Source organism: Prionailurus bengalensis, chromosome B3 (assembly GCF_016509475.1).
Source record: "Prionailurus bengalensis isolate Pbe53 chromosome B3, Fcat_Pben_1.1_paternal_pri, whole genome shotgun sequence".
Taxonomy (NCBI): Eukaryota; Metazoa; Chordata; class Mammalia; order Carnivora; family Felidae; genus Prionailurus; species Prionailurus bengalensis.
Genome location: NC_057355.1, coordinates 128599947 through 128744125, shown reverse-complemented (window position 1 = coordinate 128744125; position 144179 = coordinate 128599947).

The window sequence follows — 144179 nt, the reverse complement described above, 5'->3', positions numbered from 1 at the left end:
TCTAGTTAATATACACTGCAATATTGATTTCAGGAGTAAAATTCCGTGGTTCATCACTTAAAACATCCAGTGCTCATCATAATATCATAAGAAGTGCCCTCTTAAGTACCCATCTCCCATATAGCCCATCCCCCACCTACCTGCCTCCATCAGCCCTCAGTTTGTTCTCTATCATCAAGAATCTCTATGGTTTGTTTCCTTCTCTCTTTTGCCCCTCCCCTATGGTGGTCTGTTTTGTTTCTTAAATTTCACATATGAGTGAAATCGTGTGGTGTTTGTGTTTCTCTGACTTACTTCGCTTAGGATAAGGTACTCTAGCTTCATCAACATCTTTGCCAATGGCAAGATTTCATTCTTTTTGATGGCTGAGTAATAGTCATTGTATACATAGTACTATGGCTTCTTTATCCATTCATCACTCAATGGCCATTTGATCTCTCCATAGTTTGGCTATTGTTAATAATTCTGCTATAAATATTGGATGCATGTACTCCTTCAAATCTGTATTTCTGTATCCTTTGGGTAAATACCTAGTAGTGCAATTACTGGACCACAGGGTAATTCTATTTTTTAACTCTTTGAGGAACCTCCATACTGTTTTCCAAAATGGCTGCCCCAGTTTGCATTCCCACCAACAGTGTAAGAGGCTTCCCCTTTCTCCACATCCTTACCAACACCTGTTGTTTTTTGTGTTGTTAATTTTAGCCATTCTGACAGGTGTGAGGTGGTATCTCATAGTGTTTTTTTTTAATTTTTTAAAAATGTTTATTTATTTTTGACAGGAAGAGAAAGCATGAGCGGGAGAGGGGCAGAGAGAGAGGGAGGCACAGAATTGGAAGCAGGCTCCAGGCTCCCAGCTGTCAGCACAGAGACCAACGTGGTGCTCAAACTCACAGACTTTGAGATCATGACCTGAGCCAAAGTCAGACGCTTAACCAACTGAGCCACCCAGGCGCCCCCCCCCTTTTTTTTAATTCTTAAAAAATGTTTATTTATTTTTGACAGAGATAGTGGTTTTGATTTTTATTTCCCTGATGATGAGTGATGTTGAGTATTTTTTCATGTGTCTGTTAGCCATCTGGACACCTTCTTCAGAAAGTGTCTATTCATGTCTTTTGCCCATTTCTTCACTGGATTATTTGTTTTTTGGGTGTTGAGTCTGATAAGTTCTTTATAGATTTTGGATACTAATCCTTTACCAGCTATGTCATTTGAAAATAACTACTCCCATTCTATAGTCTGCCTTTTAGTTTTGTTGATTGTTTCCTTCACTGTGCTTTTTATCTTGATGAAGTCCCAATAGCTGATTTTGCTTTTGTTTCCCTTGCCTCTGGCGACATGGCTAGTAACAAGTTGCTAGGCTGAGGTAATTCGTACTTTTAGAAGTCAGTTTAATGGTTTGTTTTCGAGGTAGTTACTTGGAAAGGGAATGAGGATCTTCTGGATGCTGATAATCTCCTATTTCTTGATTTGAAGGCTGATTACATGGATAATGTAACCTTGGAAAATTAATAGAAGTGGCATACTTTGATTTGCATACTCTTTATACATATATGATATACTTAACAAACAATTTGTTTCAAAAGAAAGCTCTTGGATGATCTACATTCTCTTTCTTTCTGCTGAGAAAGAAGATATGATGGCTAAAGTTGCAGAAACCATCTGATAACCATGAGCTGATCTTGAACATGGGAGGCACACATAAAAGGTGATGAAATAAAAAGAGAGAAGGAAGCTGTGACACTGAAGACATTGTAGATTCTCTGAACCAGACTTGGCCAGCCCAAAATTTTGCAAGAGGATTTTCCTTTGGGTGACCTCATACCAAATAAATCAGGAAATGAAAATAAATTGAAAATTAAATAAACAGAAGGAACTATCAGCATTTAGTACTCCCCAAATCACCTACTTGGTGGAAAGGGAGAGGTGTTAGACATGTAGACAGTTGTTCTGTTAGTTTATACAGAAACAAGGTTTTTGTTATTAGGGGATTCTTTAATATTGCCACATTCATATCTTAAATAGTTCTAAAGCTTTTATTCACCTGGACTGGCCTGTTGAGGGGATCTGAATTCAGGGTAAAGCTTTTATTACTGTATAAACTCTAATACATTGTAATTTATTTGGGCACATTGTAGTCTTCCCTACTACATCAGGAGCTTGTTCAGGGAAAGGACTCTCTCACATTTACCATTACCAGCATACTTAGTTTCATTGTGCTTCACTTTCCTGGTCTGCATAGATACTGTGTTTCTTACAAATTGCAGATGTGTGGCCACCCTGCCTCAACCGAGCCTGTTGGTGCCATTTTTCCAACATTTGCTCACTTCGTGTCCGTATGTGACATTTAGTAATTCTTGCAACGTTTCAAACTTTTTCATTATTATTACATTGGTTATGGTGATTTGTGATCAGTGATTACACCTTGCTGAAAGCACAGATAATGGTTAGCATGTTATAGCGACAAAGTATTTTAAATGACCATAGATTTTTTTTTAGACACGATGTTATTGCACACTTAATAGGCTACAGTATAGTGTAAACATAACTCTTACATGTACTAGAAAGCCAAGAAATTAATTTGGCTGGTTATATTGAGATATCCATCTGCTTTATTGCAGTGGTCTGGGAAAAGCCTCTTGAGATGTCCCTTCATTTAAGGCGACTAGGAACTTAGGTAAGCAAAGTGCTAAGGGTTAATGTGTTTTGTCTTGACAAAGATGCTCCTCCCAATGGCTTGTATGTGCTTCAAATATTTTATTTATTTTTTAAAAAATAAATACAGATATTTGCTCTAAAAACAGTACGTAGAAATACACCTTGAGCCCAGTACCTTCTATAGTATTTCTCCCACCTTGCTCAGAGAAATTTATAACCTGAGGTTGGGTAGATCATTCCAAGGAAAATTGTATAATTTAAAATTTTTTTTTCAACGTTTTTATTTACTTTTGGGACAGAGAGAGACAGAGCATGTACGGGGGAGGGGCAGAGAGAGAGGGAGACACAGAATCGGAAACAGGCTCCAGGCTCTGAGCCATCAGCCCAGAGCCTGACGCGGGGCTCGAACTCACGGACCGCGAGATCGTGACCTGGCTGAAGTCGGACGCTTAACCGACTGCGCCACCCAGGCGCCCCTAAAATTGTATCATTTTAGTAAATATGTCCTTATTAATAAAGAATATACATCTTTCTTTTGGGCATATTAACATTTAGAGGGCACTTTAGATGGCATCCAATGTTATAAGAATAATTTTCAACTTTTTCTTAATAACAGCATTATAGTTTTGAAATTTATCCGTGTTCACATCAATAGATAAGGTATTATGAATATTTTCCCATGACAACTCTCAAACTTTTATTCCATATAAGCATATGTATGTATTTTGAAATTTCTGAATCATGGAGCATTTTGTTGCTTCAGAGAATTTTTTTTTTCTAACATCAGGAGTATATCTTTCAATGAGGCTTCCACATTTATATTGAACTGTAGACTGGACTTCTGTATTACCTTCTTGAAATGATCTTGGCCCTAGATAACTTTAGCTCAAGCCTTGATTTCTGATTCCATTTTACCACAAGCTTTACAGAGAATCAGATGAATACTTAAGTAAAGTAATAATATTTTGGAGCTCATGAATAACACTTTTGATCCTACTTTGTTACTGGTTATGTATTTATGTTTTATAAGGCTCACACTTCCCAGGAGATTTCAATGTGCATAAATTGATTGAAGTTATCAGCAAAGACATTTAGCAGATAAATTTTACTGTCCACTTATAAAAAAAAAGGAGCCTAAGATATCATTTACTATATTAATCTAAGTGGTACATTCAAAATATAACAAAGCAACTAAGAAAAAGTTCTATTAGTGGATTAAAGTATATTTTGGTTGAATTAAACATGGAGTAATTTGAGTTAATATATGAAGACATCAACAAAATTCTCTCCCATGCCTTTCCCAAATTACATACTGCTAACAGATTATGCCAGAGGCATTGGAGAATCATGGAGTGTTGTTTTCAGAGCTGTAACGATTAAGGTCTAGATTCCCTAGCCTTGCATTTATGAGCCTCCACGATGCAAATGGGATTTGCCTTTTTAAATTCTACCTTATTCGTGTTCATATACACTAGACCCCAGCCAAATTGACTTGTTTGCAATTTCAATAAGTATTCCTTTCCCCACGTGTGTGCTTTAGCTCTTGATTTTCCATCTGCCTGGAATTTTGTTCTCCCACCATATTTTCCTTGTCTGTACCCTCTCTTATGTAAAGCTCTGCATGAATACTGAGTTCTTCATGATCATTTGCCTATCCCTCACCTTCCCTCTTTTACAATAATTAATTCACTCTTTTATTTACATTGCACCTGATTCATGCTAGCTACTGTGCTAGGCTCTGAGCATATATAGAAAAACACATGTTTCTTGCAAGAATTCACATATTAGAGAATGTGGCAGAGTAATTCTTTATGAATTAGTCACAATATAGAATGATGAAATGCAATGACTAAGGTAGGCAAAGATCTAGGCAAATGTAAACAAGTGGGACTAATTCTGCCTGGGGACACCTAGGAACACTTTTCTCTGTCCCAATGTTTCAATAGTTATTAAACAAGGGAAGCATACAAAAACTACTCAGGGAGAGAGTTCTAGCACAGCCCTGACTCTTGCCCTTTCATCCTGCATGAGCCTTGCACAAAACCCAACAAACATGGAGGTGTATATAAAGATGTGGTGAATGAATATATTAACTAAAAAAAAAGATGGCTTTCTAAAGGATCAAAGCATGGGGGAAATGTAATTTATAAAAGCATTCTTTTAGGAACACAGGTAAGAGGAAACTGCACCTTCCACATGCAGGATCTGTCCTCAATGACACTTGTCTTGTAGCAGGAATTATTTCTTTGCATTAGAACTGTGGGTATCCATGTGTTATTTCTTGAACTAGACCCCAGTTTCCCATAATCCATGATGCATCTTTTGTCCTTGGGAACACATAGAATGCTGTGTAGTTCGCATGCATGGTTCAATGAAGGAAGCTTTGCAGTTTGGTTAATGTTGATAGTATGGCACAAAGTACTGGTAAGTTCTGCCCCATAGGAAGTAGTTTATCTGCAAGTCTTTACTTGAGAAACACAGCAGATCTCTGGTTAGGTTTCACAATTTTTCAATTTCCAATAGTAATCAGCATTGATGAATTTTCACATTTATGGCCACTAAAATTTGTAGAGTGCTAACTAGAGGCCATGTACTAGGAATCAGCACTTTGTACATTTCATCTCTTTTAGTCCTCACAAGCACTCTGGTGAGTTGGGAACACTAGTATTCCTGTGTTACTAATGACAAAACTGAGATGCAAGGCAGTTGAACACATTTCCCAGTGTTTTATAGCTAGAAGGTAAGAGTATCAGATACTGACGTCCGATACTCTTATTGTTTGTGCTCTACTCCTAAAATGCATCGCACATTCTGCACAGCATCATTAACTGGCAATTAAGGGACAATTTTAAGACATTTTGATGGCAGTAAATATATCTCCTAATTCATTTTTTTAGAACTTCCATAACAAAGCACTACAACTGGGGTACTTAGAACAGAAAATTATTGTCTCACAGGTCTGGAGGCTAGAAGTTCAAGACCAAGGTGTTAGCAGGGTTGGTTCCTTCTGAAGGCCTTGAGAGAAGGGTCTGTTCCAGGCATTTCTCTTTGGCTTGCAGATGGCTGCCCTCTCCCTGTGTGTTTACATCATCTTTCCTCTATGTATATCTTTCTGTGTCTTAATTTTACCTTTTAATAATGACACCAGTCATATTGGATTAGGGCCTATTCTAATGACCTCGCATTAAGTTACTGCCTCGGTAGAGACCCTGTCTCCAAATGAGGCCATCTTCTGAGGTTTAGGACCTCAACATGAATTTTTTGGGAAACAATTCAATTTCTAACACTTGCCATGAGTAAAGAATAAACAGTATGGTAGCGAAGTTTAGATTGAAATTTGCATTTTTGTAAAGGGAGTATTCAAGGGGTGCCTGGGTGGCTCAGTTGGTTAAGCATCTGACTCGTGATTTCAGCTCAGGTCATGATCTCCGTATTGCCAGTTCAAGTCCTGCTATGGACTTCGTACTGACAGTGTGGACCTGCTTGGGATTCTCTCTCTCCCCCTCTCTCTGCCCGCCCTCCCCCACCCCCAGCTCTATCTCAAAATAAATAAATAAATAAATTTTAAAAGAGCAAATAAAATAAAGGCAATACTCATTATTTAAGAAGTATAGTCTGAATGAAATATCAATTTGAATTTTAAACAAATAATATTTAAACTTCTAGATTTTAGGGTAGTTTATGAACTAATTCCCTCAAAAATCATATTTTGCAATTACAACTACTCTGTAAAGTCTATTTTCAAATGAAAATGTAATTCTTTGTATGTTAATGTTATATGCTATCTGTATATCTTGACCTGATTTAGGCTAAATTTGACTATTGTTCATAGAACATATTGTGGTTAAATTAAGACAAAGTTTAATCTAATACTAATTTTATATGAACATATTTTTAGCCTGTTTTGAGAGGTTAAAAAAAAACAAAGAGGTTTTTTTTTGCTTGAAAGTCATTCATCATTAAAATAATAGAAATGATGAATATATAAAAAAGAGAAAAGGAAAGAAAATAATCAACAGAGCTGCTAATGTTACACTTATGCAAATCACTCATTTCTATTCCAATGCCAAAAAACAAGCATGACTGCAAGGCTGTTCCATAAACCATAAACAATAGATAACACAGCTGTTCTTAAGAAGGCCATTGTAAAATTCACTTTTATTAATTAGGAAGCTAATTCTAGAAAGAAAGAAAAAAAAAACTCTTTAACCTCCATTGATCACCTAGAAACACGCTCCTGTAATTGGTGATGAACTGCCTTAATCATGGTAGAATAATGGATTTCACACTAAGAATTCCGATGCCCCTGAGCTCAAACATTCTTCATAGATTCCCTCTATAGAATTTGGGTCTCAATTTCCTTCCGATTTGATTTGTTTAAAAAGGGCTTTACTGCTGAAGCAACTGGTTCCATTCCCCGAGTGCTCAGAAGGCCAAAAATAAAAGACCTTATGCTTGGTTAGCCTTGCATTCAGCATTCTGGAAGCTGTTACTCCTCAGGAGAATAACTATTTTTCTGGAACAATCTAAACTACTGCTATACCTCAAAGTAATTAGTATAAAGGTTTAGCTTTTCTTCCACTGCATCTCACTCTGAAACCGGAATTACAGGATTATTCAAAAGTAATCTTTGTTTTGCAAACACACGATATTGAATGCTGTGAAATGATATGAAATGGTACAAAGAGAGAGATTGCACAAAAAAGTGAAATTCAAGGCTGTATTTCATATTTGTAAAATGTGTGTTTTCAACTACTAGGCCTTTGAATACTGTTTACTCATAATGGCCTCAAAATGCACTAGAACAGTTAGCATGAATTTAATGAGACAAAATCAACAGAGTAGTGACTCTCTAAAGATAATTAAAGATACTACCCTTTGAGTTTTTCTCAGAATAACTAATGGTCAGGAAAGCAAGATGAATGCCTAAATTAACATTCCCATTCAAACACATCGCTAAAAGGGTTAAGCCTGCATCATTGTAGTGGAAATATTGTCAGATAAAATTTTTGATGGGAAAACAAAATGAAAAGGGCTGGAGAACATTCTCCACTGATTTCAATCAAGACTCACTTTTTAGGTTGGGGGAAAAAAAGAGCAAATAATTCTAATGCTTGGACTAGCTATCCAGTTTTTTGTTTTTATTTTTCAATAGAAACTTTCAAATTTGATTTTATTACTAAATCATGATGGTCCATAAATCAAACATGAATTCTGCTTCTAAAATTACTGTTTGGTGGGCTAAAATGGGGCTAAGTGCAACATGGGCATTATTCTCAGATAGCTCAAATCTATGGATTATTCATACTCTCACATTAGTGAAAGCTCTTTCTTGTTAAAGCGGTACTTAACATTTTTTTTAAACAGGTGGTTTGAATTACAGAAAGCCTGCAATAATTTAATCTTCCCTTAAAGTAAATAAATTAAATTAGATTTCTTATAGGTAGACATAGGAATTTTTTAAATGTATAGACAATTTCCCATATCTCCTAGGCCAGTATGCTTACTTGATCTTTCATATTACATTTTGGGGACAAGAAAAACAAATTTAAAAATAAACAAATACGACAACATTTCTGAAAACCCGCAAGCCCCACTGGGGAGTGAGTGAATCCTGATCTGTTTCACCCTGAAGTATCAGTTAGTATTGCAACTTTCTTTTTCTCCTCATAAAATATTGACAGATTTAGAAGAATTCAGGAACTTCTTGTGGCCTGGACATTTGTTAATCCACCAAAATAAGCAAGCAAACAAACAAACAAACAAATGCGTAATACAATTCACACATGACTCTGCCAATTACACAGGGTTTTATTGCACCGACAGTATTCTACCTCGCTCTTGGTAGTCTGTCCTCTGGTGGATTATTAAATTTTTTTTTTCAATGTTTATTTATTTTTGGGACAGAGACACAGCATGAACGGGGGAGGGGCAGAGAGAGAGGGAGACACAGAATCGGAAACAGGCTCCAGGCTCTGAGCCATCAGCCCAGAGCCTGACGCGGGGCTCGAACTCACGGACCGCGAGATCGTGACCTGGCTGAAGTCAGACGCTTAACCGACTACGCCACCCAGGCGCCCCATGTCCTCTGCTGGATTATTAAGCCTGAATGTATGTGCTTCAATAGTGCAACTCACATTTTTCCTCAGATTAAACAGCTCTTTCACTTTGGATTCACCAGCCCCTGACTTAGCTGCAGAACCCTTCCCCTCACCCTGAGCAGAACTATTCTAGGCGTCCCCCAAAAGAATAAAAGTAAACCTTTCCGATGGATTGTTCTCAGTGTGTGCTAAGTTTAAATGGAGATAGTTAATGAAACTCTCCCCCCACCCCCACAGAGAATGCCAATACATTATACCTCATATCGTTTTTTTAGAAAAAAAAAAAAAAGTTAACTTCATAAGATCAGCCAGGAACAGTTTGTAAACCGAGGCATGTCCAGCCTGTATACAAATTTATAGAACGTTTTTTTATTGACACGTTAGCTTTGCTCAAGGAAAGCACATGATTTGTCCCAAATACTGATTGAGTCCCGAAGCTGTGAGTGTAAATGCTTTCCATGGTTTACAAGCCAAATTCCACAGTAAGTTTTAACTATTTTGCTTCAAGAATACATGATCTTCTTGTGTAGTGGTCTTGAAAGGTTAAACAATAGTCTTTTAATTGTTCAGCGAATTTTTATTGAATGATTGTTATGTCTCAGGCACTGAGATTGGTGTTCTGGTTACCATGGTGAATAATTCATGAAGTTTATTCCTTTATGGATTTGTTTTTTTTTTTTTGGTCAAGAAGATACATGTCAAATAAGCAAAGACTAATCTAATGAATGCAGTGTTGAGGGAAGGTTAGGAATTAAGGGTTTTGATACAAGGGTAACAACTTAGTCAAGTAGAAGGTAGAGGTAGGAGAGAAGGCTTTCCTGTAGGGTAGTCATTTAGTCTGAAGCTTGAAGGAGGATTCTTAAGTTGCTAATGAAAAGTTGACAGGGTAATAAAAAGAAGGGGAAAGAATGTTCCATGCAGAAAACACTTGCCAGGGGCCCTGAAGTAGGACTGAACAAGACAACCTGTAGCTTCATGAGGTTCTTCTGCCACCACACTTGAGTATAGATGGATGTCACAATGAAGCAAGAGACATAGGATGTTCCTCTCCAATTGACATTCCAAAGGATATATGGAATGCCAAAGAATTGAACACTGAGAACAATGCAAAAGACTGAACAGTTCATGAGCTGAAAGGCAATGGTGCATGAAAGCCAGAAATATAAGTAAGTGTAAACGAAATATTTTCACCTTCATTACATGAGTTTAATTTGGAATGGCTCCAAATGTTGTTGCATATGCAGTACTCAGCAGATGAACTAGAGAATATCACTTGCTAATTCACTGATGTTCTTATTAAATCTTACTCAAAAGTGCATATTCAATAAAATGATAACATTTAAAAATGTGCATAAAGCTGGATTTAAAGCTTCAAATGAGAGCAAGAGAGCACACACAACTATGTTAATTTGAGACATGAAAATGGAAAGCGTTACTCCATTCAAAGAGGATACTTTGTCACTGCTTTCCAATATAAAAGAAAAATAATTCTAAATCATTTAACCAATTTGTCTTTAGCATGAAAGTTGTATCTTTGCTACACAAGCTTTCTTTATTGTTTAGTATTTATTGAAAACCAAGTATGCAGCACTCTATAAATCATCATGGACGCAGTCCTCACCCTTAAGGCACACAATCTAAGTCAGACAGAAAAAATAGTTCAGACCTAAAATACGTCAAATGTGTTGATTAAACTCTGAAGGTTGAGATTCTTAATTATAAATATGTCTTTGTAGCTTAAGAAGTGAAAACTGTAAATATGACAAAAGGCAAAATGATAAGGAAATCACATTCTAGATGTGCTTTATATCTACAGTTTGCTATTACTTAAGATTAGTCATTATAATTTTAGTTTGAGTACAGTCTTGCTGAAAAAAAAAATAAACAGGAACCTAATATAAAGTTTCAGGGAAGATGACACCAGGATTACCTAGTATTTTCTATTCACTGTCTCTATTCCTTATTTTCTCACAAAACAGACTTCTGGTTCATAATAACCTTTGTTTATGTTCTTAGCAAGATAATGATTTTACCTCATTAATCCACTTAGCTTTTCAAAGGAAAATGAGTAGAAGCAAAAAAAAAACAAAACAAAAAACTAGTTTCCATTAAAATCTTGTCACATTGCCTTCAACTTGTCCAAGATTTCATAGTTCTGTGTCCTATATCTTCACAAGATAATAGCAATATTTAAAGGCTGTCCTTTATACAATGCTAATCTGCTACAATGGGAAGATCATCACATTTGCCCAAAGTTCAATGTCAAATGGGTGGTATAGATGAATGGACAAACATATGTCTATCTGCATCATTTCCAATCATATCTGTATCTGTATCTATACAGATATCTACCCATCTATCCATATTTTCAAAACCTGGAACATAGTAGAAACTCAATGTGTATTTGTTCATTTCAATTCAGTCTTATCTTACTGGTTACATTTTAAATGTTAAATCCTACTTTAACAAAACTTGAATTCAAATACGTGAAATTATACAAATTAAATTAGGGCACAGTATTCAAAAGGTAAAAAAAAATTCAAAATTGGTGAGCCTTTTTGTAAACATAATATAAGACTAGGCTTTAAAAAGCCAATTTAAAGAAAAAAAATTTGGAGTAAGTCAAGTATACTTGAGAACTTAAAAAAGCCCAGTGTCATTAGAGATTTTAGTTCAAAGCAAATGATGCCAGAACTTTAGGGTATGGATTTGTTTTATGTAGTTAGTCATTGGAATCTTTGGAATTGGATGTGATTATACATTTAAGTAATGCACAATTAAGTAATGTATAATCACATCTTTACACAGTGTTTCAAATGTATGTAAAGTGACCATATGTTGATCCACTGGTTTCATAGTCATGTATACGTCTCTGACATGAGATGGTTTCAGATTAAGAGAATCTACGATTGGAAATTAAGCTGAGACAATTTCATTATCAAAGATTTCAAATTGTTGATCTGAGCCTCACCACATTGTAATAAAAGACACTGTTAGGTGTCTGCCTTCCTTCTTTATCTGCGTAGGAGAAAGGATTTGTCACTGAGCTCAGGCGTTAGAGATCATACTGATCTGGATTCAAATTTTGTGCCAACTATTTCCTTTTGACTTTGGGCAGTATGAACCTTCCTAACCCCCCTTTACCCCTAAGTTTTAACGATAATATGGATACTTCCCTAAGAGTTGCTCTGATTATTAAATCTGATAATACATATGAAACACTTAGATCACATCTGTAGTGTCATGACCAGAACCAAGAGGAGCCCAAACCCAAGCTCACCCAGCTTTCAGTCAGGACCAGACAATCAGTAGTGGCTAACTATAAAGCGCCCAAACAGTGGAAGAGAGAAGAAATGAGCATGTTCCTAATGTCAAAAGGTGGAAAAGAACTTATTAGGTTGGGGTGACATCCACTAAATATTTATGATGCACTTAGGTATCAGATCGAGGATGTGGTGGATGCACACAGTGCAAAGTGTCCCAATGCTATTCCCTTCCTGGGCACTGTTTCCCTTTCTTTGCACCTGGGTTGTTCTCGGAGACTGCACTTGAGAGAGGCAAGTGGACTGGGCAGATGACTCCCTGATGGGTCTGGGACCCAGCGATCCAAAACAGTTGAAATTTGAATGTCTTTTATGATTACCTGTGGCCTCCGCATGACTTGGGCCATTGCCACCGAGACAGGATTGTTTTTCCATTCTACAGGTGACCCTGCATCTCAACATTTTCAAAGCTTCCTATGTGTTCTTTGTTCGGATTGTAAGCATTCATAGTCAAAGTGTATGGACTACTTCCTGTACTTAGAAGGCAGTTTATTTCTTTAATGATATTTATAATAAATAGTTATAAGTGTAACATTTGCAAAGTGGTTGAGCACATAACATCATAGATGACATTATGTCCGTTCTTTAGATGAAGAAATGCTGGCCACAGAGCCAGAAGTGACAGCACCAGGATGCAAATCCAGGTGCTATGCTTCCAGAATCAATGAATGCAACCACTAAGTTATGTGCCTCTGCAATCATGCTCCAGTGGGGGGAGCTTAACTAATGCACCTTCTAGTAATGGAAAAACAGGGCGGTTGGAGGGGGAGAGGCAGCATCAAGTAGAGAAAGTGCTAAATTCGTATGTTGAAAGCCATAACCTGCAGTTTCTCAGAATACGAACTGATTTGGAAAAAGGACCTTTGCACCTGAAATTAGCTAAATTAAAATAAGGTCATTAGGGTGAGCCCGAATCCAATATTACTCGTGAACTTACAAAAAGAACGTCATGTGAAAAGAAAGATACACAGAGAAAAGATGATGTGAAGACACAGAGGGGAGATGGCCCTCTTCATGCCAATGAGAGAGCCTGGAAGAGACCCCCACCCACCACTTTCTCACAGCCCACAGAAAGAATCAGCAGAGTTGACACCTTGATCTTAGACTTCTAGCCTCTAGAACAGTAAAATATCTATATCTATATCTATATCTATATCTATATCTATATCTAATCTATATCTATCTATCTATCTAGATCTCTCTCTCTCTCTCTCTCTCTCTATATATATATATATATATATTGTTTAAGCTACCCAATGTGGAAGGCAGCCTCAGCAAACTAATACAGAAAATCAGACTAACATACCATTTTCATTCTACCATCCAGGAGGCAAAAAAGAGGAAAGAAAGAAAGAAAGAAAGAAAGAAAGAAAGAAAGAAAGAAAGAAAGAAAAAAGACAGGAAGGAAGGAGGAAAGAAAGAAAGAGAAAGAAAAAAGGAAGGAGGGAGGAAGGGAGAAAGGAAGGAAGGAAGGAAGGAAGGAAGGAAGGAAGGAAGGAAGGAGAAAGAAAGGAGGGAGGGAGGAAGGAAAGAAAGAAAGAGAAAGAATGAATTCCACTAAGAACCAAAATGTTCTGTACACCGCAGGAGTCTAGGATCACCTTTGAAACCAGTAATTTTGTGGTAGAGGAACCTGATGTTAGGGACAGGACAAAAAAGTACTTTTTCTTAAGAAAAGCATCCATAATTGAGTGCCTTCCATGGATGTGCTGGTATGTTGTTGGGCAAAATGACCTTGAATGGTCCCTAGTTTCCTACAGTGACTCCCGTGGTTGTCTGCAAGAAGTCCCCTGGGAGCTACTCTCACTCTCACTCCCTTCTGCCTCCTCCTGTTCCACTTTGGGATCACAAAGCTCTCACCTGCTGCCGCTGCTTTTCTCTCCTTACTATGATACACGTCATTAATGCCAGTAGTATAAGGAAAATTTTAGCATGGCTGTAGAGAAAAAGATGAGCGCATGGTCTCTGAAATGTTTGTATTGTTTTTTTTTTCAATTGATAAGTAAATCAAAATATTCTCAAATAAAAGTTTTTAATAATGGAAAACATCATCTCAGTGCAATGTGTGGACAATTTTTGATTTGTAGACAGTAGGATTTTGAAGCCCATATACATTTCTTGGTATGCAAGTTTGAATTTTTGAGAGTATTGTTGGCCTCATCACTGAAAACCAGGACAACTCCGAATGGTTAGAACAAGGGAAAAGCAAGCTTTTCTGTAAACTCAGCACAGGAGAACTCCGTCCAATGCTTCACTTTATAGAGGGGACATTCTTCAAGGAGGAGAATAGGAGAAAGATCGGTTAAACAGCTGTGAACGCCAAGTATGGGATACACCTGCCCCTTCCTCCAATGCCGGGAGACCTGCATTTGCAGAACCTTTCTATTTCATGGAGTCGAACTTCATCCTATCTCCCAGATGGGTGAGAAAACCAGAGTGCAAGAAAAAAACATTTGTTGTTTCCACTTACTCAACTAGCATTTACTAACTAACAGGTTACCTAGTGCTCTAGATTCAGCAAGAACCAAAACTAATAGATCTTACCCATAAATAAACAATTACCATGCAGTATCATGAGAGATTATGAACATTTCTCAGTGTATTTCCTAAAGGTTTCCTTTAGGCTGAGATTTGGCAGAGGGTACTGAAGGTAGGAATTGTCAGGGAAAAGAGTTGCAAGTTTATTTCATAGGTACAGCTAGGTACTTGCGTTAAAAAATATTGTGTAAATTACTGCCTTATTGCATTTGGTAATAATCAAGCAAAGTTGTGGGCTTTGTTAATAAATTATTTAATTGATTAAGACAAGGTGAAATGCTCCCCTGTTTTCTTGTTAATAAGGTGCCTTGAAATCTTGTCAATGAATCAAAACCTATCTGTACTGGCTATTTGTTCCTTTAATGATCTACCTGCACAGAGAAAAAAAAAACACTTAATCGCCATCCAGTGGCCAGAAAGAACAAATGCTCTTGACATGAGGGAAGAAAAATGCCACATGCTAGGAGGAAGGACACACACATATGCACACACACCCACATGTACCCAAAGCAAACTATAACAAAGTAAATAAAATGGATTCCTACAGATGACCATGTAAAGTCTAGTCTGTGAAACACATGTTCTGGAAATACTAGGGGAAGAAAGAGTGAAATTCCTCATGAATAGAATAAGGTATGAGCTAGAATTGTACATGATATTTACACGAGTTCACTACAATGGAGCCGGAACAATTTCTAAACAATAGCTCCCCGCTAAAATTCAGAAGTTTAGGGTCTCAACAAAGGAAGATAATCCATCACAATGCTAAGCTAGATGATTCTTCATGTGACTTTAGTTCTCCATGACCCACAACTGAAAAAGTTTCAGGTGAAATAGAATATATTACATTTATGAGGATCACCTTGGAAATTAATTCACACTGTAGTTTGATGCTTATAATGTCTGGCTTTTTTTGGAGCGGGGTCTGATTTATTAGAAATTCCACCTACTAATGATGGAGGTGGGGCAGAAGAATTCATTCTGGAACAAAGAATTCAAATGAACAATGAAAGAATGTTATGTAAATCTGATGTCTTAAAACTGACTGCTCTCTTCTCCACCAGCAATGGTCATAATAATTTCCCCCAAACTGAATAAACCGAAGTCACACGTTTATTGGTTTTTACCTGAGAACATAATTCTCCACCTCACTGAGTTTCAGCGGCTGTCTGTGAATGGTTCTGTACATTGGCAATATCTCTGTAAGAGCTTCGTCTCTAGGCAAAGAAGTTCTTACTATTCCATTTTTTCTAATTACTGTATTTCAAGTGTAGTTCTCATGACACTACGGAGAGTAATCTTCTGAGGCATTCTTTCTTAGAGTTTTGAGCTTAATTCTGAATCATGGGGTCAACTTGAATATAGAGTTACATAGAATGGGGTTTTATGATGCTAATGCAACAAACGGAAGCACACAGATTCTGTTCCCTTCACCCTCCACTGGAGAAGGATATGTCCATGACTAGAAGATATACTATAATCTACATCCATCAATCATTATCTCGAACATTTTATTGTGAATTATTTGCCTTCTTCTAATCATCAACTATAAAAGAGACATAAACAAACAAAAACTCTTCTATACCAGGCGACTCCAAAAACCAAAACATTCTTAACGGGGGGAAATAAAAGGATTTAAGATACGTGTCAGACTGGGTTGCAATCAACTCATGGAATTACATGAACAAAAATTGGATCAAAGTTTCAGAATTTAGAGGCGCCTCGGTGGCTCAGTTAGTTGAGTGTCTGATTCTGGGTTTCAGCTCAGGTCACGATCTCACGGCTCACATTGTCAGCACAGAGCCTGCGTGGGATTCTGTTTCCAATCTCTCTGCCCCTTCCCCACTTAAACGCGGTCTCTGTCTCTCTCAAAATAAGTAAATAAACTTTTTTTTTCATAAAAGCTTTGTAACTTAATAATGACTAATAATTTAATATTGCCTGCTAAGGAGAAAGTATACTAATTAAGAAAAACAGCTCCCCAAACTTTGTGCAATGAAGCATATTTGATGAACCGTACAAGCACCCATTCTTTTAAAAAGTGTTTGTTTAAGCAACAATAAAATGAAAGCGGATATGCAGTTGAATGAGGAAAAGTTTTCCCACTTAAGGAGCTCAGGATCTAGTCAGTACATACGAAGCTATGTGGTAATTATCTGCCCACCAGTTACATGCAACACAGATGTACACAAAATGCAAATGAATGCAACAGAAAGTGTAATTAATCATGGAGGAGTGTGAGATGTTATGATTTGAGCCAAATCTTGAAAGATTTGGTGTTTTTGGAACACAAAGGAAATTGGGCCACAAATACTCAACATTTTTTTAGGTATTACAGTAGACCGTGTTTCAAAAACAGCAGAGTTCTTGTTTTTGCTTTTGCTTTTGTTTTCTCACATAAGTTACAGTCTACCATAGCAATTCAGGTCGGTCACTTCTTCTCTAAGCAGTGACTCAAGACCCAGATCCCTCTTATCTTCTTTGGTCATCTCGCATAGCCTTGCTGTGACTAGGGGAAAATAAAACGGACCTGGAAGTCGGAATCCTGAGTCAGGTTTGGTGTTCTGTGCCATCACGATTAAGACTTCAAGCTTTCAGTTTCTGTGTTTTAATTCTCTCAATTGTAAAATAAATTTTCTTATTGCTAAAGCCTATATTTTTAACTGCTGGGGATTAAGGTCATAAGATATGGTAGATCCCATTATATTTTAGAAAGACTTTATAAAGTTAAAAGCTGTTTTACTTAAGCAAGGGTCATATCCTAATAAATACATTTTGAAGTACTTCAAGCATCAGAGAAATATAAAAGTACACTAGATTTCTTTTCAGTGTTTTTTTTTCTCTCCTAAATATATTCATATCATTCCTCTGTATCCAGTTCTCATGCTCTCCACTGCTTGCTCAGTGTCCTTGTGGAATTTATTAGCTAAGCAGGACAGTTTGGAAAGTGTTTCACAATTCTTCAGATTCTACGGCTTGGTCTTCTCTTCTCTAATCAAAGTATGTCTACCCTAATTTCCACAATGTCGTTGCCTTTTTCCATTGTTCTAACAAAAACACAAGGCAACAAAATGTTTCCAAATGCATGCTGTTAATAATTATATTTCTTATGACCAGTATATTATTCTTCTCACCTTATAGCTGCATTTAATCTGTAACCTCCCATGTCTTAAGCTATAGAATGCTAAAAGATCCAAGGAAGTTCTGTTTGCAACAGAGTGTTTGTTTTCCACACAGAAAATCACACAGTGAAGACCAGGGCTTTCTTATTCTTATTGGCTAACTTCAACGATACGGTAGACATTTGGGTATTACAATATCTATTACAAAAAAGCATATTGATTCTTTGCTAATATTATTTGTATAATTCAATTCAAATTAGCTCAACAGTCTTTGAAAGCTTTGGTACATCTCTTGATTTGGTTCCAAAACACTTAGCTTTATTTTAGTTTCTATTTTAATTGGAGAACTTGGAAAATTTTCTCACAGCTAGAGAACAATTGATTTGTTGCTAATAGAAACCTAAGAAGAGAAGAGTTACTTGTATATGTTTTGTGCATGCACATATGTGTATATGTGTGCGTATATATAAAAATACATATCTATATATGCATAGATATAGATATAAACTGACTAGATATATGTGTTTGTGTGTGTACTTAATCTCAAAGATCAAATAAATCTACTCAGCTAAAATTTCCTCTAAATAGAAATTTTGCAGACTTGTCCCAGACCCCTTCAGGAGTCAGAAGTTGTGTATATGGCTTAAAATTGTTTTAATCCCGTGGAAATGTCTCTGTGTTTTTATAAAAGATAACATATATTTATAATGTGATGTTAAATGTGAAAGAGAAGCTGTTGACCCTTGGTTTGAGTTATTATTCCACTGAAAGGAATTTTCAATGACCTACATTTTTTAAAAATGTGGAGTCCATTTTCAGATTCAACATTATGTTCCTGGAACTTTCAGGCTAATATTATTACAAAACCAAGTGTAGTAAAAGTGACTTAATTGCTATGGTGTGACTCAAAGAAAGATCCCAGAATCAAGTTTTGACCTTGTCTGCTTGATTTAGGTAATACATCTGTCCTTGGACCAGTTTCTATGGCCAAGGGAATAGATCACTATGAATTAAATCACACTCTCCAGCTTTGGATAGGGAAATAATGATGGTATTACCAGAACAAGAGTGAGAGCAGGGCAAGGGTTGTGGGTACATGCTGGATAGAATCAGATACACTGTTTAAGAAGGAAAGAGACTGTACGTTAGAAAGAAAACGAACAAGGAAATTAACAAATGTCCGACATAGCTTGTTAGCTTGATTGTGGCTTATAACATACAATCTTGGTCTTTTTATCATTATGGCTTAAATATCAGAGCTACAAAGTAATGAAGCATGCTAATAATGGAAAGGATTATGACTTAGACACCTCCTCCAGTAAATTCCAGCTATAGGTTTAAAAAGGAAAAACATTAAAAACCAAAACAATAAAATCCCCATCTTAGGCTACTTCCAAATAATGAAATTTCCTCCATAAAATACTGTGGCATCAACTCTGTGTGTTCTGTAACTTTTTTCTAATTAAAGAGAATAATTCTATTCAACATCATAGACATAATGACAACCAGGCGTGTGCTCAAAAAAGTGGGGAAAATGTCTTTGTTTTCTTAATGCTGTGACTAAGCCATTGACCATATTCATTTATCTCTGTTGACACATTCCCATTTCCCTACTCCAAATGACTTTGGGTCACAAAGCAAACATTTTTGCCAAAAAAAATTTTTATTCGTAAAGTTACAACTGATGAAAAACTGGGGACTATAATAAATATTCTTTTGCAACTTTTCAATAACATTTAGAGCTGGAAGTGCTAAATTGTTGACAACAAAACAATTTGGAAATGAAAAAAAAACACTTCAAATGTGCAGTGATATTTTAACAAGAAGTAACAGAGATTTCAAGAGAGAATTTATGCTTATCAATATGTCTCTGATGTTGTATTTTTAATGCCCATGTCCTAAGTGCATAAAGTCTCCTACATGGACAGAAGTATTGTATAACCAGTGCTCATTATTTGAGAGGAATAAATGGATGAAATGGACTAGCAAATAGAATCTGGAATAAAGGTTGTATTTTACATCTTGGGAATTTGTGGCCAGGTTTAAAAAAAAAAGTAAATAAATGTGAGCAAAGGATGAGTTGGATTAACCACTTTGCCAGTTGAAACAGACTTCCCAAGCCAGCACATAAAATCTGTGGCCAAGGAGAACACAATGTAGATAATCTTTGAGCTATCTTGTGGACAGATGTGACTATTATCCTGGCTGACCTTCGAAGACTCATGGATGGGTCTCACATCTGGTACGTGAGTGCACCCCTGAGCCAATTTCCTTTAGAAAGTCAGATTGATCCTTGAAATGGCTGTAGGCCAAGGCTGTGTGTGTGGTGTGGGTAGAAATGGGGAGCTGTGGATGTTGGCACCTGGGACCTGGAACTGCATGATTCAGCCCAGAGGCCTGGAACAGTAATGCCTCTTTGCAAGTGAACAGGATTTCCCAGCTCATGGTTTTCCGCCTGATTTTCCTGTAAATGTAGATCAGAATTAAGAAGGGAGGGAGAACACGACCTTCAGTGCCTACACTTATCTGAGTACAAGATGCATTTTTCAGGAGAGAAGGGCCAACCGCAAACCATCTGAGGTTTACATTAGTGTGCCAAAGCAGCACTATTAATTGGCATCTTCTACACACTCAGACCTCTTTCAGAGGCAAAGCCTCTCTGAAAATCCCAAGTCTGGGCTTTCTTGTCTCCTCTCTGGGAGTTCCCATTTGGGGTCTTGCCTGGAAAGAGCCCCCAGAACAGATTCCTCTCCCTGTTCCCATACCTTTATTTCTCCACTTTCTATCTGTAAAACCAGAATCCATGGAAACCAATTTGTGAAAAGGGACAAATCAAAATTAGAGGTATTATTCGATGCAAAAACTTCCCTCACGCTTACATTTTACCCACTGGTTTATCTTTTTCACTGGGGTATGTTCAGAGGACAGTGTGTGTCTGATCCTGGCTGTGATGTTTAGTCTGGCTCGCCTGCCCCGTCGTTTCTCTATGTGAGAAACACTTCATCCTCCTGTCCTCTGCCGGCAGGCTGGGACAGAGGACGCTTCCAGCTGCTCTGAGAGGAGGCGACATCGCCTTCAAATCTGGCCTGCACAGCCTCGGTGCAGACACTAGTCAATAACAGGTCAGGTCTCCTGTTGACCAGGTTATGAAATGGGGGGATTAGAATTCTTTCCAGCACCTGTTTGCCTACGGCTTTGCTATGGGAATTAAGCTTGGAATTTATTCTATCTATAAGTCTGGAAACTGAAGTTTAAATTTACTCAATTTTGAAAATGTGCAGAGAATATGAAGTTTCCCCCCGACCGCCACCCCCGCCTCCATTTCCCTCTGACTAAAAGGTTTTATTACTTCTGACTAATGGCATTGTTGCCCTCAGGGGAAATGCTATTAGGAACCTCTTTGAGACCTGTCAGGAAGCACACTGGAAAAACTTACTGATGGATTACCCAGTGTGCACTGAGGTACATGTGTTCCCATTCATGTGAAGATGGCCGAATGGAGGGTGGAGGGTGGAGATGGTGGGGGGGGGGAGCAGGGGTGGTGGACATGATAGAAATGGCTTTTAGCAAATGGAAAGCAACGCATTGATTATCTATTATACTTTCCTTAAGAAGTCTATGCAACAGAGATTTTGCTATTAAATGAAAATTATAAATGTGTGCATGTATGTGTATGTGTGTGTATGTGTGTGTATATGTATATATATATATATGTATATGTATGTATATATGTATATATATATGTATGTATATATATACATATACACGCACATACATTATGTCACTATACCCATCACAGTATCTCTAAGCAGGACAGCCTAGGAAACAGAGTCTGAAATGGTTGTTTGCAAAAGGTAGTTTATTGTGGGATGTTTTCAAGGTACAGGGGTCAAGAACCTGAAAAAATGAAACAAGGGTGGAGGAAAGCCAATCCAAAGATGCATTATTAAGCTGGCTTACTGCCATGGCAACTAGGGTTTAATCACTTCAATCATTCTAAGGCACTACATGATCTAAGAAAAATATGTGCCTCAGAATTGTTCATGAAAAAGAAGGGAGAAGGATATTGTTTGTTTGTTTGTTTGTTTGTTTGTTTGTTTTGCCAGCTCCTGTCCCTTATTGGTCAAAAGTTACCTTACGGTTTGCTAATGTCTTCTCAATTCCACATTTGTTCATGCATCAGAATAGTTGAATAGATTCCTGAGGATATTCCGTGCAAGGAAACCCAGAGCCCAGGACTGAAAGAGGAAAGTGCATGATGCAATTGATGGATGTGAGGTTGCCATAGTTTATCCTAGGCTTTCAGCAATGCCTGGAGTAAAAGGATGGGCTGAGGCAAGGTAAGGCTGGGCACCAGGGCAGTCTCATTCAGGGTCCCCATAGGAAATGAATAGCATAGATGGAATACAGTAATTTGAAAATGCTCCATTCAGCTAGAGTAGATATTGGAGGACCACGGAGATGGAGGGGTAATGAGAACTTAGTAACAGTTGAGCTCTTGCTCTCTGCAAATGACTAGAAAATGAGTGGCTACTGCAACTCGGGAAGAAATAAGAAGGTTCAGCTTACTCCAGAGAAAAAGGAATCTTCCACGATGGGTGGCCAGGAGTGGGCGACTGGACAGGGAGGGATCTTGGGGAACCAGTAAGTGCCCTGTGAACCTCAGTGACCGACTGGGATTCCCCATTCACTGAAGCTAAGAACAAAGATGGCACAGAGATTGGTTGGTGTGGTCTCTACACATCAGCCTTCTGAGGCAGAGGAAGGCAGAGAAGTGAGGAGAACAGACCTAGAAAAGCAAACTGGATATATATCTATAACAATTAATTATTCAATGGAGATATTTGACTGAATAGCTGTTTTTGCATTGACCTTGGTTCATCTTAACCAGTTCTATGGATGGCAGTTCTTTGGACGACTAAACTTGGTTTTCGACCTCTGACTGAGAATTTTTTAAAATGTATTTAACATAAAACTGTAATAGAAATTTTTTGAGTTAAAGTTTATGCAAAAGGACTTAGTCTTTCACAATATTATAGCTCGGAAGTAATCACTGTACTATTGGTGTAAGAATGCTTGCCAAATTAAATCAACTGCTATAAACGTATGACATCATAATAAAGAATTATTTATTTAGATTAGTAAATATCTTTAAAAAATAATTTGTACTATTCCACTTGGCTATTTTACTGTTGTGTATTTAGGTTAATTCTCATGTTGCCTTATTAACGAATTTACTTATTTACTTTATTTAATATTTATTAAGTAGAAAAAGACAACCACTTGCCTTCATAGATCTCAGATTTTAGCAAGACAGATAGGCAATAAAGAAATAAACTGGTACATATTATAATGCAAGAATATGAAGAGCATTAAGAACGACATTAAGGCAGATAAAGAGGATGGAGAAGGACAGATGTGCTTTTCTGAGGAGGGTATTGTTAATCTGAGATGTGGATATGTCGAGAGAGTGAAGCATGTGTAGACTTGGGCTTACATGCTAACCACGACCTAAAACCACGGACAGGTTCTGAACTCAGATATGATCTGGCTTGAATTTTTAAAGAGTTGCCCTGTTGTTGGTTGTAAATAGACAGCAGAAGAGCCCAGTTGAAAAAGGAAGAATGGTTAGCATAGGTGCCCAATTGATGGTGCTCAGAGGGTTTATACCTGGATTAGGGTGGTGACAGTTGGGAAGAGAGACATTGCTCAAGAAAGGTATGAGATGAAGGATTTGCCTCTGGATCAGGTGACATGAATAACTAGAAAATGTACACTGACCTTTATTGATATAAGGAACTTTCAAATAGGTGCATGAATAGATGGGGAAGAAGAGGTCAGTTTTAGGTAGTATATGCTTAAAATTCCTATGAGATATCCAGGCAAGGGTAAGGACAAGTTAAGGAATTTATTAACACTCTTGATAGGGACTGGGGAATTACAGCACAGAAAATACAAACCATTTTCTCACCCGCCCATATAGAAGTACAAACTTCATTAAATTGTACCACTTTAGTAAGACACTGCCTGTATTTTGTCATTTTAATGCCCTTGTCTTTGATCCCTGATGAACCTGCAATTTTCATTTGTTTGAGTCACATTTTGTTGTTGTTGTTGTTGTTCTGTGAATTGTCTCATCACTCCCTTATCTATCATCTACTAGGATTTTAGTACAGGTTATTAGTACTGACCCTGCGTGTCATATTTGTAAGAACATCTGTTATGTAGATATTACTTATCTTTTAATTTTATGATGCTTTGAGGAATGGTCACTTTTAAGACGGTATGAAGCCAATTTTATAATCGTGATTTGTTTCCATTGCTTTTAAGATTAGAAAGCTCTCACACTTCCACACTTTCTTATATTGTTGCAGTCATTTATGCCACATAACTATTTTGGCTTTTGAATTAAACGTAGTGAACAGTATAAAGCATTAATTATTTAATTAATTTACAAATAGTTACTCAGTGATTCATGATTTGTGTAAGGACCCTATCACCAAATCCTTACCAAAGAGTAAAATCCTTTTCCCTTCTCAGGAATAAGCACCTGTGCAAAATTTTCAGCTTGAGGATCCTGCTATACATGTTCATGAATACATCAGCAGGATTACAGTTACCAGTCAGTAGATTGGGAAATTTGGGCAATGAACCCAGTACAATTTGTGCCTAAAATATAACTATGAGTCCCATATTATATGTGTTCGTGGACCAGGTTAGCCCATCGTATGAATCCACTTGTGATTCTGTGAATTATGGTCAGTAGTACATTGCTCTACAGGGACAAGTACAACGCTTTGTGGTGCAGGCTATTGAGCTGGGACCTTGACACGCTGCCTGGCCTCTGTTTGCTCTGAAGGGCAGCCACAGTCCCATAATTTTTCCCCTAACAGCTGATGAAAGCCCAGATCCCAAAGCAGCTGACACATGGCTTTTGCCTTCAGCCTCTTTTCCCTTTCTGTTGCCCTAATTTCCCTTCTATACAAAATTATGTTCTCTATTTTGTCGTACAGTGTTACATTAATGTTCCCATCATCAATAAAAAATACCAATCTTTCAAAATATGCTAAACAACTGAGCTTACCAGTGGACAAAAAACTCATTGGTGACGATCCAAAAAAGGCACGTAACTCAAGTATCAGCAATGTTTGGCAAGGTGGTGGTATATGGGTGCATGTGCGTGTGAATGTGTGTGAGTGTAATAAAAAGTGTTCTCTACTAGCATCAGTCCGCATTTCAAAAATTCTACTAAGAATTACCACTTTATATAAAAGTGTGACATGGGTGAAATGGAAATACTGCAGATGAGGGCAGCTGAGAGTGACATGTAGCAGGTCCTAGTTTTATATTGAAGAAAAAAACCAGTGTCACTCTTTAGATTTGTACAAAAACTCTCGAAAGGGATCTGGGAAAATATACTGGCTCTTTCTGACCTAATGAATGTTTGCTTTACAACATGTCTCAGGTGAAAAACACAAGTATCTTGGGGTCAAAAGCCACTGAGCTCTGAGAAATGAAAGACGACACATTGTCAAACAGAAACAATGATAATGATGTGGGAGTTTGGTCCCTAAATTAGACTGGTGTATTCTGCCCCATTTCTGAACCAAATAAAAACAGACAAGGAGTGACACATACAGATGTCAATGTAGCAACTTTACGTCTGATAAAAGTAAAATTCTTAAACTTGACCCTTGGATTACCCACCCAATACTGGATATCCCTTGATAGTCACAAGCTGCCTCCACGGCATCTAAAACAGTTCCAGGCATGCAGTAGGTGATTAATAAATACTGGATGAATGGTAGTAAGCAGGGCAGAATACAAATTCTCCATAGGCCACGAAGACTCAGGGGCAAGAAGAATCTGACTAAGCATGCCAAGTTTATTATTCCCACATTTAAGTATTATCAATAAGCAGGAACAATTTCTCCCAACCACACATATATTAAAATATTTATAGTGTAAAAAACATACACCCCATTATATTTGTTTGGTGACGTGAACTCTTCTACTCTTCTTCTATAGCTATCTTTTTCTATAAAGTGATAAGAAACCTCCTGATTAAGGGGCGTCTGGGTGACTCAGTCAGTTAAGCATCCAGCTTCGGCTCAGGTCGTGATCTCATGGTTCGTGAGTTTGAGCCCCGCGTTGGGCTCTGTGCTGATGGCTCGGAGCCTGGAGCCTGCTTCTGATTCTGTGTCTCCCTCTCTCTCTGCTCCTCCCCTGCTTACATGCTGTCTCTCTCTCAAAAATAAATAAAGATTAAAAAAAATTGAAAGATGGGGCGCCTGGGTGGCGCAGTCGGTTGGGCGTCCGGCTTCAGCCAGGTCACGATCTTGCGGTCTGTGGGTTCGAGCCCCGTGTCGGGCTCTGGGCTGATGGCTCAGAGCCTGGAGCCTGTTTCCGGTTCTGTGTCTCCCTCTCTCTCTGCCCCTCCCCCGTTCATGCTCTGTCTCTCTCTGTCCCAAAAATAAATAAAAAAAACGTTGAAAAAAAAATTAAAAAAAAAATTGAAAGAAAGAAAGAAGAATGAAAGAAAGAAAGAAAGAAAGAAAGAAAGAAAGAAAGAAACCTCCTGATTAAGAACTTGGAACTCAAACCAAAACGCTGAGGAGCCTGCCTATGGTTAAAATTGGATTGCCTGAGACAGGAGATTGCCTTTTCAGTGTGTTATTGTAAAACAAAGTATGGTTGTAGACACAGTAGTTGGCAAAATGCTATAAAATATGTAACCTGGTGTTAAAATCACTGAGATTCTGTGAGTGGAATTGTCTGTGCGTGAGTGTGGCACCCGTTTGATCAAGCAAAAATTTGAGAAAGCATATAGGGAAAAAGTAGCGGAGAAAGGAAGAACCATGAAAAAAGTATCAGAAATACTCTGGAATTAAGCAATGATATCTGCATTCTCAAGTTAATGAAATTGTGAGCTTGACCCATATTCACTGAAATTTCCAGAGCACAGGGAGCTTCCTGATGATCTCTGTGTTATCAGTGTTTGACATTTGTTAACTCATTTGAATCCATTAGTGACCCTGTAATTTAAGTAGTATTTATTTTTTCAACTGAGAAGCATGAAATTAATGATTGAGAACCTGATCGGGACATATACTGATACTGATTATGAGAGAAAAATGTCAAAATGTGTAACATGTGTAACTGATTTCAAAGCTTGTCCCTTTTACTACTGTACTTCATGGCTTCAAATCATTAAGTGAAGGTTTAAAAAGAAGTGGAGATCGAGCACATAACACAGCAACAAACCTTCAGGGCATGACCCGATGGTCGCTATTTTAGATCACAAAACCCCTTTGCATTCACGCCACTTCCCTGTAATTCCAAGTGAAATGTACCTGATGGTCCATGACATGCTGTGTAACTAATGAGTGATCTGACACCCTGAGTGCATCATTGTTCTACAGCACATGCGTAGCAGAGCCAACATGGACATAACAAAGGCTTACAGCATCGTTTCTTTACTAACCAAAGTAATGGAATTATCATGTGTGTGTGTGTGTGTGTGCTTATTTTAACTGTACTTTTTATTAAAAGGTCGTGTAAAGCAAAGGTGTGTATGTTATTTTTGTTCATTGGTCTTCAAAAGAATGATGAGGACAGGATTTATAAAGCAAACCAAGTTTACAGTTCAAATACGACCCAAATAAGAAGTTTAAAGCGATGCCTGGGTGGCTCAGTCAGTTAAGCATCTCACTTCCACTCAGGTCATGATCTCAGTGGGTTCAAACCCCGCGTAATTCTCTTTGCTGACAGCTCAGAGCCCGCAGCCTGCTTTGGATACTGTGTCTCCCTCTCTCTCTGTCCCTCCCCTGCTCATGAGCACCCTGTCTCTGCCCCCACCCTCTCTCTCAAAAATAAATAAACATGAAAAAATTAAAAAAAAAAGAATTTTAAAAAGCCAACAGTAACCCCCATAACTGTGACAAGCTCTTCCCCACTTTTTGAAGTCCGGAAACTGAACTTCTGCTTTTTATTTTCTCTGTGTCTTCTCCTCCAGTCCGGTCCTTTTGGAGCACGTTTCGACGTCTTGAGAAGAATCATTTTTCACATTTGCTAAGAAATCATTTAAAAACAGTTCCTAGAATAGCAAGGCACATTCTATTTCAAAGATGGTGACTGTCTAACGAAAACAAAGAGCATTCCTGTTTCTGGAGCCCACATCTAACACTCTCGGAGAAGCTTATCATTCAAGAAGGAAACTAACAGAATGTCTCGGGAAATATAAACATCCTTCTTGATTTATGAGATGTAAAAGATATTTGTCTCAATCACTTAGAATACTGGAGTGTCTTGTTGTATCCTCTTGAAGAAACAAATCTCTGCTGTGGTTAAAATATTGACACTTCCACCCAATCAAAATACTTCTCATTTCTCTGCACAATTATGAAATCCCCCCACCCACCAACCCCCAGTGTGTACATAACGCATTTCTACCTAACGGACTAGTGATGTTTTGTAATTTCACAAACTCAAATGATAATCTCTCATTCTCATTTCAACTTAGGCAACTTCATATTTTTACTGAAAATAAAGGCACTTTAAAAATGAGGCCTTTGATGTAGAGATTAAAAGAAAATAAGAAAATTCTCAGTACCCTCGTCATTTTTTCATGTTCCTGAAAGAAAACAGATAATACCGCCTTCCCCACTGTGAGAGAAATATCTGGGAGATTAATTAAAGAAAACAAAACAACAACAAAAAAGAATATAGTGATGGAAAAGGATAGAAGGAAAGGGAAGAGAAGAGAAAGGAAAAGAGGCATGACATAAATCCCCCACATGTCTCAAATTTGGCACAGGGGCAGGTTTAAAATACACATAGAAATTCATTCTTTGATTCTGAGTAGAGACAGATCAAGGCACATACTAAAGAGTCAGATTGCTTCAGTTCTGCTGGTATTTATCAACTGATTGACATGAGGCAAATGACCTCAATTTCTGAACCTTCATTTATTAATCTGCAATATGAATAAAATAATAGTATTTTTCTAATTTGGTAGTTACTCATGGCTGTCTTCTCAGCATGTTGAATGTATATAACACATGATGGTTCAGAAGTAACTGCGGAATTAATAAAATAATGACATGTAGTTCAAATGCTGGCACAAAGTAGACATTGTCTAAATGATAGGTATTTTTGGCATTGCTGTGACTTTGTGTTTCTACCAACTGATGAGCCTTGAGGCTACCTATACTTCATTGCATGTGTTACTGCACTTCTTGGTTTAATAATCACTGGCTTAGGGAACATTTTGAAGGTAGAGGAAAGATCCATATTGCCTTAACCCCCGTCTCATATTTTTCAATTTGGTGGTAATTCAACTTCACTTGGGATATAAAAGTTGGTGATAAGAACTGATTGCTCAAAGGTGACATGATTCATCCACTTAACCTTAGTCTCCTACAAGTGTTAATTAAAGCTATCTGACAAACCCGGAATAAGTGTGTTGGGCAGAAGTGCTTTCCTAAGGCAAATGTGTTTATGCTAAAAATCATAGGTTTGGCTCTGCCTTGATCAAAGCTGTAGGAGAGTTGAAGTCAGGGCTGAGTTGAATTGTTGAAGAATAAAGATGGAGAACAATGGGGCAGTTTACAGTAAGGGCACATATTCTGCAAGCGAGCGCTGCTATATGGAATGGCTTGAAATAATTTGTTCTATCTATCCAAAGGTGTGGATTCGGTGGGAAGAGGTGTGGTAATGGGTTGGGTCAGAAAGTATATTCATCTTTCAGTCTTCTTTTGTCTAGCTTGAGGTTGGAGAGCAACTTGTGTCTGCAGCTTATGAGAAAGCAAGTAGAAGGTACCGGGAAACATCGACAGAAACTGGTTGAAGCTGAATCTGTCTGGGGAGAAATCCCATCAGCCCGGATCGTGGAAGTATATCTTGCACACCATGCACACCTAGAATCTATGTCACTTAGGACAGAAGAACAGCATTCATGGAAATGGTAATAGCTCATATAAGCCTCTTCCATCACCTAGGGATATAAGTGACATTAGCAATTGCTCCTAATCGAACACTGTGGTATTCCAAATTGTCCTGTAGTATAACTAGCCTACCACTAAGTATAGTGGTACTCATTCTCCCCTCCCTCCCTTCTTCCCTTCCTTGCTTCCTTCCTTCCTTACCTTTCATTTCCTTTCTTTCCTTTCTTTCTTCTGCCCTTGCCTCCTCCTCTCTCCCTCTCCCTTTCTCTCTCTCTGTCTCTCTCCCCCTCCCTCCTCCTGTTTTTCTATTTCTTCTCTTTAACTTCTTCTCCTTCTTTTTCACTAAAATAACTTTCTTCTGACATTGTGGTTATATTTGCTTACATTTTGGGGATCTGATGCCAAACTGCACAGATGCTCAGAAGAGAGATTATTTTTCCCCTAAATTTCTGAGTGGAACTGATGCAGCAAGAAATATGAAAACCCCTAAAATCACTGAAGGTTTCCTGGCAGACACTGAGCCCATAACCCTCTAAGAACTATGAGAATCATAGTGCCATGTTCCTGATAGGGGAAATCAGAGATTAAATAAAGTCAGATTCATACACAGCTCTATTGCATTCTTTTAGGGAGCTTTGCTTTAGAACCCAGACACAGACAGGATATTGTTGATTTAGATATTATGGGAAGGTCACATGTTAAAAATCTTTCTCCCACACATTAAAAAACCCACAAGAAAATATCTTGTTGAAGTTCAGTTCCCAATACCTCAGAAAGTCCTATCTTCTTACTTCTTCAATCCCTTGGAACATTCTTACTACCCCAATAGCCACCAAAACCAACAGCTGCTTGGGATGGAATTGACTAAATTCTCAGACAGCTGTTGGGGATATTTTTCAACCACAAAGAACCGTAAGTTGAAAAGTTCACAGCAAAGTTTTTCCCGTTCTCAAAGAGGGAGACTGCTATACTTATGATCACCATATAAAGGAGAGAGCACTGAGTAAGAAAAAAAAAATCATGTTTGAAAATGGTAAAATCCAATTGTCACAACAAGCAAATTAGCAAGTTGTTTAAGGATATGATTCTGAGTTGTAAAGGAGATCTCAATGCCTTTATTAACTACTAGTTGAAATACAAATAAGAACATTTCTTAAGTTCATGGACGTCTATGTAAGTAGAAAGTAGAAAAAAAAATCCTGTAATACTGTTTAAAGTTCTGTATATATAAAGAAGGTTAGATTGTCTGCAATTATAAAAGCAATATTATAAAAGAATTTTTGAAGATTCTAAAGAATGCTCATGATATATTAAGTAAAACTATTATAAAATAGTATGCAAAATGTTTTTATTTTGTAAACAACTATATGTGTATATATCTGTGTCCACCAATATGTAAATGATAGTTATTTCTAGTTGGTAGACTTTAGAGGTAATTTTTTTATTCTTCTTGCCTTTATTTAAATATATTCTCCAATGAACTTGTATGATTCTTAAAATATTATAGTGCCAAAATGCTTTAAAAAGAAAAAAGTAAAGCAAGTTACCAGTGAAGCTATATTTGGAGCAGAAGCCCTAAGTCCAGCTGTATTTTCCTATTTGCTGTGGGATCTTTGGATTTAAGGTTAGTTTATTGATGTAGTATGTGGGAAGTACTCAAGTTCACAATGTAAGTTTAGGTGGCTTTGGGTTCAAGGAGTGTATTTGGAAGTGAAGGAAAGGGGAATGGAGACAGAGAAAGACAGTCAGCTAATGGGTACAATAACAAGGGAGCCAATTCTGTGGGCAGCTGAGGCTCAGTCCATTGTGGACCTTTTGAGAACCTGTGTTGAATGTGCATTGAAATTGTACTATTGAGAGGTGAGGGAGCTGTGGTATGTGTCCCCAGTTTCTTTCCCTCACTGGTTGAGGATCACTCCCAGGGCGTTAACTTTCATTCGCAGTGTGTGCACCGTAAAAGTCCAGGCAACTGGCAGGGGAAATGTATGGGGAGAATCCTCTCCTCTAGCCTTGTAGATGCCTGCATTCATAAATGCAAAGGCTCTTAAGCAAGGAAAACTATCCTCGAATCAAAAGGTTGAGGTGGGAGGTTAGAAAACAGATCGTGAGTTCCTATTCTCCTAACTTGCTCGCTCGATGGGCTTTGAGAAGCATTGAAATATCTCCGGATCCTAATGTCTTCATCTGTGAGACGTCAACATCACTGTCTACCTTCTTTCTCTAAAAGGAACACCAAACAGAATTGTTGTGGAAAGACAAAAAGGAATGAAGATGTGCCTCAAATTTTTACCTCCGTTTACCAACTGGGATTGGGAAATACAAAATTAAAAGTATATTTGAAAATTGTGGCTGGGACAGAATTGTGGCTGGGATAGAATGACACGGACTTTCTTAAAAATTCAGAATTTCATCATTCTCTGACTGTGATAAGAGAGTATTATCACCACAGGTTCTAGCCACGGGCAGTTTGGTCTCAGCAGATTTCCCAACCTTTAACTTTTCTGGTCTATCTGGAGCCAAAATAAATGGAAGTCTCATTAATATTTTATCTAGTTAAGATAACCAGATTTCCTCTTTTTTTATCCCCCCCCCCCCCAAAGTGATCCACCTATTGTGGTTGTACTTAGATGGACATCATTGTAAGTTCCGTTTACTCCCTGCAGGGGGAGAATGTGACCCTCAGGTCCGTGAGGAAGCATCCGGCTCTCTTCTTCCCAGGGCCCTCAAAGTTGTCAGCTTTCCCTACCTCACCCCCAGGCTCCCTTCTGCACGTGCAGCCACACTCACCACATCGGGGCTCGGCTCATCTTTCAGGGTTGGCAGGCTGCCAACACTGCTTTGAACTGTGCAAAATCTGAGAAGTGCTTGATAGCTTTTTATATAGCTTGGTTTGATACCAATAACTCTTGAGTGTGGATGTCAAGGCAACAAAGCTGCAGCTCCCAAAGAAAGAAAAAGAAAAATAAAATAAATCCCCAAAGATCATACGTGAATAATCCATGAAATGCTCCAAAGAATTTTCTTATTGTTTCTCAGTGTGTTTCTCAGAGGGCCTTGTTAATTAAGGTTCAGGACCAAGAAGTGAATCTGTCATCAAGTCACCATTCCTCCTGCGTGCATAACAAATCGCACATAAACTGTCCCCAAATCTCATCATCTCTCACCTCCCTCCTCTAGGAACTTCAAAGCGGTGCGCTGTTTTCCTTGCCTGCAGTTCCATTATGTGAGAGGCACCATTGGGTTTTCACTGTAATTTTCAAATATTTATGAGAGCAAGATTAGGGGCAGAACCAAACGCATCTGGGAACGTATCTTTTGAATAAATAGCGTCAGCATTTGATGGGGCTGGACTAGCAGGGAGATAGGTGGAGAAAGGGCGGGGACGGTAGCCCCTCCCAGGTTTACATAATAAACTGGTATCCATTGCTGGTAAGGTAAGTTCTCTCCAGTAGCTGCTAACCAGAGGAGCTGAGCCTCAGGCTGGGATCACTTCTCTTCTGAAATCACAACATCCACAACAGACTCAGCATTTGGTTCTCTGTGTATTTTCTTCCCCCAAAGTCCCCCCAGAGACAGAAAGAAAGGCATAGATGAGCTTTAAATAAATGGAGCCATGCCAAAGAAACCGGCAGAGTCATTTGTCTTTGGTACTTAAACAGAGCAGAGAAGGAAGTTCTTGGAGGCAACTTTAGGCTGAGCAGAACAATGTCAATTCAAAATAATTGGAATTTATTACCATAAACTAAATAGAATAGGCAAGTGCTTTCTTACTCCATTCTAAACTTTTCTTTTCTTATAGTTAATCCTATCAAAGCATAGAAGGAAATCTATGTATTATCTAATTAGAACCATCTTGGGGGAATTTTGTGCACTATATTCAAGCTGTGATACTTGACTTTTTTTTTTTTTCTTAACTTTCCCTATGATTGCCCACCTTGCTCTTAACTCCCCATCATTCTGCTCTCTTTTGATTTATCCCTGCCAGCACTTTCCCATTCGTCCTTAGTAGCCTGGCATGGCAGCAAAGACAATGAGTAGTAAAATTGAGAGAAATGGGTTGTTATAATGCGTTGGGTTAAATTATGTCCCCAGCATTCATATGTTCACGTCTTCACCTCCAGTATCTCAGAATGTGACTTCATTTGGAGATAAGGTCTCTAAAGAGATAATCAACTTAAGTTGAGATTCTTTAGGGTGGACCCCAATCCAACATGACTGGTGTTCTCATAAGAAAGGGAAATTTGGACACAGGAAGGCACACAGGGAGAACGCCATGTAAATATGAAGACAGCCATCTACAAACGAAGGAGAGAGACCATCTCTCTCACCATCCTCAGAAGGAACCAACACTGCTAACACCTTGATTTCAGACCTCCAGCCCTCTGAACTGTAAGGCAATACATTTCTATTGTCTAAACCACCTAATTTGTGGTATTTTGTTACAGCAGCCCTAGAAAACTAATAAGTTACTTTACAGGTAAGCTGGGGCATGCCACTTTATGCCCCTAGACCTTTGTTTACTTAAATATAACAGCGTTAATTGATGAAGGCCTGCTTCATCTAATTTCAAGGTAGTAGCGAAGATGGGGTAAGATCATTGCTGTAGAATTATCTGCAAACATATGCTGCTGTATATACTATTTGAGGCAAGAGTCACAATGAGTGTTTTTATGAGTAAAATTGGATGATGTTCAAGATTATCATTTTATACCCAAGTCTCTGAAATTTTGTGTCATTTGTTTGCATGGTCCAGAGACCATGTTAAACTACCAATAGTCTTGACAATAGCACTAGGAATAGTTTGGAGGCCACGACAATTGTTGAGATAGAGAGATGGGAACTGAAATAGAACAATGGGTACAGTTATTTCAGAAGAGTAGTGACTGAACATTCAACAATCAATGGAGATAAAAAAGGTAATTATCATGAAGTAACTTGAACAAGCTTACATTTAAGAGCCTGTTTTTTATTCTAACCTATACCTGCATCTAACTCATATATATTTGCATACGGTGTCCAGAGTCCCATATTTCAAGAATAAAGTTAATAAATCATGAGAATTACATTGGTTATCTTTATACTCACTGGAATTCACAAAGTATTTTTAAAACCCCTATGGTTCATCCAGTGGTTGGAGGCAAGCTCCATGGGGAATGGAACATTGTTCCTTTTTACCCCAAAGGAGGAGAATTCATGCTTAATGAGAGTGTAGTACATGTCTATCAAAGGAAAGAAGAGTAAGAGAAGGAAGGGAAGGAAAAGGAAGGGGAGGGGAGGCAACGGGCAAGGATGGGAGAGGAAGGAAATGGACAGCAGGAATTATTTAAACCCAAGTTGAAGGACTTCCCTGAGCCCGCATTTCCGCTGAAAGGGCATTGGTTTCTTCCTCAATCTTCAAGAATTAATCAAAATCTCCCTAAAACTTAAGTATGTATTCTTCTTGACAAAAAGTGGCAAATGGCTAGACTAACATTTCCTTGCTCAGATTGAGATGTAAACGGTATTTTTGAATATATGTATATTCTCTGCTCCTTGATATGTTGTATAACTTTTCAAAAAAAGCCAATATTTTACTGCCTAGGGGTTTTTCTCAAAAGACATCATCAACATATTCATGATAAATGTTCATGAATGAAAAGTAAATATGATTATATGTATTCTGCTTCACAAAATAATTTTGCTGAACATCCCGATATTGCAAAACAAGATCTTCCTGGACCATTTCCTTGAGGAACAGCAAGCTGACACAATCACAGACGTGTTTAGGGCAACACTTGCTGCTAGAGGGTATTCTTAGAACACACTTTGATGAGTGGGAGCTGGATAGAGCAGTAAGGGCATGACATGAAAAAGGTAACCCTCGTAGCTTTTGTTCAAAACCCATAAGAGTAGGATTGACAAGGAGGAGGATGCTATGGACTCTTTCTGCGTGGTGGGCAGAGTGCTGGAACTCATCACCGTTCCTCCTCCTCCACTTTGGTTTAATTTGTTTCCTACACCCATAAGTGCTGACTTTGGTTGTAAACCCACTTGCCAATATTGAAGCAGCTTACATGCTCTCAACTGTCATGTTAACTCAGCCAAACTGTCATTTGCAGAAACCTTTGCAAATTTACTTTATATCGAGCTGGTAGCATCTGACTAATTTCTACTAATACTGCATAGCAGCTATAACCACTTTTGCAGAGCACATTAGCCTTGTTTAACTGGCATCATAAATAATAAATTCAAACTGCTGGGAATTGGCTTATATTCCATATTGCTTTTTGACGTATTTTTGGAGTCAGGTACATTATTTCATACAAATGATTCTGCTAAACCCAGAGGCTTTTGTCTGTTATGCTTACATCCTAACCAAATATTTTAAAGAAATAATACATCATTCATCCTTTTCTTACATTCTCAGTGTTCTAAACTCGTCTCCAGAAAATAATAATGCATAATTATCTAACAGTTCTTTGGCAGGTCATTTGAATTGAGCCCTGGGCTGACTTTTCAAATCCCCTTCAACCCATTCCCACCCTTTATCTATCTTCCTTTATCTAGATTAACATTGCGGGCTTGTCGTCAATATCTAAGAAATTCTCAAACTTCTATCAAGGAAACAAAATAAATGCAGCACTGAAGAGAGACCAGGAAAATAAATTGCTTCCAACAAATTGAGAGTCAACTCTGAGCACACCCACTTGTTCAAGTGCAGAGAAGAAGCTTTCTGACTTAATTTTGCTCTGGTGATGTTGTGCTGGGAGTAATATTTGCCCAGGAGATGTCCTTTAAAGAGATAGCAAGTGAACAAGGAAGGCGTCTTTTGAAATGGGAACATCACAAAGAGAATCAATGAACACTGTAACATGGGCTTAAAAAATATGAAGGATTGAAATCAACAGTGGAGGAGTTTCAAAATGGTCACTCATGAATACCAGTCACTAAGTTAAGAAAAATACCTATTTAAAAAAGGTTATTAGGGGGCACCTGGGTGGCTCAGTCGGTTATGCTTCCAATGCTTGATTTCAGCTCAGGTCATGATCTCACAGTTTAGGGGGTCGAACCTTGCATCCAGCTCTGTGCCAAACAGGGCAGAGCCTGCTTGGGATTCTCTGTCTCCCCCTCTTTCTGCCCACTTAAATAAATAAATAATAAATAAATAAATAAATAAATAAATAAATATTTTTAAAAAATTAAAACATTATTAAACAGAAGAGCACAAGAAAAGGGTAAGGAAAGCAAATGGTACTAGTCCTTCACCACAAACTACATGTTCTTTACCCTCTGGTGATGAGGTCAGGACAGAGGGTGCTGACTGTGGATCTGGATTTTATGGCACATCCAGCAGCTTGAGTTGGGTTTTGTTGGGTCCCTGTTTTGTTGGATTTGCCTTCCGGGAGATTTTCTTGGAGTGGAATTGATCACAAAGCATCACAACAGCCCCATCCTTTCTGCAGGCCTGCTAGCCTCTGTAACTTAAATGCCCCACCCCCTCTCACTCTCAGCTTTTCATCTTACTTCATGTATCCTAAGATTCAAGCAGAGGAAACGAGAACCATAGTATCACTTGGCAAGGTACATAACCTTACTTAGGAAGAAACAATTTTGCAGTACCAATAAAAATGATTGTGTGTGTGTGTGTGTGTGTGTGTATTTGTGTGTAATTTCCCACTGAGTTTCAGACAGAGGGTGGGCTCTGTATGAAAACTTGTTATAAATATGCAAATGTTGAAGCGCTAAGTTGGAGAACAAGGAGGCTGAAAACTACCTTCCCCATTCTTCTTTGTCTGTTGGTTTATTGTTATGCCCTATCAGCAAGAGGCACTAGGGCACAGCCAGCTCAACTAACAAGATTGGCTCATCCCCCACACAAACTGCCTGGGAAGTAGCATGTTCATTTCCATGTGTGAATCCTATTTACCCCTTTCCTTTTGCATGAGATATCTAGCACATACGCAAAAAAACTTACACACACACACACACACACACACACAACCTACTGTCAAATAATCAAAGCAATAATAGAACCAGACCCAGAGGTGACAACAGTGTTGGAACTGTCAGACAAGGACTTTACTATAACTGTGATTAGCATGTTAAAAGATCTATTGGACAAGTGAACCCTGTGAAGTGACAGCAGATGTCAAAAAAAGACAAAGAAACTACCAAAGACAAAGTGGGACACTAGTGAAAGCAATAAGCATACATTTTAATCAGTAATATACTAGTGCCATAGGGAAGACGATCCAGCATGAACTGAACTCAGCTTTGCTTTGAACAGAAGTGACTAAGAGTTTTCTAGGAACAACGAGGAAGTAGGAAGAGGGTAGGTGGATGCTCAACAGAGTCAGGAAAGTGAGAAATTACAGAAAGTTGGTCAATGTAAATGCTGACCTGTGGAGAGCATGAACAGGGGAGGGGCTAACAGAGATGGGGACAGAGGATCCAAAGTGGGTTCTGTGCTGAGAGTAACAAGCTCAATGTGGAGCTTGAACTCATGAATCCTGAGATTAAGTCTTGAGCAGATGTCAGAGGCTCAACTGACTGAGCCGCCCAGGGACCCCAATGAATACATTTCATTTTATTATTTAAAAAATTTTTTGTAATGTTTTAATTTATTTTTGGGAGAGAACGAGAGACAGAGAATGAACAGGGGAAGGGCAGAGAGAGAGGGAGACACAGAATCCTAAGCAGGCTCCAGGCTCTGAGCTGCCAGCACAGAGGTGGATGAAAGGCTTGAATTGAGATCATGACCTGAGCTGAAGTCAGAGGATTAAACTGAGCCACCCAAATGCTCCAGGCAATGTATGCATTTTAAAGGAATGGCTTTCAGATCCTTGAGAAAGACACTCCTGAGTTGTAGGAGATACTATACATCTCAAAAGGAAAGAGGAAGAATTCACCAAAAGGGGAGGAGGGGCTCAGAGTAGAATCTTTGTCAAATTATTTTTTTTAATTAACTTTTTAATTGAAAATGACATGACATAAAAATGACAAAAATTTAAAAAACATAGTATCAGAAGTGGAGAAAACTCAGGGTGCCTGAGCGGCTCAGTAGGTTAAGCATCCAAGTTCAATTCATCTCATGATCTCGCAGTTCACGGGTTTATGGGTTCAAGCCCTGCAGTGGGCTCTGTGCTGACAGCTCAGAGCCTGGAGCTGCTTCGAATTCTGTGTCTCCTTTTCTCTCTACCCCTCCCCTGGTCATGCTCGCCTCTCTTTTTCTCAGAAACAAAGGAACAAACAATCATTTAAAAAAAGGAAGTGGAGAAAATTTTTGAGAAGTCATCAATAGATAAGACATCATCAAGAAATAATCAATGAATTTGAACATATATTAATAGAAACCATGAAAACTGAAACACAAAGAGGAGAATGGAACATCTAAGAGCAGCAGGACAATATTATACAGTCTATTATGTATATAACTGGAATCACAGAAGAGAAAGAGAAATATTTAAATAAATATTTTAAAAATAATAACCAAAGTTTTTTAAAGAAGAAGAGAAAGAGAAATATTTGAATCAATTTGTTTTTAAAAATTCCAAAAATTTTTAAGCAATGAAAGACCAGAGATCAAACATCTCAGAGAACCCTAAAAAGGGTTATATTTGCATATGAAAAAAATGAAACATCTTAAGATAATAGTACAAAGTATGGAAGGGAAGAGTTGATAACGTATTGTTATGAGTTTCTTATACTGTACTTCAAGGGGTATAAAACTACTTGAAGTCAAACGGTGAGAAATTAAGATGTGTGTTGTAAAACCTAGGGCAATCACTAAAATAAGGTAGCAGAGGCGGTATAACAGTTAAGTAAAGAATGAAGATAAAGTGGAATTTTAAAAAACTGCTCAACTCAAATTAATTAGAAAGCAGGCAGATAAATAGGAAAAACAATGAAAGAAAAAAAAACCAACATGTATCAAATGGAGAACTGTCTGCAAGATAATAGATTTTAATAATAAAAATTACATTAAATGTAAATGGTCTAAGTATCCCAAACGAAAGACATATCACCAGTATGCATAAAAAGCACAGGCCAATTATATGATATCTAAAACAAACTCACCTTATAAATAAATAAATAAATAAATATATATATATATATATGGGTTAAGATTAAGGGAATAGATTCCATATTCCCTAGGTTGTAAAAAGCTGGGCAGAGCACCTTTCTCACCGTAATGACAAGAATCAAAATGAATAAAAATACCAGTAGTACCTTCTCTGAAACTCACACAGCTGATGTTGCAAACAAGTAGCCTAAGAGCCAAGGAAAGACAAATTATAGAAGGAGATACGAGTTGTGTCTGGGCCCTGGCAGAGCATGGGAGGAGGAGATGCTGCTGGCCATAGACAGGGTAAAAAATATTTAATGCTGATGCCTATTATAGGTTCCCTGGATAACAAACCTCCAGGATTCCCAGAAGCAGGGAGTTTGCAAACACTCATGGTCTCTTCTCCCTGAAGTCCACTGGGTGCTCACAAGAAAAGCTGGTAATAGAGCAGAGACCAGAGAGAACTTATATCTTCAAAGTAGACATCAAAAGGTGAATTAGGGGCCTGGGTTGCTCTGTTGGTTAAATGCCCAACTCTTGATTTAGGCTCAGGTCATGATCTCATGGTTCATGAGTTCGAGCCTCATGTCAGCCTCTGAACTAGCAATGTAGAGCCTGCTTGGGATTCTCTCTCTCTCTCTCTCTCTCTCTCTCTCTCTCTCTCTCTCCCTCTTAGGCTCTCACTCTCTTTCAAAGTAAACAAATAAACATTTAAAAAAGTGAATTGTCTGCCACTGCTGGAATATTACAAATCCCACTGAATCTCATTCTTCAACAGAAAAAAATCTTATGCTTCTAATGAAGGATAGTAAGTCCTATAACCTCCCAGACTCAAGTGGAGAATCCTTTGCAACTGGAGGAAGAGTAAAAACAAAAAAAGACCTCTCTTTATTCTAGGAGAAAGGCAGGCAAAAATCTTGGGATTAGAATTCTATACCAATGTCATTAGAACCTCTTGCCACTGAGGGAGGATCAGGAAATTGTTTCTGGACAGTATCTGCTACAGCTACAAGCCAGGAGATGGACAGGGCCACTGAGAAAGCTTTGTCCCTGATATGTAACCAAACAGTTCTTTGTGACTCAGTGGTACAGGTAAACCGAAAGCTAAGGATGGAGAAGGATTATTCAGGAATCCTCAGGCACACCAGCCTACATCTACGCAGAAGGCAAAACCAGCAGAATTTTATGCTGGTGTTGCATGAAGATAATTGAAATAACAACCCAATCCAAATGCAAATATAAAGGGTATAAACACCAAATTAAGGCATAGATTGCCAGATCCTTTAAAAAAAAAAAAAAAATATATATATATATATATATATATATATATATATATCATGTATACAAGAAACTCATTTTATATAGAGAGACATTTCTAAGACAAAAGGAAAGGAAAGGGAAGAATACGAGATGCAACCCTACTCAAAAAAATGCTAAGATGGTTATATTAATGTCAGAAAAAATAGATTCCAGAACAAGAAATATTAGCTACAATAAAGGAGAATACACAATGAAAAAGGAATCATTTTTTTCAGAAGATGTAACAATTCAATGAATGTATCTTACAACGAAGATTTAAACTATGAGAAACAGAAACTAATACAATATAAAGGAAAAAATAGACAAATACACAATTATTCTTGGAGACTTCAAAGCTTTTCATTAACTAATTGGTAAAAAAAAAAAAGGAAAGGTGGAAGGAAGGGAGGAAAGAAGGAGGAGAGGGAGGAAGGAAGTAATGAAGGGAGAAAAGAAAGAAACCAGAAAAACATGTAAAGGATATCTAAGTTCTGAGTAATCCTATCAACCAACTTTAACTATTTGACACTAATGGAACCCTCCACATATAATATTTGAATATAAACATTTTTGAGCGTGCTTAGAAATGTCCATGAATTTAAAAGAACTGAAACTATGCAAGTGTTTTTCTAGTTTCTAGAATTAAACTAGAAAGTAATAATATATATAAAGTATACAGGACAAGAAGATAGTCAACAAGGTAGTCAGAAGCTAAATTAGAAAATATTTTGAACTGAATACAAATCAAAACACAATGCATAATTTGTGGCCTACAGCTAAAGCAGTGTTTAGAGGAAAATATGGATGATTACATGCATGTACTATAAAAAAGAAAGAAATCAAGGTCCTAATCTTCCAGTTGAGGAAATTAGGGAAAAAATGAAATATAAACCCAAATCAATGAGAAGAAAGAAAATAATCATAATAAGAGCAGAAATAAAAATATCTGAAAACAGAAAACAATAGAGGAATGAATGATTTCTGAAAATTATCATGTTAGGTCAGTTTCTCCAGAAGCCGACCCTGAAGCATCATTCAAATGATGCATTAAAGAAATACAAAAGCATAGTGAAGAGAAACCCACAGAGTGGAGAACAGGACAGGAAAGGGCAAGAAGCCAAGCAAACAGGTAATTTCCGGCAAAATGCTAACCTCAACCTGACCCTGCAGAGAGTTCCGGAGCATTAATTACCCTCAGGGATTCCTCCCCCTCAAGGCAGAGCAGCTGGGCTTTCACATCACAGAGTCAGGCATGAACTACTCCGGGATGGGGCACAGAACTGGTAAGATGTATCTCAAAGGCAATATGGATAGTATCTGCCACACTTCCATGTGAGAATGCTTTATTCTCCTTTTCAAGATGAAAAGATAGCTTAATTTTTGAAGAAGATAATCTCCAATACACTGTTGGACACATATCTTCTTGTTCCTTGTTACAAACAAAAATTGCAGGCTTGTAAATGTTGGCTGAATTAACTCCTTCACGTTGTATCCTGGGCGTAACAGGTGGTTACCTAGTGGTGACGTTGGCATCATGTTCCTCTTTTATGTTTGTGTGTGTTGCACCTGTCATAGTCTAGAGTCAGCAACATTGATGTTTATCTCCTAATATTTGTTGTTGTTGTTTGTTTATTTTTGAGAGAGAGAGAGAAAGAGAGAGAGAGAGAGCTAGCGTGAGCCCAGTGGGGGAGGGGCAGAGAGAGAGAGACACAGAATTCCAAGCAGGCTCCAGGCTCTGAGCTGTCAGCATAGAGCTGGACTCCGGGCTCGAACTCACAGACCAGACCACGAGATCATGACCTGAGCCGAAGTCGGATGCTTGACTGGCCGAACCACCCAGGCTCCCCAAGACTACAATTATTCTTAATAGCCTACAGTGCATTTACTTCATAATTGTTTTAAACATATTATTATTAATATCAGGCTTCACTATCCCTTGAAGCATGTAAGCCTTTACTTTCTGGTATACAAATGGAACTAGATGACTTTCCCACCTTCGTAGCTAGGACGTGGCAGAACCTGCATCAGAAACCAGGTTCTCTGACTCAGAATCCATAACTCTTTATTTCTTTTCCCCGCTAAATGAGAATCTCAATTTTGCCAATTTTTCTCTCATAAAAATTTCTCAAATTACCGTTATCCCTTTCTGACAACTGCTCACTTTAAGTTTCCATAGCCCTACCTCTGTGTGGCATTATCACATTCTTTTTTTTATTATTTTTTTTAAGTTTATCTATTTATTGGGGGTGGGGTAGGGGCAAAGAGAGAGAGGAGAAAGATAGTCCCAAGAAGACTCCGCACTGTCAGTGCGGAACCCAATGTGGGGCTCTGTCTCAGCAAGAGATCACTGCAAGATCATGACCGGAGCCAAAATTGAGAGCCCCTCTCTTAACTGGCTGAGCCACCCAGACTCCCTACACTATCACATTCTTATTTACATGTTATTCTGTTACTCTTTTGGTCACTTCCTATATGTAAATCCCACCTCTAACTATATTGTGTATTTGTTGAATGAAGATAATTAAATACGTGAAGTTGAAAAGCTGAAAAATCAGATTTGAAAAACATATGAGAAATTTGTCCTGGTACTGTTTCTCTTTCAGGAAGTAAGCCAGTACTCCTGATCTAATGGAAAAATCTTGGTAAGGAAACAACTAAGAATCGTTAGTTTATATTTTTAATTGTTATATTACAAAAAACAAATTTAGGCACATTTGTAATGGAAGGCTTGCAAATGTTAATTGCAATTTGAAGGCAAGTAAGAAGAGAATTTCAAACAAATATTTTAAAGAGTCCATATCAATGAATTATGGAACTCAATTATTCAAAGAACAATTCAAACTATTTGTTAATTTCTTCTTAAAAGATATGTTCTGAATTGTAAGCCAGGAAGTTTGAGAATCTAGTTCTGCATCCAAAGTGTAAGAAAATGTTACAGAAAAATAGAGATTATGATATTAGATGTAGCACGGAATCAGTCTGTAGTATAGGTTTTTGGGTTTATTTTCCTCTATGCAGCAAACAATTACCGTTCCTTCCCCTTCCTTCCTTCCTTCCATTCTTTCTTTCTTTCTTTCTTTCTTTCTTTCTTTCTTTCTTTCTTTCTCTTTCTTTTTCTTTCTTTCTTTCTTTCTTTCTTTCTTTCTTTCTTTCTTTCTTTCCTTCTTTCTTTCCTCTTTCCTTCCTTCCTTCTCCTCCTTTCTTTCTTCCTTTTCTCCTCTCTTCCTTCCTTCTTTTCTTTCTTTCTCTCTCTTTCTCTTTCTTTCTTTCTTTTTCTTCCTTTCTTTCTTTTTCTTTCTTTCTTTCTTTGCTTCTTTCTTTCCTCTTTCCTTCCTTCCTTCTCCTCCTTTTCTTTCTTTCTTCCTTTTCTCCTCTTTTCTTTCCTTCTTTTCTTTCTTTCTCTCTCTTTCTCTTTCTTTCTTTCTTTCTTTCTTTCTTTCTTTCTTTCTTTCTTTCTTTCTTAAAATGTTGATCCATGGGGCACCTGGGTGGCTCAGTCACTTAAGCATCTAACTCTTGATTTCAGCTCAGGTCATGATCTTACCATTGGTGAGATCTAGCCCCACATCAGGTTCTGTGCTGACAACACAAAGCCAACTTGGGATTCTCTTTCTCCCTCTCTCCCTCTGCCCCTCCCTTGCTCATGGTGTTTCTCTATTTATAAATACATACATACATACCTATATAATTACATAAATACATAAATAAATAAAATTGACCCACAATATGTTTTCTATCTGAAAACTGGTTGTTGCCAAAAACTTTAAATGTCAACAAAAATAGACAGTGATTGGGGAGTGGGTCAGTCAGTTAAGCATCTGACTTGATTTCAGCTGAGGTCATGATCTCACAATCAGGCTGACAGAGCGGAGCCTATTTGAGATTCTTTCTCTCCCTCTTTACCCCTCTTCCACTTGTGCTCCCTTTCTCAAAATAAATAAATAAACATTTTTTTAATGGACACTGATAAAATTGTACCTGAATCTGAAAGCATTTTTTTTTCTGAAATATCAAATGATTTTGTCAACCCCCCTTTGTCAACTTTTTAATCAGTGGATTAAAACAGCCATGCTAATTCTGTAAAAAAATATTAAGTTAATTTTTACTCTTATTATATGTCTATTATCATGCATTTCCAAAGTCTCTTTGTCTTCATGCCTCTTAAATACAGTTAAGGTATTCTCTGATGTGCTCACTTGTGTGATCATTTGTAGTGATCTGTTAATTTGTATTGATATAAACTGTTTCTTGAATGAATATTGTGCTCACCACCGACATGTATAACAACCAGAAGGCTAGAATTGTTGTCAACTAAATTTCTTTCATGATCTAGCCAAGTGTTATGGACTTTATAGTCATTCAGCAAAATGTTATTTAATGAATAACTTACAGGATAAACAAATAATAAATTATTATGCTTAAAAGCTTTATGACTAACACTTTCTTGTGAATGGTAGGTGAGGTATTAACTCAGAAAGATTTGATGCAATAATCCAATTGGTATAATGTTTGGCATGTGGCAGTTATAAGAGTACCCATAGAAACACAGAAAACATGACAATATTTTAGAGTTTTAAAATTACTCACTTTTTTCCATATTCCTCATGTTTTAGAACTTGACAATATTTAGAATACATTGGCATTCAGGTCTTTGTTAAAATAGTATGATATCCTGCTGGTATATTTTGCTTTTATTTATACTTAATTCATCTAAATATGCTTTCATAGTATCTCTTTGATATAAATAATGGCTTTCTGGTAATCATGGAAAGTTCTTCCTTTGAATGGGGACATGAAACTTTGCCAACAGTTCATAGAACACGGTTCACTTTCTCAGACTCCATAAAAAGGCTACAAATTAAAAAAAAAAAAAAACCCTCCACCATCACCCCAGTGTGATCAGAGACTTTTCACCAGCCCTGAATGCCAGAGTCAGGCTCCATTCTGGGTGACTATGGTTCAGAATGCACAGTGTAGGCGTTTTTAATTGAACTGATGAAAATGGTTGACAGGGTAATGGTTGTAATTGTTCACCATTTTACACAGAAAAGAATTTGCTCAGTAAATAGGAGGCTTTGTTTCCAACCTAATTTAATGGAAACACAGAAGGTACAAGAAAGTAATGTGCCAACTGACACTGGGTGTAAAATAAGGCATTTCAGAGACTTTTGTGCAAATGTCCATCAGCTGACATCTGTCAAAGCAAACTCCGGGGATGGCTTCAGCGCGTATCCATTTGCCAGCAGCAAACATTTAGTGAGCTTCACTCTCCGAGGAACAGTGTCGGTTTGTTTTGCAGTGTGAGCATTTGAAATAACCCACTTTTTCCAAAAACCCCAAACTACTACATAAACACCACATAGCCTGGTTATACAGTAAAGGAACAGACTTTTATGCATATGGATACCAATCTTTAGACTAATTGAGAGGCTACAGGAGCACAAGAGAGAAGACTCATGTGACACGGTATGTTTTATTGGAGCCTGGATAAAGGCATTACGGCCTAAAGAACATTACTTCCATCAAATACATAAACTTAAATGGGCTCCAAGCTGCCTGCCATGCACTCCATTAAAGCATCTTTTGTGTTTATACTTCTGTTGGCTGGACTGATTTCCATTTAAATTTCTATACGTATCATAAAGTCTTTTGGAATGTAAAACTACCAAATTTAACTGTACTGTAATTTTGAGTGTAATTTTGAGTTTTTCAGAAGAGTCAAGAGGATGAAATTCTGATACTGTGTCCTGAGGGCGTGTCCTTTCTATATCTTTGTTTACAATGATTGCCCTGTGGACTCTCTATCTTATGGATAACCTTTGACAGTTTTAAAATTACAAAAGTTCTGCATAGTATAAGCCTCCACTTTTCTCTTGTCCCTCCTGTCCCCCACCTCAGGGCAGAGATTTAGAAGCAAATGTACAGAGTGTCATAGTAGTGATTATCTAAACTGAAGCTTCATGGTAGTAAATTTAAATGTCACAGTATATAAAGGGCTCCAAAATGTAACTTTAAGCAAGATACCTAAATCTATGCAATCTTTAACAAACAAAAAAAAAAGTGTTGGTTTATGACTCAACATTTGTTTTAATCAATTCTAATTAATATATAGTTTTATATTAGTATCAGGTGTACAACATAATAATTCAACATTTCTATACTTTTCTCTGTGCTCATCATGATAAATGTACCCTTAAACCCCTTTATCTATTCCACCAACCCCCACCCTGACCCTCCCCCCCCCGCCCCCGGCAACCACCAATTTATTCTATATGTCTTTTTTTTTTTAGTTTGTCTATTTTTGTTTGGTCATTTATTTTGTTTCTTAAATTCTACATATAAGTGAAATCGCATGGTATTTATCTTTCTCTGACTTATTCCACTTAGCATTATACCTTCTAGTTCCATTCCTGTCATTGCACATGGCAAGATTTCATTCTTTTTCTATGGCTGACTAATATTCTATTATATATATATGTGTGTATGTGTGTGTGTGTGTATATGTGTGTGTGTGTAAATGGATAAGAAGACATATATATGTATATATCTAATCTACCTATAGATACTTGAGTTGCTTCCATACATATCTCCGCTACTATAAGTAATGCTGTAATAAACATAGGGGATATATCTTTTCAAATCAGTGTTTTCATTTTGTTTGGGTAAACTTATTATAATTTGGGAAACATTTTTAATTCATTTTTTAGTTTGTAAAATTATTGACTTTTCTATAACCCTGAAGTTTTAGACTTGGAAGATACCAGGCACCTTATCCAACCTCTTTATCCAAGTATGTGAAGAAATTAAGGCCAATATCAGCTAAGTGAATGTCTTTATGCAAGGTCATATATCAGAATATTCAAAGTTACTAAGTACGTATATGCGTAGGCTCTAGTGAAATTGAGGTATTGATAGCTTTATTATTATATATATCCAGATAGTAGGGATAAAAACCAATCCCTTTATATTTCTTTATTCTCTGCCATATTCTTTTTGAATTCAAGTTCCTAAGTACAGACTACTATCATAATCAACACTATATAACTTTTCCAAATATATATGACTTCTGGTTTATCTGCTGTTTGGATTACATACACCCCTACCATTACAGTAACAGTGGTGCCAAAGAGGTAACTTTATGAACATGTAAATGAATGGTTTCAATTTAAAGAACTATTCACATTTCACTCATTGAAAGGCATTGAGTGATTATACTGATATCCACCATTGATTCAGGATTTCTTTTTTTCTAGATACTGTGCTAAACACTTTGCAAACAAAGACTTTAATTATTACAACCCTTCCTGTTTGATGTTTTATGTAAAAAAAATAAAGAAAGAAATCAGTAAGTAAGTAAATAAGTAAATAAAATGTAGGTACATAGACATTCCTGCTTTACAGATCATGAAACTGAACATACCACTTAGTGAGAACTCACCTCTCTTAATCCTAATGCCGTACTCTTTCTGCTCTGACATACGTCACACAAGGAGCATTATTCTAGTCAGTGACTTTACTGTCGTGATCTAATTCTTCTGTCCTTCTTTCTTTCTTTTTTTTTCTTTTTGTACATGTGCAACCCAGGCAGTTCATTGGCTAGAGTAGTGTGTAGGGGGTCGCGGTTTCAATGTTATGGCTAATTAGCAACACTTGGATCCTTACCTCTGCCGGCTGTGAGCCACACAAGGTTGCAGAGCGAGGGATTCAGTCTAGTGCCAGTCTTTGCTTTCCGTGGGCTCCTGAAAGAATATCCCAGCGAATGCTCTTTTGATGCTGACCTTGATGCTGACACATGTGCTTTCTTACAGAAGTCCACGTGCAGTGATGATTTTACACAACAAACTATTCACAGACCAAAATCTCAGTTCTCATCCTTCCTTTTTTGGGAATTGAAATGAGTGCAGGGACCAATCTTTTTTTGACCTCTGTGTGAATATTCTGGGTTACATTCTCCGTGGTGGCCTGGCTTAAATCTAGTAACTCAGGCATTTACCCACTGGATATTCTTTTTATGATTTTTTTTTAATCTATGAAAAAACTGTGGACCATGGTGCCAATCGGCAAATAACAAAGCTGTGGTAAGCCAAAGAGTGATAAAAGTGAGTGCTAGTAGCCACAAAAACCTTTGTTTTCATGCTGACCTGAACTTACCTTGGAGATCTACAGTGACGGGCCCAATACCCCTTAAAAAAAGAGTCACAATGTTATTTGCCTCAAAGCTATTATTCATACCCCATGAACAAGGTTGCAGGTTGTGTTTGTAATAAAATCCTGTTCTCAACATGATACTGTCTGCCTCCGGAATCAAGATGTCAAAAGTCAAGATTACTACGCAGCACTTAGCACATCAATACTTTGAGGCTTGACCTCCAAAAATAGTAGCCATCAATTAAGAAACGTGGCTCAGACAACGAAACTAACAAATGAAAACAGTACTAAGAGTCTTGTTTACTGATTGCGCCACAATTGGCCCTGAGAACTAGACCCTAACACAGAAAACACACATGACAAAGGCAAGCTTTGCTTTTTCATAAAATTAAGGCAGGGGTCAGTCTTTTCTCAGATTCTGTTATCATGCCTCGTCCACGGCAGGCAGAATCACCTATGTGACCTACCCCCAAGCTGAATATTTTAGCACAGGGATTTCACACAAAACCTGCTATAGCTGCAGATCTCATCTGATAATAAGAGACAGGACAAAGTGTAGACTGGGAATAAGGAGGAGGAGTTACAGTGAGTGCTCTCTTTTAGACCTGTGGTAAAGCCAAGTGAAGTCGACAAAGTAGGCCAAAGCTATAAAATATAAGTGATCAAAATTCATGTCTCTGCTCTATCAAAGTCACAAGGTTGAGGAATGATCTACATTCCTTATGAAGTTCACAGTTTACAACACACTTAATATGTAGTATCCCATTTATTTTCCTATGGTGACCTTCGAACCCTGGACCTCTGAGGTGTATGTACTCTTTGGTGTTTCACCTTATGCACTCATATCTCAATTTTGGTTTTCCGACAAGCAGATGATGTGGCCAAGAATTTAAGTGCCAATGATTCTGGGGGGAGTTCATCCAAGAGAGCACTGAAAGGGAAAGGAAAACGTGAGGCAGGGGAGAAAAAGCCAATACAGTTGATGCAAAAGAGCCAGTTTCCACTGTGGACAATCGGAGCTCAGTTCTGCTGAGGGAGCCTTGAAGACTGCAGATTATGCCTAACAGAGCTGCCAGCCAATGATACAGAAGCTAAGGTATTTTTCCAGACCCTGGACTACTTCCAAGGGTGTTAACTGGGTATTTCCAGGCTGCCACATATACTGGTTGACTTCAGTGTCCCTGAAGCCAGTAAAAATAAATCCCTCTATACTGCACAGATTGTGTTTGTGGTGTTAGTGGTACAAGTAAATGGAAAAAGGATACTGGCGAGAGTGTGGATACTCTCGCTTTGCCTCTCAGGCTCTGATGACGTATGTTCAGCGTGAACAATTTTTGTCTTAACTGGTTTGAAAGAATGAGATTGATATCTCACCATATCATATTCCTCATATGAATTAGAAAATAATCTTTCACACAATACTTTGTGAGCTTAAAACATTTAAATGAAAATGGGAGGATCATAAACAGGGTCATATCATAGAAGGTGCAGAGTCATTAGTGTCCTTTTTTTTTTTTAACTGTCCTCTCCCCTCTTCTGTTCTTCTTGTCATTGATGGCATCTTATTCCTTCTCTCTCTCTCTGAAGCAGAAAAAAATCCTTCTTCTTTCTCATGCTAACAGATTTAATAGCCCTCCCCCACCCCCTTTATTATTACTTCATTGTATAATCCCTTGGAATTTTTTCTTACCAAAAAAATTATTTCAAACAAATTTGGTGCTCTTCCTAAGAGAAATGCTACCAAATAACCTTTTCTTGAAATTCTTCACAGTAGTTTGGCAGATGAGGAAACTGAGGCAGAAGTATCCTTATTAATTTGTTTGCTATCACAAAGCTAAGAAATATCAGAGTGGGGTGCCTAGGTGGGTCAGTCAGTTGAGCGTCCAACTCTTGGTTTCAGCTCAGGTCATGATCCCAGGGTCGTGAAGTCAAGCCCCATGTTGGGCTCAGAGCTGCTTAGTGTGAAGCCTACTCAAGATTCTCTCTCTCTCTCTCTCTCTCTCTCTCCCCTTCTGCCCCTCTCCCCCTCTTGCTCTCTCTCTCTCTCTCTCTCTCTCTCATCATGGGTTTAGAAGTGTAGATAAATGTTGAACAGGACTCAGATGTGAATCAGAGCTGCTTGACTCCCCCTGTTCTACCTTGCCAAAGAGATATCTGGAGAAGCAGAAAGATGGAAAGTTGCTCCTAGTCAGATCGATAAAAGCCTGGAGCTTAGCTTTCCTTGACTCCCAAAGACACTCATATGGCCTATGTGTCCTTATGTTTGGATGTTATAGGTCCACCTTACTTGAGAGCATTGGCGGTTTTATTCTCCTCCAGCTTCATCGAGTTAGATTTCAAGATGAATTATAATGAGGGCCAGGAAGTTTTACAAGGAACTGATAAGGTTTTTCAGTGAAAAAAATAAAAATCAGCTTAATGCATTTTTTTTTTAATTTTTTTTTCCAACGTTTATTTTTGGGACAGAGAGAGACAGAGCATGAACAGGGGAGGGGCAGAGAGAGAGGGAGACACAGAATCAGAAACAGGCTCCAGGCTCCGAGCCATCAGCCCAGAGCCCGACGCGGGGCTCGAACTCACGGACCGCGAGATTGTGACCTGGCTGAAGTCGGCCGCTTAACCGACTGCGCCACCCAGGCGCCCCTTAATGCATTTTTTAAATGTTACAGAAAGTTCATTTCTGTTATCGAAGCAATGTTAAAACCTTTCACTCCTAGCCTACGGTTGTCAAATTACAGATTAGAAACTTTTCATGGAAATTCTTTGTGTTTAGCCTTCATTGTGATGTTATTTACATTTGATATTTTGGGTGGAGAATGCAAAATAATGCATTTCCTCTACCGTGAAGGATCAGCAGGGATGTGATTGTAGGGGAGTACTCCCATAGCTGTGCCCCTGTGACCCTGCACATAGTCTCATAGACCACCCAGGCAAAGGTTGTAATGGCAGCTTATGAGTCTTGGAGGAAGTCCTATGATCTCTCCGGAACTGGAGACCACTGGAGGCCTCTGAGGGCCTGCCGGGAGGCCATCTCCTGCTTTCCTCCCTTACTCCCCTAGGAGGCTGCCATGGGAAACTCTCTCATGGCCTCCAGGATTCTGATGAATACGGGCTTTCTGCCCTGCTTCCCACAGAATAAAACTGCAGGACACATAAGCACTTAGCTGAGGTCTAGATTTTGCTCCTCAGCAGTAGGATGTATCCTGTTGGCAGTTATCCTGCATCATCCCCTCCGGTACGTGGGCCAGGGACCGGGTAGCAGACCCTTTTGTCATTTCGCTGTAAGTAATAAACTACCTGAATCTGAAAGTGGCTTGTGGGATCTTTACCAGCCACTCCGGCAGGACTTGGTGTCAACCCTGTCTTCTGTTGTGTGCCTGATAGTGATAAGCTCCCTTCAGATAAGGGAAGCCTCCCATCTACTTGCAGGACCCTTGCCGAGAAGTAGTGCTTTGTTTTCAGAGTTGCTGAAATGTCATGGTATTCCAGAAAAAAAAGAAGGAAAGAAAGAAAGAAAGAAAGAAAGAAAGAAAGAAAGAAAGAAAGAAGAAAGAAAGAAGAAAGAAAGAAGAAAGAAAGAAAGAAAGAGAAGAAAGAAGAAAGAAAGAAAGGAGAAAGAAAAAAGAAAGAAAGAAAGAAAAAAGAAAGAAAGAAAGAAAGAAAGGAAGAAAGAAGAAAGAAAGAAGAAAGAAAGAAAGAAAGAAAGAAAGAAAGAAAGAAAGAAAGAAAGAAAGAAAGAAGAAAGAAAGAAAGAAAGAAAGAAAGAAAGAAAGAAAGAAAGAAAGAAAGAAAGAAAGAAAGACTAAAATTCGTAACATATTCCTGTAGCAGCAAGGGAGAACTTTAATTTTACTGAAATTCTTGAGCTTAGCAAAGATTTGCATGGTTCTTTTGCCTTCACCAGGAATTCCTCTTAAAGTAGAATGATAGTATTCACTCTGGAGAACTCTCATACGAAGAAGTTCTTTAATTCAGCCCAAATACCACTTGGGCACGTGCAGCAAAACTTTCTTAATGAGAACATTGGGATATCTGCACACATGCTAACTTGCAGGTACCTTCTCAAAATAACTACTGTGCCTTACAATTCCTTTTTAGGGGTGCCCGGGTGGCTCAGGCGGTTAAGCATCTGACTCTTTATTTCAGTTCAGGTCATGATCTCATGGTTCATGAGGTCAAGCCCCATGTTGAGCTCTCAGGCGACTGTGTGGGTCCTGCTTGGGGCTCTCTCTCTCCCTCTCTCTCTCTTTTCCCCTCTCCTATGCTTGTTCTCTTTCTCTGTGTCAAAAATAAATAAAAATTTTAAAAATTAAAAAAAATATACTTTTAATACAGATGTGCTGCTGTTTTATCTGACATTAATATTCAGTATATAGACTTGGATAGTAATATACATGGAATTCTGTATTAGCTCATCTTTTAAGATCCTTTAAAATTCCCTAAATAGTCCATCCTTCAAAATAATTCTACGTTATAATCTGAGACCCACTCCTACTAACCTCCCTGTGAAAACACATTGATTTGAGCACCTACTATGTGCCAAAACCTTTGACATATAGTCAGTTATTTATTTTTTAAAGTTTTATTTATTTACATAATCTCCACACCCCAGATGGGGCTCAAACTCATGACCCTGAGATCAAGAGTGCTGTGCTCCACCCATTATGCCATCCAGGTGTCCCTGTAGTTGTTCGTTTTGTCTGAATGATACCAGGAGGTGTGAATTTATTTCGTCTGTTTTTACACAAGGAAACTGAAACCCAAATGTGTTAGGTGTGTTAGAAGATGTCTTAAGCTAATAAAGGCTACAAGTAGAATTGTACATTCCTGACACGAAGCCCGTTTTCTTTCAACTCGGTTTCAGTTTCATTCATGCAACATCCACGCTCAAATGTGATATGACAGAATGTTTTTATAGCTTCCCTGATAAAAGTGAGGGTAAAGTTGACTTTATCTTGAACTACTTACTTAGAAACAATGCAGGAGGGAATCTCATAATTAATAATTTTTAAGTAATGAAGAATACCTGGTCTTCCTAAAATGTAAAAAAAAAATCTTTTTTTTTTGGGGGGGGGGGACAGAGAGAGACAGAGCATGAATGCGGAAGGGTCAGAGAGAGAGGGAGACACAGAATCGGCAACAGGCTCCAGGCTCTGAGCCATCAGCCCAGAGCCCGACGTGGGGCTCGAACTCAGGGACCACGAGATCGTGACCTGGCTGAAGTCAGACTGCTTAACCGACTGTGCCACCCAGGCGCCCCACTTGTGACCCTATTCTTGACTCATCCAAACCTCCGCTGACTGAGGTTAGACTCTAAGCATCTCTTAGTTACAATGTATTCCTGCCAGAGACTTCGGAAACAGACTACACAGTAAACTTTGTGCATCATGGCATGCTTCAAAAGAATCCTAGGGGATCTGTAGTTTCAAAGCACTGACATAAAAAATAAGAAGAAAAATGGAAGTTACATATTCAAATTATTTCACTTAAGTAAGTATTTATTGACTCACTGCAATCGGTCCCTGCAATGGACTGAATTCTGGAATTCAAAAGTGAGTAAATCAGATAAAAATTGTCTACTAAAAGCATATGGGAGGCTAAGCATTTCCCCCAGGAATAGCTGTTGGCACAGCCAGAAATATTCCTGGGATTCTGTTCTTGATATTTCCCTCAGGTTCTTGGGGAGGACGCTTATGTGGGTACCTGTCATCATGTCTGAGCTCTGTCCTTTAATGTGAAATCTCATTTTCTCCTATAAATAGTCTTTCATAAGTATTTGGAGACTCTGGCAGAGGTCAGCTGCTTGCTGCAAACTATTGACGGATATATACCCCATCCTCTTTCGGAACAGAGCATCAAGATCACCATTTTTGATCCTACAGCTTTAGGAGGGACGCCTGTTGAGTTGCGGTGTAGGAAAGTAATATCCATTTAGTGGACGGATCATTTGAGTCAAGCCTGGCCGTAAATGGGGTGTCAGATTTCACAACCTGCCTGCCTGTGATTTGTGTCCGAGATTTGAATTTGGGAAGTGGTCAAAAATCATTAGGAGTAAAAGCTTAGGTGGAATAAGGTGAGCAATCTTTTCTGAGAACATTTACCTGTGTTCAGAAGGACATGGGAAAGAGGTGCTGAAATTTATAATGGACTTGTGGAGAGATTTAATGTTAAAGTTTTGTTCTCCCACATGCAATGTGACTACAGATTAAGAAGATTATTGTTCAGGAAATAAATTCTGTAAATCATCTACTTTCTCACTATGCTGTTGTCTTTTATTTGATGAAGACCTGGATTAGGGAAATTTTTAGAAGAGGGTAAAGCAATGACACCCCGTCAGAATAGGAAAGTACACTAATGTGTGATGTGTGCCTATCATGCACACACGCACATGACTTCCGCTTTCCTGCTTTGTTATTTAATCCTGTCAGTAATATTGTGGGTGTGAAATGGCTTCTTGAAGATGGTACAGTCAGCCCATGACAGCTAGTGTTAGAATGCAGGACTGTCTGATTCCAAAACCTGAATTCTTTTTTATCATAATTGCTGTTTAAGATGCAACCAGAGCTCATTTGCATATACAGGCATTCTGGGGAGTTGCTCTTTGAAAGTTCATTACTCTGTGCATATACCATATATAAAGATATCTTGAGAACTCAGGTCCAGAAGATTTATCCCTCCCAATATGTCTTTCTAAGTTTTCTCTACTACTTCTAAATGAGGCACATACTGGGGCACCTGGGTGGCTCAGTCAGTTAAGCAGCTGACTTTGGCTCAGGTCACGACCTCACGGTTTGTGGGTTCGAGCCCCACATCGGGCTCTGTGCTGACAGCTTGGAGCTTGCAGCCTCCTTCGGATTCTGTGTCTCCCTCTCTCTCTGCCCCTCCCCTACTCATGTTGTGTCTCTGTCCGTCAAAAATAAATAAACATTAAAAAAACTTTTTTAAATGAGGCATATTCTAAATGTTGGAAACGAAGACATATATTTAACATACGAGTATCTTCAATCTCGGAAGTAGAGACTAGTCTCCCTTCTGAAGTGACGCTTAAGGATAATGTGAAACATTTTGAAGACTGAACGCCCTATTTTTAAAATGAAACACTCCCTCCAACACCCAGGTTGTCATCTCTTCTCTGACACAAACAGGCTGATTCCCACATGACATACTCAGAGCCTGCCCTGTACAGACTCATTTACAGTGACTCCATTTAAGTCACACTTTTTAAATTGTCCCCAAGAGACTCAGCTCAAATAGAGCGGAGCTGTCCACATTAGCCACCGCACACAGCCGAGCTGAGTGACAGGCATGTTTAATCTGTTCATTTAAAATCTCCGTGGTGCTTTGTCTCTTAGTGATGGCACTGCCCGTACAACAGGACTCTTAAGCCCCCGGGCTTGGCTCAGTCCTGTGCTGGGACTCCATCTAGGGCAAGGCAGTACCACACTGTGTTACTCTGCCTGCAGGCTGAACTCACCTGTTGCGGAAGATAGTCATTTTGGCCAAGACAATGGCCCCAGATAATGAGACTAGGGTTCAAACGACTTTGGAATTGAAAGCCCTTCACAGTCTGCTCAAGTTCACTTTGTGCTACTTGCACCAAGAATCCTGCACTCCACGTGACTTTATCATTACTCCTGCCCCCATCACACCTTCTCCTTCTTGCCTCTGTATTTCATGCCGTTACTTTTCAAATTATTGCCATCAGTATGGGTTTAGTTAGATTGTCCTGAAGATTATTTCTCACACAACGCTATGCTGTTCCCTGGCCTTTTTTCCACTGATCTTTAGCTACCCTGCCCCCCTCCCCCTAATCAGAATGCTAACCTGGTTGTGCTTCTGGGAAGGCTAAGTAAAAAAGCATGCATAAAAATATGTAAAGGTGGCAACTTCGACTCAGTCATCTCCTCCAGATTCTAGCATTTCTTTCGCTCTTTGTACATTTAATTGCATAATGTTTTCTACTAATAATTTGTTGGGCTTTTTTAAATGTTTATTTATTTATTTTGAAAGAGAGAGAGAGTGAGTGCATGTGTATGCCCATGCACAAATGGGGGAGGGGGAGAGAGAGACAAAGAGAGAGAGAATCCCAAGCAGGCCCCACACTAGCTGCTCAGAGCCTGACGCAGGACTCGATCCCAAGTACTGTGTGATCATGACCTGAGCCGAAATCAAGAGTTGGACACTCAACCAACTGAGCCACCCAGGCGCCCAGGATTACTGGTTTTATACCCATGCTTGGTCTCTGCAACAAGACTAAATCTCCTTGAAGAGTAGTGAATGCCTTATCTGACTTTCCTAATCCCACACTGCTCTTTATATTCCTGGTACCTGGGCAAAACCTCCACCAATTTTATCTAGTGCATCCTTTTTTTGTTTTTTTTTTGTTTTTGTTTTTGTTTGTTTTTTTCTATTTCCTAATATTTCTCCATGAGTGGTTCTCACTTCCTTAGAGCATGCAGTAACTTTTAAATTTTATATTATCAAAAGCAGACAAAAACACACACAACAACAAAACTTTGAAATGTACTGGTTTTATTTATCATCACCCCATCTCACTAGGATTTATGTCCTAAAGAAAATACATCCACATACCTAAGGACCAACTCTCAAATAGATTGGAGAAGAGATCCCTGGGTAAGAGAAAAGAGTCGTAACTCTACCCTAAGACCCTATAGATTTCTTCTACCCAGCGGGGGCGGGGGGAGGGAGGGGTGCCACAAAAATGTTAATCAACTACAGCAATTTCAATGATTCTCTTATATTGTTTTATAGATTAAAAAATAATAAAATAAAAGCAACCATAGTATATTGGTATGCTCAAAATTAACAGAAGATAACCCTGATTGCATTTCTGATAACTTCACTTCTTTGTGCACACTGTTGGGCATGTTATCTCACATCTCTGCCTCAGTTTTATCATTTGTAAGACAGCTCTGTCTCAGTTTTATCATTTGTAAGACAGGCGTAGCCGTGGCATTCAACTCCTGGAATTGTTTTAAGAATTAAAATTAGTATGGTAGGCAATGTGTTTAGAGCAGTGACTGGAAAAAACAAGAATTGAACTTGTATTAGCTATAGCTTACATTTGTTCTTTTTTAAAAGTTTTTTTAAATTTTATTTTTGAGAGAGAGAGAGAGAGAGAGAGAGAGAGTGAGTGAACAACCAGGGGAAGGGCAGCGAGACAGGGAGACGGGGGCTCTGAAGCAGGCTCTGTGCTGATAGCAGAGAGCGTGATGTAGGGTTTGAGCTCATAAGCTAGGAGATCATGGCCTCAGCCCAAGCTCCACACTTAACCAACTGAGCCACCTAGGTACCCCAAATCACATTTATTTCTCAGGAGTCTTATGCTTTTTTATAATTTTGATTTCTCCATTTTACAGATGAGAATAAAAAGGGGTCTCCGTTAACTCTGCCATAGTACATTAAATATTAATATGTATCTGAAGAACTTAGGTCTTCTGACTTCAAATCATGTGCTTTTCTCTTATCAAGTGACATTTCATCAAATGACACTGTTACATGTTTATTTTAGTGTAGTCATCACTCTCCAAAATAACCTTTTACGTAGTATGTCTGTTGCCCTCACATCTCCACTAAGATATAATTTTGATGATGGTGCAACATGTGTGTGTATTTTTTATGGAAATATCTCTGAGATCTGAAACAGTGCCTGCCACATAAATATTTGTAGGATGAGTAAATAAATGAATAAATGATTAGGCTATAGAGTATATCTGTATTGGAGATGAGAGTGTGTATTTTCAGCCTTTTCTCCTTTCACAAATGAGCTTATATCGCCTCTGCTAAATACGTGTTCACACACCCAGGGTCCCAAACAAAAGAGGAATTCTTGATGTTGTGAATGGCCAGACATGTTGAAGAAGACAATTATCATTAGGGGCATAGGCTCTACTCTTTCTCACCTACTCTACGCTTCATGTACCAATAGGACTGGTGAATCAGAATCTCTTTGGGTCCTCTCTCTCTTTTGTTTTTTACTGTTGGTTCCATGTGATTATGAAGGCAAGTGGACTTAAGCACTAACCTTTGCGAACTGTACTACTCATTCTAAGGCTTAACAAGTATTTTGATTGGGGCTGAAGGAAAAGCTAAGCACTGGGACAGGGGTAAAAGCCAGGCATGAGACCCCCCTTAACACTAGATTGTCAGTCTCAGTGTTAAGAAACCTTTGTGGCCCCAGGCGCCTGGATGGCTCAGTCGGTTAAGCGTCTGACTTCAGCTCTGGTCATGATCTCATGGTTCGTGGGTTCGAGCCCTGCATTGGGCTCTGTGCTGACAGCTCAGGGCCTGGATCCCATTTTAGATGCTGTGTCTCCCTCTCTCTCTGCCCTTCCCCCACTCGTGCTCTGTCTCCCTCTGTCTCAAAAATAATTAAATATTAAAAAAATTTTTTTTAAATAGAAACCTTTGTGTCTGAGCTCTATAGCTAGTAAGTAACTAAGCAGATATTGGTTTCCCATTTTGTTGTTGCTATTTGCATCATTTAAATTCCTTAGAATATCAGGAGCCATGAAGAAATGATTAGCTGAACAAGAAAGAATTTGGACAATCTCAGTTGGGCCCTTGACCGTGACATCACTAAGAATTCAGCTTTATCCTCTAGCCCTTCTCTCTTGCATTGCTGTGACCCAGCTCAGAGCTGCAACAAACTTTTGAGAAAACAGTTAGAGAACATTGTTCCTTTTGATTAATTTAATGCCAGTTTTGTTGAAGCTATCTAAGACCATGTATTCCTGAACTCCACAGGGTTTCAGGTTTGCAAAACCCCTGTGTATATCTACACATAGGTACTCTAAATATATGGAGAAGTATGTAACTTAGCAATCAAAAGCTCTGGGCTTTGATATCAGAAAAAACATTGTGATTCTATCACTTAATAGATTGTGACCTTGAGAAAGAAATGAAGACTTAATATAGTCGTCAGTAAAATGTCAGTAATGTCTGAGAAAACTAAATTGGATAAAGTTTGTAAAAATGCTCAGTCTAGTCCCTGGTGGCTTCTAATGGGAAGCAGGCTGGAGAGTAATAGTGAAGTGTGTACTTGTGTGTATGTGTGTAGTTGGGGGTAGGGGTGAGGGGCTTGTAATTTCCAGGCATGTGGCAGCATGCACATACCAGAATCACAAGGAAAAGGGGCAAAACGTAACAGGCAATTGTTAACAGCAAAAAATTGATATGGCATAAATCACTTTATATAAGTAAAAGAAAATCAGGGCACTGTTGTTTTCAAATGCCTCCCTTTTGCCTTCTAGCTAGAAAAGAAACACAGAGGCAGGGAAGCCCCAGCATATTTCCCAGAAGATGAGGAAGGAAAAGATGTAGAAAGCACCACTGACCGAGCCCAAGATGCTTGATGTGGATGTAAGCAGGTGGACGTCCTCAGTTTTGACAACTACATTATGGGAAAGAAGCAACTGGCAATTGTGAGGCCATTAAAATGTCATTGTAGGAAACTGGGTCCTGTCTTGGCTCCAGATCACTGCATGTCTGCGGGGGTGGGCCCCACAATCACAGGCACATGGCCTCCCCAGGTCTATCCTACAGTTGTAAGCTCGCAGTTCTGTTCCCAAATCTTTTTGTTAGGCAACCAAAGCTTTTTATGCTTCGGGTGTGGGTAGGATTTGAGATTGACTAAATAAATCTACGGGGTTTCTTAAATTTCAAGGGCCCTGGCTTTGTTTGTTTACACTTTTGCACCTCTTGTTTCAATGATGCAATGTGTCTGTCAGCACCTCTGAGAGAAGTTCCTTGAGGGAACCTAAAGACAGCTCTTCAGGAGAATTGTTGACGATTATGACCTGAGCCCTGCAATCTGCATCATGTGGGTTCAATGAATATTTATGAAAACATCCAATGTGCCAGTCACAGTGAGAATTTCATTTCAGGAGAACTTCGTCACTCACGTCCTATAATAACCTTGTGTGAGGGCTGTCATGGCTGTTTTCTGAACTAACAATGCAGGAACAGACCTTGTTCAAGGTCATACACCAAACTTGTGTTTGGGCTGAATCTACTATCAAAATGTTATTTTTCTCAGTTTATTGTTCTAATTATTTCCTAATAAAACTGAAAATTTGTCTTTAACTGAATCATAGTAATTCTTAAAAATTTAACCTTTGTTTTTACTGTCTATTCCCTTTAAAAACCCTATAATAATTACTGTTTCAAACTGTGGAAAGAAAGCTCTAGATTAGCACATCTAAACCTGAGGTTCTGGACTCTTCCATGGATGGACCTCAGGATGCCTGAAATTATTGGCATTTCATTTCATCTGTGTGCATATGTACACTGTGTGAAGAGAGTGTCAGAGTATTCTCCAAATCCTCTGAGAGTTTTTAACTCCACAATACAGATAACAAATGTTAATTCTTGTCAAAATAGAAAAGAAAACTATAAGCATTCCTTTTCTAATCAAACATTCCTGCTTATTTGACCCAAAGAGAAATAATACATAACAAATTAAGACATATCATTCTCATTACTTTCATTCCATCCTAGAAGAAACGTTGAGTCCCAAGGTCTCTAGAGAGTGACCTTCCTTATTAACTTACAGAAGATCATTTAAATATGAATTGCCTTTTCCTCAACCTGAACATTGATTTAAACCCATGGAGATCAACCTAAATTCTAGACAGAGAAACAAAAGGATGATTATGACTTCAACTGCAAAATAAGAGGCCCATTATGTATCAGAATCCTGTCTGGTTAAAATTAATAGCATTTCTTATCTCTCTCAGAGAGATCTTGAAATTTGGGAAGTTCTAACTGATTTTTACCATGCCATTTTAGTGTAGAATATTGAGGTGTTGGGTAAGCAAGGAAATAAAACAAACACATTCAAAGAGGTACCATTAGGAGAAATGATTGAGTCAGTACAGGTTAATTTCATGCTAATCCATTATGGTTTGAAAAGCTGCTAATTAGTTATTGAGATTCACAATTACTTGGGTACAGAGCAAGACCTTGATGAACCTTCATCAAAGGAAGACAGGTCACTTTTTCAATATTATTTTAAAAGAATAGAAATTTATTGTAGTCTAATATCTTTTAAAGTATTGTGCATCCAGATTTATGATCCGTATTTAGAAATCTTTCTCAGGTTTTGGAGTCATGGTTATGCTAGCTAAAGAAATGAATTGTGATGTGTCTCCTCTATTTTTTATAGATATTTTGTCCTTAAATTTTGACAGAATTTACAAGTAAAACCATCTGAACCTAGACTGTTTTATATCAGAAGGCCATTGATCACAGATCATTTCTCTAATATAGAAGCTATTCAGATTATTTCATCTTGAGTTAGTTTTAGTAACTTAAGCTTTTAAAAATACACCTATTTCATCAGTTATTGAATTAACTGGTATAAATTCACTCATAATATTAATTTTTCCTCCTTTTTATTTCATTACATGTAATAATATTCCTCTTTCACTCCTGATATTGATAACTTTTTTCCTTCGTTCTCTTCTTTTTTTTCTTTCCTTCTTTTATCAATCTGCTAAAGTTTACTAATTTAAAAAAATTAAAGAATGAACTGTAAGATTTGTAATTTTCTTTATTGTTTACTATCAGTTCCACTGATTCTCACTAATATGTGAAAAAAAAATTTTAGAAGATTTTGAAATGTGACCTTTTGTGTGTGCATTTCTATTTACTACTTCATATATTTCATGACATTAATAAATCATGTTTCCCCATCCCCAAAATGTTATCTAATTTGCTGCATATTACCTGCAAACCAGCAAATATAATCAAACATATATTTTTGATGTTTATTTATTTTTGAAAGACAGAGAGACAGAGCACTAGTTGGGGAGGGGCAGAGAGAGAGGGAGACACAGAATCTGTAGCAGGCTCCAGACTCTGAGCTGTCACCACAGAGCCCGACATGGGGCTCAAACTCATGAACCGTGAGATCAAGACCCGAGCCGAAGTGGAATGCTTACCTAGTAAGCCACCCAAGTGCCCATAACCAAATATATTTTTAAAGGAATCATGTACAATTTACTTTTAGGAGGCTTCAACTGTTTTATTTACCAGGGAATGCTAGATCAGCTGTTATTATTGATTTTTTATCTTGACATACTGATAAAATCAACAGCTATTCCTGTCCTATGAAAACTAATCTTATGTACTTTGAAAAATACTAATTAAAAATAAAATAATAGTTAATGGATACAAGCTGGAAATTCCATCAATTAAGGGACAACAGGCTAAAAACTCCATCACTTTTAAGATTTATTCAGTACAGAGAAGCTTCCAAGAAAATAAGAAAAAAAAATTGGTTTGTGGGCTCTTTCTGTATTAGTATCTATTATTTTCAAGATTTACTCAACTGTTCCAAAAGGACACATTAGTCAAAGTGAGTACTCAGGTATAAATCAAAATTGTCTCCTTTAGACCATCTAATATCCTATTGCAATACTAATATGGTTCATAAAAACATTTTATACTGAAAATGAATGAATATTGCTGGAAATGGAAAGTGCAAGTGCTTTTTCATTTCTTCGCCAATCATCCAGCCATACAAAAATCAAATCCATTATCTAACATATTTGAATCACTAGATAGCATTAGTTTCTTTGGTTTCTGACATAATTTCTGGAATTCAACATTTTCTGTACTCCCCATAGATTATATAAACCACTGATTATCTATGGTAATGGGAAACTCAAGAATGTGTAATTGAGATCCATAGATAACATGAAAAAGTCATCAATAGCAAAATTGATTGATTGGAATTTTACTTCTCAGCCAATTCTTCTTTTATAGGAAGGGACTGACAACAAGGTCAAGGTAAATTTTGGATAAGGTCTACTTTATCCAAAAGGTAGAATGTGGATGAGAAAAGAAAGCATTTTGGATAATTTTCAAAATTATTTGTAGCTACTGAGCTTATTATCATATGAATTTTTGAGCTGAAGGAGATTTTATTAATCATTCAATTCAAATTCAAATTTCTCCTTAAAAAACAAACAAACAAAGTTAGTAACAACAGCCCCGGATCCTGTGCATGAGATTTTGGTTTCCTTACTCTCAAATTTTTCCAGGTATTCTGTTGTCTTACATATTTTATAATGATAATCTTCTGTCTCTGTAAGTGTGCTGGCTTGCTGAGTGGTTTTGGATGAGATAAAAATTTAAATCAGTGAACTTTTGATCAGATTGCCCTCATAATGTGGATGGACCATGTCTAACCAGTTGAAGTCCTGAATCAAACAAAAGGCAGACCTTCTAGAGCAAGAGGAATTTCTTCAATATTCTAGGCTTTGGACTAAAAATAAAATTTTGGCTTTACATGGCTTAGCTTCCATCCTACACTGCAAGTTGAGACTTGCCAACCTTCATAATCACCTAAACCAAGTCCTTATATTTTTTTCTATATGTACACATCTGTGTTCATTAGGATTCTCCAGAGAAAAATAACCAATAATCAATAATTGTGTGCATGTGTGTGTAAAGACATTTTATTGTAAGGTATTGGCTCAGGTGATTATGGAGGCTGAGAAGTCCTGCAATCTGATTTCTGCAAGCTAGCAACTGAGTTCACGGTGGTGCAATTTGAAGGTCTGAGAGCTAGAGAGCTCATGGTATAGATTCCAGTCTGAGTCTGAAATCTGGAGAAAGAGGAGCCCTGGGGGCAAGAGATCGATGTTCCAGCTCAAGTAGTTAGTCAGAGAGAAAGAATCCTCCAGTACTTCCACCATTTGGGGGAGGCCCTCAACAGATTAGATGATGACCACCCACATTTAGGGAGAGCAACCCACTTTTACTCAGTTTACCAATTCAAGTAAACTGATTTCAGACATACCAGAAATAATGTTAACCAGATTTCTGGGCATCCCATCCAGTCCAGTTGACCCATAAAATGAACTATCACAACATCCTATCAGTTTTGTTTCTCTGGGGAACCCTGACTGATACAGAGAGTATATGAAACAGAGTTTCATCACACTATCAATAGGTACAGAAAAAATCATCTTCTAATTTAATTTAAAGGTAACTGGATTCCTGATGAAGATCATGTTTTCACATCCAGCAAAAATCCTCATTTTCAGCACATATCCTTGAACGTGGCTCTATCTCCTGAGATCCAAGTTTGGGTAAGAAGATGGTTTGACCGAGATGATTTGTATGGCTGTGACCTGAAATGCCAGAATCTTCCTGAAATAGAGATTTGGACAATAACATTATTTTAATATACTTAGACAACTATTCAGTCTTTTAAAAACATGAAATGACTTCAGTGATTTTGTTTTTAATGACTCCACCAACATTCTTGCAGTAGAGAAGACACAGATTAGTTTTTACCAGCTCTATTTAAACAGACATGTTACAATTTAGAGTACTATAATATATATCTATCTATTCCTATAACTTAAACCAATTTCTCCAAATTCATATGATACCATAAATTGTGGGCATCATACCAGGGATATCCAGGCTTGAGTAAAGTCAAAACATCTAGAGAACAATGAGGATGGGTGGTTAACCTGAAAACAAGCTTTGGTCACAATATCTGAAGAGAGAGATCATTCTGAGAATCCAACTTTCCCTGTGGAGGAAAAGAGAGAGAGAGAATGGACACTAAATCTGAGAATCCTCTGGTAGGACATGTCCTCATCCTTTCTTCACTCAGTGGAAACAGAAGGAATTAACAGACATGTGGTTAGCTCTCATTCTTGTTCAATACCACACTATAAGGTTTTGTGGATCTTTTTGAGAATCTGTATGTCCGTGGTAATAGAGGAAGACCTGTGCTATTGAAGTTTCTCTTTGGTTAGAAAATTGTATAGCTTGGGGAACCTGGGTGGCTCAGTCGTTGGGTGTCCGACTTCAGCTTGGGTCATGATCTCATGGTTTGTGAGTTTGAGCCCCACATCAAGCTCTGTGCTAACAGCTCGGAGCCTGGAGCCTGCTTCAGATTCTGTGTCTCCTCCTCTCTTTGCCCCTCCCATGCTCATGCTCTATCTCTGTCTCTGAATAATAAATAAATGTTAAAAAAAATTTAAGAAAATTGTACAGCTTATTTCCTATGTTTCAGCGATGCATAAAAAAAAATTGTTTCTCAAGTCCAAAGTGAAGGAACATTTAGGTGGATGTTCCACTTGACCTGATGGAGACAGGTTTCAGCTAGACAGATATGGGAACCCATTCTGAATACTTCCTTCAAAAACCAAAAGAACTGAATCAGCACTGGGATCAGGGGTCACAGTCTTCACAGAGCCAATTAAGACAATTTCAGGCAGAGTCTAGAATCCATAAGCATAATATTTACCTTGCATTTTCAAAGAGAAAAGGGCAGCAAAACACTTTGGGCTGATTTTTTCTCTCTCTTGGATATCTTGGGATTTTCTTCTCTAAAAGGAAGTCCTTAAGACCTAGCACAGAAGAGAAGCACACTGGCAAGTTCTGAAACAGTACCCTTGAAATCTGTCTATGGAATTCACCCAAGAAGAAGCACCAATGGGAGACAGCTCCAAAGACCTTGTACATTTCCCTCATGATGAATTCGACCATCAAATCAGAACAAAGCGTTACAGAGGATGAAAAGTGATGTATTCAAAGTTCAGAGAACCTGTATGTTGATCATGGACAATGTTGACAGAGTTAATCAATACACAATTCCATTGTCTCTCCCACTATTTCTTTGTAATTTTATCACTATAGGAGTATTTATTCTATTTCTTGGATGGAAACTCCAAAGGCTTACACCTGTTCTGCTTAATCTCTGGTAAAGTCTTAAGTGGACTTTCATCTGCAATTAAAGTCTCTGTTAGAATACCTAGTCCCATGCAATAATTAATTACCCTATATCTCAAGACCAGAAGTCATATATTAATTTTCCTAATACTCACAATGAAGGTTTCCCTCACCAGGCTTAAGTTGGGACAGTAGATATCTCTATACACTCCTTCTCTTGGAGGGAGAGAGACTCTAAAACAGTTTTATTCAAGGAAACACTATTCACAAAATTATTTCTGAGGCATTTTTGCATATCTCTCAGGTGACTGAGAAGCATTATTAAATTTGAAGCCATCAATATAACAGTTGCTTTGAATATTTGTATTTTGTTCTGGTAACTAAATTTCATATCTACATCTATTGCATCTTCAGATCTCAGTTGAAATTTAAATGCAATCGCTCCATTCCAAAATGAAATATTATCTGCAACAGAGAAACCATTATCAAAGTAGGGTATTTCTGGGAAGTGAGCATTAGGAGAAATACTCACCTGGTGAACTCTCCAGGTAGGAGAGTTCTGGGGATGAACACATTGCTCATAAAATTGGAGCAAATTGCAATTCCCCACAAGAAAGAAATCCTTGGAAACGTGAGATCAATTTCAGAGTCAGATCAATTCCTATTACTAAGCAGACAGTTGCTACAAGAAAGAAATCCCACATATGTGAGACACATGGGAAAAAAGCACATTAAACACACCTCATGTCAAACTAAACATCAGAGCATCTATGTAGCCAAGTTCCACGGAAATAATGAATGTGGGAAACCCCTCACCATGCATTCCTCCCTGGCAACATCAGAGGATTCAAACTGGAGATAAATGGTGTGAATGCAGTGGAAATGAGTAAGCCCTCAATCAAAAGAAGCAACTTCTCTAAAACAAGAGAATCCATAGTAGAGAGAAACTCAGTAAATGCAGTGGATTTAAAAAAGTCTTCACTATGAAATAATTTTCTCATTAAACACTATAGGATCTTCAATATGCTGGTTTTCTTCTCATAAGATTACTCTACTTTCTTTAAAAAAGTGAATGCAAACAAATAATCTCACTCTGCATGGTAAGACAATAAGAATAACTAATTTGCAAAACACTTTGGTTATCCAAGAATTAAGCTTTCTTCTGGAGAGATGTCAGTGGGACCACTGTGGCATCCAGAAGAGTTTTGGTGTGTGGATACACCAAGCAACCTTCCTTATTTTTTTTACTGTTGTTAACATCAATGTTGAAAAATATGAATTAATTGATGCAATCATTTATTTGATGCTTTCATATCTAGTGGCTGCTCATGTACCAGGCATTGTATGGGCAAGCAAGACATTGCTACCACATCTTAAATGGACTCACAAAGTTATTAGCAGGATCTTTTTTAACTTTCTCCTATTTCTAGGAGATGTCTCAAGTCATTTCCAACTCAGCAATGAAAACACACTTGCACTTCGGTAAATCAGTGCTAGGGCACAAAGAATGATAAAACAGAGGAGGCTGTGGTTAGAAGGGTAGAGTCCATTTCATTTTGATTGTTTTTCAAATGCATATTTTTGAGAGGGGCTGGTGTCCAGAGCATCTGTGCTGACAGCAGAGAGCCTAATGTGGGGCTGCAGCTCGCAAACCAGGAGCTTATGACTTAAGATGAAGCTGGATGTTTACCCAAATGACTCACCCCATCATCTCATTTTGACTTTAAGCAGGTTCCTAGGTTTCCAACTGGATTCATTGAATCAGAATCTCTGGGGACACGGTTCTAAATCTGCAATCTACCAACTTGAGGTGCGTAGCTGAGATGAGTCTCTTAGGGCTTTGCACATTGCTTTATGAAGTTCCCAACTAATTTAGGGCACCACTGGCCCTGAGCCCCTAAAGAAACCATTGAGTTCCTTTACAAAATGCTGCATCAGTAATTTAATTTCCTAAGTAATTAGGACGGGCAGACCAGGAAAGAACTGAGAGTAAAAGGGCGCTTATCAGTGGAGTGGAGAGGGTGGTAAATATTTAAAGTACACGTTCCTGGAGTTTTCAGGTTAAGACTCTGCAGCTGGCATGATATGCTAAGGTATTTTTATTTTGGCCTATCTTTTGATCTTTTAAATTATAAGATATAATGGTTCTGAGCGTAAAATAAGTGTAGATTGAATTTTATACTAATTTTATGTATGCTGGTGATGTAACATTAAAGTTTTATCACCTGACCGTACAGCATAGAACTCATGGTCTCGCCTCTGAATTTTCGATCCCAGTCTCCTTGTGACATCCAAGTACAAGCCTCAGCCTTGTCTTAATTCTCTTGCTTATAAATGCCTCCAATCAGGAGCTGTTTTCCCTTTTCTCTCTGCCTGACCAAACCCTATGGGCCTTCATGGCCACTGTCAGAGAAGACTTCTGAGTGACTGTACTCGCTCACTGCTCCCAAGTGTGGTGACTACAATATTTTCCCTTGCGATTTTACATGATGCCATGTGGCTATCTTCTTGTACTTTCCTTTACATGCATACTTGCAGTCATGTTGATTTCTAGAGTGCAGGAAGGACCCTGTCTTTTACTTGCTTTAGATTCCTTATGGTTCATGACGCAGACTTGGCATATTTTCTTAGTGAACTCACTAAGTTTTCCTGGTTTTCCTTACTTTCATAATTGTGCATTACATTGTATCATGGTATATCTTAATTTTCTCAGACTCCTGAATCACAAACATAAGAATTTATCAAAATGTTCTGTTCATTAAATGAAGCATTAATAATATTAAATAATTAAAACACCTGTTTCGATACACTGCCTACACTTATTCTCAAGTAATCAGAATAGAGGGAATTGTCAATAATCTTTTGCAACATATAGTTGCTTCGCTTTTTATACTCACAGCTAACTATATTTAAAAAAAACAGAGAAGGGCTGATTGGTATAATTCAGACATAAGTGGGCCTCAGAAAAACAGACTCCTCCTATTAGGTCCCAATTCATTAGCAGCATTATTCCTAATCTAGTTTTAGAAGATTATTTTGAGGTGTTTAGAAAGATGCATTTGAGTATGATTCAATGTGTTATTTAATAGCAGAATTGATCTCTTGACATAAGATGTGAATGTTCCAGTTGATGAATTGTAAACAACTTGATATTGGCCGCTTAGGGCCAATATCTTTAGGATATTAAGCACTTAATATTTATTTCATCTGCTTTGTAAACAGGATCTTGTTTTCTCCTTCTCTGGTAGTAATTATGGAGAGTCAGATGTTTATGAACAGCCTATAGAGGTCTTTATTTCAGAGCAACATATCATCAAAGCCTCACAAAGGTTGTCCTCCAGGAACACCATTTCCTGAACTTCTTTAAAACCGAAGTAAAAGAACTAAATGAGGACAGCACCTGACACAAGAAACGTACATGTCACTTACCAGGAATGCACACATCTATTTGCACAGCCCTAGAAATTCAGATCTGGTTCGCAGATTTGATTCTCTAATCGAAGGAAGCAAGGGAGCTCTGCTGATGGTTTCCTGAAATGCGATACAAATAATTTGTGCCAGCGAGTAGACGCTGAAGCAAGATTCGGAGACTACACATTGCCACTGAAGTTAAACACAGGAGGAAATTCAATAAAAATGCATTCTGACAAGAAATGACTTTTTATGGTATTTTAAGTTAGAAATAACACTGGAAGGAATGCAGAACTAATTAAGTATCACATGTTGGGTTTTTTTTTTTTTCTCTGCCCACCCCAGTAAGAGGCATATAGCTGAAGGGATGGATAAAATACGTACAGACGAGTGTTTAAAACTGGTAATAGAAGAAGCTTCCTTAATAAAACGACTTCTGAAAAGAGGAGGCAGTGGAATTTAAACGCTCTTCCTCAAACAGTCTGAACACGGTGGTGAAAAACAAATGGTAAGAGAACCGTAACTTTTATCAAAATGGGAAATCAAGTGACCTGCTGGAATACATGGAATAATGGACCTGACAATGTCTGTGTTGTCCTAAATAGGCAGACCTAACATCCATACTTAAAAATTCTGCAGCAGCTCCCATCATGGCCTAGGCAGAGCATAGCTAAAGCATTCTGCTAGCTTCTACAGTAACCATATTAAAAATTTTTTTTTAATTTTTTAACTTTATTTATTAATTTTGAGAGTGACAGACACAGCACAACCTGGGAAGGGGCAGAGAGAGAGGGAGAGACAGAGAATCCCGAGCAGGCTCCGCGCTGCCAGCGCAGAGCCCGATGCGGGCCTCGAACCCACGAACCGTGAGATCATGACTTGAGCCGAAGCCAAGAGCTGGATGCTTAACCGACTGAGCCACCCAGGCGCCCCCATATTAAAATGGTTTTTAAGTGGTCTTGGTTTTAGCTCTTATTTTGGAGCTGATGGAGGATATTAGAATCTGGTATTAAGGCAAATAAGAGTGCAATCTTTTAAATGTTAGATAACGAATCAACTTCATAGGAGACTACTATTTGCGTATCAAAATCTCTCATTAAACTTTGTAAATGTCATCCTTGGTCAGTAAATAAGTTATAAATCTGGACTTTAATTAAAAGGAACACAAAAACTTTTAGTTCTGCTTAGCTATGGCATATAACACAGCATGGGCTTTGGTACAGAACATAAAATGATCCACGGCTGATCCAGCTAGAAATTGGGACTCCTGTAATGTAGGGAAAGAGCCATTTTTTTAAACTTCTTTCTAAATTTGAGAACAAACAACCAAGTCTGGGATCCTAGAAACTCGTTTATTCTATTCACCTGCTGCTAGCCTTCCAATCCCCAGAACCATACGGAAGGAGGTTGTATTGTAAATCCACAGCATTTCTTCTGCATGTTAGGGGCTAGAGAGTTGTCAGGGCAGATGTTTCAGAAAGGGCAAGGCCATAATAAAGGGAGCCAACTCAAAATGAGCTATCAAGTTCAGAGGCATTCTCTCCCTTTACCTTGCCTTCACACAGAGGGAGGCCGTTAAACCCTGACAAACAAAATGGTTTATAGGCACTCAGCATTTTAGATTCAGGAAATACCATTTTGAAGCCTTGGAACACATTCAAACATGCACACAAGAAATCCCCATGGTGCCAGCTGTGTAGGCAGATTTCCTAGGGAATGGCAGGTCGATTCTCCCTTCCCTTCTTTGTCAAATGTTCTGTTTCTGTAGTGTTCAAGCAACCTAAATACTGCCAGTTAAATGCATCGAGAAGCTGTGGTAAAAGTCAACTTTGAACCCTAAAGATGTCCTCCCACTTGCCTTGAAAGTAATCATCTCTTGGTTTTGCAAGAATTATTGTCAGGTGACTCCCTTGAACTCCCTTTAGGGTCATCCAGTCAGAAGGGCTGCCAAGTTGATTTTGGCAGCTTCCACCCAGAGGCCAAGTCGTTGGAAGTCTTGAGCAGTTGTGTGTTTTATCAGAGAACTCTGTGCCCTCCATGTGTCTCCAATCTCCAACACTGACCCGAAACACAGCTGGGTTGTGCTTCTCTGAGACGCCTCCAAATGTTGAGAGAATTTGACATAAAGTTTGTAACATATGAGTTACAGAACATTTTTTTAAGGCTAGAGAGGGATGAGTCATGGGTCACCTACTGGATCAGGGCACACAGGAGGGTGAGAAGGAATTGGGGAGGGGGAGATCATGGGTTAGTCAGGTGACTTGGTTGGAAACACCTATAGAACACTGACTAGCGAGCTTGGGAGGTACGTGCATCTGTAGTCCAAGAGACGATTCAGAAATGGGGATTTATGATTTAGGGTCATTGATAACACAAGTGGTGACAGAAGGCATATACTTAGGTGACATTATCTGGAGGAAAAACATAGAATGAGAAAGGGACTGAGAAAGGAAGCCTGAGGAACACTGATATATAGGAGGTAAAAGCTGAGGAACAGAATCAAGAAGAAATTAGAAGGGAAATTAGCAAAAATACACGAGTAGAGAAATAAAATAAGTAAATGAATAATAGTCAATAGGTCATAAGTCTATATTGGATTGAATAAGTATATTTAATAACTATATAGAAAAATTATATTCTATATTGGATAGAATAACTGAATATTGGATTTGATAATAAGGTATCACTGATTTTGAAAGCAATTTCCCTAGAATAATATATTTGGAAAGCTAGATTCTGGGACTATATTTCACACTTAGCTAAGAAAGTAATCTAGAAAGGCAAAAACCCATCAACTGATAAAATACCCAACTATTAACACTAGGATATACCTAAATATAAAGTTTTTCTCCTGTAGATTCTAATGGCGGGGGGAAGACATTTAGCTTTGACATAAAAAAAAAAAAGACTTGATGTTTTTCTGGATCCTGGATCCCATAGAAAAAGTACACTTTGCCTTTTCATGCTCTAATTGTAAGGAAGATTTGAAGGGCCTCTCCAATCTCTAAATAAACATAGCTCACTGTCTTGTACTTCTTTTTAAAAAATGCACCATAAAATAAATGAAACAGAGGAACAGATACTTTAATCAGGTGCTTTATTTTTAGTGTATTCAAGTTTATGGTTAGTGCATAAATCCTTTCCACCTTCCTTCTATTCCTCTAACTAGATTCTGCTCTGTGTTATTGCACAGGGTTTTTATGCCCTCTAAATTTACATTTTACAGATGCTTGGATTTATGGTACCTCTTCCTTTTGACAGGTCACTATAAGATGTGATATGTCAGCTATTGATTTTACGAGAACATATGTTTATCTGGTTAATTTTTTCCGAAAGACAATGCATACTCTCAGAGTGAGGTCAAGGTCACCAAAATTTTCAGCTTCTTTGAAGATCAAGCCATTTCTACGTTCAGAGATTAAACACAAAGAGACCTAAAAGGAAAACACCCAAAAGTTTGCTGCTTATGAGAAGACCCACAATGGAGCTATAAAAGTCAGTTAACACTGTATGGGGAGGGATAAGTTGAGTCAGTTGGGAGAAGTAAGAGAAAACCTGGACCCAGAGGAGAAAATCAGACTCAAGCCTAAACTCTCCCGTGATATTTCATCTGGGCCTCCAGGCTGTAGTGTCGCTTTGATCCTTTGAATATTGACTGTATTTATGTGTAACATGCCAATGACAGCCCAGGCTTTTATAGTTATATAGTCCAGTTTATCACTTCCTACAGGACAGTGATTAAGAGTGTTGACTCTGGAACCATTGTCTGTATGAGTTCAAGCTTTTACTCTAAAACACATGGCCATATCCCTGAAACCATCGGAGCTTTAATTTCCCAGGTGTCATGTAAGAGAAATATTTATGGTGATTTAGAAAATTAATATGAATAAGATGTGCCTAGCACTTAGATGGTATACAATTACAGCTTATTATTGCATATCTCAAGTAGATAATTTGCTCTTAACTATGTGGACAAGGCATTTCTTAAAAATCATATGATGGGCCTGGTAACACAGCAGACACTACAGTCATAAAGATAAATTAAGCACATCCCTTCTTCTAAAAGAGCTCATCATCTGGTGAGGCAGACACAGCATGGATAAGTATGCACTGTTTTGTCAAAGAGCAAAATTAGCAGCATGAATGACATATTATAAATTTTCCAAAAGTTCAGGCTGAGAAAACACAGAGAAAAGCACAAGAGGTTGCAAATAAATAGCTCCTGCCATTAGCTATTGCAAATGTATAATATGCGAGGCTGGATGTGCTACAGATTCATTTTCACTTTGTAAGCAGGACTCTTGGGTTCCATATTGAGGAGTTGGACTTTACCTGATATAAACTAGTCAGGTCATTGGAGTGATTAAGCAGGGGTGGTCACATGGTCAGGCCGGTGTTAAAAAAATTCCTCCTGAAGACTATGTAGAGAGCTAACATCAGGATCTAAGGGAGTTTGATCAGAAAACATAACAGCTCAAGTGAATAGAGCATCAGAGGGTGAGAAAGACCATAGATTTAGAAAACTCTGTAAGCTTCTTCTTCACTTATGACTATGATAAGGGCCTTCAGAAGGTAGAATTATCACTCAGTGGTTATTTCTTGGATGCAGGCGAATGAACAAGAAGGCAGACAATTCTCAGGTCTCAACCTTAGCTTGCCTTTTGTGTTCTTAGTGCCACCTATCACTTAGTAGGTGCTCCATAAATGTTGAAGATGAAAAGGAGGAAGATGGGTGGAAGAATCCTTTTCATCCCCTGGGGATATTGAACCTAGAGGGTTCTGCCAGTTTTCCATGGAGCTATAAGTTTGTGTGAAACAGGGATTTGTAGAGCTGGCACCACTCTCCGGAAAGATAATATTTAATAAGTGATACACTCGAATGTAATATAGCTGTATAAGGAGAGATATACCATCAGGGAAAACTACTAATGATAAGAAATTACTTGCGTAGCTAAGGTCTTCGAAATTACAATAAACAAGCATTTTACCACCAAATTACTTTCTCTTGTATTTGAAGTGCCTAGGGCTATGGTGCTAATTAACTTTGGGCCTTCCCTGGTATGGAGGCAGCTTAGTTTAATTAAATCAATAGTGCTGTATATTAATTATGGTACAGACTTAAATAATTTAGGGAGCACTTTCCTTTCTTACAAAACGTTGTTTATATTTTGGTCCAAGGTGACAGCATTAGTTTGCTTCAAATTTAACAAATGCTACTAATGATTCATCCTCTCTCCCTTTCCTCCCATCTGCCATCAACAACAGCAAAAGTTAGGGTCTTACCTGTGCAGCAAAGGTTAGGTTCAATTCCATGATAGTAAAGTGACTAACAGAAAAAGTATATACCTTGGCTATAGATAATTCTCCATTTACATTTACAAGTGTATCTAATTTTAATACTCTTGATTTTTACAAGTCCATTTGTCTTGATTCCTAAAATGAATGAACTGGGTCTAGAGGTTGCTTGAATAAAGTTCACCCACCCAGTCTAAAGCAACAATAGTTTGGAAGAAATAATTATTATCCACAGTCCTAAATTCAAGTATCCACAGACATGATTGAATCTGAAGAGTCTGTCACTTCTCCAAAAACATATTCTTTTTTGAAATAACCCACATGCACTGTGCCTTGAAACGAATAAATAGAATCATATATTTCAAGGGAATAAGAAAGCCATCTGGTATAGAACCCTTCCTCAAAGCATCTAATTTATTAATTGTTGATTATCAGTTGAAAACCCACTAAACTCTCAATGCTGCTCTGTGCCACATGGAGGGGAGGCATTCTTATATTTCAATCTGTTATCTCAAATGCTTTTATTTTTAATGGGAGATAAAACTAAAATAAATAAAGCACATGACAATGCATAAAGAAGTAAATGTTATAAGCATTCAGAAAGAGAGACGTTTTATTTGGATTGGGCTATTTAAGACAGATAGATCTTTTAGCTCATCTCAAAGAAATGCAGTATACAAACTTGGTAACATCTTCCCATGATAATTTTTTTTTTGACAGAGAGAGAGAGAGAACATAAGCAAGGGAAGGGCAAAGAGAGAGAGAGAGAGAGAGAGAGAGAGAATCCCAAGCAGGCTCTGTGCTGTCAGCACAGAGCCTGACACGGGGCTTGAACTTATGAACCAAACCGTGAGATCATGACCTGAGCCGAAATCAAGAGAGTCACCCAAGCACTCCTCCATCACACATTTCTGATGTCTATGACCCTAATGACCAATACTGGGCCATTATAGTTAAAATGTGAAACCATCAGTCTTCCCAAATCTTATATAAAAAGAAGACTGGGGGGCGCCTGGGTGGCGCAGTCGGTTAAGTGTCCGATTTCAGCCAGGTCACGATCTCACGGTCCGTGAGTTCCAGCCCCGCGTCGGGCTCTGGGCTGATGGCTCAGAGCCTGGAGCCTGTTTCCGATTCTGTGTCTCCCTCTCTCTCTGCCCCTCCCCCGTTCATGCTCTGTCTCTCTCTGTCCCCAAAATAAATAAACGTTGAAAAAAAAAAAATTAAAAAAAAAAAAAAAAAAAAAGAAGACTGGAAAGTAACCTCGCGTTTTGGGACCATCTTGATTGGTTGATTATATTAAACTCCTATGCATTGTTGTTTGGATGTGGAGGTAAGGATATGTGGATAGGGGACTGGGCTCTTTAAAGACAATTGGCTCCTACTCCAGTGATGACAATCGCACAGAAAAGGGAATGACGGTTTTTGCAAGGGCTGAGATCTTGCGATGAAAGTCATCATCTAAATGCCAGTTTTTATTAGCATTCTATTCGATCAGCAGAATTTCCGAATGTGAGCTGAAGAGGGGTGGGGGGGGAATGGATGTTTTGATATGCTTCTCTGTCTTCTTGTGCAGTCAAACCCTGCTGGATTGCCTGCCCCATTATCACCTTCTACTAACTGAGGAAGTGAATATCAAGACCTCATAAAGGAAGCATGCTGCCTACATTATTTTAGATGAAATGTGTCCTTTCCTACCTCCAACATTCTGGGCTGCTGCTGCTGTTCTGTTGAACATTAATTCAGCAAGTAAATAGTCAGGCTTTACTGATAGGCTACTTGTTTATAATATTTCATTTAATTGCTCCGCAGATAGAAGCCAATTCTATTCTATACATCTTCAAACTACAATGGTACAAAGAGAGAATTATAATAATACCCGACATAATAGTTTTCCAACGACAGATACTGCCATGTAAAAAATATTTAGTAACTGCATTATGATTATGTTAGTGAGGTAAGACATTCTATTGCTGGAAGCAATTACAGCTTGTAATACATAAGAGCGATGACTTTAAATGAACAGAGAGAAGTGAAGCCCCACAGTGTACGTCTGTGTGAGGAGGCAGTGTTTGCTTGCCAGGGAAGGGGGAAAGCCAGGAAGTTAACTTATGACATAAAACAAAAGAGTAGCGTTTTTCTATAAGGAGCATTTTGACTTTTCAATGATACACAAGACAAAACAAAACACATTACTCAAAAGCAAGAGAACATAAAAACTGGTTTCAAATGGTAGAGGTAGAGTGAGCTTTCTTTCAGAAAAATGCTCTAATAATAAATAAAAATATAGTCCTTAATTGTTTTTAATTTTATTTTTTTAAATTTACATCCAAGTTAGTTAGCTTATAGTGCAACCATGATTTCAGGAGTAGATTCCTTAAAGCCCTCTACCCATTTAGCCCATCCCCCCTCCCACAACCCCTCTAGTAACCCTCTGTTTGTCCTCCGTATTTAAGAGTTTCTTATATTTTGTCCCTCTCCCTGTTTTCATATTATTTTTCTTCCCTTCCTTTATGCTCATCTGTTCCTTGTCTTACAGTCCTCATGTGAGTGAAGTCATATGATATTTCTCTTTCCCTAATTTCGCTTAGCATACTACCCTCTAGTTCCATCCACAGAGTTGCAAAGGGAAAGATTTCATTCGTTTTGATTGCCGAGTAATTTCAATAATAAAGTTCCTCTCCCGGATCCTGGGTGGCTCAGTCAGTTGAGCGTCAGACTCTTGATTTCAGCTCAGGTCATGATCTCACAGTTGGTGAGTTTGAGCCCTGGGTCGGGCTCTTGTACCCACAGCGCAGAACCTGCGTGGGATTCTCTCTCTCACTCTCTCTCTGCTCCTTCCCCACTCTCTAAATAAATAAATAAATAAATAAACAAACAAACAAACAAACAAATACTCTCTCTCTTAGTGAAAAAATAAATACTTTAAGAAGATAACAAAGTTCTCTCAAAAACTTTGTTCTTCATACTCCAGTAGTGTTTAGAGAGTAATATGTCATAAGCAGAATCCCAAGCATTGCTTTCTGCTTCTGTGTAGATGTTGGAAAGAGTAGAGGAAGTCGAGGGTGTTGGTGCAAGAACTTAAAGCAGAGGTACCCCTTCCCCTTGGCAGTGAGGAACGATATCCCCAAACAAGAAGACAACCTGGTACAGAAACTATCTGAGGAAATGACTTCTGTTACAGATGTCTGGTAACACCTCTAGACGGAAGTGCTTATTATTATTTTCTGCACTCCCCAGAAATCCAGTAACAGCTCACACTTCTGGTACAATCCACTGTTTGCTTGCTCCACATTCCTAGTCTCCCCACCACTCATGGGACTTGCAAGCCCGCGTTAGCTTTCGGGGCCCCCGGCCTTTGCACACCCTGGACCCACATCCACCTGGGCCTCCTCCCACCCACAGGCCCCCGCTGAGCCAGTACGAAGTTCCAGTGAAGGCTCTGATCCTCAAATTGAAGTGCAGCTATGACAAGACACTTCTTCCTACCGGTCTTTTAATTTTACTCAAGGATGTAGATAATTTTATATCCCGAATAAAACACATACAAATTATGGATAACAGTAAAGCTGCATTAAGTTTAAAATGAAACCAGTTGCAAGGCAAATTTCCTCTTAAAAGCTAAGCAGCCGTGGTCCTCAGTTACAGGTGGCCCTCCCCACACCTCCAGGAGGGCACCTCTAAAATCTCCAGTGCTACAGTCTTTCTTGATTTCCTTGAGCCAAATTATTCATGTATTCTTGTGGGCTCGTACAGTGCTTCATATTCACATTTATAAGTGTGAATGTATATATATATAATATATATAATATATATACAAGTATATACATACTATATATATATAATATATAGTATGTATATACTTGTGTATATATATATAGTATGTATATATAGTGTATAATATATAGTATATTATATATAGTGTATAATATATAGTATATATACTTGTATATATATATACTATATATTATATATATAGTATATATATACTTGTATATATATTATATATAAAAGTGTATATATATATATATATATATACTTTTCTGTGGGGTCAGTGGTTTTGGTCTGGGTTCTGAGGATAAGATGATAAATATTAAACGGCACATATTGTTATTCACCGGAAGACATGAGTTAGAAGATCCGGGTCCTAAACTGGCAACGCCCCTTACTGGGTGTTGTTTTGCCTCATAGTTCTATATTATTATATAGTGTTTTAAATAACCATGGTCTACCATAAGAGAAAATATAAACAGAGGTGAGGAGAAAGAGAACAGACATGTTTTGTGTTGTTTTTAAATGTTTATTTATTTTTGAGAGAAGGAGAGTGGAGGAGGGGCAGAGAGAGAAGGAGACACTGGATCTGACGCAGGTTCTGCGCTGATCGCAGAGAGCTGGATGCAAGGCTCGAACTCACAAACTGTGAGATCATGACCTGAGCCGAGGTCGGACACCCAACTGACTGAGCCACCAGGGGTCCTGTGAACAAACGTTTTTATGTATAAAATGGAAGGATGTCCTTGGAGAAGAGAGGGCAATGTGCAAGATTTCTTCTAAAATTGCACTATACGTTGTTATGCTAAGTCCACAGTTGTGTCTGCACATAACGTTTGGTAGAGCCCTAATCCTTTTCACCTGAGTAGAGAACAATGCATCGATATTATCAGGGTCTCTGCCCGTGACCGAAAGTCCTTGGAGATAGTCCTATCATCTCCATGTTTCTTTATATTTTAATTTGTTATTATATTTGTATTCCTGCATTGTTGTCATATTAGAAGGCATTTATGAAATAGCTTGTTTTTCCTCCAGAGCATAATGATTTCATGTATTGTGTTCTCTAAATTAGAATAAATGGATCTGGAATTTAATTCTCACAATTAACTAAATAATTTCATGATTTAGGGCAAGGGTCTTCATCTATCTGGGTTATGTTTTTGACGCTTATATAGTAAACAAAATCATAGAAAACTTCAAATGAGGTAAAGTTACCACAAATGACTGAGTTCTGAGCCTAGAACATAGAAATACATATTCGTATAGTCGAAACATGGAAACATTATAGCACAATAACTAAGAACAGGAACTCTGGACTCCTCATGTTTTAAAATCCTGACATCATCTCATATCAGCTGTGTGTCCTTTGGCAATATATCTAAAATCCCTTGCCTTAAATTCCTCATCTATAAAGTGTGCATTTATTGGAAGATTGATAGCATTGTTGAAAATGAAATGATACAGCATATGCCGGCCCCTGCCATACTGTAAACCCCTGATAATTGCAACCTATGAGTATTGTTGTAGTCAAGACAATTTTACAAATCAGTGCTGATAGTGGAAAAGATGAACATAGGTAATTGGAATAGAGACTGAGAATTTTGCAACTTCAAGCTCCAAATTAGGAAAAAAAAAAAAACAACACTGTACTTTCACTTCATCCTAGATGTAAACTCTGTCTCCAAACTGTTAGCAAGAATTACTACATTTCACCTCAGCCTCTCCTTTCCTGAAAATTCTCTTATTAGGCACCCAGGGACTAAATGAGCTGTGTCTGATGACAATTCAAGGCAGTGGAGGAGGCAATCATCACTGCAACCTCAGGGATTATTTAAATTTAGCATCTTTCAATAACCTTGAATAATGTCTTTAAACTCATAAATAAAGTCTAATGCTCTCTCATTTTTCCATTTCACAAATGTTTTATGGAAAGCGTCCACTGTGTTGGGCATCGTGAGATGGAATGTATTATCTCTGGTGAGATGGTCACTCTTGGTCAAGAAAGAGTGTATTTCAAGACATGGGGAGTCTGACAAGGCAGTTAATTCAGAGACTTCCAGGGGGGTCACGGTAGTGGGAAAATGCTGTATAAGTGAGGGAGAATAGAGAGCATAGAGGCTGGAAAGATAATCAAGATCCAGATGATGAGGATCTTTGTATGCCCTCAAAAATAGTTTGACTTTGTTCTGTAGACAAGTAAACTCATTTATGAGGGAACTAGTAAGTTTGCAGTACGATACAATTTAAGATTAATTTTAAAACTCTTACTAGTGGTGCTTTTCTCATCATTCCTCTAAACTTTTAGCTTATTGGTTTCTCAGGGAAACACTTTCCTTTCAATGATCATCGTTTAGGGAGTTGATTTAAACATGTATATTCACCTATTGGGGTCCTGGAAGGATACTGGGTATTTTTGAAACAATTCTCTTTCAGAAAAGGTTTTCTGCTTCTTTTGTTTGCTTGCTTTTAATTATTTTCTCCCCTTCGCCACAAGCATGCACATGTTTTCTTTGTGCTTTGCTTAGAAAAGAACTGTTTTTTGAGGCTATTTCTGAAACCCACTAATGAGTCACTCTGATCCTAATTTGGCCAATAGTCAAGGTTGAGAAGCTAATATTCTAGCTCGAGAACTATGCCTTAGGATTCCTGTTGTCTCAATTACTTCGAGCATGTTAGCTTGTTTTATTTATATACATACAGATGGTGAATCGAGGTGCCTCTATCCTGGTGGTGGTGTTGATCCAAATGCTGGAAACTTCCTGATTGTGCCATAAATAAGGGGCAGAATAGCCATTTTAAGAGCAGCTCCCCTGTTGTTCTGCCACCCCATTCCTTGATATTTCTTCCACATGTGACACACTATGTTTCCATTAGGGTAGGAATTAATTACCTTTGGAACACCTTCCTTGGGGCTGTTCCTTTTACCCTCCTCTGCCACTCACGTCCTTCTTCTGGGCACCATCATTTGGGACACAGCAAAGGCACACACCTTTTCTTTTTCTGGCCTTTAGAAAGGCTCATTAGTGCCCCATCTGGAGTCCAACTGAGAAAATGTTGAGAGTAATGAATGCATTTGGGGATTGTATTTGTGTATCTATCACCTGATGCATATAGGAAACCTGTAGGATGTCTAGAACACTCTTGGTCTACTTGGCTAATTCAGACTCATTCCAGGAGTAGACAATGCAAATAATAGCTCTTTTTGAAATGTCTGTGCTCCAATGAGGCTTGTGTGTATGCATTTCCATGTACGTGTTCCTCCTTAGAACTCCAATTTCACCATGTGCAATATATACACTTCTTAGAGTAATTGTCATATTGAAAATAGTAATTTCCCTTGGTGCTTGTTCTTCTCCTTCCTCCTAGACCGCAAGGTCCTTGCAGGCAAAACCCCCTTTTAATCACTCTTACATCTCCAACATCTGGCAACGTATTATTAGCAAGAGCAGAAAAATATTTCAAGAATAATTAGGATTTTTTAGTAGTTTTGTGCTAAATCATAGTTCCCTCCCTTATTTTGTGTTGAAGTAGCCTTTTTTAAATGTTTATTTATTTATTTTGAGAGAGTGAGAGAACATGGGGAGGGGAGAGGTAGAGAGAGGGTGGAGAGAGAGAATCCCAAGCAGGCTCCCTGCTATTAGTGTAGAGCCTGATGAAAGGCTCAATCTCAGCAACTGTGAGATCATGATCTGAGCCAAAAGCAAGAGTCAGATGCTTAACTGACTGAGCCACCCAGGCACCCCAAAGTGGTCTTTTCCTAAAATGCAATTCTCTATACCTTTCAAACTAGGTAAAATAAAAGAGTCCTGCTCTTCTATGACTAAGAGTTGTAAATTTGATTCTCTAGATGAAATACTTTTATAAAATTTTATTAAGTGACATATACATAAAGGACTATGTTAAAATAGTATAACTTGATAAATTTTCACAGGGACCACACGCATATCCAAGGACCCATAACCAGAAATACCTTCCTACTCCTGTCCTGTCATCAGTACTTTGCTAAGGCTAACCAACTACTAGCACGATCCCCAATCTCATAGATTGATACTAACTGGAATCATAGTTAATGCACTCTTTTGGGTCTGACATCTTTGGCTCAATATTATACCTATACAATTCATCCATTATGATGAAGATTTGACTTTATAAGCAGGCAACCTGGTCACAGCACCAACTCCCTATCTTAATATTGAAGATAATAGAAACTTACATAAGATCAAGAGTTCATATACCTCTCCAAGTATGATATATATACATATATGACATATTATATACATATAATCTATATTATATAAATTATATATGTGTTTATAGATACAACATTATATATATATATATATATACACACACACACACACACACAATATATATATATATACAAATTTATATATACATATTAAGGGTGTGTGTGTGTGTGTGTGTGCGAAGATAGCCTGAATGTTTGATTCTTATCAATCTCCCTTTCCTTCATTCAGAAAATAATCTGAGTCCTCATTTTTCTTGCTCTATTTAATTTTCCCCAGGGTAAAATAGCTTTTAGGACCCACAAAAGGGCATGGTAGAATGAATGGCCCAGAAGGTCAGGATTTCTGTCCTGAGGCAAATAAAGCAGACAAACACAGTACGCTTTAAGTATGAGATTTCAGGGGCAGAGAAGTGAAAAGGCACACTGCTTTGACTTTCAGGAATGTTTCAGTGCACTTAAGATTAGGGTCAAAAGGCGTTCATGCCGGATATCCCTTACCATTCTTGTGTAGCAGGATTAGAAAAGAACAGATAACGCATTCATTAAGGCAAAAGTTAGGACAAGAATAAATAAACTTGGAGAACAGTCCTATAGGGAGCAAATTAATACTGGCTATTTTACCCTAAAAATGAACAACTTGTGGTTATAATTTAATAATAAAATAGACTGGTATTTTAGGGAAAATGACACCAGAAAGACATTGCTTTTTCCTGAAATTCCTAATCATTATAAACTGATTCCAAACCACATTTTAATAGTTTTATGTTTAGACACTGTAACTCTATGTAACAGAATATGTGTTCTTGCATTTACAATTAGAAAGAGTTCTCTCTTCTTAGCTTTCGTAAACACTGACCAAAATATACATTTGGAAAACTGTTTTTTCCTAGAGCCTTCAGAAACAAAACCAAGAAATTTTATTGCTCTCTCTCACACAGTTTAATTATATCATATTAAAAAGCTATCTCGGTAATACCCTGGTTTGGCAACTTTACTTAGCCTGTTATTTACATCTTAGACAACAGAAAGAATTTTCAGAATGACTCTTTACTACTTGGGGAAATTTGGTGCTAGACACCTGATTATCAGTGGCCAATGTTAAAACATTATGGGAATATGTAATCCAGGTGACATGTCACTTAACGGATGCATAGTGTTTTAAAAATTATAAATCGACCAATATTTTAAATATCCTCTTTCAAATAGTCAAAAAGACATAGAAGTACCTCTATGGGAAAATAACAGCAATAGCTATCATCATTTATTATTATCTGATTCATTAGTGGTTGTAATTGTTACCAATTCCTAAAAAATAATTTAAAAACATGTATACATTGACTGATTGATTGATTGGTATCACCTGCACCAAGAGCTGTGCCAAGCAGTTTTTAAAGTAATACGTCCTCTATTGTTTTACTACCGCACTATGAAGTAGGTATTTACAGTCTCTGTTTTAAAGTCTTAGGTTGAGTCATATACCTTCATGGTTAAACAACCCATCACCCAAGGCCACCTGACTCCAAAACCTGTGCTCATGAACAGCATGCACTATTATCTCTGTTATGCTGAGTTCCAGATGTGTCGCTAGTGTCTCAAATAAGTTACTTCTTTTTTTGTAATGTTTATTTATTTATTTTGAGAGAGAGAGCTAGCAGGGAAGGGACAGAGAGAGAGGAAGACAGAGAATCCCAAGCAGGCTCTGCACTGTCAGCACAGAGCCCAAGACAGGGCTCGAACTAAGGACCCACGAGATCATGACCTGAGCCGAAATCAAGAGTCTGTCGCTTAACCAACTGAGCCACCTGGGTGCCCCTCAAATATATTACTTCTAATCCTTACCATTCTATCTTCATACATGTAGAAGCTAGAATTCGGAATGTCTATAGATACATTATTCAAGATCACATAGGCAGGAAGTGATGAATCCAAAGATTTTTTTTTCCTTTTACTATACCATAATTGATATAAAACAAAGACAATATCTCCATTTTTTCAGTTCTCAAAATTAATAACAGTCCTCAAAATAAAGTATTTTACTTTTTCTAAAAAGGACCGTACCAAACACTGAAGTCAAGAACAGGATGAAATTACTGAGACCCACAGTTCATGCTTGTGGTTAAGTATGTTGTCATAGCTTCATAGATTTGGCAAGGACTTTCAAGATTCTAAGTTCAAAGATCCTTGTGTTCCAAATGAATATACTGAAATTCAGTAACATGACTTGAGTAAAGCATCTGATAACCAAGGGCTGTGGGTCCAAGTCTGGTTCTGCCAGTGACCCTGAGTATACTGGTTATTAAATTCTGGTTATCAATGCCAATGTTATGAGTTTGTTGTGAGAGAGATTGTGTGTTTATACTGAAACGAAGAGACTCAAATCAATTCTGGTGGGGGTTTTTTGAGACTCTACTCAATTCTTAAAATGAAGAATAGCCCCCCAGAAGAATCTGAATTATAAAAGCTTTTTTACCTTATTTAATGATTATCAAGAACCATAAATTGAGTCATAACAGACATGGAGATGAATCCTAATACTGTGACGTTAGATAGTCTCAGCGTTTCTGAATGCCAGTTTTAAGATTTGAAAAATGTGGATAACAAAGTCCATCTAATACTGCACTTTTTCCTTTTCAGTTTGAATGATGTATAATGTTTGGAGCAGCAGTATGTGTATGTGTGTATGCACATAAATATTCATACATATGAAATGTATATAAGTCATGTAATAGCACATTAAGGATAAGATCAATATAATATACATGCTATCATAATAGCAGTAATACTTAGGATGATACAAGTTGCATTATGATAATTCATTATACATTATAGAAAGTGAATATATGTACATGTAACAGTTACATGATTTTGAGAGAAAAATAATTACAGAATCCCTTAGTGCAGAATTCCGAATCTCATATGCTGGCATTTAAAGTATTGCATAATCCACTACCTGACTCCACTTCTAGCCTTCTTATCCCTAAGCATAATTCCTGTGCCCTGTACTCTCTGAGCCATATTTAGTTCCCTGATCCTGCCCAGCACACTTCTGTCAGTGTCTTTGTTAATGTCACTGCTGCCATCAAAGCTCTTGGGGAACATCTTTCCCCAACCCCTCATAATATTAAGTGTTTAATCTGCCATTTAAAGGCCCAGGAAAAACTTTACCTTGTTCCTGCATTCTTTTCTCATCCCCTTGATCAGAAGTATGTTTCCTTCTTCTGAATTCCCTCGTCGCTTTATCTACCCTCTTTTCGTTTCTCTCAACATGGTAATTTCTGCCCCTGATATCCTATAAGCACTTTGAAAATAGATACCAAGTCATGTCCTCATGGATTCCCTGAGGTAGGAAGGTCCTCCTTACACATCAGGCATTGGGCACCCATCTGTTGAATGAATTTAAATGCTTTTCACAGTTTTACAACAGGGGAGTACAGTTGAGTGCAACATCAACATGGATTATGGGAGAATTCTTGCTGTCAGTTTTAATTTTGGAGTTCCTGCATTTCAAAACATGATACACAGTACTCAAGATTTTTTTAATGATAAAAGATACAAACATTCTGTGTTTGAGTATTTACGTGCTTATCTTACTGTGAAATAAGTATTAGCACATGCAGATTTAGTTAGTTAAAATTTGTTGATACAATGAAAATAACCAAATAATACTCAAAGTGGTTAAACATGTGGCTAATCCATGGCTAACTGAAGCTTGGGAAATACAGCTTCAGGATAATTTGGTTAGAGAGATAAGTTAACTCATTCTAGAGATAAATTGCTCATGGTCTGGGGCAGATACTGTGAGTGAATAAATGCACTCTTTCTCAGGCTCTGGGGCCACTGGTGTTTGTTAACAGGCTAACAGAGCTCTCCAACATTCATTACTTGGTACACAAAACAGACAAAACGGACTCAGGCCAAGGATGAGTACCTCTGTCCACTTATAAGAGATGGGTAGTGAGGGATTTCTTTTGAACCAGTGATTGATTAAGTCACTTTGGTCATTTAGTAGTTTATTTCCAAGGTACTGGTGTGAAAGTATTTTAGAAAGTACATTTTAAGAAGACTTCACCTATAGATTACTCCAGCTGAAAGTCTCTACCTACTGTCCTTGAAAATGTGATTTCGTACTGCACAGGTCACCCTTTTAGGGTTTTTGTTCGTTTGTTTTTGTTTTTGTTTTTGAGAGAGAGAATGTGTGCATGTGCATGTGCACAAAAGCAGGGCAGAGGGGCAGAGGGAGAGAGACAGTGAATCTTAAGCAGGCTTTATGCTCAGCACGGAACTCAGTCTGCAGCTTGATCTCATGACTCTGGGATCATGACCTGAGCTGAAATCAAGAGTCAGATACTCATCTGATGGAGCCACCTAAGTGTCCCAAAAGTCACCCTTTTAAAATGAATTTACATTGGGGGCACCTGGGTGACTCGGTCAGTTAAGCATTTGACTTCGACTCAGGTAGTGATCTCATGGTTGGTGAATTTGAGCCCCATTTCGGGCTCTGTGCCGACAGCTCAGAGCCTGGAACCTGCTTTGGATTCTGTGTCTCCTTCTCTCTCTGGTCCTCTCCTGCTCTCTCTCTCTCTCTCTATCAAAAATGAACATTAAATTTTTTAATTAATAAAATGCATGTACATTAATACACATATATGATATATTATACATAATTGCATATGTAAACTAATTTGACATGGCATTTCTCTTTTTAATATATATATGCAAACTACATCAGACTTCTTTTAGTATTTTTCTTCTAGAGATAACACAATATTGTGGAAATGCAGCACTGTGTTTCCCCATCTTCTCTTGATTTTCCTATCAAAGAACATAAATGGACTCTATAACATGGCTCCCTTAGAGAATACACATATTCATAATCAGAGGTGTTCTGATAGGGGCAAAACAAAAAACAAAAACCCAGGAATTTGATTCAGCAAAGCCCACAGGTAATGCTACATCTACTGAGAAGATACAATGTTAAAGACTGTATTCAGGGCAAATTCTACCAAGTCACTGAGTGGTAGAAAGCAAACAATACATTGTTCTGACACATTGTTTAGTTACTTGATGGTCACCAATATCTCACTGGGTGACACTTGATCATTTTCCCGTTAACAGTAATCAGAAACAATAGTACCTCTCTTAATTGAATGGAATAAAACACACTTGATGGATTAAGGACTTGATAGAGGTTGCATGTTTTATGAAATACTGACCAAATTAGGTTATTACTCATTTTGCGTAGCACTTGCAAATCACTAGTCTATAAGTGTTGGCTTCTAAAGGGACCCACCACACCATAACGGACCCAACCCAAGCACTCAATACCTTAGCATAGGTACTAAATTTTCATTGTCACTTAGAGGGAAAATTTATTCTGATTAGATTAAAAGTATTACTGTGTTCCCCCATTATCTCCAAATGCTTTTAAAATTATCATATATTTTATTGTTGCATCCTTACCTCATTGTTATCTAGTATTATTATCTTATCCTACATGCTAGTCTCATTCAATTTGATCTAACCTCTAAAATTCTCCCTAATGTAATCCCTAACTAATTTGTAATTACTTTTTCTTGGCTCCCCAGGTTCTTGGTTCAGATCAAGTTTACCAGGTTACACACATACATGTATTTTATTTCTCCTGCTTGTGGCATTGACATCATTAGAAATATGCCCCTCTGCTCTCTTCTGTCCAAATCCTACCTGTCCCCAAAGGTTCAGGTTTAAACCTGCTTCTTCTAATAAGGTTTTTGTCCTTTTCCGGCCGACTTCACCAATACAGAAAATGTACTATGGTTGTATCAAACTACTATCATTGTAGAAATCCATGGTATTATTTTGCGAGTTTTGGTCTTAGATTGTTGTGGTTCAAAAATCTTGAAGGCATCTCTCTTATTTTCTCAAACATCACATCCAGTCAATCATAAGATGTTGGCTCTTCCTTCAAAATATATCCTGAATTTCTCACTGCCTCTGGTGACACCAGCTTTTCACCATGGCCACCCCAGTCCAAACCTGCATCATCACTAACCTGGACTATTGATTGATCTGTTCTCCAACTTACTTTTTTTGGCAAACATCTTTGACTCCATAGAGTAAGATAATGTAATGCTACCAATGCCCTCCCAATGCTTTCAGAACAAAAGCCAGAGAACTTATACTCACCTGAAAGAACCTACAAAACTTGTGCGCTAATTACATTTTTTTACCTTATTTCCTATGAGTCACATGTTGCAAACTTTGCTACAGCATACTGATCTAATCCTTGTTTCTCGAGTACAATACGCCAGGTGCCCCGACCTCCAAGTCTTGGCCCTGTTTGTTCCATTTGCCAGGGACCCTCATTAGCTAGATATTTACGTGGCTCACGTGCTGCTTTTTTCATGACACTCTATCATGGCCACACATCTAAAATGGTAATCACATACAACCCCCAATACTTTCCATCAACCTTAGCCTGTAGCTTTTCCATAGCATGTATAACTTCTTATGTATGCTATTAATTATCATATTTTTATTGTTTGTGTTTCCAATTAAAATATAAGGTACATAAGAGTGAGGATTTTTATCTTCTTTGTATAATGCTATAACCTCAGTGTCCAATACATAGCCTATAATGTAGGACATACTCCACATTCTGTTAGATTAATGTTATGTTTTATATGCATATGCAAGTCTCCCCAGGTGAACTGAGTATATTTTAAAGTTAGCTATTGGATGTAACTTTCATAGAGTGCAATTGCAAAGAGAATTGCCACACCTTCGGCAAAGAAGATGCTCATGAAATAGGTTAATTAATGGATGTTGTAGGTGTTTTAAGTTTTGGGAGTTATTCCTAGAAATGCTAAGGCTTCTTCTTTTCGTAAGTGTATCCATCATGTACCATGACTTGATTTGGTTGAACAAATCAAAGAAATTGTTTTATCAAAAAACATACCTGATGATGGTAGTAAATCATAGTTGAAAGGGAATGGCATTAGAAACTATTAACAAGAGGAAGACATCTTGTTTTGTGGTGAGTAACGAGGACTAGGTAAAAGGTCAATTAGAAAAAAAAGATAAAAAGTTATTCTAGATGACAGTAATCGCCAAGAATATGCTCATGCTGAGTCCCAGTTTCAAAGGCTAAAGATGAATAAAAGGATGAAAGCCGTTATCTTCTTAAAAAAGATTAAATGAGAAAAAGTCTCACTTTTCCTCTTTACTGTGGACATTAGCACTGGAATTAGAAAAATATTCATGACTTCTAGAGTGAGAAGTTAAGAGGAAGATAATAATTCCAGACACTATAATACTTTAATACACTTTTCTATGTTGTTTCAACTGAGAATTTTTATTCCAAATTCTTGATTTTTTATGTATATACACTATCTGTGAAATTAAATATATTAAATACAATATGAACACAGACTTGTGTTTTTAATTCTCCTCTATAATATTAGTTGAATGCCATTGGGAAACATTGAAAACTTGTATCACCACCTACCTGCATGTTAGGAAGAGAAACACACCTCCCTGCCAGGGTTGCTTTAAATTTTAACACTTGTTGTATATACAGAACAATTAGCCCACAAAAATAATTTTTAATTATTTTCCCAAAATCATACTGTGGTTATTGAAATGTTGTATAACATCCCCCTCTCTTGTATCTGACTCATTCTGCCATAAGTAGGAAAAAAAATCTACAAAAATGTTTAAACAAAATTCTATGCAAATCGAAGGAAGAATGAGTTATAATAAATTGAATGTATTTCAAATACGCTATATGTAGGTGTATTTTAGTGCATTGCCTCAATATAGATTTGACACGTTATTCTCTTTTCAGGTCTTAAACCTCTGACTAATCTTTCCTTTTCTTTTCATTTGTCTTCCTTTCCTTTCCTTTCCTTTCCTTTCCTTTCCTTTCCTTTCTTTTCCTTTTCTTTCTTTTCCTTTTCTTTCTTCCTTTCTTCTGCCTTTATTTTCCACTCTGACTTTTCTAAGAACTATACTTTTGCACTTCCCTCATAGTTAAATTTAGAATGAAACTAGTTAAGTGTAGACAAGAATAAGTGTGGATGAGCATTTATTCATCCAGTCAGGAATACATTTAACATTTCCAAATGTTAATCCTGTGCTCTATCTGATGCAAAGTGCTGAAGATACAAGGTAAAGACTCATGGCATGACTTAAGAAAACTTTCACTGCAGTGATGGGATAAGTAGAAGTAAAGTGAATGGTGAGATATATGGTAAAATATGTCAGTATAGATCAAAGCACAGGATGAGAGGAACACACTTAACGTGAGCCTCCAACTCCTATTGGGTTTTTGGCAGAGGGGAGAGATATTATCAAAACAAAAAAGTGGCTGGAGCATATTCTAAAGGAATAGTATCACTAAGCAGTCAACTTCAGATAGGAAGGTCATTTCTTGTGGAATAGATTGGATCATCATTCCCAATTATTCACTAATCTGGTACAGGAGTTACAACCATACCTTTTATTATGTAACTTTGTAGATATGTAACTCTACATTCCAGTAGGATAGGTAGACTATATACTTTGCTCTAGTGACTTTGAGCATGACCATGTGACTCAATCTGCCCAAGGGAATATGAGCAGATGGCACTTCACCATTTCTAAACTGAGACATTAGCATGCAACAAGTGTTATCACTCAGTCTCTTCTAAGTCTGTCTTCCACTTGTAAGAACATGCCTAATTAGCTGCTGATTGCAGACCTAAGAATAATTAATTCATTAATTCATTAATTTTATTATTATTTTTTAAAGACCAAAGAGAAATTTAAAGTCAGCTTAAATTCAACCCAAAACTTGGATCCATACCAAGGTCGGTAGTACCCCCAGCTGATCCACAAAACTATTCTTAAGAAATAATTTATTATTTGCATAAGAGATTGAGTTTGGAGATTGTTTGTGGTACAATATTATTTTAACAAAGCTGACTAATACACCTGCAAATCTGTAGAACCAAGATGTGAAATGGGCAGAGGACTTGAGCAGACATACTTCTAAGTATATTAAAAAAGTGTTCAACATCACTAATCATCAGGAAATGCAAATTAAAATTCCATATTTTAAAATGGCTGTTGTCATTTTCCATGAGACAACAAATGCTATCTATGTTGTGAACAAAGCTAATCCTTGTGCACAATTGGTGGGAATGTAAATTGGTGCAGCCACCATGAAGTTAAAAACAGAGGGGCACCTGGGTGGCTCAGTCAGTTACGTAGCTATGTGGCTCAGGTCATGATCTCACCATTCATGAGTTTGAGCTCTGCATCGGGTGAGCTGGAGCCCCACTTTGGTTGAACACACAAGTCCTGCTTCAGGTGAGCCCTGCTTCTCTCTCTCTCTCCCCCCATCTCTATCGCTGCCCTCATAGGATCTTCTCTCCCTCACTCACTTGCACCTAATCTCTCTCTCTCTCTCAAAAAAAAAAAAAGTTAAAAACCGAAATAACATATAATCCACCAATCTCACATCTAAGCATAAATCCAATGGCATTAGAATCACTACTTTGAAGAGTTTCCCGCACTTCTTTCCATGTTCATTGTAGCATTATTACCATACTCAAGGCATGAAAGCAACCTAAGTGTCCATTGACAAATGAATGGATAAGGAAAAAGCAATATCCAATAATGGAATATTACTGAGCCATAAAAAATATAGAATCCTTTTGGGGTCCCTGGGTGGCTCAGTCAGTTAAGCATTGGACTGAGGTCCAAAACTCAGGTTTTGGCTCAGGTCATGATCTCATGGTTCATGACTTCGAGCCCCACATCGGGGTCTGCGCTGACAGTGCGTAGCCTACGTAGTATTCTCTCCTTCCTTTTTCTCTGCCCCTCCCCTGCCCACTGGCACGCACTCTCTCTCTCTCTCTCTCTCTCAAAATAAATAAATAAATAAACTTTAAAAACTTTTTAAAAAGAAGAAATTCTGATTTGAGACAACATGATGGGCCTTGTGGGTTTTATATTAAGTGAAATAAGACAGATAAAGACTATGATCTCATTTATATGTAAAATCTAAAAATATTGAACTCATAGAAATGGAGAATAGAATGGTGGGTGTCAGGGGCTGATGTGTGGAAGAAACAGAGAGATATTGATCTAAAGGTTCAAACATTCAGGGCATCTGCCTGGCTCGGGTTTGAGCCTCGCATGGAGCTTTGTGCTGACAGTACACGGAGCCTGCTTGAGTTTTCCTCTCTCTCCTCCCTTTCTGCCACTCCCCCACATCCTCTCTCTCTCTCTCTCAAAAATAAATAAACTTTTAAAATAAATAAATAAATGTTCAATATTTCAGTTATAATAATGTTTATGTTCTAGGGATCTAATGGACAGCATGGTGACTCTAGTTAATGACTGCACATTATAGACGTTAAAGTTGTCATAAGAATAAAGATTTAATGTTCTCATCATAACAAAAACAACAAAATGGTAATTATGTGAGGTGACTGATGTGTTAACTACCCTTATTATATAAACATTTAGCAACATATATGTTTATCAAACTATCACATAGTACACAAATGTACAAAATGTTACATGTCAATTTTCTCTCAATAGAACTAGAGAAGAAAAACAAATTTGGTAAAAAATGTTATAATTTTTTCAATAGAAATAGAAAAAAAACATTAAATGCAATTACCACTCAGTTTTTATAAAAATACTTAGAAAAAAGAGGGATAGAGAACAAAGGCCTAAAGTTAACACCACATCTTATGGTGAACTATTAAAAATCATCACTCTAATATCTGAACAAAGCAAGAATGTCTATACTCCCAGTGTTGTTCAGAATTATCCTAGAATCCATAACCTGTACAATAAGGTAGTAAGATAAGAATTTTAAAAACAACAAATAATATTTGAAAGAGGTAGAAGTAAACTCTCTTTATGCACAGATGGTATGCTTGTTTGCCCAGAAAATCTTAACAAATCCTACAAAAACAATTATTAGAACAGGTGGTTTTGCCATTGTCCCCAGGATACATGGTCAATAGGTACACACACACATACAGAAACAAATATGTTTCTATATACTAGCAAAACAAATTGAAAATTGAAAAATCAAATTAAATATACATGCTATCTATAAAAACATCAAAAACATAAAACAAGTATGAAACATAAAAATTCTACATTGAGAATTATGAAATATTACAGAGGAAATTTAAATAAAGCCTCAATAGATTGTTACATGTAGCCTGTTTATTGATTAAAATTTGTTTTCCTTGTATAGAAATATATTTGTTTCTGTGTGAATGTGTGTGTGTACCTATTGATTATGTATCCCAGGGACGATGGTAAATATTATTAACATCAATCCTCTCCCAAATGGTCTATAGATTCAATTACATTCTAATCAAAGCATTAGCATGATATTTTTATTAATATTGACAAGATGTCAATTTATATGGAAATGCAAATGCTACAATGGCCAAATCAACCTTGAAACAGAAGAAAATTTTAGACGACTTACACTATCCATATCAATACTTGAAACTCCATGATCAACACAGTGGGGTTTTGGTGTGGACACAGTCAGGTAGAGCAATGTAGCTGAAGAGAGAGACTTGAAATACACCCACACATATTGGAAATTATTTTTCAACAACAGTGGCAAAGTAATTCAATGGGAAAAGAATGGCTTTTCAACAGCTGATGGTGGAACAGATATCCTTATTAAAAAAAAGAAAGTGAGCTTGAAACATTAAGTCACCTCAAACACAAAAATTAATTCAAGGTGAATCATAGACCTAAATATAAAACTAACCTTGGGAAGCTTCAATGTAGAAAGAACAAAAGAAGAGAATATAGTTCATGGTCTTGGAGTAGGCAAAGATTTCTTAGAAATGAAATAAAGAAAAGTAATCATTTTGTTGGCTAGAGCCACCATAACAATGCAACTCAGACTAGGGAGCTTAAACAACAAAACTTTATTTTTTCACAGTTCTGGAAGATGGAAGTCCAATATCAAGACATTGGTCAGTTTGATTTCTTCTGAGTCCTTTCTTGTTGATTTATTGTTGTTGCCTGTCTTGTTGCCTTATTTCTGTGTCCTCTCATTGTCTTTCATGTGTGCATGTGTGTGTCTGTGTCATTATCTCCTATAAGGATACCAATCATTTTGGATAGGATCCACATATAGGACCTCAATTTATCTTAAAAACCTCTTTAAAGGTCATATCTCCAAATCCAGGCACATTAGGAAATAATGGGATTTAGGACTTCATCATATCAATTTGAGGAGAACACAATTCAGCTCATAACATCCAAAAAAATAAGTCAGACTTCATACAAACTAATTAATTTTGTTCTTGAGAGTCACCATTAAGAAAATGAGGTCACAATTCAATGACTTGAAGAAATATGCACAGTGGATAAATTTGAAAAAGGACTTGTCTACGAAGTCATAAGATAACTCAAACATAATAAAAGGGAGAACAGTCCAATAAAATGAAGCAAAAGATCTCAACAGACTCTTAAGAAAAAATTTACATTCGATTAGGAACATGGAAAAATGCTCAACGACATTGGTCACCAAAAAATTAAAATTAAAACCCAAATCAGATATCACTTAGTTAGAATGAAAAATTACAAGAAAAGAGAGAATAACAAGTATTGGGAGGATGAAAAGTAATAGGGACTCTCCTGCGTTGTTGGTGGGAATATAAAACATGCAAACACTTTGGAAAATGGTTTGGCGATTTGTTGTTATTGCTGTTGTTGTTGTTTTGTTGTCATTTGGTTTGGTTTGGCAATTTTTATTATTTTTTTATTTGTTTAATGCTTATATATTTATTTTGAGAGACAGAGAGAAAGAAGGCGGGGGGCGGGCGGACAGAGACAGAAGGAGAGAAAGAATCCCAAGAAGACTCTACAATGACAGTGTGGAGCCCTATGCGTGGCTTGAGATCACCCACCATGAGATCATGACCTGAGCCCAAATCAAGAGACAGACGCTCAATGGACTGAGCCACCCAGCACCCCTGCAGTTTAAAAAAAATAAAAGTAAAAACACATGCACCATAAGAAATGTTACTCTTACATATTTATGTAGAATAATAAAAACCTGTGTCCAAATATGATTGTACAAAAATGTTTATACAGTTTCATTCATGGTCATAAATATTGGAAAAAACTCAAATGTCCATCAACAGGAGAATGGTTACAGGAAATTGTGTTATTTTCGTAAACTGGAATACTTAACAGCAATAACAAAATAATGTATTGATAAACAGACACGGACATCAGGTGCATTTTCTTGAACAAATGAACTAGGACACAAATAAATATATAGTGGATGGTTCCGTTTGCATGAAATGCTAGAACACATACAATACGCTTTAAGATAAACTTAGGAACAATAAATGCATTGGGTAGGTGAGAAGAGTAGCTGGGACAGAGGGTAAGGGAATTTTCCACAATGAAAGAAATGTCCTGTAACTTGATTGGACTGTAGTAACATATATAGATTTATCTAACTCATCAAACCAAACACTAAAGAACTGTACTTTAGGTTATGTAAATTATACCTCAATAAAAATGATTAAATTGGATTCAGTTTACTCAGACACAATTTGAGGTGGACACAAAATTTTGTGGTGCGTTCCAAGTGCCATATAAAGATCCTGTTATTAAATGCGTCAGGCATTTTTTTCACATCCTTAGTGCGCATATTGAATTGAATGCTATTTTTCTGTATTGTCTATTTTACCTTGCCAGGTCCGTTAAGAGCATTTAAAGAAAATCTTCACTAACATTTCTAGTGCTAATGATAAAAAGGAAAATAGTAGTTGAGAGAGAGGAGACTGGATTGAAAAGAGGGAGGAAGATGAGAAGCGGGAGCCATGTGTCTGACATATACTCGCTTAAGAAATCTACACTGGTTCTTTTTTGTTTTCTTGAGGGGGGGTGGTTTAGAGAAAGGGTGGAAGAACGGCAAAGAGAGAGAGAGAATCTTTTCAATTTTTAAAAAAATGTTTATTTATTTTGAGAGAGAGACAGAGAAGGAAGGAGCAGGGGAGGGGCAGAGAAAGAAGGAGAGACAGAAGGAATCTCAAGCAGTCTCTGTGCTGTCAGTGCGAGTCTTGAACTCATGAACTGTGAGACCATGACCTGAGCTGAAATCAAGACTTGAACACTTAGCTGAGTGAGCCACCCAGGTGCCCCCACCCCTACACTGGTTCTTTTTTTTTAATAATTTTTATTTATTTTTGAGAGAGAGAGAGTGGCAAAGAGGGAGGGAGACACAGAATCCGAAGCAGGCTCCAGGCTCTGAGCTGTCAGTACAGATCCCGACATGTGGCTCGATCTCACAGACCAAGAGATCATGACCTGAGCCGAAGTCAGACACTCAACCTACTGAGCCACCCAGGCGCCCCACCCCTATACTGGTTCTTAAAACAAAAAGCCATGTATCTACCTTAAGAACAATGTGTTTTTAAATTTTTATTTTTGTGATTTAGTTTTTATTCATGTAATGTTTCTGTTTTTCTTTACAGATTGTTTTTAACTTAAATTGTGGGACTTTTACCTCTCTTGAAAGGTATTTTGCACTATAGTTTTAAAAATCTTATTTTTAAATGTATATTTTTTTAAAGAAAACAAACCAAAAATTTGATTCATTCTCTTTCTTCCTGCCTGCTTCATTTTTTTTCATTATCATTTGGTTGGTTTAAGGTTTGTGGCAGAGAGAAAATATCAATAGTGAGAGAGTGTCATATTTCCCCTCCAGGAAATCTGTAAGTCAAGGCTGTAATGAGATGCTGGTCAACAATATGTCAACTTATGTAGTTGGTTCTCCAAGTCATCCGAAGTTTCAACTGACATTAAAAATAGATTTACATCAAATTTAACTGTTCAACCGACAATCAGTTCATGAGGATAATAAAGATACAAGACATCCCCCAAATGTTTTAGCATTTAAAAATACCTTCATGCAGATAGTATCATTTTATTATCAAAAATAAATAGAAATAAACTAGCTATCCAAAAGGGAAATATTATTAATCTCCAATTTAAAGATGACAAAACAATACTCAAAGAGAATAACTAAGCTACTCAAATCACATAGCTGGTATGTAGTAGAACTGGAACTGAATTGAAATATTTTAAGATTTAATTCTATGTTTTCAACGAGTCCATTGTATTTGAATTACTTTCTTCGTAGATAAATGACCACCCCAAAGATACATTTGCACTGTTCATGTTTCCTCTAGAAGGAAATGATCTGAGTGGGTAAAAGAACCAGCTAGGAAGGTTTAGGGAAAATGAAATTGGTCAAAAAGACTTGAAAAAGTTGTCACATTTTTGACAATCAGAGCAGCTACATTCCAGAGATAAAATTAACTACCAGGTTTAAAAAATCAAGTGTGCCTGGGAGTTTGGGGACCTGGTGTCTTAATTTCAGAAAATAGGGAGAGACCATACATTCTCAGATATGTTTAGCTTCTCAGATTTTTAGTTTTTGATTTTCATGAAAAATGGGTAATATTGCCAAACTTAACCTTCCTAAGACTAAGAACAGATTTTATGTCATATGTCTCCATTTACTATCATTGTTCACTTACAATTTGGCACTTGACTGTCACATGTTGACAAGCTGTTTCTGTCTTCCCTTTTCTTCCGTGCATTTATATTTAGATTTAAAGAAATGTCATCATTTTACTAGGCAAACTTCAAGATGCATAATATAAAATTGTCTTTTAACTATAAAAATAGAAATCACATTATTTAAATTATCTTTCTGCATGTCTCAGGCCTTGAAAAGGTGTTTTGCTCTCCTCTTGAGTATTTCTTCAAAGCTATGATTTTTTTCCCCAATGTATTTATTTAAAGGTCTAAGTTTCATAATATAGAGTAGAAAATGGGTCTTACATTTCTTCTTTTAGCATATTGGTGATTATCATTTTTCCCCAAAAAAGCCCTGCTTCTTCCCATTGTATTATCTTGGACATAATTTAGGTCTATATAAACATCTGTGATTATTCTGTCATTGATAAGCCAATTTGAATATCTATTATTTTACTCTTCCTAAACTTTTCTATTCCATTGCTTATAGACACATTTTTGTTAAATGTTCTGAAGACGAGTTCATTAATTTTCTACTAGTCAATGTCACAGATAAAATAATGATAATTGTTACCCCATATTGAGATATGTGAGCCAAAATCTGTCTTACATATTTTGGTATATAATAACTGATTTAAATGTAGCAGTAATCTAGCAAGATGGGATTTATTATCCCTGATATTTTGAAAACTAAAAATTCAGAGAAGATAAATGAGTTGGTTACTAACACAGATGGTAAATAATTGAGCAGGGACAAACTCATAGGTCTTTCTGACTTTTAGAATTGTCAGAGATTGGCCATGCCTTTGTTGGCTGCATATGCGCAGGGATTCTGTGCTCTCTTAACCAGTTCCATAACTGCATCTGCATCAAGCCTCCTGGCTGCTACTCTAACCTTGTCACTCATTATAAACATTGCAGCACCTTGCCTTCATTAAGCACCACTACTGTTTCTAACCCTACCATCCCAACTGCTATCCTGAGGCCAGTTCTGTAATGGTCTCTCCTACAGTCTGCCGTGGTCTACCGTGAGGAAATTCTCCACCATCGAAATTCTCCAAGGTGTCAGAGCCTCCCTAACCTATTATCAGTGTTAGCCAGCTCCTCAGGGAACTCTGGAACAAAACATGTCCTACCAAACTTGTCCTTCATTAGAATTAAGGGCAAGGGTTTGATAACTCCAACCCCATCGGCTGTTCCATGTGGGCTGTCCCAGGGACGAACATGAGCTTGGGTGAAGTGGTTCTCTATGGATGAGACCACCCTGAGAAATCCAGCAACTGAAGGTTCTGGCACATAATAGTTGTAGAATTAATATTTATAAAGGAATAATGTGAGCGATAACATAGAGCACAATAGAGAATTTTCAGTAAATAAAATAGATGAAAGTAAAATACAATTCAAAAGAGGAAGAAGCCATTTCCACCAATACTTATTTCTGAACTTCTCACTTAGAACATCAAAAGCAGTTCCAAACTAACTCAACCATTGCCAACGTAATGACAGAACAAAGATTAAAATGAAACGTTTAGTGAGTCATCTGAAATCTTATCAAAAACTTCACATCTGGCTACCTGGAAGTCTCTGTAAACGTTGGGCTGAATGTGACTCTCCATCGTGGTGTTTTGGTTCCATGTAGACACAGCTGTGCAATCGTGCCGGAAAGTCCCAACTGTGAACACGAGATAGCGGAATCCTTATTTTCGAATAAAATACTAAGCTTTGTTCCAGTGCTGCTTAAAGTTTCTAGGTGGCATTTCAATTATTGAGAATTTTCACAGTTACATTTCTCTTCTTTCAGTTTCCTTGCATTGGGAAATAATTAGAGGAAGAGAAAAAAACACTATCAAATTGAAAGTGATCTCCATTTAAGCCTGTGCGTTCACAGGATTTTGTTACTGAAAACAAATAATCCCCCCCCAATCCCCAAACTCAAGGTCAGCTTTTAAAGTTCCATGAATCATCTTCTTCAGCTTTTGAACTGGACCTGTGGGCACTTGTGGAAATGTGTCTTTGTCATTGACTATTGGTAGATCCACTGAGAATCTCAAAGGAAATGAATGGTAGCAGGATTCTCTGATTTCAAAGGGCACTTGGATCTTTCAGAGATCATTGCAGATTCCAAAAGCACTGCTGGCAAGTGCCAGGAATTCATAGCTGTATTATTTTCTAGGGCTGCCATAGCAACCCCCCACAAAGTGGGTGGCTGAAAAATAACAGAAATTCATTGTCTCATGGTTTTGGAGCCTACAAGGCCAATACAGGTGTTGGCAGGGTTATGTTCTCTTGGAAGTCTCTAAGGGAAGACATTCCCTTATCTACTTCTCTTTTCTGATGTTTGCCAGTAATTCTTGATGTCCTCAGCTTATAGATGCATCATTTCAATATCTGCCTCCATCATTACATGGTACTTTGTTGTGTGTGTCTGTGTATATAGATCTTATAAGGACACCAGTCATTGAATTAGGGCTTGCCCTCGTTCAGCATCTTCTTACTAGCATCATCTTGACTTGAGTACATGTGCAAAGACCCTATTTCCAAATAAGGTCACATTTATAGACTCAAGAATGAGGTCTTAAAAAAATGGACTGGGGGTAAGGGACACAATTAAACCTACAATGGTGGGCTATTCATATTTGAACTAAAAGCATACTATATGGAGTTCACTGACAAGTTATCTGAATTCTGCCATATTTCCCTTTTATCTTTACTGTCAGTCATGTTGTAGAGTTGCATGTGGCTTTTAAATAACTGTCCCTTCCCATTCCACATTCTTTCTAAAATCAAAACAAAGACTAACTAAATTTCAGGGGAGAAATAAATTGTGTTAATAGCAAAAAATCCACAAGACTTTAAAATTACATTTTTGTGCATAAAAGGTAGACTGTATTCATTTATTCATTTTTTCCATTCACTGATCCAATGATTTTTTTAAACAAACTGAAGACAACAGGCAGATAACTTCTCCCTTTTACTTACAGTCTAATTGAGAAAAACAATAGTGATTTTTTAACTGAAAAACACATGTAAAATTATAAATTGTAATTAAGTGGTGGGACAGCAGCAGAGAAAGTGGAAACAGCAAGTTCAAAAGCCCTGTGGTGAGAAGGTGTCTAGTACACTGGGGGGAATCAGAGAAAACTGCTAGAGACAGAGGAGGTTGGGGTGAGCCTAGGAGGGATAGAGAGGCAGAGTGACACAGAACTTTTGGAGCCTAAGAAGACTGAAGTTTTGGCTATTCAAGTCATTACCTGGAAGCTAAAGACAATCAGGATAAAATGTCATGAAAACAAGAGTATATGAATTATGATAAAGCCACGCAGACCTCTTTAAGAGTAACACTTTTGTTGACCATAGTGAAATCATATATTACAAATAAATTTCCATTATGCTAACCCAGAAAAGTTTCCAGGAGTGTCCCATGTTAAAAACAAATGTGAAATAACAGGTAAAAATACACACATAAGTCTCTGCTTCCAGTTTCTGACTTGGAATTTCCTAGGTGATGGGAGTACCTTTTTTTTCTAATCACGATTCTTCAAGGGCTCATGGATTGCTTCAGGATGGGGGCTGGGCACTGGAAAGATCAAACCACCATTAGAAGATTGGAACTTTCAGGCCCATCCTCATCACCCAGAAAGGGGAGAGGGATTAGAAAGTAGGTTAATAATCGATGATCATGAAAAAACCTCCATGAAATATCCCAAAGTATAAGGTTTAGAGAGCCTCTAAACCTGGGCTGTGAACACATGGAAGTGTTGGGTGATCTATCCCCCAGAGAATGCTCAGAAGCTCCACAACCTTTCCCCAGACTTCACCCTATGTATCTCTCCATCTGGTTGTCTATCTGTAAACTTCATTTCTTAAAAATGTTTATTTATTTATTTATTTATTTATTTATTTATTTATTTTGAGAGAGAGTGTGAGAGAGAGTGCAAGCAAGGGAGAGAGAGAGAGAGAGAAAGAGAGAGAGAGAGAGAGAGAATCCCAAGCATGCTATGTGCTGTCAGCACAGAGCCTGACATGGGGCTCGATCCCATGAACCGTGAGATCATGACATGACCAAATCAAGAGTCAGACACTTAACCAACAACAGAGCCACCCAGGTTCCCCTATCTGTAAACTTTAATGTATCCTTTATAATAAACTAGTAAATGTAAGTAAGTAATTCCTTGAGTTCAGTGAGCCATTCTAGAAAATTATTGAACTCAACGGTGGGTGTGGGAACATTGTTTAGGTCTGATAAGTCAAAAAATCTGGAGGGTTGCAACTGGTATCTGAAGAGGTGCAGTCTTGAGTGACCGAGCCCTTAACTTACAGATCTGATGCTAACTCCAGATAGCCAGTGTCAGAGATGCTTTGTGTGGAAAACCCATACGTCTGGTGTCAGAAGTGTATGTGTGAGTGAAAAGGAGAAACAAATGAAGTAGAAACGTTTGGAAAACATATAACAGAGTAAATGAACTTCACACATATTTGGATTTAGCTTCTGGATTCATGTACATCCTTTTTTAAAAAATTTTTTTAATGCTTTTATTTATTTTGAGACAGAGAGAGACAGAGCATGAGCAGGGGAGGGGCTGAAAGAGAGGGAGACACAGAATCCGAAGCAGGCTCCAGGCTCTGAGCGGTCAGCACAGAGCCCCACGCGGGGCTCGAACTCACAGACCACGAGATCATGACCTGAGCCGAAGTCGGACACTTAACCGACGGAGCCACCCAGGTGCCCCTCATGTACATCCTTTTATTCTTAAGTCATTTATTTTTATGCTTGTGTGGAAATATACAAACAAGAGTTGCCGTGATGAAATGAGTCTACTTACATTTACACTTTTCCTTGGTTTGGTTGCAAAGTCTTTGAGTTATAACAGACTCGTTTTCATATTTGCTGAAACCAAATTCCATTATTTACAGGTGAGAATTTAAAGCCCCTCTAGAATTAATTGAGTTTCACAAAGTTATGAAGATATGTATCAACAGAAAGGGCTTGCAATTGTGAATTATTCCTTTGTCCTTCGAATTGTATAAGCATTTCCTACAACTGAGAAGTGTCTCTTTCAAGGACCTGAAACCATTTCTTTTGAAATGTAATCATCAGGAGGGATAGGGCTTCCGTCTCCAAGTCTCTGTGGGAGGATAGAATCCTCACTTAGATAATTAACCAACTAGCACACATGGCAGGCCTAATCAGCATTTACACTGACCAACTCTGTAATTTTTCACTTCCTTGACTCTAATTAAGCCCCCACTTGCTCCCTCTCCCTATGCCATTCTCCCTTTACAATGCCTGGTCACCTCTACGCAGATCAGAAAGGAGTTCTGCTCTTTCCCATAACTTCCGTAAATACTGAATAAGATTTGTTCCACAGCTTTAACAAATGTCCAGCTTTGTTTTTCTTTGACACATACCAGTGTCTTTTGAAGGAAGAAAACATACTTTGAAACATGTGACCGGACCATGGCTGCGGCAGGTGATGGAACCAGAGGCATGCTACATGGTCCCATGACAATAAACTAACTATAGGTTTGCTAGGAAGCCTATGAATGACGCTCATGAGACATGATGGCAAAGAGAGGGATGCTTCATTTTTTTTATAAATCTTTATTCATTTTTGAGAGAGAGAGAGAGAGAGAGAGAGAGAGAGAGAGATAGAGAGAATGAGTGGGGGAGGGGCAAAGAGAGAGGGGGACAGAGGATCCTAAGCAGGCTGTATGCTGACAGCAGCTAGTCTGATGCAGGGATCGAACCCAGGAACCATGAGGTCATGATGTGAGCCAAAGTCGGAAGCTCAACCTGATCCACCCAGGTGCCCCAGGGATGCTTCGTTTTTGAGGTTAGATAAATGATCAGATGCTTACTTTTGAGAAGGCTGAACATAAGTACAAAAAAAAGGGACCCTACACATAGACCTAACTCCCCCAAAAGTTAACAGGTTAAAAGAGAACTTTGGAGGAGGTAAGTAAAGAAGTAATGAAACCAAGAAAAAGAAGAAAGCACAAGGGTGAGAAGAAAGGGAAAATAAAAGGATAGCAATGATAGTTAATTTTGAAGAGAAAGGGAACAAAGGCAGAGACAGAAGCAGGGAAGGAGTGGGGAGCTGAGTCGCGTGTGTATGAGGGTCTGTTAGAACTACATTATATACTGAGATGAAGCCCAAGGAGGTTTTCCATGAGTTTAAGGCACACCGTACTTACGTACCTAATCCTTTTACTTCCTCGCCTTTCCTCATAAGAGCTCTTCCATTAACCAAAGGAACTTGATGATTTTAAAACTTGCAACGTGACAGAGGCTAATTAACACCCTTAGAATTTAAATACAAATAAGACATATCTCCTGCCCCCAAGAAGCTCTCAGGTTAATGAGCAAGAAACTATCCTAATTATTATCAATAGGTGAGTCCCTATCAGAATCTCTGGTCATCTCTCTGACTAGCCATTCTGTCCTTGAGGGAAGCAAGTCCTCAGTTCTAACACATTTGTCAGGATCACTGCAGAGCAATAGATGATTTGCAGTTGGGTAGATATTAAGCTTAGTTGATTATGCAAAGTAACTCATAGCTCAGATAAAAGGTCAGTCTAACTCATAACAATTACACAGCCTTTTTATACAGCCTCCATGGTTTATTGCTGACTTTAAAGTATGGCAAGAGCTTGTGAAGATGTCAAAAATATACAGATTTCATACTTTGATCACATGCTTGCATGTCTAATTTGTATAATCTTTTGGAAAACAAAAATTTTAAATGTCCATCTATGCAAAACAGGAAATACCACTCCTAATGCTGTAAGTCTTCCGTATTTTCAAAATTCTTCAATTGCTTTTCTGTCTCGAGATCATGGCCGCAAATCTGCTAAAAGTGATGGCCCCAAATCCGACCTTCCTAGCTTGTTTCAGTAAAAGCTCACTTGTCTTATTTCTTATTCATTCAAAGGATATATCGTTGACTAATTTCAGCATTGAATAACTCTTAAAATTTTTGTGGAGATAATCTCTTTAGATAGATATTTTGCTGTATCAGTGACCTTAGAAGTCCTAAATCCAAGGAATAAAGTGGGACCTTTTAAGCCACCATTAAAATATGTCATTGAACAGGATGTGAAAATACCAGGTTAGATAATATTTGCAAAATCTGAGAAATCATATCCAGAAATAAAGCCTCATTTGCCTATTGACTACAACGAGCAACTATATCTTTTGATTTCTGTGAAAGGCACTTGTTTCTACAGCTACTCTGTTATTATCAGTATGGTCAACATGAGTGAAAAGACCTATTTCTATTGTTCATCATTTTCATTACTAATTATATTTCACCTGTGAATCTCCATATGTTAATTTTTTAAATCCTCATTTTTGGAAAGAGTCAAATTGAGGTACAAATGAAGTCTAAAGTTTTTGAGGTCATAAAATTCAAGAGTTAGATCCATGAATCCAACTTCTCTTTTTCTGGTATTTATGACAGTAAAAGGTTTTATCAGGGCACAATAACTTCTCTCGGGCTGAGAATTAATGGTCTAATAAAGTAGGAACTATATGCTCCTTTTGTAAGATCAAACAATATACTCTGTAGGAGAGAGATAGGCAAAACAAAAGATTGTATTTTACTTACTTTTATGTTTTTCAGATGCAATGGATTAGAAAGACAATAGATAAGAAAACAATGTGCTACAAATAACTAAATATTTTTTAAGTCAATGGAATTTTAAAAATTATTGATTCTCTAGCTTTTGATGACTGAAAATCTAGCAATGTAAACAAAACAGTAAAGTACAAATCTGATGCAAAGCCTCACTATGAACTGTTAATCAATTCAACCTTCACTGTACCACAGTTTCACAGAAGTATTAGTGTAGCCATGTCCACATTATAAAGCATTTCTTTATAGTTATGTTATATAATTTTGATGGGGACTAAGTGAATAGTTGAATGCCCTATTGTAGAGTTGAAGAAATTGACTAAAGGAGCCTGATAAACTGACATAATCAGGTCATGACAAAGACAGAGAACTCTGTTCTCCAGACCCCAGGCCCAGTACTCTTTCTTACAGCCCACTGAGAGTAAAGTGGGTCTCGGGAAATGGTGACCCAATAACTTGCAGCCGTGATGTCCACACCATCTGAGAGCTACTGCCTTCTAAGTATAGGAGTGCCCACTTCACATCTATACATTTTCTTCTTTTGGAATCAGAATGATTTTTAAATGGTTCTCCAGCTATTGCTTAGTTTGAGTGTGTGGGTACAACCAGATGGAGCTGTCTGCCCCTGTGACTATCTCATTCTTCCTGAGTTATAAAATAATAAAAGATGTCTAGGTTGTGGAAGCCATGATGTGTCATGCACTTCGGAATGAAGTACTTATTACCTGGAAAGTGCACTTGCTATGGGAAGACCGCTCTCAACTCTTAAACCCATTCAGGGATGTCTCAGCTGAATAGGAACCCTTGCCTCAGGTCATTTCACCTTTATGGGGAAAATGGCATTCAAGAGTTGAATAAGGCAGGAGTGTAAGAGTCTGGCTCTCTCACTTGGGACGGCTGTGGATTGATGATTTCATCTTCAGAATCCTCTCGAAGGTTTGCTGAAGCTTCCACGAAGACAGCATTGCAGTTCAACTTCTCCCTCTACCTACTCTTGCTTCCTCTCCTTCCCTTCTCTATTTGTTGCTCTCCAGGGTCCCCAGTCCCTAATAAACTCCTTACACACTCCATCTAAGTCCACCTTGCTCAGGACCCAACCTTGGCAGAATAGAGGAGATTGAAGAGTGAAGTCTCATCCATACTCTATGAAATCCTACAAGTCACCTGGTCTCCCTGAGTCTATATTTTCTTATTCATTGATTGCACATGTTAATTTAAATAATGTCTAATTTGCATTGGTCCAGTAAATCTAAAAAATAAAAAGGTTATTATTTTCTGTAGAATTAGCAGGGCCAACTAGTAGCAAAACTGAGAAATATGTAAGTCTTATGCTCTATTTATGTCAGGGAGTGGGAAGGGAAGACAAAGAACTCTTCTAACTTTTGTTTTCTTTTCTCTTCTTTTCCTAAGGTCTGCCGAATCCAAACCACTGCCTGTCCCTTCTTACCCCCATTTACACTGTGCCCTCACTTGGACCTTAACCAGTCAGTCTCTGCCCTTTCCAGTCTTACTCAGCCACCAGCCTGGGTAATCAGGGGCTGACCCATATCTAGCCGGGGCCCATCCCATTCATAAAAACCTGGTGTTTTATGGGGTGCCTGGGTGGCGCAGTCGGTTAAGTGTCCGACTTCAGCCAGGTCACGATCTCGCGGTCTGAGAGTTCGAGCCCCGCGTCGGGCTCTGGGCTGATGGCTCAGAGCCTGGAGCCTGTTTCCGATTCTGTGTCTCCCTCTCTCTCTGCCCCTCCCCCGTTCATGCTCTGTCTCTCTCTGTCCCAAAAATAAATAAACGTTGAAAAAAAATTTAAAAAAAAACCCGGTGTTTTACTGGACACTCCAGTCTTGATTTGGGGGTCAGACTAGGTAAGAGGGGTAGGCTAAAATAATTCTGGGTCACCTAAGCCTGGCATGTGGGTTGCCTAGTGTGGGATCCTAAACTCTACATGTCTTTCATGCTTTCCTTCTTCCTACCCCTCCACCAGTACCCATATTCCTGGGTTTTTGCCTTTGTTTCTATGGCTTACAGTCTATTTCCCCCCAAGGATGAAGCTTTATTCTAAATTCTAGCTCAGTTTCCGGGGCCATGAACACTCGACCTGAAAACAGCATTTATTTAATTTAAGGAAGGGTTTCTGCTCTTTCCCATCCATTTAACTATATGGCCTTTAGTGAGTTGTTCAGATTTGTTCAAATATGAATATGACTATGAATATGAAATATGCTCTAATATGAAGAATAATAGATGTTATATACCTGATTCTGAAGCTCATGTTTGAATAGGAAATACCATATTGCCCCCATCTACCTAGTCAGACTTAGATTTAGCACTGATAATACCACAGTTTAGACAGCTGACCTCTCCCCTCTCATAGGAGATTCTCAGAGTTTTAGTAGCTTTCATGAATTTTCTTCTCTTTAGTTCCATGATTGTAGTTAATTTCGTAACATGAAAGGAGTCCTATTTCCTTTTCTTTCTTTCTTTCTTTCTTTCTTTCTTTCTTTCTTTCTTTCTTTCTTTCTTTCTTTCTTTCATTTTTATTCCAGTGTAGTTAACATACTGTGATATATTAGTTTCAGGTATACAATAGAGTGATACAACAGTTCCATATATTGCTTAGTTGTCATCAAGACGAGTGCACTCCGTATACCCTTTACCTATTTCCCCTGTCCCCCCACCTGCTTCCCCCTGGCAACCATCTATTTGTTCTCTACAGTTAAGGGTCTGTGTTTTGGTTTGTCTCTCTCTTCTTGTTTTCCTTTGTTCATTCATTTTGTTTCTTAAACTGTTTTTGCAGCCAACTACTGGTGCTAGAATTTCAGTCTATTGTATGAGAAGATACATTTATGATTAGGAAGAGAGGAAGTGATTAAATGTAGCTTCATTTTGCATGGATGAAGTTAGTCGAAGCAATTGCTAAGAAAGACGATCACTTTCTTACTTTGATCTTCTGAAAAATGTAGGTCAACAATTTTAACCAATCTGGTAAAGAAGATGCCCGATACAGGTGTAAGTTGGCACTTTCATGGCTTTTATAACTTCAGAATTTATGCTGGATTTACATGTAATAAAATTCTTCTTCTTCTGTACGACCTTCTCTGCTTGTGGATGCCAAAAAGATGTCTAGAAATATGAAGACATTTGTGGGATATGGTAAATCCCTGTAAAAATATTACTGATCATCTCCTTTCTTGTTTTAGAAAATGAAAGAGAGAGAATAGTCAGTACTGACCTAGGACCTGATCCAAGTCTTTGTCCTTTGGAGGAAAAGAAAAAGTTTAATCCTCAGAAGGTGGTCCTTGAAGGTATCACAAGAGCTGATAATAAGATATTGGTCATCATGTCAGTTTTGGGGGAAAGAAGTATAATCTTGACCCTAATCCAGGCTCCATCCTCAAGAAAGTTCGCCTTTGCATAATCATGCAGCCTGGACCAAGGGAACTTAACTCTGGCTCTTTGACTATTTTGTGACTGCTCACTGGGGACAGATAAACATTTTCTGTAGTGTAACCACAGACAATTTTCCCATTGTCTGGTTTTACGGAATTGTGTCTACTATAGGGTTCCAAATATTTTGTTGCTTTTAATATGACTTGGCAGAGTGCAGGAAGCTAAGGAGGAAAAGACAGACCTTTTCGTGGATAAGATGAAAAACTATAAAACACACCATGAGAATCCCTTCAGTAACAAAACGATAGATCAAAGGTGAAATTCTCCATAGCAGAAAGTATCAGTTCCAAAGGAAAATGCTAAAAAAATGTGCTGTGAGTACTCATATTGAAAAGATAGAGAGACTCAGCATCGCACAGCCATGGCTGGCATCTTGCAGAGCATATTAGAAGGAAGAATAAAAACAAAGCAAAAAAAAAGCAAAGACAAAGGCTTTCACAAACAAAGCAAACATCCTTGGCACATACAATTTGGTCAAAGCAGAATGCAATTCACAGAAGAAGACCCAATGGAATTAGAAATAATTACTGATATAGTTGGATTAGTGTCCGCCATGTTTGTAATTTTTTATTCGTTTTTTAAAATTTTTACCTAAAAAATTAATGTTTATTTTAGAGAGAGAGAGACAGAGAGACAGAGCGTGAGTGGGGGAGAAGCAGAGAGAGAGGGAGACACAGAATCCGAAGCAGGCTCCATACTCCAATCTCTCAGCATAAGGCCTGACAGGGGCCTTGAACCCACGAACCGTGAAACCATAACCTGAGCTGAAGTCAGACACTTACCCAACTGAGCCACCGAGGTGCCCCATTTATTCATTTCATCTATCCCTTTACCTTCTTTTTTTTTTATCTCCCCTTACTTTTTTTGCCTCCTCTGATTTTAACCGAGCATTTTACATGATTCCATTTTATCTTCTATTTTATCATATTATTTATGCTTCTTTTTCAAGAATTTTAATGTGTGCCAGAGAGTTTGCAATATACATTCATAACTAACTAAAGTCCACTTTCAAATAACACCCTACCTCTTCACAGTGGACTTTATAATGGAGTATTTCCAATTTCTCCCTCTTGTCCTTTAAAACAAGACTGCCAATCATTTCTCTTTTCCATATAATTACTTTACATTTATGTGATCTCAATAGACCAGTCGAAACACAGACACTCAGTGTGGATTAAAAAAACAAGATGCAACTGTATGTTGTCTACAAGGAAACTATTTTACATTCATAAAGGGGCCAATCCTTCAAGAAGACATAATAACCATTAATATAAGTGTACCTAATAACCAAGTGTTAAATACATGAAGCATAAACTGGTAGGACTGCAGGAAGAAGTAGACAAACCCATTATTATAGTTGCGATAATGGTATTTTAAAAAGGAAATGAAAGGTATACATATATTGGGGGAAAATAAAATTAAATTGGTTCATAGATGACATGATTATCTCTATAGACACAAAAAATTGACAATGTTCTCAATCGCAAAGAATTGGCAAAAAAATACTTAGAACTAATTAGCAATTATAGCAAGGTCACAGGGTACAAGATTAAAATACAAGACCGAGGGGCGCCTGGGTGGCGCAGTCGGTTAAGTGTCCGACTTCAGCCAGGTCACGATCTCGCGGTCCGTGAGTTCGAGCCCCGCGTCTGGGCTGATGGCTCAGAGCCTGGAACCTGTTTCCGATTCTGTGTCTCCCTCTCTCTCTGCCCCTCCCCCGTTCATGCTCTGTCTCTCTCTGTCCCAAAAATAAATAAACGTTGAAAAAAAATTAAAAAAAAATACAAGAGCGAATTGATTTCTTTTATACCAATTCTTTTATATAAATTAGAATTTAAAGTTTAAACATGGTATCATTTACATTAGTGTAAAAGCAAAACACTCTATGTATAGATTTAGCAAAATATGTATAGTATCTACATGCTAAAAAAAAAGCTACAAAACTTTGATAAAAGAAGTTTGAAATATAATGAATTCAAAGACTCAATATTGTTAAGCAATCAATTCTTCCCAGTTTGATCTATAGACTTATTATAATCTCAATCAAAATCTTAGTAAGTTATTTGAAAGATATCAACAGGTGATTGTAAAATTTATATGGAAAGGCAAAAACCCTAAGCTATCCAATGTAATACCAAATGAGAAGAACGGGTGCCTGAGTGGCTCAGTGGGTTAAATGTCTGGCTTGGGTTCAGGTCATGATCTCACAGTTTGTAAGTAGAAGCCCCACTTTGGCTCAGATCATGATCTCAAAGTTTGTGAGTTCGAGCCCTGCACTTCGGCTGTCAGCACAAAGCCCGCTTTGGATCATCTGTACCCTTCTTTCTGCCCCTCCCTTGCTGGTTCTTTGTCTCTCAAAAGAAATAAATGTTAACTAAAAAATAATAGATGAGAAGAACAAAGTTGGAGAACTGACATTAACCCAATTTCAAGAATTAGGCTAAATTACAGTAATCAAGACAATGTGATATTGGTGAAGGAATAGACAAAACATTAGTGGAACAGAGAGCCCAGAAATATATCTATACAAATATAGCAAACATATATTTTTCAAAGAAGCAAAGGCGAGTCAATGGAAAAAAGACAGAATTCTCAAGAAATTATGTTGAATAATTGGATGTCCATATGTTAATAAAAAGAAAGAAAAATATCTAGACACAAAGTTTTCACCTTTCACAAAAATTTACACAAAATGAAAACTCTACCTAAATGTCAAAAATAAAACTGTAAAATTTATTAAATATAACTTAGAAGAAAATATATGTGACCCTGGATTTGACTGTGAATATTTGGGTATAGCACTAAATGCATAATCAATGTTACAAAAAAGAATTATATGTTGGATTGCATTAAAATTAAAGACTTCTGCTCTGTGAAAGATGCTGTTAAGAGAATGAAATCACAAGCCACAGACAGGGAAAAACATGTTTGCAACCTTCATATCTGACAAAGGACCTGTATCTAAAGCAAATAAAAAAGGAAAGGGAAAAAATTTGATTATTAAAATTTTAAAAATTAAGGAAAAAATCAGAAGATAGACAAAGATTTCAATAGATGCCTCACCAAAGATGATATCTATATACCTATGTCATTATATCCATGTCTGTATCTAAAATCTATCTACCCATCTATCTAGTATATGTGATATATATTATATATGGGTATAAAATATTCACATCATTTGTCGTCAGAAAATTTCAAATAAAAAATAAAAACTCCATGACACAACACTACACACCTATTAAGTTGCCCAAAATCCAAACATTAGTAAGGGCGTGAGATAATAGGAATTCTCATTCACTTCTTTGTGAAATGCAAAATGGTACAGTAGAAATTTTGGCGTGTTCTTACAAAAATTAAAAAAAATAGTGTTGTCATTCAATCCAGTAATCATGCTCTCAGCTATTTAAACTTTTTAGCTAAAAACTTGTTCGCACAAAAACTGGCACATGCATGTTTATAAGCAGCTTTATTTCCAAGTAGGAAAAAAAAGGAAGCAAGCAAGTTTTCTGCAGCAACTGAATGGCTAAACAAATTTGATTACATTCATAGGTTGGAATATTATATTATTTATCATTAAAGAGACATGAATATCAAGCCACAAAAACATATGGAGGAAGCTTCAGTTTGTATTGCTAAGTGAAATAAGTCAGTCTGAAAAGGTGACCTGATGAGGAAAACAAGTATTCTGAGCTGCTGTGTAGGAATTTTACAGTATGATAACCCTGTCCAGAATCCAGACATTTAGATAAGGACTTTAGTCTGGGATTCCCACAAGGTCCCCCTTTTACTTTTCCCAGAATATCTTTTAAAATATCCACTTAGAGTTGAGCCCCACCCCAACCACCTTGCTCTCTCTCCTGCTGTCTGTGATCTGGGAGAGACCTTCTCTCAGCTTCTTCTGCCCCATCCCATTCTCCACCCTTGTTTCTGGGATGAGTAAATAATAAATCTTGTGGTTTCTTTTGTGTGCGTGTATTGAAGCAGCACATTCGATCAGAAGACCCCGTGGTTTTCACGTCTCCAAAGTTGGAGCCTGAGGTGTTAAAGGAGTCTCTTGCTGACCCCCTGTGTGTGACTTGTACCTTCCATGCAGCAGGTCAGAATCTGCGTATTATTAATTTCTACTAAATTAATAGTTAGTGGTGTTAATGAGTACACCAGCTCTGACCTCCCAACACAACATAGTATATGATTCCAGTTATATGACATTCTAGAAAAGTCAAACTATACAGCCAGTAAAATAATGTGTGGTTGATAGAGCTTAATGGGTGAGGAGGTGAGTGATGACTCAGTGAATCACAGGTGATTTTGAGAATGGTGAAAATATGTGTGTTACCATGATGGCGCACACATGATATTATGCATTTGTCAAAACTACTAACTTTATAAAACAGTGAACCTTAGTGTATGAAATTCAAAAAAGAAGAATATTTAGGAAGTCAGAGGCTCTAGAGAAAGAAGGCACACTGTGATAAAAGAATCTAAAGGGATTAAAAATGTGCAAAATAGGGGTGCCTGGGTGGCTCAGTTGGTTAAGTGTCCAACTTCGGCTCAGGTCATGATATCACAATTCATGGGTTTGAGCCTCACATTGGGCTCTGTGCTGACAGCTCAGAGCCTGGAGCCTGCTTCGGATTCTCTGTCTCCCTCTCTCTCTGCTCCTCCCCTGCTCATGCTCTGTCTCTCTCTCTCTCTCTCTCTCCTTCAAAAATAAATAAAAACATTAAAAAATTTTTTTAAATGTGCAAAATAGCCTCACTGAAGAGAGTGGGAGGGAAGCTACTGACATAAGTAACCAGAAATGAATTGAGCCTGTAAGTCTAAAGGCAAAAGGAACTGCACATAAGTACTGTAGTCAGGTCAATAAAGTTGTTTCCAAGGAGGGGACAGGTTAGCAATTTTGTTATTGCTATACATGGATATTGGACTTTAGCAATTAAGTAAATGGATGGTGGGTGCCAAAGAGCCAGGTTTCTGGCTGTTGGGAATGAAATTTACAGATCCAGGAGAAGAAGCTAGAGTAATCCATATGATAATGGATTAAAGTTGGAGACATCAGTAATAATTTATATTTAACTCACTATAGACACCAACGGCTATGTATAGAAATATCTGTAGATATGTCTATATACACAGGATAGTATGAGTGCTTGTATTTCTTTGTTCTGCCAGATAAGGGGGCCTAAAAGAAATGACATCCCAGTAATAACAATTATGGCCAGCACCCAGTTCTTCATTTGTAATACCATTTTCCAATAAAATAAACCATACATTCACACTTTTGAGGAACTATTACACAATTTAAGAACCATCTGTTTATAGTTTTTATCCACTGAGGACATGGTTAATGACGGGATTATGTAAAAAATATATATAAAATGAGCCTGAAGAATTGTGTAGTGCTAGGAAGCAAGGAAGGGCCCAACACACACACACACACACACACACACACACACACACACAAGCACAGGAGCCAATTAAGAGAGCAGGCAATGCCAAAACTGGAATAAATTTGAGAAACATAATACATAACTTAATATTAGATTATAATGCTGAGTATAAAATATATACCATGATTCCATATCATTTAAATAAATGATTGAATAAATTCACATGTGAGGGAAAACAGACAATTTTACTATGCAGAATTCCAAATAAATTAAAGGAAGGCAAACATAATTTCCTACTCTTTAACTCTGGGCTATGCGTAATGGCAGCCTTCCAAAGAGCACAGTATGAAAGGAAGGGGAGAGTACTTTACTGTTGAAAAGTCTGACAAACATTATAGGAAATCAAGGTCAACATCAACAGTCCTGTTGATACTATGTACCTTGACAAAATGTGGTGAAGATTGCACACTACTTGTGTGATCTTCCTTCCGCAGTCTAACTATGGGGAAAGTATCAAACAAATTTCAGTAGAGAATATAACTAATATAACTGCATTATAACCAATCAGCCCTCCTCAAAACTATCAATGTCATCAAAAACAAGGCAAGTCTGAGACATGTTCATAGCCAAGAAAAGCCTAAGGAGACATGACAACTAATGTAATGTGGAATTCTGGATGGGATCCTGCAACAGAAAAGGACATTTTGTACAAACGAAGGAAATCTGAATACACTATTGATATTAGCTAATCATAATGTATCAATGTTGGTTTATAATTTGGGGCAGATTAGAAACACCATAATAATGTAACATACTCATAATAAGGGAAAAAGGGCATATGATATATGGATGGGAATCTCCATACTATCATGCTAATATTTCTGTAAATCTGAAACTATTGTAAAACTAGTCTGTTAAAAATATCAACAGCTATCTACTGTTTATATTTAGTAATAGGAAACAATGTATATGTTAGGATGAAGAATACCTTTAAAATACTAGAATGAATAATCAGTAATAAAATATTATACATTTGTGCCTGATGTCAAGAACAAAACAATAATATTCCCCTTCATGGCATCCTGTGATACCCTAGACAATACAATATGGTAAGAAAAATGAATAAAACCTAATAATATTTTTAAAAAGTATAATTTTCTTCATTTGAACATAACAAAATAACCTAAAATAAATTATTAGAAATAAGTGTATTTACTCAGGTAACTGGGTACAAGGTTAATATTCTAACAATTTTCAAAATACTATTCACAAGTCATCAAAAGCATCAACTGATATCAAATACATAGAGATAAATCTAACAAAAGGTATGCATGAATATCTTCCCTAAAAATTAGAAAATATTTCCAGGAAAAATAAATGAACAGGTATTGTAAGTTTGTCAGTAGAAAGTTTACTTTTTTTAAGTTTATTTTTGAATTTGGTGTCAATTCTCACTAAATTGATCTCTGGCTTTTAATTGTAAACTCTACAGAAATGTAAAAAAGAAATTCTCATTGGAACAGGATAATCTGATTTTGAAATTAATATTGAAATGCAAGTGACTCAAAAGAACCAAAAGAATCTTAAATAGAAGAACACAGTTACACATTTCAAGAATTTCAAGAATCACTGGAAAGCTACAGTAATTAATGCTGTGTATCTACACATACACAGAGCAGTGGAAGAATGTAGAATTTAGGTAGATTATAGCAAAAATAAAGTCTCTTGATTTATGAAAGACACCACTGCAACTTAATAAGGGAATGATGGTGGGTGTTTTTGTTTTTGTTTTTTTTTAATTTTTTAAATGTTTATTTATTTTTGAGAAAGAGACAGAGTGTGAGTGGGGGAGGAGCAGAGAGAGAGGGAGGCACAGAATCCGAAGCAGGCTCCAGGCTCTGAGATGTCAGCAAATAGCCCGATGCGGGGCTGGAACTCACAAACTGCGAGATCGTGACCTGAGCTAAAGTCGGATGCTTACCGACTGAGCCACCCAGGCACCCTGTTGTTTTGTTTTGTCTTGTTTTTGTTTTTTAAATAAATTATGCCGGGGCAATGGACTTTATGTGGAAAGCAAAAGGACACTGGCTCTTTTCTGAAACCATAAGCAAAAATTAGTTTGAGTTGGATCATAGTTTGATTTTTTATTTGAAATTTAAGAGCAGGTGAAACTAGTCTGGTGTAGAATTAAGAATAGTGAGAATTAAGAATAGTTATTACTTCCTGGGTGTAGATATTGACTTGGAAGGGGCAAGGGGGAAACCTTCTGGATGCTGGAAATTTTCTATACCTTGCTCTTAGTGAGACAGCACATTTGTATACATTTGTAATATTCATGGAATTATATGTTCACTTCACCTCAATAAAAGAGACTTAACTAATTAAGTTAGGAAATTCTGTGCAAGAGCATTGTTGTGGTCAAGCATAAGTCATATCCCCTCTCTCAGGCTCTAGGGTAGAAAGAAGGGCTCTTCTGGCCCTTCCTTCTAAAGTAGAAGTGAAATTGTTTTTCCTTAAGATAGAGGGGGAAAATATATACACCAAAAGGAATTTGCATTGTTATGAGAAATGGGACATGATTCTGAGTACATGAAAGTTATAAGGTCTCTGTAGCTAATGAAAGCTATAAGGTCTCTGTAGCTACGGTGGTAAATTCTTCCAAAAAAGAACATCTCCCCAGATTCTTTTGATTTAAAGAATAAATGATTTTCTAGACATCAATCTGGTTTCATAAATACTCAAATACGAGAAATCTTTCGGATAAAAACTTTCTGAGAAATTATGTTGTGACCTTGCACTAGAGATCATTAAGCTGGCCATTCCTTCAATTTGAAAAGTCTTCGAAAATGGTTCCACTACCATTAGACATGAAATGTATCATTAGAAATCTAATAACTGTGCTGGACAGAACTAAACAGCATTAAAATACACCCCAGCTCACACAGACTCTCACATTTTCTTTTGTATCTTCCTTGAACTTGTGTTTGTCCTACTCTGCAAGAAAAGCTGTACAAGCCCAGGGGCAGTTATTCCAAGTATCTAGCATCTATAGAAAATTAACATGTATTACATGAACATTTGTCAGGAGCACTAATTTCTCATCTCAACTCTTACGGGAGTTCTATTTATTTACTGGAGTTCTATTTATTTCCTTATATTCAAAAGAAAGAATTCTCATGGATTATCCTTGCTTTCTATTCATGCACAGAAGGTAGAAGGCTGTCCATTCTTTCCCTGCATCACATACTGTAATGTAGGTGTGCCAGCTAGATTCTGGCGGTGTGCAAATTATACATTCTTCCAGATTATATGTTCCATTCAAATGGCCCATCAAGAATATGTCTCCCGAAGAGCTCTGACGTAATACAGCTCCCTGTACTTGATTTTGGGTGTGCTTTCAGGGGCTATAGATAGATTCAATGCTACTAGTGAAATGTTAGTTGCACTACTCTCTCCGTTAAAAACACAATATTAATTTAAAACAAATTAACTGTAATGTCTTGCATAATATATATATATATTTGAAAGCAGGCATGTGAATTTCAAGTTACCCACACCTTGTCTTCCTGAACACTTGACACTTTTATTCCTAAAGTATCCTTCGTCTCTGTAGTGAACTCCTCAGTAAACAGTTTTGAGGATGTACATCGTTTCAACCCTCTGTATTTTATCTTGGTTGCTTACTCAGCTTTCTATGATAGTAGATCACTTTCCTGGAACAAGAACCCTTGTTTCCTTTTAAAATTCCTTCTATTTGGACCTGGGTCCACAGCTGGATTTACTACTTGAATCTCTCATCCATTTCTTGATTGTTCACACACATTGTTTCTCTTTCATGTTTCCTGATGGAAATACTATTTTACTTTGTTCTTTGACCAGCAGCAGAGGGTATTTCAGTGACACATTACCAAGGTTGACATCACCACCACTACCACCTTCATTAGGTTTAAAATCCTTCGGTAGCATAACAGACATCTTAGAGGTAAGTAAATGTCCCTTAACACGATTGTACTAGGTAGAATTTGTTTAATTCCCCCTCAAGAGTTCCATCTCTTGTTCTTCAATTAAACACTAACTAGGTACTTCTGAAAAAGGACTTTGCAGATGTAATTAATGTTACTCATCAGCTAACTTTAAGATAGGGATAATAGCATGGATTATCCAGGCGGGCCCAACTTAATCACATGAGTCCTTAAAAGTTGAATAGGAAAACAGAAGGGTCCATCAGAAGGTTGCAAAGCATAACAGATGCTTGACCTATGGATCCTGCAATGCGATATATGGGGGAAAAAATGAGAAGCGGTGCAGGTGGCCTCTGGGAGCAGAGACCAGCATCCAGCTGACAGCCAACAAAGAGACAGGACCTTCAACCTACAGGGGCAAGGAAATGAATTCTAACAACCTGAAACGATCTTGGGAGCAGATTCTCTTGGGGATCCCTGTAGGAATGCAAGCTGTCAGACACTGATTTCTGCGTGGTGAGACTAAGCAGAGGATCCGCTGAGCCACCAGACTCTGACCTACAAAACTGTGAGCTCATAAATGGTTGTTGCTTAAAGCTGCCAACTTTGCGCCAGGTCGTTAGGTAGAAAGCAGAAACTAATACAATAACTTAAAAGTAGCAGAAAGATCTGCCCTGCAGCCCCTCCTCATCCTCATTCCCTCTGAAAGAGCCACTCCCATCTTCTCCCTGACATTCTTCTCTTAACCAAGGATACATTTGTTTATTCTGATTGGAATATTCTCCTGACTTCTTCATATGCCTACCTCTGTCCATTCTTCAGATCACAGCTCAGGGTTAGAACTCCAGGGAGGGGATTTTGTTAAGTCGAATCCTAAAGTTTTGAGTTCCCTTATTATACAGCCATGTCGCCAGGCACTCTCCTTCCCAGCCGCTTGAGGAATTGTTGATCCGCATTTATCAGCGATTGTCTATTTATTGATCCTCTTAACTAGACTGCAGGCTTCAGGAAATGAAGAACATCTGCTCTCAATCACTATTACATCCTCAGCATCTAATAGGGAATAAAGAAATCTGAGCTAAATGATCGAAGCAATGAGTTGAAGTACTATATATAAAATTTGCAAAACCAGATACTTCCAGCACTGATGTAAATTGAGTTCCTACCATGAGTAGTCATCATGTTAGGGAAGATGAATATTCTATTGTCTAAGATCTGATAAGCTTTCGTTACATATTTTGGATTATATATTTGAAAAGAACATCCAGGCATAAATTTAAATAAACGATGTCAGACATTTCTATTCTTCCTGCTAAGATGACAACACAATCAGAGGAAGAAAATGAATTAAGTACAAGCTGATTTTACGTGGTACCAGATTAATATTTATATGTCTCGCATATTTCCTAATGAGATAGTGCAAAAGATTTCCATTGTGAGCACGCTGTGTCCTTGACATTAGAGGGAGTGGAGAGATACAATGGGGAGACAGAGACAGAGAGAGGGAGAGAGACAGAAGGAAGCCGAACAAAATAAAATATTCCCTGGTGTGTCTGGGAAAGTCCAAACAGGCAAATGGAAATTTTCGTCAATTTGGTTTGTCAAAATTTGTCAATTTTGTTTGTTTGTATTTCTTCTTAATTTTTGAAAAAAATTTCATGGGGAACAGAATTCTAAATTGGTAGGATATTTTTTTCCTCTCAATACTTAAAATATTTCACTTCATGCTCTTCTTTGCTACATGGTTCTGAGGAGTTGAATGTGATTCTTTATCTCTGTTCCTCTTATAGGTAAGGTTTTACTTTCCCTTTGACTTCTTGAAAGGTTTTTTTTTTTTAATCTTTGAATTTCTGTAGCTTGAAAACGGCATACCTAAGTCTAGTGTTTTCGGCATTCATCCTGCTTAGTGTTCTCTAAGCTTCCTGGATCATGCTGTGGTCTGATAATAATTTGGGGAAATTCTTAGTCATTGTTTCAAATATTTCTTTTATTCCTTTCTCTCTTCTCCTGCTGGTATTCTCATTATGTATGTTATACGCTTTGCAATTGCCCCAGTCCTTGGATATTCTGTTCTGGGTTTTTTTTTTGTTTTTTGTTTTTCGTTTTGTTTTGTTTTGTTTTTAAGTCTTTGTTCTCCCCGCTTTTTAGTTTTGGAGATTTCTGTTGAGATGCCCTCAAGCTCAGAATCTTTCCTCTCGTCCAGTCTACTACTAATAAGCCCATCAAAGATATTCTTCATCTTTGTTACAGTGTTTATCTCTAGCCTTTCTTTTTCTGAGGATTTCCATGTTTCTGCATACATTTCCCATCTGTTCTTACTTGCTTTCTATTTTATTAATCATAATTGCTTCAAATTCCTAACCTGATTATTCCAATGATCCTAATGTGTCCAGTTCCAATATTTACTCTGTCTCTTCAAACTGTGTGTGTGTGTGTGTGTGTGTGTGTGCTCTTTGGTGTGCATTTTAATATTTTGTAACAGCCAGATATGATCTACCAAGTAAAATAAATGTCGTAAGCAAGACTTTAATACTGTCATGTGATGGTGAGGTGTTGGGGGAGGCGAAGCATTCTAGACTTCTATGATTAGGTGCCAGCCTCTTAGTGAGCTTCTGGACTATGAACCTCACAAGCATTTTTATTTATTTATTTTTTCTAGGACAGTCTGGCTACAGTGGCCTGGATTTGGGTAATATCCTTCCCTCAAGTTAGTTAGCTCTGATAAAATCCCAGTCGTTTAGGATACGTTTAAATAGCTTCTCTGAAGGCAGACTTTTTAAGAACAAAGTTCTCTGGTATATTTCAAAATGGTTCCTTTTCCCCACCCCCTGCTAGAAGCTCCAGGGGATTTTCTTCTTTATTTCCTTTGAGACCTTTGACTTCTTTGGAGAGGTAAATCTCACAAAAGCACTGGGGGGCTGCCCTATGACTGGGTACTCCTTGGGGTTTTTAACTCTCAAACTGCCCACAGGGAGCCTCCAGAAATTCTCCAATTACATTTCAGATTTTCCTAACCAGGCACTGTTTCCTGCAGATATCTCTGATCTCTTGTGAGATGTGATCCTCTCTATGAGCCTATCCCTTCAATTTTAGTGGCAGTGGTTTGCCCTGTGACCTCACTTCTTTCAAGGATCTAAGAAGAGTTGTTTATTCTCCAGCCTGTCACATTTTTACTTGTTGTTAGGACTGAGTGGTGATTTCCAAGTTCCTTACACGTGGTACTGGAAGCTGAAGACTCTATATTTACTGGTTCAAAAATGATTGTTTATTTCTTTATTGAGAAATATTTGTTTAGTTTTTTTTAGAAAGGGCGGGGCTTAGAGGGAGCCAGCAAGGGAGAGAATCCCAAGCAGGTTCTGTGCTCTCAGCGCAGAGCCCTACGTGGTGCTCGCTCCCACAAACCACCAGATCATGACCTGAGTTGAAATCAAGAACCCCAAGCTCAACCAACTGAACCACCCAGGTGCCCCTAAAATATTTACTTTTGAAACAATTTTAGTGATTAGATTATTCTACTTAAATATAAATAACATAATACGGATTGTGTTCCTTATTCTGTTTATTTGTATTAACTAGTCTTATATCATTTGTTTGCCACTCTAAATCCCAGAGTGGATTACTTAAAGATTTTTTTTTAAAAAAACTGAGAATAAACTGGTGGTTGATAGGGAACAGGAGGGAGGGGAAAGTGGGTGATGTACATTGAGGAGGGCATCTGTTGGGATGAGTACCGGGTGTTGTATGGAAACCAATTTGACAATAAATTTCATGTTAAAAACAAACAAACAAACAAACAAACAAAGTGTGCCATCAACCCAAGCCTTGTCATATCTTCCCTACTTGACTAACCAGTCCTTGACTTCGGGCTCCCACACTTGACCCTTTCCTGGGTCTATTTCCCATAGAGCTTGCTGCCAGAGTAATCCTTTCAATATGTACATTACAGCATACCACTGCCTGGTCAAACTCCTTCAGTGTCTCTCTTTGCACATGCACTGACTCTATAACTCTTACCTGAGGCCATCTGAGGGCCCCAGGACTAGCCCTTGCACTCTGCACTCTGCTCTCTACATCAAAGCCATTCCTTAAACTGGGTAGTGCAAAGTACTTCCTCGGGGGCATTGTATTAGCTACTCTCTCTGCCTGGAGTGCTCTTCCCTTGGGTCATCTGGTTTTTTTCTACACTTAAATACCATTTCTCATAGTCCTTAATGAGAATCTCAGTCACTCCAAGTTGTATGACTACATTCTGTTTTTATCCTATTACCTTTGACTACCTGATAATTCCTTATTTACATACATATTTGTGTGTGTGTACCTTACCCAATGACAGTAGAGACTTTATGTGTCTTGTCTAATTCTTTATATCAGCTCCCAAAACAGTACCTGGTATATAATAGGCTCCCAATAAGTCTTTGTTAAATGAAGAAATATATTAAAAATTCCAGTATGAGGGGGTGCCTAGGTGACCCAGTTGGTTAACTGTCCAACTCTTGGTTTTGGCTTAGGTCATGATCTCATGGGTTCATGAATTCGAGACCTGCACTGGGTTTTGTGCTGACAGTGCAGAGCCTGCTTGGGATTCTCTCTCCCTCTCTTGTTGCCCCTCCCCCACCCATGCTGTCTCTGTCTCTCTCAAAATACATAAACTTAAAAAAAATTCCAGGGGCGCCTGGGTGGCGCAGTCGGTTGAACGTCGGACTTCAGCCAGGTCACGATCTCGCGGTCCGTGAGTTCGAGCCCCGCGTCGGGCTCTGGGCTGATGGCTCAGAGCCTGGAGCCTGTTTCCGTTTCTGTGTCTCCCTCTCTCTCTGCCCCTCGCCCATTCATGCTCTGTCTCTCTCTGTCCCAAAAATAAATAAACATTGAAAAAAATTAAAAAAAAAAAATTCCAGTGTATAAATTGCGATATCTCATCCAAAGGAGATTTCACTAAACAGTTAAACTATAAATTTGAATTCCAATACATTACCCTTTTTACTTTCCTGATGAATTTACCCTTGAGAAAGAAGGTAAATAAGTTCATTATTATTATTTAAATTTGGAAAGCCACTAGAATTTACAACAGCCTTTTTTGTTAGGGTATAGTTATGTTACTATGTCACCATTGTTATTTTTAGTTATTAGGTTCGGCGCAACAATAATCTTTTTCTTACAAAATTAGTAGATTCAAACTGGCCCATCATCCCTGGACACCTTTGCAAAGACAAACCCTCTCTGGGACAGGTGACTAGAGAATCACATAACATATTTCTTCTCCTTTCCTCTCCACCCCCACAAATCTGAGGAATTTTGATGACACACTTGAGAGTATATGAAGGAATACATTGCATTACATTAAGATAAAACATAGATATTGTTCTAGTTCTCTGTGAACATCCTCATAGAAGCCACTCTCTCATCCTAACATTTTCCTATAAGAATTTCTGGAAGCTGATGTATATTTGCTCTGCTACTTTCCTACTTATTAGTGTTCAATAATTTATTTTACCCACAACCCCAAATTTATTTGTTCCAAAAGCCCTGCCTACTTCCAAAGGGACTTGAAAGAGCTTGTGATTTAAAACAGGATTCAAAAGCAGATAATTAGGAATAAAATAGAGTTCCTCTATTGAAGAAAGAAAGAAAGAAAGAAAGAAAGAAAGAAAGAAAGAAAGAAAGAAAGAAAGAAAAAGAAAAAAAGAGATTTAGGAATTCCCAGGTTTCTCAGATAAAAAGATTACTCTGCTATCCTTGGGTTCTGGAAGTAAACTCCATTTTATGGCAATTAAGAAAACCTTTTTGTCTTAACCAAGAAAGCCTGTTGGCTTACAATGTTTCTCTTTTCTGACAAAAGATAGTCTGCAAATCCATGTGTTCAGCCAAGGCAATATTTTCTTTCAGCAAGCAGGAAGTGAGCTCTGCAGTCGATTGAATTATTGGTCTCAATTTTTTTTTCACACTGTTACAGAATGATACATCCATACTGTTTGCGTGCCTCATGGCAGGCAGATTATTCTTCTGTGTATTTTTCGTTCTCTGTATACTCTGCTTACTCGATTTTGCCTATAGCCTTGTGACATACTCTGTTGAAGAGGATGCTAGGACACAGTGGGGGAAGTCATTGGGATTACCCTCTGTGGTTCTGTGTCTATTATGAGAACATACCCCGCATAGGAACTACAGCACCAGCCTGGGTCCAAAAACCCATGAAGCAGAGCTGTGTACCAACCTGTAGCTCTACAGATCAGAGCAGAGTGGCTGCAGCTAATGCACAATGCATAAGCACAGGATGGTTGAGGCCACAGCTAACTAATACAAGTTGCTTTCTCAAGGCACAAATGGAATGTATACAAAGGAAATTGAATAATAAAAAGCAATCTCCTTTTCTACATCTTAAAACTTTGAGCTAGTGTCTTTAGATCAGCACAGCACCAAACTGGGTGACCACTAGTTCGGGGCATACTGATATTATAAGATCATGCTTCCACCATTGAAACGCTTACAGTCTATTAGGGTCAAATCGGGTTTAGTGTAGTCTGACTTAGAGAGTAAGGAAGAGATTTGCCTTCAGCCTACAAGTTTCTATACACAAATATCTGGCATGTCAATAGTAAACACATAAAGGCTCAGACACTGGAAATTGAGATTATGTGGTGCTATCCTTAGAATGCAAGAAAAATCCTGTTTCAGGAGGAGAACCTTGAATTTTGGCTTAACAAATGAAGCGGGAATACTACAGGAAACAAGCATGGGAAGGACATTGTATATATTGGACTGATCTGAGCAAAAGGTTAGAGGAGACAACAGTAAGCAAGCATTAAATAATTATTTACAGAAGGAGGAAAAAGCAAACAAGTATTTTCAGTCTCAAATTTTGAGTCTCTAGTATAACCTAGAGAAATAATCTGGTAAATATCACACCAACTGATGAACATAGTCTTTTCTAATTTAAGACTTCTGAGGGGGCCATCCATAATACCATATTTATCTATCTATTGTTTTGTTTTCTTATCACCAAAAGAACACTATCAATATTATGTTTACAGGGTTTCTTTATGTTGATTCATATAGATCTAGTTCATTCATTAACACTATAGAATAGTCTACTGTGTACATAAACCAGAGTTTTTTCTCTTCTTCCTAGGTCAACATATTCTGAGGTAGTTTCTACGTTGGTTTTTTTTATTACATACAATGGGGCAAGAAAGCCCCTTATGTAATTTTCTAGTGCAAAATTCTACATGCCATATATAAGACTTTAGGTAAATTTTAAATCTTATCACACAAACATTATATTTTACGTTGTTCAGGGATTATAAAATATTTACCAGAAATAAAACAATAGAAAGGAAGTTCACAGAAGGTGTTATAGTGGTTGTTGCTTCTGGAAAGAGGAAAGAATATATGACTGCACAGGGGAACAAGGTATGGGTCGTCAGTACCTACGTTGGCCTCACTATGTACTTTAAAATATTTGAAGAAATAGGGCTAACTCTAAACAATAGCTAATTCAGGGTTAATGAATGAATGCATGTATGCTTGTCACTTTATTATCTGAAACTCTACGGGTTGGTAAACCTTCAAAATATATTACAAAGAAAAGCATGCGTATCTTATGACTTAAAAATATACTTCTAGTATATAGCCTGTAAGAAATTCTTGTTCATGGGGCCCCTGGGTGGCTCAGTTGGTTGGGTGTCCAACTTCCACTCCGGTCACTATCTCACGGCTCATGAGTTTGAGCCCAATGTCGGGCTCTGTGCTGACAGCTCAGAGCCTGGAGTCTGCTTCAGTTTCTGTGCCCCTCCCTCACTGTGCTCCTCCCTCGCTCATGCTCTGTCTCCCTTTCTGTCAAGAATAAATAAAACACTAAAAAATTTAAAAAGAAAAGAAATTCTTGCTCATGTATACAAAACCATGTGCAAAAGATGTCCATCATTTTTAATGCTTATAAAATGGAAAATAAACAAAAGTAAAGTAGTCAATAAATGAATTATGGTGCAGGTAAGAGAGATATATAATAAAAGCTATAAAAATCAAATCCGTACTCACTGAAAAAATTTGAAAAATTCAGAAATACATAAGGAAAAAGATTTGTCTGTATTTCTAGATCCCGGAATCAGTCAGTGTTCATATCCTATTATATTTCCTGTCTGGCTTTTTTGTGGACATTTGGACAGTTAAACACAGTAGATATAATTTGGCAACTTGCTGTTCCACTTAAAACTCAGCATTTATGTTTAGTCCACAATTTATAGGTAATTAATATTAGATCATTTAAAAATTTTTAAATAGTCATTAACTGGCAGGGACTCTCAATGTTTCTCAGGTCAGCTTGACCTCTTATAATGAAATACGGTTATTTCAAATTTTCTTTATTCTTCTCGTTTTCCCACATATTCTCTCACTTTCCCATTTTCTGCAGATCATGTACCTCAGATTCAAATCCTACTTTACCTTATTACCAAGTACATATCAGAGCCCTTCTACCATTCTCCTCTTTTGCTAAGGTGAAGCTGCTCTTGCTAAATCTGATGTTAATCCTGCTGGCTTCACTAGCCCAGGGTAATAGTTTGGGTTGTCTCTGCTCTCCCTGTGAATCCAACCTCACTCTGGTAACAGATCTTCCCAATGGCTGTTTGAAACACTCGTCTCACATTAAAATGAAAATAAATAAACTCTTTATAAACTCCCCACTATTTTCCTACTGCTTCCCCCACACTTCTGCTCCCAAACCACCTAGACAAACAGTCTGTCTCGGGACATGATGACCTACACGACGTATGGCCCAGTTTGTTGAACGTCCCTTGATTGACACTCAGGTCACCATCCCAGGGGCATGGGATTGAGCCCATGCTTTGGGCTCCATGCTGAGTGTGGAGCCTGCTTAAGATTCTCTCTCTCCTTCTCTCTTTCTTTCTCTCTTTCTCTCCCTCCCTCTCTCTCTTCCCCTCTTCCTCTCTCTCCCCCTCTGCCTCTCTACCCCCCCTTCATGCTGTCTCTATCTTTCTAAAATAACTTTTTTAAAAAATCAATATACCTGTGCTATTGCCTTTTCACCACCAACCACTCAGTCTTTAAACCACTACAGTCTAACTCCTGGCCATATCACTCCACTGAGGTGACTGTCTGACCAGTCTGAATAGCTGAATCAAGTATGTTGCATGTGTAACCAAATAAGTAAATCAGCATATGTCACCAACTGCTCAAAAATATCCTATGATTGAACACTCCTTGGAGCTATGTAGCCAATTAGTGCAATGCAATAATTTGACATCTCTATATTTTTTAATGATCTGTCATACAGTTCAGGAATTTTCTTACAATTATAAAAGGAAATTGTATGTTTCAGAATATGGACTCGCTTCAGTCCCTCAACTCTGGTTGATTCCATCCTTCTATTTTCAGTTAAGAACTTCCACCTTACCCCTAGGATAGAAAAAAAAATTATTTACTGTAGAATATGGGGGCCATCCATAACTTTGCATGCCACAATTTTTCATAATCTTTTTAGGCTTATCTCTTACTAAATACTGTTTTTTTTCCTCTCTCTCTCATTTATCATTAGAACTTGAGGATATTGCTTTTCCTATATGGATGCTGCTTCTCTTATATGGATGCTTAACAAATATTCGCTATATAAATAAGTGAATAAACGAATACTGCATTAAACTCTGGTTGGACCCGATTGTATAATTTGCTTAGATTTAATATATGATGTGGGCAAACATCTATGAAATTAAAAAAGCTAAGTGAGAATAGGCATCTGAGTCTATGGTTGCCTGGATATTCCAACAATCCTTTCTTATCACTATTTTCTGTCACTGCCCTTTCTCCTGCCCTGCCACTTTGTACAGTGTTCATGGCATTTGTTACTCATTTTTAGGAATTTCTGAGAGCTGACTTGTTAACATTTTATATGGTAGCCTTAACCCTCCTTGTTATAAAACATAAAGACAAGCAATAAGAAGAAAAGGAAATATTTTGTATTCGTGAGATATGAATTACTTAATGGGAAAAGTATAGCTTAGTAATTAAACATAACATTTGGAATGAAGCCACCTGGATTTAAATACCAGCCCTCCCCCTATCTAACTGTATAATTTTCTGGAATTATCCCTCCTCTGCCCCAGTTACCTCACTTGTTAAAAGGGAGATGTTAGAGTACTTACTCTTCAGGTGCAGTGTAGAAACCAAAAATAGCAAAAGAAAAAAAAAAAGAAGTTGAAAAATCAGCTAACATTATTTGCGTTCTCATCTTTTGTGACCCATTTATTAAGCTGTAATGAACCATCACCTGCAATTAAAAAAAAGAAGCCTTTTGTTTTGGGGGTCTAATTTAATTTGCAGATTATGCTAATTTATAAGTGCTATTTAAGTGTGACCTTTAAAGACTCACCTCTGATGCTATTGAGTATCCAAAATCTCTATATGTTGAATTATTAATGTTATAGAAACTTGTAAAGGGGAAAATTGGAAAATTAACTAAAATAGAAATTCATTGTTTACCCTGAGGGCAAGGGAGACAAGAGAGGACCCCTCAAGAACAAGATTTATTTCCAAATCATCCTCTCTGATACGTTCTGCCAAAGAACCTTTGGTTAGCCATACCTTATCTCCAATGGGAGTAACTCATTGGTTTTAAACAGGGACCACTTTTCTTGTTAATTCATGCTATCAGTTGGCCTGCTTTTGCTTTAAATCACCCAGCTGTAGCTTTTGTGGAGTGATAAAATCTTTTAACACCATCATAAGAATCTCTTCAATTCAGACAAAAGTCAAAAGTGAAGAAATAGCCTGGGCTTTTATGCTGGAGGAAACAATTAATTTGGAGCGCCATGATTCTTAATAAGCAGTTTCTCCTTTTATGCTACTAAAGCAAAAAGAACTCAAATAGCTGCCCCATAATGAGACTCAAAGTGACACGTACTGCAAAAAATTTAAGTTAACGTGTTATCTAAACTATGATAGGAAACAACTTGGTTCCTTTAAATTGTTTTAGCACTGCCAAGGAGATTTACCACGCATTCCCAATAAAAGTGTTTCTGTCAAATAAATAAAGAGTACCTCAATAGCTCAGACGCCTGCATTTATTTTGTTGAAAATGTTATAGCTCCTCACTCAGCTTGGATCTCTCTCTGTAGATATTAACATCTAGTGGGTGACAAAAGGAATGTGTATATTTTCAAGAGGATTAATAAATTGTATGCTCACAGGAAAATGTTCTCAATTATTTCATTTCTACTTTTTATTATAACATAGGTGACGGTGCAACATTAATTTACTATCAGCAGAGGGGATAAGGAAGGGGCAAATAAGAGAATGATTGTTTTATTTCTGTATCTACTATTCATACAGGATTCCTCAACTCTTGTAAAAAAAAAAGCTGTCGCCCACGAAGAAGAGTGGAGATATCACATTGTGGTCAAAAGCGTGGGTATGAAACCCACTAGCTTAGTTTTAAAGCCTATGGTAGCTCTATGGTTTGGGTCCAATAATTCTATTTCCTCGTGGGTAAAATGAGGTAAAACCTCACAGTCTTTTCATTACGAACTTTGAAAAATATGCTTATCATGTTTGGAATTCCTGGAATACATTTTTGGTACTGCAAAACCTAGTAGAAAGAAAACGCACTAGAGACTATTCTGTCTCTAGCACCACGGCCAACGGCTGGATATATGATAACAGCAATGAAAAACACACCCAGGGGTCACTGCATGCTCCCAATTTACTGGATACTTCGTTAAACACTACACAAACATTAATTCATGAGTCCCCACAAAACATAGCTTTGTGTTTGCTATTTCTATCCCCATTTTGTCAAGGAAAATATAAACACTTAGAAAATTCAGCTAAATTGATGCCTGTCCTACACTAGAAATTAATGGTAGAAATAGAACTGGCGTCCTGTTCTAAGTGCTCTAACCCACTCTCCATGTTTGTGATAAATCCATTCCCATAAGTCCCTGGATACAGCTGATAGTTGATTTTAATTAGGTTGCTCATCAGTTTTGTTCTTGCGTCTGGGACTTCACGTAGAAGAAGCGGAAAAGGCCAACGCCGTTCTCTTGATACAGTGGGAGAAAAGATCAACACACCATCCTTCCAGACTGCCTGCGCTTGCTTTGCTCACTAAGCAGGAACGTGCAGTATAAATGAAACAGTAGGCAGCTGAATCTCTGCCTTGAATGGTGATCTCACATCTTTAACTCAATTATTGCTATAATAAATATTTTCTAAGCATATTTTTTTTGTGTGTTTTAACCCGTGCCTGGCAGGAATGTGAATTGTAACATTCTGACTGGCAGGACTTGTAATGACACACAGTGTGTTAAGGGCAGTGATAAGACCGGAACACCATGTTATTGAAACAGAGAAACAGCATCTAACTGCCAATGTAATGATTAGAGGAAAGAGTGACAGTCAAAGTCAATCTTGTCAAATAAAGGATTTATTAATAATAGAAGGTGAGAAAAGCAGCAAAGAGAGAAGTACCCCGAGAGCCCTCCCTGGGACGCCAAATGCAATATAAGTAATTTAGGAAAAGCTAAAGGATCACTGGGGGGAAGGATGTGGACAAGACTTAACCTCCAACAGAGAAATGGGCTAGAAAAGCAGGCACGCCAAAGTGATGGATAGCCATAATAGCACACAAAATATATTCTTCTTTGGTCCTGTTGGTTATGAGAAGTGAATAAGGAGTGTGAAGTAGAGAAATGTATTGAATTTTAGAAATATAATTCTGGTGGTAGGATTTGAAGGGGAACACCTGAAGATAATAAAGCATAGGGGGACTTATTTTTTCTTGATTTTTCACTTTACATACTACGTAGGCAATAAGGAGTGCCCGTTGCCCTTCTAGCTGATTTCTATGATTCCTCATTACAGCCTTTGTTCCAATTCCCCGCTTCCCACTGGCTCTTAAATATTTAGACACTGAGTCTAAACTGTACTGTCTTTGTGCTATCAGGATGAGTATCCTATAGTTGTGTAATCGATGAGGGGACCTTTTAAAATAGTCTTTTAAAAATGGTCTGTTCAAACAATGGTAACACATAAGGTGGCCAAACATATTGGCTGGAAACAGAAAGTCTCCATAGATTACTACTGTTTATCTATGTGACCAGTCAGGGCACCTCCGATCTGGAATTTCTTCAGTTAATCATGAACTATAGAGGGGCTCCTAGGTGGCTCAGTTGGTTGAGTATTTTATTTCAACTCAGGTCATGGTCTCATGGTTCGTGGTTTCAAGCCCCCTGTCAGGCTTTGTGCTGACAGCATGGAACCTGCTTAGGATTCTCTGCCTCCCTCTCTCTCTGCCCCACCCCACTCCCCTGCTCTCATGTGCATGCATACTCTCTCTCAAAAATAAATAAGCACTAATTTTTTTAATCATAAACTGCAGCAAACATGATATCTAATTTTGTCTACAGGTAAATGATAACACAATTTATTATGAATTATTTCAAACATATAAATTACATAATTAATAATTACTGAAACACCCTTAAAAAGCAAATAGGTACAAATACAAGTAAGGTCCCACATATCCCTTGCTGACACGTGTAACCCTCCTTAACTGGCATGAGCATGTTTATGATACATGTTACTAAACATAGCTCTGATTTTTTTCATTTAGACCTCTATATAAATATTTCCAGTTTAGAAATATTTATAAATTTATTTTCTCTCCTCTTATGTGTGGTCATTTAGATTGTTGATAAGTTCTCACTTTTACAAACAGTATTGCTGTGTACGTATAACCCAGTGCAATGTTCTAACATGTTTTAAATGTATGTGCCAGTGGGTAAAGTTTCCAAACCATAGGGCATGCCTATCTTGCATTTTACTAGGTATGACCAAACTGTTTTCTCAAATAGTTATACAAACTTATTTTTCTTTGGACAATGCATAAATTTATGATGCTGTGCATTTTTCATAGGACTTGGTGTCATCATACTTGTAAGTGTTCATCAACCTCTTATGTGTAAAAGAGAGAGTTATTGATCACTTAAAAAGAGATCATTATTGATTACTTAAAAACTAATTTTCTTGGCTGCCATTAGAATGAACATACCCATTAAAATCTAATGAAAATTTACCAATCTATCAATCCAACAAAACGCCTTTCACATTTCTTTTCATTTCTTATGAAAAGTCCACAAAGAGTTCAATGTAGAATTCTTTCAGACTATTATTCACAATTGATATAACAGCAAATTAGATTCATATTTTTTAGAAGAAAAAGTAATAATAAAGTAGTTGCCAGTGGGCTCTTGGATTTATTTAATGTAAATATTTATTTCTCAAATATCCATTTTAACCCATTACAAAAAAATCAATCTATCCAGTGAAAAGTGGTATATTTTTATGGTGGACCTCAGATGAACATTTTGTAGCAGAGGTATCAATATTAAGCATTCTGATTAAACTCTGAATGAAAAAATTATGATGCAGAAACAGCTAATTTCTCCATACAGATGGTATATTAGCATGAATCTGGGATAATGATGATGGCCGTGTTTATCTTTATATAAGATTTCCCGCTATGCTTATTAATGCCATTACTTGTCTACTCTGTGTTATACTCTGAAGTTATTTTTTTAAATTTTTTAGTGTTTACTTATTTTTTGAGGGAGAGACATTGTGGGAGTGAGGTAGGGGCAGAGAGAGGGAGGTACAGAATCTGAAGCAGGCTCCAGGCTCTGAGCTGTCAGCATAGAGCCAGATGTGGGACTTGAACTCACAAAAGGTGGTGAGATCATGACCTGAGCAGAAGTCAGATGCTTAACCTACTGAGCCACCCCAGGTGCCCCTGAAGTTATTTTTTTTCATGATGCAAAGACTACTTGAGTACATTGTTTAATACTTTCATTTCCATACAAATTTAGAACAAATCTGAATAATAATAAGTGAGTTCTGAATCATCCGAACAATCCTTATATATGTTACATAATTATGCTGGGCACATGTAAATTTTCACTTATGTTGGATATAATAGTACTAATTTCATTGAAAAATATTAATAATAGAGCAATTATACATGATGAGAGTTGGCTAAGTGATTTCATAAAGTTTGAACTGCACAAAGATACTTTTGCAAGACTTCAAACAAAAAAATTGGGTTTCACATATCATAAGCCAAAATGGACATACTTAACTGTAACAATCCTGCATTAGCCCAGCCATTGTGATACTCACATTTGTATATCAACTTAGATTCAACACAGCAAATGAACTATCTCATTAAAACATCTTACTACAGAAGCCACTCTTAAGGGGATCACCATGCTCACCTTGGGAAAATTTAAGCACCAAAGTAATTGCGGACCATAATGAATTATAAATCTCAAAAATCTACCATTTGGGGGATGCCTGAGTGACTCAGTGGACTGAATATCCAACTTTTAATCTCGATTCAGGTCATGATCTTACAGTTCATGGGATTGAGCCCTGAGTCTGGTGGGGCTCTGTACTGACAGCACAGAGCCTGCTTGTGATTCTCTCCGTCTCTCTCTCCCTCTCTCTCTCTCTCTCTCTCTCTGCCCTTCCCCTGCTCACACACACATGCATGCTCGCTCTCTTTCTCAAAATAAATAAATAAAGTTTAAAAAAAAGGAAAATCTACCATTTCTCTTACAATTGAACTATTGCAATCATCATGGTAAAGGTCAGGTAACAAGAATCATTAATGGGTGCTTAATTTAGGAGAAAATTTTGGTGAAGAGCAGCGTATTTGCATGGCTCCCATCTCTTTGAATTCGAATTTCGATAGCATGGTGGAAGTTGAGAAAGTTTTAAATGGCATAAAATGGAAATCGTGTCAGATAAACCCAGATCAGTTAAGTCACTTTCATTCACCCCTTTACTCATTTGAAAATATTTGAGTACTTGGACACAGCGTGCACTATTCTAATCACTGGCTATCAAGATTTTTTGTTTGTTTTTTTAACACTCATTTTGTAGTCAAGGCTTGGCTCATGATCGAGAAAGATCTTCCCTTCACCTCTTTCACCAAAGGCTTGAGAACAGACTCTTTGGAAGAGGCATTGTGTTGTTAAGCTTGCCTGTTTGCGTTAAGCACATATGCCACAATTATTTAACGGGGGAGGAAAGACATCACTCTGAGGCACTATATTGATATGTGCCAATGTATTAGGACAACAAAACAAAAAGCTGATAATGTTCATAAAACCAGGCGATCCTTGTCATCTGTAGTAGGGTCGGCCCCGAATACTTAGAAGCATGGTATGTCTGAACAGAATTGGACAAAGCCTTTGGGTTGCACTCAGTGATGCACAGAATGCATGGGTTCAGTTCACATGAGGTGGTCATTCGGGTGTCTTCAGGTGCTGGCAACTGTCATTATTGCCTCCACACAGCGCAATCTGCTCCTGAGGTGGTAGAAATCATTAGGCATTCTGGTTGCAAACTAATGTATTGGAATTAAGCAAAAATTACCATAATGCAGAGCTCTAAAAAGCAATATTCTTCCAATCAGTCTTCGTGTAAATATGAGTGCTGCTGATTAAACATTGAGGATGGGAGACGCTACGGCCAGACGATAAAATTCTCAGAGAGGTCGGTGAGACTGTCATCAGCCAACTAATATAATTAAGCAGTACAAAAAATGTAAAAGAACACACACCATGAAAGCCATCATTCCATTTTGCATTTCATTTAGTCAATGAAAGTCAGCATGTAGTTTCATGATTTGCCAGGAAGAAAAGAAGTTGAGTTTTCTCCCATGTTTAATATGTGTTCTGTCTATGACCTTTTAATTTACATGCTAAGTTCATCACCTTCATGTTCTGTTCCCTTCATTTTTTTCTTTGCTAATAATCCACTACAATACATCTGTTACTTACAAATTACACAGAATTATCGTTTGATGTCTTTGACATTTTCGTGGTGATATTAAGTACTGAGAATGTATCTGATTCTTTCTGGACTGTGCATAATGAGTGACAAAATATTCTAATCTTTTTCTATATACATACAGGTTTAGCAGACTAAATTTACTGACTGATTTTTCATAGGACTAATAAAGTATCAACACAAATTATAACTCTACCATAGCCAAAATGATGCAATATGTATATATACATATATATATGTATATATACATATATACAGAGAGAGAACAGAGAGAGAGAGACATATTTATGCATACCCATATCTATGTATACCATGTATATGCATATAACTTTATTTTAAACATTTAAGGAGTTATTCCTTTATGCACATTTTTTGGTCTTCCTCTATCCCCTAATCTACTCTAGGATTCTGCCTTACCCACACAAAACAAGAGAAAAGCTTTCCTATCTGGAGCTGCATATTTATTTTTCAATCCAGTATTACACATAATTCACAAAGAAAATGATTCTCTTGTAATAATATGTTTCTATTCCATATGCATACCCTATAGCAAAGCCTATACTGTTTATGGTTGTATCTTCAAACAGAAAAAACAAATAAAAAATTGGGTTAAGCTATTCTAAAGTAAAAATGTTCTTTCTTATTCAATAAAAGTTAGATTCCAAATCATAGCTTCTGGAATGAGAGGAAGTTCAATGACAGACTTTGGTTAATAAGACCTTATATATTTATTACAAAGTAAGATTCAAATGAGCTTTACACATTCCACAGAAAGGCCAAATCTGAACCCAGCTAAATATGTAGTATTAGCTGGATTCTTTTTTAGCTATATTTTTTTTAAAAAGACGTAAACAGATGTAGAGCAAAACAAATACATCAGCTCCAGTAAAGACTTGATCACGTGGCTCAACAACCGTACTGAAACCCGACTTTCATTCTGCCCTAATTGTGCATTCCTATACACATTCCAGGAGCCTTTTGTTAAACCCAGGGGTATACACTTTGTTGTTCATGTCCAGCAGGACAGAGAAAGCACAATTTGTCTTCACATTGCCTTCAACAACCCTGTGATTGGCTGGTCCAGAGTGAGACCATCTTGTGTGTTATCAAAACAAACAAACAAACAAACAAACAAAAAACAAAAAACACCTAGCTAATCATTAGCCAGTGTAATGGAGCATGTGGATTTATTTTGTCCTAAGCCCCTTCCTCTCTACTGGAATTGGCAGGTAAGGATTTTCTCCCTGGGAACCACATGAGTCCTGAAATGGAAATTGGAGTTGCTAAGAAGGAGAAAGGGAACATAAATGCAACAAAATTCTTCAACAATAGGCACTATTTAATGTGCTTCATAGCTATGTTCACTCGTAGACATCAAAGCACCTTTCATTTTAAAAGGGACTCTCGATACACAAATTCTTTGTGCATTATACAGTACAATATGGTCCAGGTTACAGGACTGAAAAAGTCTTCGGAGGTCATCTGAGCATGTCCATTATGGATAAGAAAAGGAATCAGGGATCCAGAGAGATCAAATGATTTGTCTAGAGCAAGACATCTAGATGTTGGCAGACTGGGACCTAGGGAAATTCATTCCCAGTCTGATACTCCTTATATTATTAATAATTAATTCTCTGGGGAGAATTATGTGGAAGCAGTTACTCCAAGGTAGAAAATTTCTTCTGCTGTCACTGGTGACAACTTCCATCTTCCCATTGCCAGTGAGAACTGAAGTTTCAAAGGATGAGCCCCTCACATAATGGTTTCCTAGGTAGAAAATAGCTCTCAGTATAACTTTCCAAGTTAAGAGCATCCATTAAAAATAATGAAACCAGATGCACTTTTTAAAGAAACTCAAGCAATCATTATGAAAACACATTGCTCTGTACTTAGGAATTAACTTGTGTTAGTAGGAGATCCATTATAAAAAAACACATCATTCTTTACTTAAGCATCAGCTAGTGTAAGACAAAGAAAGAATTTTCCATTAAACTGTTCTCTTTGGTAACTGAAAAAAAAGAGCATCACTTAGGGAAAGACATGTATTATTTCAATGCACAGAGAACAGTTGGTTAATAAATGATTCTGTTGAGCAGTGATCCCCAACCTTTATGGCGTTGCCTGGAGATCATTTATCATAATTTGTTTGATCTTGTTATTTCCTCCTGTGTTCCTCTCTGGTCCAGCTGAAATTGTACATCCTCATGAAGTTTTTTTTTTTTCTCTTTTCTTTCTTTTCTTTCTTTCTCATCTCTTTCTTTCTTCTTTCTTTCTTTCTTTCTTTTTCTTTCTTTCTTTAACAATTTCTAATCTCTCTGATCTCCCCCCATCTACACTTTGATTACACTTGGATTCGGTACCACAGCTTGGCATTTCATTGGTCCCTACTAACCTCATGGGACAATATGTTGGTTCCAAAATACGATTATGAGCTACTTCGTTGTAGAGAAACTGAATTATACCTGTTTCCAACTTAACAGCTCTTTGATTTGCACAATATTTAGAGCTTAACGTATAATGAATAGATGGTGGATGGCTAATTGAATGCAGAGAAAGGGAAGGTTTTTTGCCAAAAGACTAATAATTATCACATGCTACTTATTTATTATCTTAAGATTTTTTGTGACCTGAGTAAAATGAATAAATTCAATGAGTTCCTGCAACTGTGGATAAGACTCTCTTAACTTAAAAAGAAAAAAAAAAGCCTTGAAATTTTCTCACGGGTATGTTTGCATGCATATGTTTTAAGTATTTTTTCAAAATTGGGAAATATGATGCACATGCAGAAATGTGCATAAAATAGAAATGTAGCCTTCAACCATTGAAAATGTAACAATTTGAATAACAGCCTCCCTCGAGAGGAAGAAGATTATTAGCTTCCTTGAAGCCTTGTGTGTCCCTTCAGACCACCACCCCTCTCTCTACTAACTTGTAAGTTCTACTTCCCACCCTTATTTTCTCATTATTTTTTCACATACATATACCTGACCGAATACTAACAGCAGGCACCGTTTTCTGTCTCTCTTTTGATCCACGCTACATTTGTGAGATAAAATCATGAGTGTAAGTAGCCATTGTCTGTCCGTTTTTCTGGTTGTACAGAATATTATAGGTGTAAATATGCCACAGTGTATTTATCTACTCTACAGACATTAGACATTGGGACCGTTTCCAAATGTATAGACTATCATAGACATTCAACACTCTTTGACATGTCTCCTAGAGCGTACGTGCATGCAATTTTGTAAGCTTTCTACTTAAGGTGAGTTCTCAGCGGAGCCACATTTGGATATTTTCTGCCAGATAGTTCTGTTTTTCTGATGTGCTATCCTGGGAATTATAGAATGTTTAGCTACATCTTTGATCTCTACTTACCGGATGCCAACATCACTACCACCACCGCTACCGCTTCCAGCTGGGAACAACCCAAAATGTCTCCGGAGATCGGCAGATGTCCCGAAATGGAAAAGTAATGGCCCTGGGTTGAGAAACACTGACCTAGCAGTGTGTCCAATCTCTGTAAATAACAGCAATGAGTTTTCAAAGCAGTACTCCCAATTTTCACTTCAGCCTGAGACTTCCCTACTCAACACTCTCACTGATATTCAGTGTGTTGGTTTTCTAAGGCCGCCATAACAAAACCAAAAAAACTGGGTGGCTTCAACAGCAGAAGTTTATTTTCTCACCTTCTGGGAGCTAAAAGTCTACGGTCAAGATGTTGGCAGGTCTGGTGTTCCTGAGGCCTCTCTGCTTGCCTTGCAGGTGTCCACTTTCTCTCCGTGTCCTCACATGTCCTTCTCCTGTGCACAAGTACCCCTGGTGTCTCTCCCCCTCTGATAAGGACACTAATCCTGTTGGATCGGGCCCCATCTTTATGGCTTCATTTAACCTTAATTCCCTCCTTAAAGAGGCCATCTCCAAATGCAGTCACATGGGAGGGTAGGGATTCCAACATACGAATTTTGAGGGGAGAGCAAATTCTGTTGGTAACACTTGATAGTGTCAGTTTATCAGTTTTTGCTCTCCTGTGTCTTGTATCTGTAGGAGTGTCAATTTTCATTTTCTTGCTAATTCATGAGTTTGACACCTTTTCAAATGTTAGTTGGCTTTGCGAATCTTGAAATTGCTGAGATTTTTGTTCAAGCATTTTAACCAAATTTTTTTTGTTTATTTGTCTTAAACTGTGTTCTCTTACTGATTTGTTCAAGTTCTTTAGATATGCCCTCTGTCAGTTATCGTCATCACAGGTATCTTCTCCCACTTCAGAGCTTTGCTTTTCATTTTCTTACCAGCTGATTGGTAAAGTAAAATGTTTCATTTTAATGTAGTTAAATTCATCAATATTTTTCCTTCTGACCTGTGATTTGTATATGAGGCACGTAGTGCCAACTTAAGGACATTTTATTCATTTTTTTCTTTATGGATGTCGAATTAACCAACATTATTATTTAGTGAAAGACCATCTTTGCCATAAACCAACTTGAAATAATTGAAATTACTTTCTGTCCCAGTTTAGAAACATGCTATATATTAAATTATACTCCCTTGGGATGTGAAGCCTCCCTCACTTGCTTTGAACAATATTGAGCATATACTGCTCTGCAGAAGTATTTAGGGCAGCACAATTAGGTGGAGAGATTTGATAAACGAGTAAGAGATTGGCTTTCGTTCTACATGCTTAGTCTCCGAGCTCAGTGTTTTGTTTTAACAGCATTGGACAAAAGTTAGATTCTGAGCAATTGAAAACTGTCAGGAAATTTTATCCCCAGAGATTGGGCCAAATTACTTAATAGGCCATCCTCCTTACGTGTCTCAAAATGACTTACTTCTTTGAGGGGAATATCTGGAGTTCATAACGCGTCAGGTATGAACAAAGCAAGGATGATTTAAAATCACTTTAATATTTCCTAGGCACCCAGTGTGTGTCAGCTTAGTTCTTTAATACCCACATTTTTTAATCCTCAAAGCAGCCTAGTACATCAGGCCATGTTATTGACCCTACTTATCTGGCAAGAAGTTTATGTGCCCTAAGTTTCCTAGCTGGCAGTGTCAGGATTTGAACTCTTCCAAATCTGAATCCATATACAGTTAGTTACGATATATCTGGCCTGATAGAACACTCCAGCGAGCCACACGGTGTTTTCAAATATGAGCACTTTTACCAATAGGAAGCAGGTGACAATACTGTAGTTCTCCAAGAGGTGAGGACCAATTGCAAAGATTTTTAATGTGCTAGATCTTGTCTCCATGTTAGGAGAAAATTCACTCCATTGAACAACTACTCTTTTGAAAAATGAAACGGTTTCCTTGAGACTGAAGAGTCTTCTAGTACTGGGGGCATTTAAATGAAAAAACCAAAAGAGCTTTCGGATGGAGTGTTGGCCTAGAAGACTTCTGAATACTCCTCCATATTAAAAAAAATAGCAATTTATATTATTAAATACTATATGCATATGTTGTTTTACTTAACTCATTATTTTGGCCCGGGATAAAGAGTGTGTATAAGAAACATAAGGCAATATCTTTCTTCCATTAGCTTATGATAAAGAATGAACAAACATAAAAACATAAGGACGAGATTATAAATTTTAACTAAAAAAAATTTAAATATCTGCTACATTCGACTTACCTTATCAGAAATATTTTTTAAAATCGTATCTTTATGTGAAGATAATGATCTATGTGAAGATAAAGATAATGAATTATTTTTTCTTATGTTTGTGCAGTTTACAAAATATTTATTCTGTTTAAAATGGAAGCCAAACCTCCATGTCATTATTACCATGCTCTTAAAGCTACAGAGTTCATTCTAATTAAGGCAGTGATCAACTGTAGATATTACAGAAAGTAGAATTCTGATTCAAAGCAAGTACAGAGACAGTCGCAAACAAGCACGCTTTCTCTAACCCCTAAGTCCATAAGAATGACAAACATGACACTAATCGATGTCTAAATGCTGAAACATTTCTGAAATTTGGCAATATAGCATCATTTTCCTAACAATTACAATCTACACATTTATCCCCTGTTAGTTATTCCATTAGCTGCTGCTATTGTACAGAAAGACATTGATAATATTAGGGTAAACTATTCTGTTGTAACAAAGAACTCCCAAATCTAAATCTAAAAATGTATCACTGGGGCACTTGGGTGGCTCAGTGGGTTAAGTGACCCGTTCTTTTTTTTTCTAATATTTTTGAGAGAGAGCGTACAAGTAAAGGAGGAGCAGAGAGAGAGGGACACACAGAATCAGAAGCAGGCTCCAGACTCCAAATTGTCAACACAGGGCCTGACATGGGGCTCAAACTCATAGACCACAAGATCATGACCTGAGTTGAAGTCAGTCACTTAACCAACTGAGCCACCCAGGCACCACTAAGTGTCCTACTCTTGATTTCAGCTCAGGTCATGTTCTCATGGTTCATGAGATCAAGCCCTAATGTGGAGCCTGCATGGGATCCTCTCTCTGCCTTTCTCCCTGCCTCACCCCACTCTTACTCTCCCCCAACATAAATAAACTTAAGAAAAAAAATTAAAATGATGAAAAAAAAATTAAAAAAAAAGGGGGCGCCTGGGTGGCGCAGTCGGTTAAGCGTCCGACTTCAGCCAGGTCACGATCTCGCGGTCTGGGAGTTCGAGCCCCGCGTCAGGCTCTGGGCTGATGGCTCGGAGCCTGGAACCTGTTTCCGATTCTGTGTCTCCCTCTCTCTCTGCCCCTCCCCCGTTCATGCTCTGTCTCTCTCTGTCCCAAAAATAAATAAACGTTGAAAAAAAAATTAAAAAAAAAAATTAAAATAAAAATGCATCACTGACACAGACTTCTCAATGGGACAGTTCTCCCCTTTGCAATAACTAGATGATTGAGTCAGCCTCACATTTTTGGTTCCATCACCACAAAGCATGGCCTTAGCAGGTAAAGTGATAGATGTTTGTCAATTACAATTGCATATGCAATTCAATAATCAATGCCGGAGTACAATAGTAAGAAAATTTTATACAGGAGAATGCATCTTTTCCACTTTAAATTGCTAAAAATGTAGTCAAATACAGAGATTTTGACTGTCTTATGTAAGACAATAAAACTTTCATTGTAATCTGTGTATTGTGCTTGAACATTAAAGGAAAATACAAAAGTCTTTAATAATTAAATTCTGAGCATTAAGAAAATGTCTACATTAGCAGCTGTGACCACTATGTGTGGAATACATTCATAAATTCTTAGGAGAGGCATAGTCTTGCCTAACCTACGTAAACAAGGCGATTTTCACTGCCTTTCATACATAGAGTAATCTTTACTGTAGACCCAAGCTTGCCTTCTGAAAATAAATTGAGGGGCGCCTGTGTGGCTGAGTCAGTTAAGCATCCAACTCCGATCAGGTCATGATCAAGCGATTCGTTAGTGGGAGTCCTGCATCCGCCTCTGTGCTGACAACTCGGAGCCTGGAGCCTGCTGCGGATTCTGTTCCCTCTCTCTCTGCCCCTCCCCTGTTCACGCTCTGTCTCTCTCTCTCAAAAATGAGTAAACATTAAAAAATAATAATAAATAAATAAAATAAAAATAAGTCTAATACATTGTGACATTTCAAACAGATAAGCAAGGAGTTGTTAGGATTATAAGTGTTTTGCTTTCTAAGACGCGATGATGATGATGATGATAATTTGGTAAACATTCCACCCTATTGTC